Source organism: Moschus berezovskii, chromosome 27, assembly GCF_049115385.1.
Source record: "Moschus berezovskii isolate FMDL1 chromosome 27, NW_MosBer_1.0, whole genome shotgun sequence".
Classification (NCBI taxonomy): Eukaryota; Metazoa; Chordata; class Mammalia; order Artiodactyla; family Moschidae; genus Moschus; species Moschus berezovskii.
The window spans coordinates 5,679,934-5,797,469 of record NC_142486.1 but is presented as its reverse complement, the minus strand read 5'-3'; the positions used below and the strand labels follow the sequence as shown (position 1 = coordinate 5,797,469).

Genomic DNA, 117,536 nt, shown 5'->3' with positions numbered 1-117,536 from the left:
AGGAGCCGGTTCCGATCTGCTGACATCCTGTGTCACCTTCAAGGGGTGAGCGTGGCCAGGTGGGTCATTCAAGTCCCTCAGTCTCAGGACGCGCGTAATAACGGGTTCAGAGACGGTCAAACGCGACGCCAAAGCCTAAGGGCGCAGGTCTGTTGTTTCGCTCCTGGCACCCCATTAAGTCTTCGCCCCGTGGGCCACCGGAGCTCCAGGCTCTTCAGAAGTGTCGCTGGGCTCCGGTACCTCTTCCAGCAACATCCGTTTCAACCACCGGTGCGCGCCGGTCTCCTGCCCGGCCGCCAGCGCACACAGAACGCCGCTCGTCGCGGCCCCGGCTCCGCGCTCGGCGCCGACGTCCTGTCACTTCCGTCGCGCGAAGCCGGAAGTTGGGTGCTGTTCCGGGCCTCCGCGCACGACTGCAAACATACATTTTAATGTGAATAAAACCATTAGAAACGTTTCCAAAGCCAAAAATACAAAGTTCACAATTACTGCTACCACTAAGCATTGTATTAAAGAATGCTACCAATACGTTAGGAAAGAGTTAAGTTATCCTGAGCAGAAAGAATCTTCACACTATTTTCTGTACCTTGCTGCTGCTGCTAAGTCGCTAGACGGCAGCCCACCAGGCTCCCCCGTCCCTGGGTCTCTCCAGGCAAGAACACTGGAGTGGGTTGCCATTTCCTTCTCCAATGCATGCAAGTGAAAAGTGAAAGTGAACTCGCTCAGTCATGTCTGACTCTTAGCGACCCCATGGACTGCAGCCTACCAGGCTCCTCCATCCATGAGATTTTCCAGGCAAGAGTACTGGAGTGGGGTGCCATCGCCTTCTCCGTAAAAGAGTGCATACTAGACCAAACAAGTCCCTGATCCATGATCTGAAGGACTTGCGTTGGCCTTCTGGTGGCTTTGACTAAAGAGAACATATGACCTCACCCATCAGATACCTGACCCTTAGCAGACCCTCTAGAAATGTGCACTTATATGAGTCCATAAACAGTTAACTAGTATCAAGACTTCTAGAGTAAACACAAACTATCGAATGTATCTTTTGTCAGCAAATTACAGTGAAAAATAATTAAAATTATTAGGAGTTTGCTGAGTGTGAACTCTTCATTTTTTCACTTCTTATTGGTTGTGTTTAAATGGCTCATTTTACCACCTGCTGTGTATGGAGATACTGAATCAAAAATGTTTAGGACATTATTTCCTGGATTCTAATTGGGGGTTGGGGTGTCTGTCCTGCTGTGTGAGTTCAGGGCCCTGAGTGGGACCTCCAGCCCCACGTTCCCCAACCCTGTAGGTGCCAAAGCACACTGGGTTGAAATCCCTCCCACTCTCCTCCTCTTGACTTGGGGGAGCAATTGTTTCTAGAAGGTTCCCAAACTTGAGTCCACTGTTGGCAAGGAAAAGATAAAATCCCAAAGGAACAAACAGGAGTAAGAAGAGCACATTCCCTTCTTACAGACATAGCGTATTTGTAAGATTCGGTCAGGACTTCCAGGCAGTTACCAGATTCCTTTTCCTGGACTGAGTCACTCATTCCCACCCTAAGTCACTGAGAGTATTGGATGCTACTCATTACAGGCCACCCAAACTCCGGATAATCTCCCTGGGCCAAACCAAAGTTTATTCAGGATGGAGTTTGTCCATCCTGGGAGATAGGAGGGCCAGTCTATGATGAGGTGCAGAAGGTTGGTTCTGTCCCCAGCTGGGATCCACTCTGGATTACAAATCTATCTCAGGTTCCCTGTGGGATTGGGCTCTGCAGAAACCACATCTCCAACTCAGCTTTCCCTTCTGCCCCACTCAGGTCCCACATCCCTTTGCTTGAGGTCACTCTCTCAGTATTTGTGCCAGAACACCCATACCAGGTTCTGCTTTTAAGGAACCCAACCCTAAGACAGTGACTGAGTCCGAGCTAACGTGTATACAGTGCCATTCAGCTGAGGGGCATAGAGGTGCTGAAATTCAGCCCAAACTCTGTGGTCTAAGCAATGCAAAGACCACATTTACCCAAAGCCACTTGTCCTCATTTGCCCAAAGCCGCTGATGAGTCTAGACTCAGTCCTGGACAGTGCTGGGACTTTAAACTTAGGCGCTCCAGCTTCAGAGGCACCCATCTCTCAGAGTGTGGTGCTGCCTCCTTATAATAAAGTAGGACAAAGAAGAGTAAGGTGAGAGATGGGGAGAGCTACATATGCCATAAGGTGCCCTTGTGACCACCAGCCTCAACAAATAATCACAAACTTAGGGAAGAGTCTGTTGAAAGATCTATTTTTCTTATTCATCTCAGAGTAAATTGCCAACCTGATAATTCACACTCCCGTATCACCCACAAACAACAACATCTCCTATGTGACCACAATACGACCTACAAGTCAGGAGGTTGATGCACATCACTACCACCTAACCTCAGAGCCCCCAGCTCCCCACCTGCCCAGCCATGTCCTTGTAGCAGAAGGACCCAGCTCTTGAGTTACATTAGGATGTCACCTCTTCGTAGTCTCCTTCATCTGCAACATGTTCAGTCCATCTCTGGTTTTCATGATGCTGTCTCTTTCAAAGATTCCAAACCTGTTACAAACCAGGAGGAGAATGCTCTCCTACTTGGGTTTGTCTGACTCTTCAGATTTCCTGCCTCCTTGGCAGGATTATCACACAGGTGAAGTGAGTTCTTCTCACTGGGTCCCATCAGGTGAAACGCCATCAATTGATCCCGTTCCTGATGCTGCTATCTGATCCCTTGATGAAAGGGATGTCTGCCAGGTTTCTCTGCTCTGATGCTCCCCTTTCCCTTTATGATTAGTGGGCATTTGGAGCAGCAGTACTTTGAATCTATGAGTTTCCTCGCCAAGTTGCAATTTATGTATATATACATACATACATATACATACGTACATACACAGTCCCCTCAGCTTGGCTCAGTGTCCTTTCAACACGTCCCCCTCAATATTTACATTTCCCTGCTTTCTAGCCCAAGGTGGTCCATTGTCATCACGTACTTTCCCAACTTGGAATCAGCCTTTTCTCGAAGGATCCTTGTTCATTTCAGTGGAAAATGATATTTATAGTCCAAGGTCTGGGCACAAGGTGTGCTTATGGCTAAGAAGGTGTCTCTGTCTCTAACACATATTAGTGAAAAGCAGTAGGTATTATGTGTTTTGTAGCTACACAAATATAAAGACGTACCTGTTTGTCTATATCTGTATCTATCTGTCATCTATCTGTATAGAAAAGCATGTATTTACCCTGATAATTTGATTTCAATCCCTGACCAACAGGGTTTCTTCTAGTTTCTCCATCTCTGAACCAGTGACTCCTTCTCCAACAGTGAGAATGTTGGCCCCCAACATCTTTCATATTTATTATTTGATCAGTCCTCCTTTATGGACCCAATCCATGATCCATCCCTTTCCTCTCATGATGCCCTCTCACCCTATAGGCCACACCCACAAGCGAGTATTTTGGTTTCCCTCACCAGTGCCCGGCTGCCATCCCTGTGGACACCCTCCCCTCCCTACTCAGGTCTCTGACTTGGAGCCACTGTCCTCATTCTCTGGCCCCACCGTGATGTGTGAGGCTGCCCACATTCTGTGACCCACCTACGGGTTTAGGACTGGATTGTCCAGGAAGAGATGGCAGGCAGGGGAAGAAGAAGGGAGGGAAGGGGCAGGAAAGGGAAAGGAAGGGCTGTGTGCAGTTTCTGACCCCACTGAAACTGCCCAGTGCTTGTAGCCTTTCTTCCCAGTCAACCATCTTTTATTCCACGTTTACTGTGTTAAGACGGTTGGGAGTTGAGGGTGGAATACAAAGAGGTATGGAAAATATGTGTTCCCAAAAAAGGTAGATTTAAATTAAAAGGGTAGATTTAAAAGGTAGATTTCTAAACACTGGGCAAAGTCATAATCAGTTAACTCTTACCTATTTAATATGTTAAGATGGAGTTTTGAAAATGGCCCCACCCACCAGCAAGTGTGATAGTCAAAAAGTATTTAGTCACTGCATCCCCAGACTGAGTTGCACACTTCCACGCTAACGTACACAAAGGCATCAGGTAATATTCTTGTAAACAGATGTTTATTGTCTTGCTCAATATAATGTTTTGTTTAGCATATTCCAAAATAAAATTTGTGATATAAATATCATTCCAGTCACCATTTTAATTCTTATTTTCATTAAAGTCTGTCGATAAGATTGTTGAGAGATCTTCATTCTGATCAGTGCTCAGGAGGAGTAGATAGTACTAACTGGGGTGGATGGAGAGTGTCCTGTGAGAACCCGTGAAGCTGAGTATCTGGCACTTACTAGTTGCCTCCTTTGTATGACACGTAGTATATAATAATCCAGGTAGGCAGTGAGAAAGCTAAATGATTATGCAGGATCCCTACTCACCGTCAAGTACAGTAGGTGAAGCCCATCTTCATTTATTGGTTTTATCAAAGTAGATCACAGAGCTTCCTTCAAAATCAAAGTGAAAATCCTTAGAGAAATCAGGCTCCACTTGTGGTCCCATCTCTAGGCACAACCTTTAGAATAACAGGTTGTTCTGGCTGCGTAAGTCCTTGAGTGTATAATTTCAGGGGGATCTGCAACAGTTAAACAAGCACATGAGAACCAATTAATGAAGTCCTGCTAACAACAAAAAAAAAAGCAAAGTAGACAAGATACTGCTTTACAGATGTCAGACATGACTTAGCGACAAAAACAACAACGAAGTTTCTTTTCACATGATATATATTGGTTTTTTTTAAACTACCAGTTCAATATGTTTAATAGATACAAGGGCAGATAAGGGGACAGTTAGGCTGTCTATATTTCCTTAAATGAATTTTCATAGTTTACGTCTTCAAGACAGTTGGTTTATTTAACATATTTATAAAACATGTGGGAAGAAAGTGGCTCACAGTATTCCCTTATCATGTCCTGTCAGAATTTAACTTCCACTTTTATTGAGATATAATTGATTTATAGCAGTGCATATATTTAAGGTATACAGCATAATGATTTATTTATATAGGTCATAAAATTATTAACATGGTAAGTTTTGTTAACACTCATCATCTCATATAGAAAGAAAAGAAAAAAATAAATATTGTTTCCCCCGTGAGAGAAGTCTTAGGATGCGCTCACTTCCATCATAGAGAAATAGTAGAACAGTCACTGTGCTTTGCATGACAGCCCTAGTACTCATTTATAACTGAAAGTTTGCACCTTTTGACCACCTTCATTCAATTTTGCCTGACTATTTTTGATTCTTTATATTTATTCTGAGCTGTGTCAAGAGGGATAGTGATAACATTCACCCCTCATTCATTCCACAAAATACCTATTTGAGCACCTATTCTGTACCAAAGTCAGGTTGGCCTGTGTTCTTTATTGATTTAAATTTTAAGTAAAAATACCGAGTATTTAAAATGTACCAGATTCTTAGGCATTATGGCAAAATTTCTCCATCAATTTTACTGCACAAGCAGTGGCTGAGGCGCGCTGTCAGAGTTCTGGGGGGGAAGAGCATCACTGAAAAGTCATGATGAAAAGTCACTGCTCTCATGAGTGTGCACACACTTCCTTACCAGTGAATCTGAAACCAAATTTAAAATCTTTCTTCCATTCAATGAATGGTGTGCAGTCCTGCCACACCGACTGCTTTGACTCCAGATGACCTTTATAGTTGGGTCTTTATGAAGCTGCTGATTTAGCCCTCCAGGGATTGATTGACAATTAAAGGTTTCAGATGACTCCAAACAGATTCTCTGGCTGATACAATAAGTTATCCTTTGAATTGATAACATGCCTAGATATATAGAGATCCATCAGTTAAAAAACAAGTTATTAATGCAGAAAGTGAACTGCTGACCTGTGTTTCTTTACAAGGTTTGAAGGAGAAGTTCTGCAGGATTCTCACGAGAGCGAGCTTTATGTTCATGAAAGCAAACCTCATACCAATGCAATTTCGGGGTCCAGTTCCAAAAGGCAGGTAGACGTAAGGATTTATGCTGTCCTTGTTCTTCTTACTGAACCTGGATTCACAACAGCGGATGAAACAAGTGAATGAAACAGAAAAATCACAGGAGCTTCAGGTCTGAGGTTCAACTTAACTCTTGGCCCAGCAGCATAAGGAGATTTCTGTGGGCTGGTGACCGAATACTGTTGTGGTGAGAAAGGTAAGTTTCACTCCCTGGGCCCTACAGAAGCTTTCACTCCTGTTGAGTTGAGGTGATGGTTATTTAAAGAAAATGCATCCTTAAACTCTAAGTTTACATTCAGGGTGGTGACATGCTCACTCTCTGAAAGGCAGTTAGGAAATGAATCTGACTGAAGGAAACGTGGGTTCCCATCTCCAAGTACACTTATGTCGCTCATGTGCTCATGGGGGAAGGAAGCAGGAGAGACATCTCTGAGTATTTAAATTGTTATATTTCAATTGCTTTCCCTCTTCTCCCTTCCAGTCTTCATGTGTCATTATCTCTCTACCTCTCTCTGCCACACACAAAATGCTTAGGCCAGCAGAATTATGTCAGCGTGCAATCCCAGGCTACCTTAGATAATCACTGATTTCTTTGTCTATCTGTTCCACTAGCCTATAAATTCCTTGATGGTTAGACCTCTGTTTTATAAAAATTTGACTCCTCAATATTTGAATATGTCAAGGAAAAATGTGTATTTGGGGAAAGTGATAATAGAATTGTGGTTACGTATATTTAAAAGAGTCCTTATTTTGCAAAACATTGTGTAATATTTACAGACAGTGTGACAAAATAATATGGAGACAGAAGGGCAGCAGTGTCATGTGAATGGTGCAAACATGGCTTGATGCTTCCTAAGCAGGGAATAGACACACACAAATATACACTGTACAGCAGAAACTAACACAACTAGCAATATACTGCAATGGAAATGTATTTCATGGGCTTGTGCCTACAGAATATACTTGTATATGTGTCACATACACCCACACTTGTGTGTGCTTGTAAAATTCTCCGTAATAGGCCTTTGTAAATATTTGGTTTCCCACTCTGTGGCCCAGTCCCTGACATACACAGGTAAGCACTAAATCTCTGCTTGATGGCTGAATGAATGAAAGGGAAGTACAGTGAGTGGTCTCTGGTTTTAGTTTCCTGATGCTGCAGGAGGGGGAGCTGCTGAGCTTGAGGGAGAAACAGAGTTTCCCTGGTCCAGAACAGAGGACTTGGTGGACTCTGACTCTTCTATCAACAAGTATTGTGTGACACCACTATGGTAGAACTTGGACATCAGGGCAAACAAGACAACCCTTGGCCATCAGGGCAAAATGAAATGACAACCCATAGTCAGGGTGAAATGGAAGTCCGGATCCCAGCCAGTGCCGGAAAGTTCATTCCATACCTTGATCCCTGCACGCTAAATGGGAGAGAATCAACTCAATCCAGAGTTCAAGCTGTGCCCAAACCAGACCTTCGCTCCTGATTCCTGAAAAGGATACTCAACAGCTCTCCAAGGAGGAAGTCTAGACGTCTAGAGAGCAGAGGACTTCTCTTTGGAAAGTAACCAAAGACTGAGACAGAACGGAGCTGGCCCAGCTTTGCAGCCACAGACAGAACCAGGGGCCCTGGGTGCTCCTCCATCCTCGGTGAGGCTGCTGGAACCACAGGGACGAGACCTCTGGTCTCCAGCCTGTGCTCCCACAATAATAAGAGGAAACAGCAGCCAGTGTGTAAAAATAAGGAATGTGGGAACATGTGCGAATTCAGAGAGCTAGGGGAAAATAGAGAGAAAGGCTTAAAGGAAATAAAAAGCCTATACACCTGAAATAAGACAGTAGTAAGGTAACTTATGGAATATGCCTACAAACATATGTACATAGAATATTGTTTATAGTTTATTGTTAAATAAATTAAGCTGTTTAGAACTAAATAATATATAAGAATACCACCCAAAGTTTCAAAAATCTATATATGCATAGAAAACTGTCCACAAGGACATACATTATTAGTGAGGCCTGTCTTACTGTATTAGGAATAAAGACAGCTAATAATTTTCTTTTTTCTTATCTAGTTTGAATAACTCAACTAAAACGATGAACACAGTTAAAGAGAAAAATCTTTTAAACAATAAAAAGATATACAAGTAAATGATTTATTTGACACCCATTTGACACCTATAATAAGAGTTGTCAAAATATGCAAGTACCAAAAAGGATGAGGGTGGGTGTCTCTTCTCTAGGGTCTTGTACCTTTCAGGACGGAACTCCTCAGGCTCTGGCCAGAGTTCTGGGTTGTTGTGAAGAACAAAGAGTGGCACCAGCACTGTTGTCCCTTTGGGAATGGACACCCCATGGATTTCTACGTCCTTCTTACAGACCCTCTCAAGTCTCCCAGCAATTGGAAACATTCTCAGAGTTTCATTCACCACCATGTCAAGATATTCCATCTGTACCAGGGCATCATAGGTGGGAGGGGCCTCGGAAGAGAAAAACAGATATTGATAAATTAAGATTTGGGATCAACCTTCAACTCCATTGATGTAGTCCTATTGAAATGTTAGGTGCTCCAGGGAATAATTTAAATCGATCAAGGACCCTAGCATTTATGGACATTTTAGTATCGATCGTGTCCTTTGACCTCTCAAGGGCCCATTGAGATGTAGAATAGTGATGACTTGGAAGATGTTGGGACAGTGCCCTAACCAGGGCTTGAAATCCTGCACATTATCATGCAGTATATTTCTTTCTCAGGAGAACAAACGTGAGCAATAGACTAAAACCCTTACTCTTAAGTGAAATAGGCCAAAACCACTGTTTCTTTCCGAAAGCGAGGCCACATGTAAGTATCAAGCAAAGAGAATGTATAAAAGAGCAAATCCCCTATTCAACATGAAGGTTCTCAGTTGAAGGCTCCTGACTGCTCATTCTCTTCATTATACGTATACAATTTGGAAATACTACATTAAATGAAAACTCTGTAAATAATTTGGGGAGAAACAAATTCCTTTCTAAACCAAATCTGCAAATGAAGAGTAAGACAGAGTGTTATCAGCAACACAGTTTCAGTTCTAGAGGAAGTTACAAGAGAATCAGAACCCTCAACTCCACCCTCTGTTGCTGGAAGAGTCCTCTATTGTCCCTGCAGGTGTGACCGGAAGGTTTGAAGGTCTAAATAAGCCACTCCAGCCCCAGGGGCCAGCTCTCCTCATACCACAAAGAACTACAGTTTTTGCAGATATCTGAGACTACTGAAATGGTAACCCACTCCAGTATTCTTGCCTGGAGAATCCCATGGACGGAGAAGCCTGGTAGGCTACAGTCCACGGGGTCGCAAAGAGTCGGACACGACTGAGCGACTGAACGGGAACGGGAGACTACTGAGGGTGGTATGTAGCTGTCACATGCGGTTATATTTAAGGGGCAACATTGTGGAGGATAAGAGTGGCTCGAGAGCCAACACCCTGGATCACAGCTTGACTTGATCATCACCAGGTACACGATTAGCCTCTGGAAGTATTTCATCTCCCTGTCACTCAGGAATCTCATATGTTACATGGAGACAGATGCAGCTGACCCTCCAGAGGGTGTGTGGCAGAGACACTCACTGCTCACCCAGCATCCATGTAGTCCCCATATTTCCTAGGCCATCTGAAATTATGGGAAACCAGCTTTGCCAGCGGGCTGTGAACTGAGGTGCTTAGGTCAGTTCAGAGACAAAATATTTGAAAAGTCAGTGAGCAACTCTCAGGTTCCTATTCCCCAGATAACAAGCATATTTCAGATAAGGCAGTTACAAGAAGGCAGAGCCTCAGCCTGTGTCCCCAAGTGACTCTGTGGAGCAGAACTGCGTACTCATTCCTCCACTAACAATCCATGTTGGATGTGTAGATATGGGTTAGAAGTAAACCTTTGCTATGAAAGCCCCTGAGAATTTCAGGCTAATCTGTTACTAGGCAGTAACCTAGCCTCTCTTGACTAAGACTGAATTTTATGCAGGTTAGATTCATTCATAAATGGAAAGTGTTCAGACAGACATAGAGAGTAAGAAGTAAATATTGGCCAATAGTGGTGCTGTTATTGTAAGTATTATTATAAAAAGAGGAGAACACAATGCTTTAAGTACTCTCTGTCTCTTAGTGACTTTTTCATCTTATTGCACCAAAATAATCCCCAAATAAGATTTACCAGAGAAGACACGTCATCTGTAACTGAGGTAGGCACTGCTATCTATCCTTGTCTTGTATCTAACTCTGTGATGCCCTGCCATTCTCATTCCGGTTGCGGAGGTGGCTCACCTTGCATTAGTGGAAAGCTGGCTAGTGTAAGCAGCCTGTTTGAAAGTCACCCACAAGATTGGGGTTCTTGATCTTGACACCTACCATTGCCCTGAGCTGCAGACATGTGGAATAAGAGACATGTGTAGAACATGTGTGGAGCTGAGTCAGCCCAGCTAGTTAGCCATGGCTAGCCTAGGTCAGCCAACACCCAGACCACAACAAGTCCAGCCATAGTGGTGAAGAATCTGCCTGCCATGCAGGAGCCGCAGGAGACACAGGATCCATCCCTGGGTTGGGAAGATCCCCTGGAAGAGGTCTTAGCAACCTACTCCAGTATTCTTGCTTGGAGAATCCCATGGAGAGAGGAACCTGGCAGGCTATAGTCCACAGGGTTGCAAAGAGTCAGACATGACTGAAGCAACTTAGCATGCAGCATGCATGCATGCAGACACTAGAGCAATAGATGTTTACTGTCAGATGCTACCAAGATTTTGTGACTTTTTAATACGGCATACAGTAATATGTGATATGCCAATACCAGCATTTTTTTCACAGTATCTACATTCCTGTGTGTGCAATGCATTATCTATGCTTCCCCTTTGTTTTGTACACCTAGATCCTTCTTAAATAGCACAGGTAAAAGATTTGAGGCTTATGCTTTCTGCAAATATGTTCAAGAAGCAGCAAGAAGGCATTCTTGCTAAGGCTTCACCTTCCTCCTCTCTCTCTGGGTATCATCACTCACCTTATTTGGGAAAGTTGCATCAATTTCCTCCTGCAGCTTCTGCTGGACATCAGGGTGAGTGGTCAATTCATATATAATGAAGGAAAGAGAAGTGCTAGTGGTCTCATAGCCACCAAAAATAAAGATAATACTTTGGGCCACGAGTTCTACGTCAGACAGAGCTAAAAGGAGACAAGAGACATTTTATATTATATAAAACACATCAATATAAAACATCACAGTTTAGATGATGAGAAATCAAATGAAACTGCCAAATCCCTATGGGGAAAATGTAAAAGCAATTAGAGTCAAACTGGGAGTGTTTCGTATTCTCAGTCTTCCAAGGGAGGGGTAACATGTATAACTATGGCTGATTCATGTTGTTGTATGGCAGAACCCAACAATACTGTAAACAAATTATTCTCTAATTAAAAATAAATAGATACATTAAAAAACAAGAAAAAAGCAGAAATTGTTTTAATCTAGTTTTCTCTTTGTCCATAATCTCTGAAGATGGTAACTGCAGCCATGAAATTAAAAGACACTTGTTCCTTGGAAGAAAAGCTATGACAAAATTCAGTTCAGTTCAGTTCAGTCGCTCAGTCATGTCCGACTCTTCGCGACCCCATGTATCACAGCACGCCAGGCCTCCCTGTCCATCACCAATTCCTGGAGTTCACTCAGACTCATGTCCATCTAGTTGGTGATGCCATCCATCCATCTCATTCTCTGCCGTCCCCTTCTCCTCCCGCCCCCAATCCCTCCCAGCATCAGAGTCTTTAGACAGCATATTAAAAACAGAGATATCACTTTTCAATAAAGGTCTAAATAGTTAAAGCTTGGTTTTTCCAGTAGTCATGTGTGGATGTGAAAGTTGGACCATAAAGAAAGCTGAGCGCCAAAGAATTGATGCTTTTGAACTGTGGTGTTGGAGAAGATTCTTGAGAGTCCCTTGGACTGCAAGGAGATCAAATCAGTCCATCCTAAAGGAAATCAGTCCCAGTCCTGAATATTCATTGGAAGGACTGATGCTGAAGCTGAAGCTCCAATACTCTGGCCACCTGATGCAAAGAACTGACTCTTTAGAAAAGACCCTGATGCTGGGAAAGATTGAAGGCAGGAGGAGAAGGGGACAACAGAGGATGAGATGGTTGGATGGCATCACTGACTCAATGGACATGAGTTTGAGCAAGCTCTGGGAGCTGGTTATGGACAGGGAAGCCTAGCGTGCTGCAGTCCATGGGGGTCACAAAGAGTCAGACATGACTGAGCGACTGCACTGGACTGATACTATTCTTGGCTCCCTGCTCCTGACTATGCTGCCTCCGCAGCAACAGAGTTTGGTAATTTCAAGAGACAGCATTTTTGTCTAACAAACAGTGTAATCAGTGTGTCCCTTGGAGAAACCCTAAAGCACTTTAGTTATAAGTAATATGGGGCCATATTCTCTTCCAGAATAATTTAAATTACTCTATGGCATCACCGACTCTGTGGACATGAGTTTGAGTGAACTCCGGGAGTTGGTGATGGACAGGGAGGCCTGGCGTGCTGTGATTCATGGGGTCGCGGAGAGTCGGACACGACTGAGCGACTGAACGGACTGAACTGAGTTAAAGTATAACTTGATTCTTTGATAGATTGTACAGGGGTAAGGCCACATTACAGGAGAAATTAAACGATCTTTTATCTAAACATGTTTGTAGGAACTTAAAGAGAACAACAGAAGGCTCTTTCTACTCAAAGTGTGTTGATGGACCAGCAGCATCACCAACATCTGGGAACATATAAGAATATCAGAGACTCAATTCCAAACTCGAACAATGGAATCAGAGTCTGACCTTTCGTAAGATGTGGTGATTAGTGCGTAATACTTGGCTAAGAAGCATGGATTATACAATTGACAGGCATCAGGCAACAGAAGACCTGAGGCACACGTCTCCTCTGGGTGATCTCAGATAGGCAGAGACTGACTAAGAGTTAGAAGAGCTGTGAGTGAGCCTCGTCTAATCAATGGCATTAAGAAACCAGAAGGAAGGATGTGTCTGTGGAAGGACATTGGTCAGTATACACCACAGAAAAGTGAGGTCCAGGGAGTAGGATCAGCAATGCTGATTCAATCCTGGCCTGAAGGTCAACTTCCTCAGTACATGGCCACTGTTGACTCTCCTTTATGCTCAGCAAAAAAACCCTTGTGATTATAAATAGGTCTCTCTTTTCAGTTTCCCCCAAGAGACCAAGCATGGTCAGTCTGTCAGTTATTTGCTGGGACTGAAGTAGGACCTTTGTTACTTAGAGCACTCAGATCAATGTGGTACCTGCCCAGCCAAGCAATTCACAACAAAAGCAATGCAGAATGAGAGGAAGAGAGATCTCCAAGGTTCTGATCTCCTCATGATGATTTCTGGGATTCTACTGTGGGTAATTCAACTATCAAATTCTTTCCCCCAGTGAGCATAAACCCCATGATACTCAAAAAAGTTTAAAGCTGTACTAATACGTGGCTATTTAAATTTTAACCAAAATTAAATACTATACTTCAATGGCAATAACCACGTTAAGTGCTCAAGAGCCACATATGTCAGGTGGTTACTATATTGAACAATGCGGGCACAGAATGCTCCTTCATCACAGAAAGATGGATTGGACCATGTACTTACATATCTAGATAGATATTATAGATTGAAGTAGATTTAAACATAGTTTTAGATATATTTATAGTGGTGTGCTGGCATCAGCTCATTCTTGCTGCAGAACAAAATTTTTTTTTTTTTTTTAAACTTCAACAGACTTTTTATTATCAAACTCAGGCAGCTTTAAACCCAGCTGGTTAACCCTTTAAACCCAGTTTACAGCAAAACCGTGTCATCTGGGGATAGAGGTGCACATCTAATAAAGGCTTTCTCTTAAAAAAAGAGGATTAAAATATATATATACATATCTGCGTATCTTTTTAAAAAAGCAAAATTCACCAGTGTCGCAGAAAAGAAAAATCCTAAAGTGATTTCAATCCAACCCCTGCCCCTCTAAATGAAAGAAACAGCATTGGCAGTCTCTGGTGGCTCAAAAACTCCAACTCAGGATGTACCCATGAAGAAAGCATTTCTTTCCTCTTAAAACAATGCTTTCCGCTTCATGTTCAACCTCCATAGCTTACTCCTTAGAAATACCTGAAGAATTACTGTATAAATAAGACCAAGTTTGCTTTTCCCAGCTTCTATTCACTGAAAGTTCACACCAAGGATGGTTCCTTAGCAATTTTCACCTCTACTACAGGCAGGAAATCAATCCCTAATTTCTGGGAACCAGCAAAACATCATCAGTCTTCCTGAGGGCTCCATGAAAGACCACAGACCAGACTGAAATGTCAGGGTAGACAAAGAGGGCCTTTCCAAATAAAAACAGTCAGCATCCCCAAACCTAAAGTCTAACCTATCAGGTAAAACCAAGCAGCAGCTGGCTGTAACAGAAGGGGCTTCTCTCCCTGCTCTAACCATGAAGGTGGTAGCAAAGGGAAAGAGTCAGTACTCAGCCTCAGGTCCCTTCCGGGAAGCCTGAGCCACAGCTGGTATGGTCCAGTTATCTCTAGCTGAATAAAGCCCCCACTCCCAGGCAGCCTGGCTCATGGCTGCTCCACTTGAAACATGTTCCCTTGTGCAGGGTGCTTGAGAATCATGAGGAAGATTTTCTTCTTACTTTGACTTCAAATGACCAACACTTCTTTTTCGCAGCTTCTAGAAAACTGCTCAGAGACCCTAATCCCCAGGGTCAATGGATCCAAGTCACAAGGTCACAGGTCCTTCCAGTTGATGGGCTCTTTGCCGGACTTCTGCAGCAGCTCGTTGGTTTTAGAAAAATGCCTGCACCCGAAGAAGCCCCTGTACACTGACAGCGGTGAGGGGTGCGCCGTCTGCAGCACGTGGTGCCGCTTCCTATCAATGGCACTGCCCTTCTTCTGAGCGTAAGAGCCCCAGAGCAAGAAGACAAGGCCGTGGGCGTTCTGACTGAGCCACGACACAACGGCATCGGTGAACTGCTCCCAACCTCTCTCTTTATGAGAACTGGCCTGATGCGCCCGGACTGTGAGGACAGCGTTGAGCAGGAGAACACCTTGTTTGGCCCATCCGGATAAATCTCCATGACCAGGGTGAACAAAACCATCTATGTCTGTAGACAGCTCTTTATAAATGTTTTCCAAACTGGGTGGGGGTGGCACGGGTCTCTGAACACTGAAGCAGAGCCCATGGGCTTGATTGGGTCCGTGATATGGATCCTGTCCCAAGATGACGACCTTCACATCTCTTATGTCACACATTTGGGTCCATGTGAAGACTCGGTGAGGGGGAGGGTAAATAGTGTAATGTTTTCTTTCTTCTGCAACAAATCCCATAAGCTTTATGAAGTATGGCTTCCCGAACTCCCCGCTGAGGTGCTTCTTCCAACTCTCACCAAAACCCACCGGCACGTTACGCGCCGCGAGTCTGAGCAGCGCGGCCGCCTTGTTCCTCTGGATGCGGATCAACTGCTCCGGGCTCAGCGGCGACGAGGGCGGCGTGCCGGGCTCCTCCGGCCCGGCCCGGGGCTTCTTGGCGGGGCTGGCCGCCACATCCCCGCTCTGAGCTACGGCCGCCACGCCGGTCCCCGGGTCGGCCGGCTCGGGGCTGCAGGCACTTCGCTTCCTGGCGGGGTTCGGGGAGAAGAAGGAGTAAAGCGTCTTCTGGCCGATCATCCCGAAGCCGAGGAAGAAGCCAACGCGCGCCGCCCGGGGTCCCGCGAGTTTGGCGCCAGCCGAGGTGGTCAACAGTTGGCGCCAAGCGGCCCGCTCATGCTCCCCCAAAATTTTTAAAATTCAAGAATTTTGTGACATGATTGTCAAATGATTGGTAATTTTAATTTAATTAAAATTAAACATGTGGGAGTAATCATGTCATGGAATAAACTAATAATCAGGGTATGGGTAGATACGGAACTAGTTTACTGTCTTGTGTAAAAATATTTTATGTTCTTAGCCTTGTCCACTGGAAGATCTAGAGGCAAAGAATCCCTAGAGGCAATGAGCATTCCTAAAATCCTAGATTGTGATTTCTAAATACCATATCTCAATAAAGGGAACCAGAGCTCCTTTGAAAAAACAGCTGATTCCAGGGCTACTCAGGGGTAAGAGAAACCTGGATTGTCTTACATCAGAAAGTGAGGAAGTTCTTAGAAAAAGATAACTTTAAAGGACAGTGGAAACTCTGCATGCGCTAATGGTGCATCCTTATACATTTGTCAAAACCCATGGAATGTATAACACTAAGAATGAACCCTGAGGTCAGCTATACACTTTGGATGATAATGATGTATTAATGTAGGTTCATTGATTGTAACAAATGCACAACTCTGGTGTGGTCTTTTGATAGTGGGGGGAAGACTGTGTGTAGTTGGGACAGGATGTATATTGGAAATCTCTATACTTTGCACTCCATTTTCTTATAAAACTAACTACTCTAAAAATAGTCCATTAAAAAACATCTAAAGTGAAGAAAGGAGAAAAGAAAAAAGAATATAAGATCCTACTTGAAAAAGCTCCAGTGGACAAACCAGAAAGAATTTGAGAATCAAAATGAAAAGTGATGCAAGAGAGTACATGAGATCGTGCTATATAAATATAAATAAACAAGTAAGCCAACAAGAGAGAATGGAGAGCTTCCCTACAAAAGAACATCAACTCATCAGTACAGAAGAATGATGGGATCAGAAAGTCATCATGTTATAACCATCATGGCAACGATGGTTTCAGTCAGAAACCATCCATGAATGATAAAATAAGTAGGTGACAATTCGAAGAGAAACTGTATTTCCAGTCTCAAAGGCTTCTCTCACAAGTCATTTATTAATTACAAAAGGGAAAAAATAATCTCTAGAGTAGAGTAAGCTCGTAAATACAACCTTATCCAAGAGTTCCAAGTTAAGGGCACCAACAGTGGGGCAATGTGGATCTGGAAGAGCCTGAAAATTGATATTAGAACGAAGCCTCCCAGAGGTTCAGCTGTAGGTGATCCACTGACCATGACTCACTTCTGGGCCTGACGTCCTTGCTATACTTGCCCTTTCAAGCTCTGAACAAAGTTGTGCCTGAAAACTTCTAGGAAGTACCACAGTCTACTCTTTCTGCACAAGTGTCTTTCTTCAGTTTGGCAGAAATTCTCACATGCCTGGAAAACTTCCAGCACATTTTGAGAACTGCACCCTACCTATGCACCTTCCCATAGTGGCCCCTGTGAAGCTCTCCATGGTTACCTTTATGGTTGTCAATTTCTTTGGAATTCTGAGAGTTAATCATTAGCTGAAGTAAATCCACTCGATTCTGGAAACAGAAAGAGAAATCAATTTTAGAAATTACTTGTGAAGATACAAATAAATCAGGAGTGTATATTTAACTTCTTTCCTGAAAATATGGCCCCTTAGAGAGCAAGAGTCTAACTAATATTGCCTGAGTCCTCAGTGAACAAAACCACCCACCTACAAATCTTAGAGACCATGATGCTTCCCTGAAAGAAACCCAGACATCACTTCCAACTGGTGTTTTGTCCTCACTCTCTCTGATCTTTGGTTTCTTTGACTTTTGAAACAACTTCTTAACCAGATAGCTATCTGCTGTCTCTCCTGTCACACCTGTTTGCTCAGGAATAGGTCCGTGACTTCAATCCTTTTTTCCCCTTCAACTTTATCTCTTAACGAATGGACACACAAATCAACTCCCTCACATTGCATAGGTCACTGTCAGATTTTGCAGAAGCATCTACAAACTCTTGACCCTCCCAGGACTCTACACATTCTTCAGTGACATCTTGGGTAACCAGCCCATTTCTCCTAATCTGCAGACAACCTTGTGCTGGCCTCATGAAGGCCAAACTGGGTTAACCCACTTGTGGCTTCATTGGCCAGAGAAGACTCCTGCTCGCTTTACACTGTGACAGGGCTCAACTTTTAAAAGACTACGATGTATCAGGCACCTGATGGAGTCTTTCATCAGACAGCCTACAAAATATGAGGCTTGACATCGAAGTAATTCTTTACCAAGCTACTATTTGGTGAAATATCAGTAGAATTATTTTAAATCAGTAACTTTTATCCCTCATGTACTAATTAGCATGCTTTTCACTGTATTTAAACTGCTCTCTGGCTCATAATCTTATTTTCTTCCCCATCCTTTTCCTCTTCCATTGCCCCCCGAATAGTTTTCTACCTATCTTTCAAAACTGCAAAGATGTATATAGGTCATATATATACAGCTCAATAAATTATCAAAAAGTGAACACCGGCTTGTAACCACCACCAGACTTTACCGTTTGTTTATCTGTGAGGCGACTTTCTTTAATCTTCTTTACAGATTTTGTGAAAAAGTCCACAGTACTTTTTGGAAATAGAGTAATGTTTAATATTTCAAAAACTGGGTTGAGGAATGGAAATAATACTGCAGGGAAAAAGATAAAAGGAAGCTTGGTGAAAATGCGAATTTTACTTTGCATTCAGCAAATATAGTTTACCTTTAGCAAATATAATTTGCTCTACCAATCAAAAGAGTAAAAGCACGAGGATACTCAATCATGACCCATTGCCTCTAGACCTTTGCTCAGACTTCTAAGTTAATGACTGATCAAGGCCAAGTCCACATCTAGGGACCATCACTAAAGTAGTGAGATCAGTGGCTCCCTCTGCATCTTTGGACTGGCCAAAGAACAGGACTACATTCTGGCACCTCATGGTCTTTAATTCTTGGACTAGCATCTCTTTGGATAAACCAGAAAAAAATCTGTTACTTCAATTAATTGTGCAGTTTAAAAAAAATAGTCATGATCAAAATAATACAGTGTGTGTCTTTTGACCACAATGGAATAGAATTAGAAATCAATAACAGAAAGACAATTAAGAGATACACAAATATGTGGAAATTAAATAAAACACTCCTAAATAACCAATGGGTTGTAGAAGACACAAAAAGGGCAATCAAAAATTACTTTTCAATGACAAAATGAAGACACACTATATCAAATGTGATGAGATGTAGCAAAAGCAGTGTTCAGGGAGATACTTGTGGCTGTATGCTTAGATATTAAAAGAACAAAAATCCTAAATCAAGAACCTAAATTTCCACCTTCACACTCAGAAAGGAGAAGCACAAACAAAACTTAGGCAGAAAGTTAGTAAAGGCAGAAAATAGTAAAGAGAAGTGAAGAAACTATAATGAATAGGAGATTAAAAAACAATGGAGAAAATTAGTGAAACAAAAAGTTGATCTTTTGAAAGATTTTTCAGCTAGATTGGCCAAGAAAAAAGAGAAAATACTCAAATTGTTAGCATCGAAAATAAAAGAAGGGAGATTACAAATGACATTTTAAAAAGTACAGGGACTATAAAGAAATCTTTGTATACTCAATATCTTATAATAACCTATACTGGAGAAGAACTTGGAAAAGAATATGTGTTGTGTGTACATAGCTGAGTTACTTTGTTGTACACTTGAAACTAATGCAACATTGTAAATCAACTTTACTTCAATAAAAAAGTAACTTATGAACAACAGTATGACAACAAATTAGATCATTTAGATAAAATGGACAGATTCTCAGAAAGACACAAACTGCAGAAAGTGATCCAAAAAGGAACAGACAATCTGATATACCTATTAAAATGTACAAGGTTTGAGTTAGTTATCAAGAAACAGCCCACAGCTTGGCGAAGAAAAGCTCACGTAGAGGTGGTTTCAATGGTGAATACTACCCAATATTTAAAGGATTAGCCCCATTTTTAAACAAACTCTTCAAAAAAAAAAAAAAAAGAAGACATTGAGCACTTCCAAAGTGTATGAGTTTGATACTAAAACCAGACAGACATAGCACAAGAAGGTACAGACCAACATACCTTATCCCATGGATGCACAAATCCTCAATGAAATACTAGCAAACTGAATCTAGCAACACATAAAAAGTTATCCACACCATGACCAAGTGGGGTTTATCCCAGGAATGCCAAGTTGTATAATAAACCATACCAAAGGAATTAAAAAACAATGTGATCATCTAACAGATGTATAAAAAGCATGTGACAAAACCTAACACACCCTTGTGATAAAAACACTCAACAAACTGAAACAGAAGGGAATTTCCTCAACTTGATGAAAGTCGTCTACGAAAAACTAAGCTAACACCATACTTAATAGTGAATGACCCAAATGTTTATCAGCTCATGAATGGGTAAACAAAATGCAGAATGTCCATATAATGAAATACTATTTGGTATGCAACGAAATGAAGTGCTGACATGTGCTACAATTTAGATTACTCCTGGTAAATGAAAGAAGTCAGCCACAAAAGACCACATATTATATGATTCTATCATATCTAGTATCTAAAATAAGCAAATTTGAAGTGACAGAACATAGACTGAGAAAGTGAAAGTCGCTCAGTTGTGTCCGACTCTTTGCAACTCCATGGACTGTCCATGGAATTCTCCAGGCCAGATTACTGGAGGAGGTAGCTGTTTCCTTCTCCAGAGGATCTTCCCAACCCAGGGATTGAACCCAGGTCTCCCACATTGCAGGCAGATTCTTTACCAGCTGGGCCACCAGGGAAGCCCAAGGGATTGCTTAAAGGGGGAGTGGAAGGTGATAGGTCCAGGCCTTGAGAGTTGACAAAAATTGACAGTAGTGATGGTTGTACATATATCTCTGAGAGTACTAAAAACCTTTCTTTTTCAATTGTGTTGTGTTATAGTTGAGATACAGCACTGTATTAATTTGGGCATGGCGTAATGACTAATAACAACATACATGTATTTAAAAATTAACCCCATAAGTTTAGTTAACATTCCTCACCTGATATAGTTACAATTTTTTTTTCCCCTTGTGATGAGAACCTTTAGGATCTACTTTCTTAGTAAATCACAGTAGTGTTAAGTATACCCCCATTGTATATTATACTGCCGGTACTTTTATGTTGTTGCTGAAAAATTGCATCTTTTGAATACTTTTATTCAATTTCCCACCAATCCAAGCCACTCCTCTCCTAACAAAAAAAAAATTGGATCTTGCTTTTATATGAGTTTGGTTTTCTTCTTCTTGTTTTTTAGTTTTGGATTTTTAAAATTATTTTTAAAAATTTTGGTTGACTGGGTTTTTGCTGCGGCCCGTGGGCTCAGTTTTCTCTGTGGCATGTGGGATCTTAGTTCCCTGATCAGTGATTGAACTTGTTACCTGCATTCGAAGCAGATTTTTCACCACTGGACTACCAGGGAAGACCCAGGTTTGTTTTTTTTTTAAATTTAATTCTATGTAAGTATTCACCTTTCTCTGTTTGACTTATTTCACATAACATGATACCTCAAGGTCCTTCCACCTTGTTGCAAATGGCAGGATTTTCTTCCTCTCCTGGTTGAATAATATTCAATTCTGTGAATACACACACACCCACACACAGATATAATATTCAATGTGTATACTGAATGTTATATATAACTTCCATGTCCATTTCATTTGTTGATGGGTAGGTAGGATGTACAAATGAATATTCATTTCACACTGGTGTACTATGTGGTATGTGAATTGCATCTTGTTACACCTACTATTTAAAAAAAGAAAGATGATGGAAGGATTGAAAGAAGGAAGGGAGGCAGGGAGGAAAGGTGGGATGAAAGAAGGAACAAAGAATAAGAAATAAATTAGTTCACATACTTATTGAAAGAATGAATGGATCGAAGGGTCTAAATTTTAAGAGGTTCTTGCTATATTCCACAAAGGGATCGTGTGGGTTGTTGAGCGAATCAATATTCACTCCAAATGCTGTGCCAGTAATCACATCCATGCTGTAGGCTCCAAACATGCTTAGTAGAGAGAGAAAAACACGTTTAGTTAAAATCAACACCTCTTTATCCTTGTCCAACATATGCAACAAGAAATGCATGTAAAATCCGATGCCCAGGCAGACGGGAAAAGAACCACACTCTTTCAGAACCACCTGCTGGATCATAGAAGAGTCTCTGCTACTATCACTCACTCCTGAGGTGTATATGACATGTGAATGATGCAGCTGGCCCTGCATTAGGGAGATGGGGACATTGAGGTAACCTAGACCCCAGCCCCTGAATTCAGGGATCTTGTCATAGAGGCAAAGACACACACAATCAGACAGTAAGTACAGTAATGTGTTTTGACTATGGACAATAATGAGTGTGTAAGGACTGTGTTTGAGCAAGACAAAGTGTGGAATAGTCAACTTTTCCTGGGGCGTCAAGAGAGGGGACATTGCCCTGGGTCTTATTTCACCATAAAACCTGTACTCAGAGCTGATTCCCCTTTAGCACATTACAGAACAGCAGCGCCCTGTTCTGAGTTGTCAGGAACATCATCCCTCCTTGCCTTATACTCCTGCTAAGGCCCCTGAAAGACCTGTCTTCCTCAACTCCAGTGGTCTGTGGTTGCCTTGAGGGAAGACTCATTTCTGTGAACTATAAGAAGTAAAAATGTTCTGAGTTTAACAAAAATCCTTTCAAATTGACCTAGGGAATCCCATGGCTAAGTGATCATATGTCCTCAGCTTCCCTGGGACAATCTTTCTTTATATCTGTTATTATAGTATAGTTTTTTAAAAAATCTCAGTTTAGACAACAAAAACTATGGTTATCCCACCCACAGCCTGTACAAGGCCTTCTCTCTTTTGAGGATGCAAGAAGAACAAATAGTGATTAAGAATTAATATTTAGTATTTTCTGTAGGAAACGTGTGAAGAGATTTAAGTTGTTTCAAGTTCAATACTGTAAATTTACTGCCCAATGTACTACCTGCCAATATATACCAAGAACCTTCCTCTGCCACACCCTCTACACTCAATACTTTGGCATGATAATGTTCTCCTTTCAAAACTATTTATTTTAGTCTTCTGGAATATCCATAAAGTCATAGTTAAGAAGAAAAGCTCTTTATGGCTCATGTACACAAAAGACACTTTCTCTCCTGGCTCTGGCTGCCTGGCTTTCTTTGATGAAACACCACTCATCCTGAAGTGGCCCATTAGATTTGTAACATGACCTACTTCTGTCTGTTCACTAGATCGACACAGCAGTTGGAATATGACTCCACGGTAGGCAGTGAGAAGTTCTCAGTGGAGCTCAGAGGACCAGTAGCCTCACCCCTACTTACTCTTTCATGTTGACAGGATTGCCTTTCTCTGCTTCCTTCCTCAGGTTCCTCACCAATACATCTCCATACTGGCCAATGATGGGGAACATCTAGACATAAAATATATCATCACATGAAGTTAAATGTGGAGACTCAAGTCCTAGAAGGACCTGGCTTTCCTAAGCATGGAGTAGTAATTGACATTTTATAAAAATCTTAAAAATGTCTCTCTAGGATGTAAAGATAAAAGACCAACGTTAGAAAACTCAAACTCAGCAGACTCCTCTTTGAAAAGAGATTATGATCTCGGTTTCTACCTGTCCCTAGAGTCATTCCATAAGTTTCTAATGGAAAGTCTTCTTCTTTTCTTACCTCCTTGAGCTTTCCGCTGGTGAAGGCTGGAGACAGCAATGTCCGTATTCTCTTCCATTGTTCATCCCAAGCCACAGAGATGGCATTTTTCATAATTCCCATTGGACCAAAAACCTAGAGTCAAAAGCAAAACATATTTACCCTGTATAAGTTTTAGAAGTCTCAACAGTTGTGGGCGATTTCTTAAAGAAGGACCAATTATTCAACTAATATTCAGTGACTGTCTACTTAGTAGCAGGCCTTATGCTGCTGCTGCTGCTAATTCACTTCAGTCATGTCCGACTCTGTGTGACCCCATAGACGGAAGCCTACCAGGCTCCCCCGTCCCTGGGATTATCCAGGCAAGAACACTGGAGTGGGTTGCCATTTCCTTCTCCAATGTGTGAAAGCGAAAAGTGAAAGTGAAGTCACTCAGTTGTGTCCGACCCTTAGCAACCCCACGGACTGCAGCCTACCAGGCTCCTCCATCCATGGGATTTTCTAGGCAAGAGTACTGGAGTGGCTTGCCATTGCCTTCTCCGAGGCCCTATGCTAGATGCTTAATAAATATTTATCCAAAATATCTAGGCTTCTGTGAGTGTGGAGGAGAGACATCCAGCCACTTGACATGGTTTCCAAATTTTGTATTTCAGTATCCTATTAAGTGCAAATGATTCATGTAGTATACAAAGGGTTTTTCCAAGGGAATAGGCAGAAATAAGACCCAGGTCATCCTCCTGGTCTGTCCAGAGTACAAGGGAATTAACTAGTGACAGAGAGCTGATAACTTTGACAAAGGTACGTTGTCTCAGACCAGTTCTTTCTTTATATGTCTACAGCATGTGGATTCAAAACATTTCTTGATATGGGACTTTTTAAAAATAAAAGTAGAATACATCAAAAATAAGGAGTCTATTTGCTATTCTGAAGAAATGTTACAATTGTACAAAAATATTTTTTTCTTCTGTTTTTTCCCCAGGAATAGAAGGAAAAGGAAAGATATACTTCTGTTTCTCAGCTTGGGACAGGCTTATCAAGCCCAATTGCTTGAGACATTTTTCCATATTCCAAATATTCTGTTTTAAAATTGACAACTCCAACACCCATTCATGATAGAAATTCACAAACTAGGTAGAGAAGAAAACTTACACAACGTGATAAAGAGTATCTACAAAAAAAAAAATCCTATAGCTAAAAGCACATTAATGATGAAATCTGGAGTGATGTCACCAAGATGGCAGAGGAGACTCCAGTTTCTCTCACCCCACAAATAATAATTAGTGCAAAATAAATGAAAACAGGTCTAAGAGACCTCAGGAGTCCAGAAGCTTCAGCAACATAGCAGTGAAAAAAACTTGAGAATAAAGTTTACAGTTTCTTTACAAACTGGTAAAGAAAATAGCTTCATTTTGCCTACATCATCCTGTCCCCCAGGCCAGACTGCTCAGTGCCAAAAGGAACCTCCCCAGCCTGAAACAGATCTCCTTACTGGAAAGAGGACAGCAGGGTGAGTTATTAGCTTCCCCAGCCTTTCAGAACACTGTGCAAATGACCTGCTTTGGATTCACCCCACCCAGAGACTAGCAAAGCTGAGACATCCAGAGATAACTAGGAGCAAAGAAAGATGGGTAGGGGCTGTCACTGTCAACCACACAGCAGGAGTGACTGGGGTTCTTTGTGTCCTGCTCTGCAAAAAACACCAGAACCTTTACTATGAGGAAACCAACTGCCAGCTCAGTCATTGAAGACCCCTGCAAATGTTGCTGCTGATCACGCCCCAACGTTCTGCCTTAGCAGACTCCAATTGCCTGAGTCCTGTCTTGTCCCTCCGCCCCCAACAGAGCTGCTCCAGCCAGTGACGTCCTGAGATCCAGGACCCACACCAACAAGTGAGTAGCTGCTCAGGTGCCTGGAGCCAGTCTTGACTCCTGTCACTGGCCAGCAATGCCACACGTGCATGTAGCTCGTCCCTGCGGCCACATGAGTGTACACTGACAGCCCAGAACTCAAAGCTGCTTCTGTGCCCACACTTGACCCAGTCCCAGCCACTGACCCCAGTCCTCATGTTGGGCATGTGCCTGTAGTCAGCCCACACAGATGAGCATGCCCCCCAATTCTGGCTACCACTCTGCTTGCCCTGGTCCCTTAACACTGGACTTGGGTATGCTGATGGTTGAAGACCTCAACCGTCCCTAGAGCCACCTTGGCCTCTCCACAGTTATTGGTGTCAAATATCATGTAGTTGGTGGTGTTCTGGACCCAGCTGCCAGAGCCAATCATTTTCCCTTGGAATTGGACCCACCACACCCAACCCCCTACACTTGGCACCCAATGCCACTAGACTGATGGCTTCAGCACACTTCAGTGTGTCCCATCACAACTAAAGTTCTTCCTTATCAAACTTAGTTGCTTAAGCCTAGAAAGAGTAACTGCTTCTCCAAAGACATAGACACCATTGAAAGATAAGGGATTACCAAGAATCAAGGAAACACTATATGACCAAAGGAAGATAATAACTGTCCAGTAAGTCATCCCAAAGAAATGAACATCTACGAGCTGCCTGAAAAGGAATTCAAAATAATTGTTCTAAAGAAATTCAGAGCTACAGGAAACAATATGAGTGCTCTGTGTGCTAAGTTGCTTCGGTCGTGTCTGACTCTTTGAGACCCTATAGACTCTAGCCCGCCAGGCTCCTCTCTCCATGGGATTCTCCAGGCAAGAATACTGGAGTAGGTTTCCAGGCTCTCCTCCAGGGGATCTTCCCAAATCAGGGATCGAACCCCTGCCTCTTATGTCTCCTGTAGTGGCAGGTAGGTTCTTTATCACTAGCGCCACCTGGGAAGCCCAAATTTTCCAAGTACAAAAATGAAATGAAATGTTCACCAAAGAGATATTAAATTTAAAATGTAGAAAATTTGGAACTTTAGAATAGAATGATAAATGAACTAAAAAATGCAACAGTTACAACAGCAGACTCAAAGAGAAGAACAGAAAAATAAAGGAATAAATTGACCTCATGAAAATAAAATTTTTTGCTCTTTTAAGACCCTGATAAGAGGAAAAGATAAGCCACTCACTGTGGCTATAAATGAAGAGTTAAAGAGGGAGCCTTGGGATTCTCAAGTGGCACAGTGGTAAAGAATCTGCCTGCCAGTGCAGGAGACGTAAGAGACGAGGGTTCAATCGCTGGGACAGGAAGAACCCCTGCAGGAGGAAATGGCAACTCACTCCAGTACTTTTGCCAGGAAGATTCTATTCCACGGCCTACAGCCCATGGGGTCACAAAGAGCCAGACAGACCTGAGCACACACATACATAGAGGGAGCTTATGGGGACGGAAGGTTCTGGTCCATTTACTGCGGTGGTGGTTGCACATGTCTACCTCTATAACAAATTTCCATAGAGCAACACACACACAGACACCCTCCCTCACTTCAAATGAATTCACATAAAACTGATGAAATCTGCACAAGCACGGTGGACAGGATCAGTGTCAACTTCCTGCTCTGGTGTGCTGTAATTATGCAAGTACTAACCATTGAGGGAAACAGGATGAAGGGTATAGAACACAGCACCTTCCTGTATTTTTTTCTCTTGACAGCATCCTGTATACTTAAAATTATTACAGAATAAGTATTTAATAAGCAAATAAATTTCAAACTTAAAGAGATTGATACTTACCCTCCGGTTTGTGAAGACAGAATAACATTCTTTCACTAGTACTGTTTTGATCATGTCTGGATCTGTGATAACCAACATAGGTTGTCGACCTTCATAAAACCTGTGTAAGGAAAGGAGATCTAACTAAATTTACTGATACAGATTCCCCAACTGGTGCCACACTGTAAGTCCAGACTATCATTCTGATATTATTATAGATAATCCTTACTCCTAGAAATTGTGGTTAGAAATAACATGAGAACATTTGTTTGGTCTAAGTGTTATGTACGTGGGTATTTCCTATACTATTCTCATAAGTTTTCTAGGTTTAAAATATTTCAGTATCAGTGAGAAAGTTAGCTTAGTAAATAAGCCAAGAAAACTGTCTAAGAATGAAAAAATAATTAATGAGGGAGAGTCTACCCACTAATTTTTGAAGATAGATCAAAAGCATGAAAAAGGCACATGAAACTTGGAGATACACTGACCATAAATACGTGACAATTGTCTGCAAACAGAAAGATTTGCAATGCTCTACAAGTGATAATAGAATTGTAAAAGATTTTTCTATTCTCTGAAATTTGCTGACTTTATAGTTTACTTTAAAGGACATTATTAATTTTTAATTAATTTAAAAAAAGAAAAAAATTTCTTTTCATTACTTATATTTATTTTTCTGTATGGGTCCCATGAGCCTCAGGCTCCATGTGGGTGACATCCATCAGCAGCATGGCAGGCCCACGTTTGACCCACCTCCCACACAAAGCTGACTCCTCAGGTATGACACGTCCCAATTTGGCCTGATCTCCTGACTGTCAGGATGCCTGTTCATGGGAATGGGCCACTGGCATGAAGTTTACTCTGAGTTATTTACACTATCTTCTGGCATTTGCCCCTCACTGTCAATCATTTGCAATGGCTAGAACAAATTGGAAGATTTTCTACAATTCTCCTATTCCTCCTTTGACTTCACAGAATTTCAAATAGTTTTGTGATCACATGTAAAAATCGCTGAGTACCACTGCACTTTTTTCTGCCCATTTCCAAAAACCATTCTAAAACCCAGAGGGTCTAAGTGGGTGTCAAGAGCATTTAGTGCTGAAGCAGTGACAAGAGGGATTGAGGAGGCACTTAATCTGCTCTTCCACCTGACTGACCATATTACTTGGACGATTCCCTTCTTTCCATCATGCTTTTTAAACAACATCTGTTTGGAGAAGGGCTAGTGTTTCAGGTGACCCTTTATATTCATGATATCACTCCAGCCTTAGTATTTCTTTCACTACCAGTTACAGTTCAGATTCTTGGACCCCACCTCAGATCATACTGATCTGGTGTACTTATGAGGGGGGTCAAAGTCTGTATTTATAACAAGCTCTCCCAGGTGGTCCTCATTTAAATCCAAGCTTGAGAACAATTTTCTAAAGAGAGAACTGGATCTACCACGAAAAAGTGACTCCACCAGAGCTCGCAAGCAGTAAATGTGGGAGGGGCAGTTGGAGCTGGGCCAGTGGTGAACCAGTGCTAGGTATTCTTCCCGTTCAATCACATTACCTTTTGGCGTCATGGCAACTCAGTAGGGCCCTATGGTTTCTGAGTACCCAATTAGAGAAGATGAAGAGGTCCAGAGAGGGAGGGCCTTCTTCAACTTGCTTTTGGCAAAGAAACACCAATGACACCTCTCTTGCTGCTCTCACCAAGCCTCCAACAGATCCTAAAGTACATCAGCCCTTGTGACACACTCTGGCTTACATATATACCACATCTCTTCAAAGTCAGAGAAAAATACTAGATAAAACAATAACTGCAATTCTTTTGGAACGTCTTGGCTGAAAATTAAAAACAAAACAAAAAATACCCTCCATACTTGTTCAAAAGGAAAGATATGAGCAGAAATGGTTTCCCATTCTTATTACCTGTAACCTCCAGCTCTTTTCCCAAGAGAACATATTAAATCCAAAATTAAAAAAAGATTTTGCCTTTCAATTTAAAGTGAACCCTATGGAAAAGGGTTATAAAATGCATTTACAGGCATATATTAGAATGCTCTGGAATAATGCATATTATGCAATTAAAGGTAACATTAGAAAGGAAAATAGAAAAGGGGAGAAGAGTGAGATACTGGACAGAAAGTGATGCTAGGAGTCTCTGGGCCTCCAAGTCTGGAGAAAAGTGATGACCTGTGATTCTCCAGACCTGATTCAGCCTATGGATCTGGTGACATCTGGGATCCCTGGTAGAACAAACCTCTAAAAGCTTTAAAATAAATGACTTCATCCCAAGAGGCTCTGGACTGAGCCTGTCCTCCACACCACAGGGGGTGCCTCATTATAACAAGTTTATTCAATGGAAGCTTCCAGAAGACTCACCCCCACATTTTCCCATACTTTTGAAAACACTGATTGTCAAACTCTGGAATACCCTGCAAAAAGAAACAAAATTTGATTATTAATCTAAATGTATTGAAACCTACCCCTTTGGGGATAAAAATGTTTGAAACATTTAATCAGGCTTACTATTTTTATGGGTGGTTGGAGGGAAGTTCTTATTCAGAGACGTCTCAGAGGAAATAGAGTGGATATTGGAAACAGAAATCAAAATAACTCTTTCATCTTCTCTAACTACTATAGATACTAATTGCTTAACTTGCCTGTGAATACTAAGTACCTCCTTGTCTTCGGTGAGAAAATTGAAGCTGAGGGAAAGTTAGAGAGGCCTGTACACACTTGCATCTCCTAGTTAAGCATACTTTTCATTTACCTCATGAGCCCTCTCTAGAGTTTTAGCAGAATTACAAGTTAAAGACACCGGTAACCTTTTTCATCCAGCACATTTAAATAACTCTAAGGCATGTGTGTTGAGGGAGAAAATACGTGAGTGAATGAAGAAATGACAAGTGGACTCGCCTTCTAGTTTCCCAGCTAACACGGTAAAGATGGGACAGGTCACAGTTACAAAAATGACAACACCAACTAAACAATCTGCCCTGAACTTTCCCTTCTGCAACGAAAAAAAAAAAAAGCCACCTTCCTGTCGTTAAGTTTCTGCTGTGATGTTTGATGGTTTAACTATGGAAATGAAGGTCTCAGAAACATTGGACATGGAGTACATCTACTAAGGAGTCATTGGGAAAGATAGAAAATAAATTATTGCCTTTTTAGAAGGAGAAAATTTCAAGACTTCTTAGGCAGTAATGAGACAATGAAGGCCTCTGTTTGGAGAATCAGTATCTGAGAAACAAGCCTCTTGTCTGCAGGAAAGGAAATCTGAGGCAGAGTAGCCTGCAACAGAGCTCTGCCCCTGGACATCTGTACGTAGCTCACGACCTTCAGTTAATATCAAGGCTCAGTTAGAATTCACAATCCATGTACTACCTAGTATATTCCATTGATTTAAACTAAATTTCAATACTTCTGTCAAGTCATACTTTCTAGTGATTTTGTATATGTGATTCTGTCCTTTTTTTTTTTTTTTTTAAACTCCATAATGTATTTAGTGGTTATGTTATGCCCTGAGTCCGGTCCCCCCATACTGGTAGAATAAGACACTCGCAGCAATGCAAAAGCAAGAATGGGGTTTATTTCTAGCTCGAGCTAGGGCTCATGCCTCCTCCAGCGCAGTGGAGTGGGACAAGAGCCCCGAGCCCAGGTCACAGCGGTTTTTATAGTCTCAGGTTACATAAGCACCTATTTCTGTTCAAAAGATCAAGCTGGCAGAAGCTCATTGGCCAGTTCATGCACGCGCGGAAGCTCATTGGCCAGTTTATACGCGTGGGGTTTTCTCTGGGGGATTTCCCTTTTTCTACTGATTGGCCGACTTTTCTAGGGAGGAGTTTCTTAATTTTGGCGCCTGCGGGATCTTCTTAGGGAGGAGTTTCTGTGGACTTAGCCTCCACCCTCTCTCCAGGAAATCAAAACTTAGGCCTAAGCAAGGTCTCAGGCCTATCCTGGCTACTCAGATGTTAGGGCTCCTAACAGTTAAATATCTGAAGTAACTAGGCAACCACCATCTTGTCTCTGTTAAACCTACTCATGGCTCAGATATACCCCTAAAGTGATTCCTTTGGCTACACAGAGGTAAAGTAAAAAACTCTGTTACATTCGTCGAAATGCAGAATACATTCAGTTCAGTTCAGTTGCTCAGTCATGTCCGACTCTTTGCGACCCCGTGAATCACAGCACGCCAGGCCTCCCTGTCCATCACCAACTCCTGGAGTTCACTTAAACTCATGTCCATCGAGTTGGTGATGCCATCCAGCCATCTCATTCTCTGTCGTCCCCTTTTCCTCCTGGATCGGAGTCAGAGTCTTTTCCAGTGAGTCAACTCTTCGCTTGAGGTGGCCAAAGTACTGGAGTTTTCAGTTTTAGCATCAGTCCTTTCAAAAGTGGAGGAGAGCCAGGGAGATAACTGCAGGAATTACCAGATAATTCAAGTATGTGCAAATTACCTGATAATGACTTTTTTTTTTTTACCATCAGAGCCACCAGAGAAGCCCCATTGTATACACAGGCTTCCTGAAAAACTGAAGTTACCAAACAATTGAGGAGGAAGAAAAAAATGCAACCCAGAACTTCTGCTACCATTAGGAAAGTTCTGACTCTAGTGTATGCAGCTTAATAAGTCATGACTGGGCACCCCCTTCAAGCCTTCCTCCTAATACAATGAAGATAGTGTCTTAATGGGAAGCTTCACCTGGCAGGATGCAAACTCTCCACAGTCCGCACAAGATGGAACATCGGGTCCTCTGCTGAATCAGCTGAATAATTGTCTGTCTGACTGAGACAAAAATCTGAGGATCCTGACAGCTAAAAAGAGAGGTGTGTGATAAAACTGGCCATGTGCTAGGTGGGGCACATGATATCACTTCTGGAAAGTGTGAAGCCTCAGACCTTCCTTCTGAGGAGGGACAGTGTTACTATGGAACTCAGCTGAGGTTTGCAACCACGAGAATCAAAAGAGGGAATTTAAGCAACACGTACCTTGTGGTAGGCCAGAATACTTCCAAAATAGGGCACAGGTCTTGGCCCAGGAATCCCCAGCTTCTTAAAAAGTCCATATGAATAAGTCCCATATCTATAAAGTGAAAGAGAAAACCAGATCACAGGAATTGTGGAATAAGTCCTGGAGCTGGTCAGTCGCTGACTGAGAACTGGAATCGTCAAACTAGGGAGGTAACATGTAGGTGATAATAATATCAGCAACTCCAAAAGTGATACTACTTTCACGCGTCTTATCCTTGCCCACCACTGCTATATAACCCATAAAAGGCAATGGTGATTAGCTAAAAGCAGCTGAAGTCATCATGCTTCTAATCCTAGAGTGAATACTTGATAAATGTTTCCAATTTCAGTGGTCCTGAGGGGTTCAGGCTGCAATTCATATTTATTTAGTAACTTGACTTTTAGATGATTTGGAGACTCTCATTCTAGGTAGAAAGTGGAAATTTATGCATTTTAATAATGAGATTTTGCTTAAATTCATCCACAACATAACACTTATTGCGAGCCCATTGTGACATCATTCTTAAAATTTGCATGGAGATTTTTATGCTTTTCTTTCCCTCTATGTCCTGACCACATTTTAGGATTTAATTCTTCTTAAATCTATCTTCACAACCAAGTCTTAGAGAATAACAGTGTTTTTATTTCTGTAAAATACAAACTGTGCTTTGTTCAATGGTTGTAAACAGCAGCTTCCTCAGTAGTGTACCAGCCTGGTTGCCCTAAGGGACCTTGGAACCAGACTTTTCCAGTGGACATTTCATGACTGACATGCTGGCCCCAGTCTAAGATCCAGACAGGTATGCATCATGTCTTTGGAAAGCCCCAGGGCACAGTGGCCAGGGTCCACGTTGGCCGACTCATAGTGTCCATCCACACCAAGCTGCAGAACAAGCAGCATGTGATTGAGGTCCTCCGCAGGGCCAAATTCAAGTTCCCTGGTCACCAGAAGATCCATATCTCCAAGAAGTGGGTGTTTTTCCTAAGTTAACTACAGATGAATCTGAAAATATGGTGGCAGAAAAGCAGTTCATCCAGGGTGGCTGTGAGGTCAGACGCATCCCTAATCCTGGCCCTCTGGATAAACGACAGGCCCTGCATGCATCAGAGCCTTGGTGCTGTCCCCTCCTTATTCATACCCATCAATAAATCCTACTCTCTTGTTAAAAAAAAAAGGACGAATTTATCAAGACTTCCATTGGCATCATGGAAATATAAGCAACTTTCAGCTACACTCAGGTTTCTACTGTCAGGCAATTTGGTGGACATGCCCTACAGACAAGGGTGATTGACTTTGCTGTCACCGAATAGAACTGTATCAGTGAACCAATGAATTAAGGGTCCATTTCCAGACCATTCTTACTCAAATGGTATCTGGTCCTCCAACCTGGGACACTCACCTGTAAACTTAGTGCAAGACACACTCTTTTTTTGGGTTTTGTTTTGAGATGCTCAATCACAGATTAGTTTGTTTACCTCTTCTGTGCATCAACTCTCAAAAAGCCATAGAGCCTGGCGCTTTCTATGGCTGGTAACACCTGAAACTCATCTTCACATGTCCTGTGTGGCATCTCACAACATGGGGTGTGAAATCTTGCAGGTCTTCTCAATCTGGTGTTTCTGAGAGCTGGGGTTGAGGGGAAACGTTGCTGAAAATAGTTTTAATGTTCAACTTTGCTAGGCCTCCCAGGCTAACTCTGTAGAGGCAAATTAGAAAGGTATGACTGAAAAGCGCGAGAGTTAGAAAGGTGTGTCTCAAAAACGTGCCGTGTATAAATGGTCCAATGTTCCCCTCCAAGCACTTTTAGCTACAAGTGGGCTTTCCAAACGTCAGGTACTTTCCTGCCGTGAAGAAAAGAGGTACTGTGCAACACAGAATAAGTAAACAGAAAATGTTCCAGAATGCTTAATTTCTACTATGAAGTTTACTATTTAAGGTCTTACAAGTTCCAAATAGTCTGTTCAAATCCACCAAATCTTGTATGATAATGCGGTGATAAATAAATGTGATAAAGTAAACCCAAAAATTGCCTGAAGGACACTGTGCTTGAAGATGCAGCAGATACACCTTGGCCAAACCTACCTGGATGTTTGGATCCATCCTCCAGGGCAGGTGGTGGAGGTGTGGACACTTACTCTCAAAATGGGGGTTGTGAGCTATTTCCAACCCAGTTCCTTCCTTTGCCATCACAACAAGAGCAGATAAATTTTCCTTCTGCACTTTCAATGTGTTACATAAACTCTCAAATTTATGCTGATGTTAAAACTCTCAGAGAGGGGAGGAATAGCTGAAAAAAATGAATATAATTTCAAGGTTTCTGCCAAGTCTCCTCTCCACTAAAGATTTCTCATTTAGGGGTAGGTAATTCTGCATAGTACAGGTGGAGGGAATTGAGTCTTGGCAGGGAGTGCCATGGGAAAGGCATAGAAAAACGGGAAGAGCTGATCTGAAGGGTGATCAATCTCCAGTTCTGGGTGACCAGGTGCCTTGTGTAAATGACACCTGGGGAGGGAAGGAAGGGAGCAGGAACCCCTTGAGTGACACAGGGGCCATTCCTGCTCTTCTTACAGCAGATACTGAACCAAGAAGGTGAAGATAAGGAGACAAATCCAAAGTTACTTTATGTCTCCAGGATCCCCAGAACTAGAGAAGGGGAGAGTACCCCACTGCACAGGGACTAGTTTCTTTAAATCTTCCCCTGGTGGATTCTGGGTGATTAGTCTGGGTCCATGAAAATTAGTCGTCTATCATCCCTGGGAACAAATAAAATCACTAAACTCTCTGTGTGAATGCTTAGTTGCTCCATTGTGGCTGAATCTTTGTAGTTATAGAAAAGACTGTAACTGTAAACTGCCAGGGCTGGGAGCGAGGGTTGGTTGCTTGCTCCTTCAACAGAACTGACTTAAGATCCATAATAACCCCATTGATGTCTGTAGCATCCATCGCTTAAGTTACTTTTGCTCCATAAACTAATCCTCAAAACACTAAAGGGAAAGTGGGACCTCATTACCATGCAAGTCCAAGGTTGCACAGGAGATCAGACTTTATACTCACACATAGAGGAGCACCAGGCTGGCAGCCAGGAGAACCCAGGTTTCCACGGAAAAGCTTGGGATCAGCTCCATGGCCACTTTCCTCTGTGATTCCCTCCTCTGAGTTTCTTTTCAGCTCTGTGTGCTTCTCTTCACTTGCTTCCTTTCACACTCTGCGATGATTCAATGAAGCAATGAAATGTTTACGTGCTGGGATGTGGGTGGAGCTGGAGCTGCAGCCAGTGAAGGAATACCTGGGCTCCACCTGCAGGCCCCTTTCTGCCTTGATAGTTGGGAAAGCAACATGGACATTACACTTTGACCTCCCTTGTGTTCATGTTCTCTGGGAATTCAGTAACAACTTAATCAGTGTTATCAGTAAGTTCAAAGGTTAGGAAAACTCAAATAAAACCACTAGCGATAAATATCCTCTAAACTCTCCTTATCTCTGTAACCGCCTGAACTTTAATACTTGAAATCATTCAAACAAATTATTCAAAGCTAGGTCTACAAATCTTTACCCAAACACCTTCCTCAACCTTGATACCCTTGTTTCCCTATGAGGTACTGGCTCATCCTTCAAATTCCAACTCAGAAAGAACATGGTTTTGAGACCCTGCTAACCAACCTCCTTAAACAGGAATAACCACTTCCTCTTCTGGGCAACTGTATCCCCTGCACACAATTCTATTGTGGTTCTAATATTCTCCAGAACCACTGTTGATTTCCACATCTATTCCCCTTAACGTATTGAGACCTTGGTTACAGCCTGAGTAAAAGTCACCCTGTGTCCCTGGTTGGTAGCAGAGTGCTTTCTGCAGAGTGAGAGTCAGAAAGATTGGTGGACCTGAGTTGGTGTATGTTCTTACTACAGTGGGCCTCTGTGTATCTGTTTCCTGTGGCTGTTTGGTGACCACTTCATCTCCCAGGATCAGTAACCCAACAAGAGGAGCTGGCCGGCTTTGGTCACCATCCCTGCACATCCAGGTGGATCCATCAGGATGCTGTTGACAAGAGGGCCCCAGAAGGCTAGGCAGGACATGGGCCATGTGGTGATGGCTGCACCAGTGGCATTGACTCAGGGTCTTCAGTGTACAGCAGTTACAGATTCCTGACCGAAGAATGACCCCCTCTCTCTGGAAAGGCCACAAGTCCAAGATAAATGGGTATGAGGAGAGTGAAGTGGAGAAAGCAGCCAATGGCCAAGCGGACCTCCAACCTCCTTATCTATCAGGGATGTAGCATATAGACACACAGGAGTCCACAAAGATGACATGATGGTTTTCTGCAGGGCAAAGGGGGTGGTCAGAGCAGTTGCTTACCTTTCATGGATTAGATTGAAAATTATTAATGGGAAGCAAAGAGTTAGTAAGGAGGAGGGCTAGAGTAGATGTCAGCGGCATCTGTGACCCCACCCATTCTAATGGGAGAAACAATAGGACTGGGGGTCTGAAATATACACTGGTCCATTGTCTTCACTCTGATCAAATCTTGTATCCCTTTGGCCTGAGAAGCTCTGAATTATATGAAAAACAAAACTTCAAAAGTTCTTAAAACTCAGTAGAAACAAAGAACATTTCACCTGTGTTTGTATACTTCCTTCTCCCTTCATCTTTTCTCATTTTCAGACCTTTTGGAGAAAGCGATATTCAACTCTCACCAATACTTTACATCCCTCTGACCTGAAAGTCCCCAGGGCTGCCCAACACTGCCCTGAGTGGGTGGGTGTCTCACTGGTAAATTGCAGTAAGTCCCGACTAGGGCACCTGCCCTTTGGATTTCCATGGGACCTTGTCATGCAGCATGATGTTTCTACCATCATAGCTCATCAACTTTTGTTTCAGACTTTTCCCTGAAGGCCCCTGTTCAAATCCATAGCTACCACTGGAAATACAATACCTGGATATATCTATTCATCCATTCACTGACGCAAGGCCGAGCGTGTGAAGGTCAGATGCAGGTATTGTGTTGGGCTGTGGGCTAGAAACCTTTCTAGTCCTCTCCCTTGGGGGAAGCCTCCCAGAGGAGGAAGTGAGACACACAAGCAACCTCAGTGTGGGGCATACCTTTGGAATCTCTGGGATAATGGAGCCCTACAGACAGGTAGCAAAGGAGAGAAATGGATGCAAGCTTAGTACCAACAAAGGATAGACATGGGAAGCTGGAAGATGATCCCCAGGAAAGGTAGGGTCAAAAGTTCCAGGAATTCTGATACATTACTTCCTTCTTCTGGTGCCTTTTTTGGGCCTGTTAAGTGGGGTCAAGACATAATCTCCAGTTTACACATGTAGAAACTGAGACCCAGTGACTGCAAGTGGTTTCCACAAAACTCCCAATCAAAATATGTTGTAGAGAAACTAATGTAGAGAAAGATTGGCAAGTCTACTGCTGCTCTAAAATGCCAATATTCAAGGTTTGCTGTTTCATGATGAGGGTCACTATGTGTAGTAGTGAGACCCCAGGCTGCAACAGAATTGGCTAAAATTCTGGCTCCTACCTTCATAACTACCCCTGCCCAGGTTCTCCCCAATGGGTCTTGAGAACCAAGGACTCCATTTCATTTCAGCAGGGACAGGACAGGTGCAGGTCATGAGGATCCACCTCTCCATGTTCTCGACTGAGAGGTACACAAAATACACTCAACGTGGCATGTTGGGGTGTCACCTGATAAGTATTGACAATTTAATTGACTCAATTAAACTAAAAGCCTTTCTTATTCTTCTGGAAACGAAATCATTGTGGAACTTATATGCCTTCATCTTTCCCAAAACACATTCTCAGTTACAATGACTTTTCTCACTAACCCAAATAGGACCATATGCTGCTCTGTTTACCTCAGGGCCTGGTACAACTGGTTGGAGTCTATCCCAGTGGTGACAGGCTAGTTATTGTTGAGGACTGAAATTTAGGCAGTGACATGTTCTAATTCCTTGGACAGCAAGGAGATCAAACCAGCTAATCCTAAAGGAAATCAACACTGAATATTCACTGGAAGGTCTGATGCTGAAGCTGAAGCTCCAGTACTTTGGCCATCTGCTACAAAGAGCCAACTCACTGGAAAAGAGCCTGATGCTGGGAAAGACTGAAGGCAAAAGGAGAAGGGGGCGGCAGAGAATGAGATGGTTGGATGGCATCATCAACTCGATGGACATGAGTCTGAGCGGACTTTGGAAGACAGGGAGGGATAGGGAAGCCTGGCATGCTGCAGTTCATGGAGTCGCAAAGAGTCAGACATGACTGAGCGACTGAACAACAATGTTCTAATCAATGCAAATGACCTTGATCTGCAAGGGGGAATAACACAAGGCATATTTATCCCCCTTCATTCCACAGCAGGGAACACCTAACTTAAAAATTCTCATGTACTAAGATTGTGAAGGAAGAGATATGTGCTTGAAGAACATGCCACACTCAATGGTAATCTATTCATATCTATTAATTTAATTGTTGCTAAGACCTGTGTACTTCCTTGGTAGCTAAGCTGGTAAAGAATCTGCCTGAAATGCAGGAGACCCCAGTTCAATCCTGGGTTGGGAAGATCCCCTGAAGAAGGGAATGGTTACCATCTCCAGTATTCTGGCCTGGATGATTCCAGGGACTGTAGAGTCCATGGGGTTGCAAAGAGTTGGACATGACTTAGCCACTTTTACTTTCTTTCACTTTCAAGAACTGTGAAAAACATGAGTTCAAATATCACAAACAAGAGGCTAGTTCCTAGGAAAACATAACTGACCAAAATCAATCTGAGAACAATAGAAAGTTAAATATCCAAAAAAAAATCATAAAATAAAATTAGGTGGAAGTCAAGATCTTCCCACAAGAAAACTTCACATCCAGAGAGTTTTACAGTAACTTTCAAGGAACACATGTGCTTTAACTTGCTTTCCCATAAAAGGGGAGCGTGAGATACAGACTTTTGTGCTACTATCTTATGAGAAATTTGATCCAGGGGTGGAAGGTAAAGGAAAATAGGAACAAAGCATGGAAGGAAAGTCTATACAATTCATTAACCAACCTGGCCAACACTTGGTGTCAAAGGCAATCGACTTTTTGATCAACAGACCATCTTCTGACAGGCCATATGACCACTACCTACAGAGCAGCCCATCCAAGGAAAGGGAGGGGTAAGAGGGTATCCACTGGTTTCCCTTTCCCTTTGGGAAAATGTTCCTCCCACAGGGAAGTAATTCTCTAAAACTTCTGTATTACAGATGAATTGCTAGGTTGAGAGGCACAGTCAGGCTTTACTGCACAAACTCAGTTGGAATCCATGCAAAGATGGTCCCTGCAGTTGTTGCTAGGACAGAGACCAGGGCAGGTACACTAGCTGTCTACGCTGTCTAGCAGATTATCCCCAAATATAACCCCTTGAGACAATGAGCATTTACTATGTCACAGCTCCTTGGGTTGGGAGGCCAGGTGTGCCTACATTGGGAACCTTTGGCTCAAGTTTTCTCATGAGGTTACAATCCTGCTGTCAGGCTGGGATGTGTCTCATCCAAAGACTCAACTGGGGAAGGCCCCATTTTCAGATCTTCCAGGTGGGCTGGCAGGGTTCAGATCCTCAGTTCAGGGACTCATTTTCTCGCTGACTGTGGCCCAGCAGCCCCCTCAGATCTTGGCCACTGGGGTCTCTCCATAGGGCAGCTCAAAACATGGCAGCCACTTTTCCCAGAGTGAGGGAGTGAGAGGGGTGCTCAAGATGGAAGTCACAGTCTTTTTATAACCTAATCCCAGGAGTGGCATCCCATCTCTTTGGCCATATTCTATTTATTAGAAGCAAGTCACCTGTCCCAGCCTCACCAGGGAGAGGGGGTTAAACAGTGTATAACTACTACAAAGGGAGCTTACCTCGGTGCGGTGCTCCATGCACGCAGACACCTCCAAAGGCATCGGGAGGATGGGAAAGGCAGAGGTGAGTGGGATCTGGAGCCTCTGTAGGGATGGGTGGGCTTTCCAGAAGGGGTGACACTGCTTGCACTACCAGGGACAGAGCAGAGTTTGCCTAAGAGGACAAGCAGAGAGGGCATTCAGGCTGTGAGAGTGGTCCATCTTATCATCATTATCATTGCTGAGTGTGTTTGTCATTTCTTGGTTGCAAAGCACAATGTCTAAATCAACCAATTTCTATTACTGCTAATCAGATCACAGGCCAAGTTAGGGATCCTGTAATTCTAGGACCAAGGTTCCACCCTGGATAGTTCAGCAGGGACCTGAAGGATGTGCAGGATGTCTGGGAAAAGCCACATGGCTTTCTGGTATTACAGTGACCTGTCTTGAATTTGTTAGGGTACAGTTCTGAGATTAAAAACATATACCAAGGTGACACTGACACGACATAACATCAACCATTCGGGGCCGTTTAGCACATTCACAGTTCGTGCCACCACCTCCTCTCGCTCCAGCACACTCCCATTCCACCAGAGTGCACTCTGAGTCCAATAAGCAGCTCCTTCCCACTCTCTCCTCTCCCAGCCCCTGGCCAGCACTCATGTACATTCTGATTTCATGGATTTGCCTCTTCCAAATGTTTCATATAAATGGAATCATGTAATGTGTGGTCTCTTTTGTGTGAATTCTTTCATTCACGTGTTTTTAAAGTTAACCTCTCTTGTACCACGTATTAGTATTTCACATCTTTGGTGACTGAAGAAGCAACTATTGTATGGATACAGCACAGTCTGTTTATCCATTCATCCACTGGTTTGCCTTGTTTCTACCCTTTAGCTATCGTGAATAGCGGTGTTACGAACACGCAGGTATATGTCTTTGTTTGAGAAATCGTGTTCAGCTCTCTTAGGCATCTACTCAGGAGTACAGCTGTGCGGTCATACAATTAATGAACAACACAGTTCATAATTCTATGCTTAAATACCTGAGGAGCTGCCAAACTGTTCCACAGAGTTGCTGCACCTTTACATCTCCACTGGCAATAGATGAGGGTTCCACATTTCCTCTACATTGTCACCAACACTTTTGTTTTCCCTTTTTTAAACATAAGCATCTTAGTGGTTGTGATATAGTAAAATTTCTGTGATTTTGACTTTTTGTAACAATGTTAATTAATAATCTATGAGAATTTGTCAGAGGCAGAGAGGGCAAGCGAAGGGTGTGGTTGGGAACCTGGTCCACCAGGTCGCTGGGGCTTCTCTGGGCTCCTGGGACACCTATTCTCTCTACTGTGTACACAGCTGCCTAGAAGGCGTCCACAGAATGTGACTGATGTGTGGGCCCTGGGTGGGTCATTTAAACCTGCTCAGCCTCAGTTGCCTGATCTGTAGAATGAGGGTTGATAACTATGTCTTTCACTTCCTGTAGGAGTCCAGATCAGACCAGACCCTGATCCGTGTCGTGAAGGGCTTGGGGCCTGAACCTGCAGGTCAGAGTCCTGGTGTCACTGGGGGAAGAGAACATGTGACCTTGCCCATCACACACCTGATCCTTAGCAAACCATCTAGAAATGTTCACTCACATGAGCTCATATGCATTCAAGTAGTAGCCAAAAAGGACAAGCATTATAGAGTAAGCACAAGTTAGGGACTGAGTTGTTTGCCAGCAAAAGGAGACATGAGTTCAAGTTGTAGTTGAAAACTAAATTTTAAAAAAAGCTGGGAGTTTGCTGACTCTGAATCTTTACCTTTTTCATTCTTATTTTGTTTTAAATGTCTCCTTTCCCTCCTGCTGTATGAGGAGGCACTGAGTCATAAATGTTTGGGATATTATTTCCTGGATTCTAATTGGGGCAGGGGGTCTGTCCAGCTGTATGATCTCAGGGCCCCGAGTAGGACTCCAGCTGCAGATTCCCCACCCACCATACAGGCACACATCATCTGCGGGGAGCTGGCCTGAACAAGGCCCCAAATGTTGGCCCTGGGAATGCCTTGAAAGTGCTGTTCCCTGTCCTGCCACCCCTTAAGAGAGTCATAAAACGTTTACCAGGCCTTATTTGTTCTTCCTTGAGAAAAACAGAGCAAATAATCCTTTGCTAGGTTTCTTGTTTATTCCCCCAGATTTATGTAGGTATGTTTTCCTTATCTCTTAAAATAGATTAAGAATGTACTCCCTAATCTTTATAGCCTGCTGACTAGTTTTTCTTATCTCGTGAGCATTAGTCTAAATGCCAAGCTTGTCTTAGAAAGCAAACAAGCCTTTATAATCTTCTATAGATGCAATAACTAACCTGGTAAAAGACTTGGTATTTTTATGTACCCTGTTCCCTGTCTTACTTTGTATAAAAACCCTGGCCCTTTTCAATAAAGTCGCTGATTTGCCTCACGAGCATTCAGTCCTCTCGACCCCATTCTTTACTCCTTAATTCTTTTCTCAGGCTTCTACGTCATTGTGGTCCGGACCTGTTCTCTTTGCCGGCTGGCACCGGCAATCATCTACCTATATCTGTCATCTGTCTATCCATACCACCCATCTATCTGTAGTGAATCATCCAACTAACCAGCTATCATCTGTCTACAAAGAAAAGCAAGGATGTTCACTGATACATGCAGCTCCAGTCTCTGACTCCACTGGGTTTCTTCTGGTTTCCCCTTTCCTGGCCCAGCGACTCCCTTCTCTAATGGGAGAAACCTGTCTTCCGTTGTCCGTTGCTGCTGTTCAGTAGCTCAGTTGTGTCTGACTCTTTGTGACCACATGGATTGCAGCATACTAGATTTTCGTGTCCTTTACGATCTTTAGGAGCTTGGTCAAACTCATGTCCATTGAGTTGGTGATACCATCCAACCGTCTCATCTTCTGTCATCCTCTTCTCCTCCTGCCTTCAATCTTTCCCAGCATCAGGTCTTTTCCAGTGAATGGGCTCTTGGCATCAGGTGGCCAAAGTATTGGAGCTTCAGCTTCAGCATCAGTCCTTCCACTAAATATTCAGGGTTGATTTCCTTTAGGATGGACTTGTTTGACCTTCTTGCTGTGCAAGGGACTCTCAAGAGTCTTCTCTGGCACCACAGTGCAAAGCCATCAATTCTTTGGCACTCAGCCTTTTTTATTCTCCAGCTTTCACATCCATACATGACTACTGGGAAAACCATAGCTTTGACTAGATGGACCTTTGTTGGCAAAGCAGTGCCTCTGCTTTTTAAAACATTGTCTAGGTTTGTTGTAGCTTTTCTTCCAAGGAGAAAACGTCTTTTAATTTCACGGCTGCAGCCACCATGTGCAGTGATTCTGGAACCAAAGAAAATAAAGTCTCTCACTATTTCCATTGTTTCCCTATCTATTTACCATGAAGTGATGGGACAGATGCCATGATCTTGGCTTTTTGAATGTTGGGTTTTAAGCCAGCTTTTTAACTCTCCTCTTTCACCTTCATCAAGAGCCTCTTTAGTTCCTCTTCGCTTTCTGCCATAATGGTGGTGTCATTTGCACATCTGAGGTTATTGATATTTCTCCCCACAATCTTGATTTCAGCTTGTGTTTCTTCCAGCCTGGCATTGCATATGATGTAGTCTGCATATAAGTTCAATAAGCAGGATGACAGTATACAGCCCTGACATACTCCTTTCCCAATTTGAACCAGCCTGTTGTTCCATGTATGGTTCTAACTGTTGCTTCTTGACCTGCATACATATTTATCAGGGAGCAGGTAAGGTGGTCTGGTATTCCCATCTCTTGAAGAATTTTCCACAGTTCCTTATGATCTACACAGTCAAAGGCATTAGTGTAGTCAATGAAGATGAGGTAGATGTTTTTCTGGGATTCTCAAGCTTTTTCTGTGATCCAGTGGATGTTGGCAATTTGATCTCTGCTTCCTTCGCCTTTTCTAAATCCAGCTTGTGTATCTGGAAGTTCTCAGTTCACATACTGTTGAAGCCTAGCTTGAAGAATTTTGAACATTATTTTGCTAGTGTGTGAAATGAGTGCAATTGTGTGGTAGTTTGAACATTCTTTGGCATTGCCCTTCTTTGGGATTGGAATGAAACTGACTTTTTCCAGTCTTGTGGCCACTGCTGAGTTTTCCAAATTTGCTGGCATATTGAGTGCAGCACTTTCACAGCATCATCTTTTAGGATTTGAAATAACTCAGCTGGAAATCCACCACCTCCACTAGCTTTATTTGTAGTGATGTTTCCTAAGGCCCACTTGTGACTTCACACTCCAGGATGTCTGGCTTAGGTGATTGATCAAACCATTGTGCTTATCTGGGTCATGAAGATCTTTTTCATATAGTTCTTCTGTGTATTCTTGCCACCTCTTCTTAATATCTTCTGTTTCTGTTAGGTCCATACCATTCCTGTCCTTCATTTTGCCTATGTTTGCATGAAATGTTCCCTTGGTATCCCTAATTTTCTTGAAGAGACCTCTCGTCTTTACCATTCTATTCCCCCCCCCCCACCCATTTCCTTGAATTGTTCACTTAAAAAGCATTTCTTGTCTCTCCTTGCTACTCTCTGGAAATCTGCATTCAGATGGGTATCGGGTATATCTTTTTTTTTCTCCTTTGCCTTTTGCTTCTTTCTTTTTCCAGCTATTTGTAAAGCCTCCTCAGACAACCATTTTGCCTTTGCATTTCTTTTTCTTGGGGATGGTTTTGATCACTGCCTCCTGTACAAAGTTACAAACCTTGGTCCATAGTTCTTCAGGCACTCTATCAGATCTAATCCCTTGAATCTACTTGTCACTTCCATTGTATAATCAAAAGGGATTTGATTTAGGTCATACCTGAATGGTCTAGTGGTTTTCCCTACCTTCTTCAATTTAAGTCTGAATTTGTCAATAAGGAGTTCACGATCTGAGCCACAATCAGCTTCCAGTATTGTTTTTGCTGACTGTATAGAGCTTCTCCATCTTTGGCTACAAAGAATATAGTCAATCTGATTTCAATATTGACCATCTGGTGATGTCCATGTGTAGAGTCATCTCTTGTATTGTCAGAAGAGGGTGTTTGCTATGACCAGTGGGTTCTCTTGGTAACACTTTGTTAAACTTTGTCCTGCTTCATTTCGTACTCCAAGGCCAAACTTACCTGTTACTCCAGATATCTCCTGACCTTCTAATTTTGCATTCCAGTCCCCTATGATGAAAAGGACTGGTGTTTTGGAGTTAGTTCTAGAAGGTCTTATAGGTCTTCATAGAAACATTCAACGTCAGATTCTTTGGCATTAGTGGTTGGGTCAGAGACTTGGATTACTGTGATACTGAATGGTTTGCCTTGGAAATGAACCAAAATCATTCCACTATTTTTGAGATTTTATCAAAGTACTACATTTTGGACTCTTCTGTTGACTATGAGGGCTATTCCATTTCCTCTAAGGGATTCTTGCCCACAGTAGTAGATACAATGGTCATCTGAATTAAATTTGCCCATTCCTGTCCATTTTAGTTCACTGATTCCTAAAATGTAGATGTTCACTCTTGCCATCTCCTGTTTGACCACTTTCAATTCACCTTGATTCATGGATCTAACATTCCAGGTTCCTATGCAATATTGCTCTTTACAGCATCGGGCTTGACTTCCACCACCAAACACATACACAACTGGGTGTTATTTCTGCTTTGGCTCAGCCTCTTCATTCCTTCTGGAGCTATTTCTCTGCTCTTCTACAGCAGCATTATCCATAATATATTTATTTACTTGATCAATCCCCCTTTATGTAGTTATTACCACTCAAACCCCTTCTACTCATGGTGCCCTCCTCATCCTCCTCGGACCTCCACACCCTATTTAGGCTCTGGCTGCCCTGGCTAGGCCACTCTTCAGGGTGGACACTCCTTTCTCCTAACCTATGTTCCCACACCCAGGCCAGGCTGCTGTTTCTGTGGATACTTTCCCCTCTACGCAGTCTCCAACTCAGAACCACTAAGTCCCTCTTCTCTGCCCACACCCTGAATGTAAGGCTGCCCATTTTCTGTGCTCCCCCAGTGGCTTTAGAACTGGACTATCTAGGAAAACACTAGCAAGGAAGGGGTTGTGGATGGGAGGGGCAGAAAAGGGAAAGGAAAGGCTGTGTGCAGCTTCTGATACCAACTGAAACTGAACAGTGGTTGTAGCCTCTCTCCCCAGTCAACTGACCAATCAAGAATCTTTAATTCCATGTTCGTTGTGTTAAGACAGCTGGGAGTTGAGGGTGGAATACAAAGATGCTTCAAGAAAATCTGTTTCCTGCCTTCCAGAAATATCAGGGGAATGGGATGAAAAATTTTAATCAAAGCTAATAGTATATGTGTGTCTGTTGTTATATAAAATATATGCTCAAAAAACATAGATTTAAGTGATGAACATACTCTCTAAGAAATGGGCAAAATCACTGTGGATTAATTCTTACCTATGTAATATATCAAACAACAGTTTTGAAAATGGTCCCACCACCAGGGGTTGTGATGGTCAAAAGTGTTTAGTCGCTGGCTCTCCCTGACTCAGTTGTACACATTCCGCCTAAAGTTCAGGACATATTAAAAGTATCAAATAATACTTCTGTAAAGAGTTGTTTATAGAGCTGCTCAATAGAATATTTGATTTGGAATATATAAAATAAAACCTGTGATATATAAATAAATGTCAGAACTTCAGTCACCACAATAATTCCTGTTTTCATTAATTTGTTGATAATACTGTTGAGACATTTTCTTTCTTGATCAGTGCCCTGGTGGCTCTCAAGTAGATGTTACTAACTGCAGGTGGGTGGAGACGGTCCTTTGAGAATCAGATAAGCTGAGTGTACGTACCCAGCCCTCATTAGTCACCTCTTTCATGTTACACAATATATAAAAACACAGACACTGAGAAAGCTAAACAAACGTGCAGATACTCTCGTCACCTAGCAAGTACAACAGATGAAGCCCATCTTTATTTCTGAGTTTTACCACAAAGTAAATCAAGTCCCCTGAAATTCTGGGACACAGCTCCTTGAAGAACAAAGCCCAGGTCTTTAGGGAAAGTCAGGCTCCACTTATGGTTCCATCTCTGGGCACAACCTTTAGAACAACAGGTTTTTCCGGTCTTAAAAGTCCTTGGCTGCTTATTTTCAAGGGGATCTGCAATAAACAGTAAAGCAAGCGTAAGAGGACCAATGAAGGGAGGACCGCCAACAAGAGAAACCAAGTAGACAAGATACAGACAATAACTCTTCACAATATACAAGCTACGTTTAGCATCGTGTACTTTTGATTTTCTTTTTTAAAACTACCAATTCAGTGTGTTCAATAGCTATAGGGAGGGGTAGGCTGCCAATATTTCCTTGATCCAATTTTAATAGGTTTTGACTTTCAGAAAATTGGTCTGTTTAACGTGTCATAAAATATATGGGCACAAAGTCATTTCTAGTACTCCTTTATTAGTCACTTAAAATTTTTTTAAATTCCAATTTATTGAGATATAAATGATTTATGGTATAAATATTTGACTTACATATATCATGAAATCATAGTCACAATAAGTTTAGTTAACATCCATCAACTCATAGAGACAGAAAAATAAAAGATACTGTTTTCCTCTCATAAGCACTTTTGGGATCTAGTCTCTTCTACTACATAAAAATGTCTATAATTTTATGTTAAAATTTATGCCTAAAATTTTATAATTTTACTTTAATTATATTAAAAATGTCTAGGAGCGGAGCCGGAGACGAGACCAGAGGCCGAACTCGGGATCTGACAACACGGCCTGGCTGCCCCGCAGGATTATCAAGGAAACCCAGCGTTTGCTGGCAGAACCAGTTCCTGGCATTAAAGCAGAACCAGATGAGAGCAATGCCCATTATTTTCATACGGTCATGGCCGGCCCTCAGGATTCCCGCTTTGAGGGGGGACTTTTATACTTGAACTATTCCTTCCAGAAGAATACCCAATGGCAGCCCCTAAAGTACGTTTCATGACCAAAAATTATCATCCTAATGTAGACAAGTTGTTAAGAATATGTTTAGATATTTTGAAAGATACGTGGTCCCCAGCACTGCAGATCCGCACAGTTCTGCTATTGATACAGGCTTTGTTAAGTGCTCCCAATCCAGATGATCCATTAGCAAATGATGTAGCGGAGCAATGGAAGACCAACGAAACCCAAGCCATAGAAACAGCTAGAGCATGGACTAGGCTATATGCCATGAATAATATTTAAATCGATTCGATCATCAAGTGTGCATCACTTCTCCTCTTCTGCCAAGACTTCTTCCTTTTTTGTTTGCATTTAATGGACACAGTCTTAGAAACATTACAGAATAAAAACCCAGACATCTTCAATCCTTTGGTGATTAAATACACATTAGCAAATCTATGTTTTGTCCTGATTCACTGTTGCAAAGCATGAGCAGAGGCTAGAAGTATCATCTGGATTGTTGCAAAACATTTAAAAGCAGTGGCCCTGCTCTGCTTTTATTCATTTGCCCCATCATGGTTTAAGTATTAAGCACTGTGAATGAAGGTAGTTGTCAGGGTTAGCTGCAGGGGCGTGGGTGTTATTTTTTATTTTATCATTATTATTATTTTTTTTGGTGGGGGGGAAGGTAGTTTTATTTTAATTTTATGGGCTCCTTTCCCGCTTTTTATGGTGATCTAATTGCATTGGTTAAAAGCAGCTAACCAGTTCTTTAGAATATGCTCTCTAGCCAAGTCTAACTTTATTTAGACGCTGTAGATGGACAAGCTTGATTGTTCGAACCAAAATGAGAACATTAAACAGACATCATAGCCCTCACTAATAACATTGTGACCTTGCTGTCAAGTGTAGAATCCTCCCTTCAAGAAAAAGCTTCTGACCATTTTGTATGGCTTGTCTGGAAACTTTGGTAAATCTTATGTTTTAGTAAAATATTTTTTGTTATTCTAAAAAATAAATAAAAATGTCTAAAAACTATAATCATCACATTTAATGTGATATTGTGATATCCCTGTACTTATTTATCTATAACCAGAAGTTTGTACCTTTTGATCACTTGCATCCAGTTTCCCGTCTTTATCTTTGATTCTCTGTACTTTGTAAGTTCTGTCAAGACTGGATAGTGAAAGCATTCATCCATCATTCATTGCACAAAAATATTGACTGAGCACTATGCCTATGAAGCATTGTGCCTGTTTTTTTTAGAGATTCCTTGGTTCCCAAGTGCAGTGCAAATGGTGAACTTCTGATGATCTACAGTGTTTTGTGTGAGATTTTTAGCCCCGTTCTCATCCAGTCATTCCTTTTGTGTTGGGGGAACCAACAGAGTGACCTTCTAACCTCAGTTGACTGACGAACAAGGGAGAAGCTCCAGTCTGTGGGGGACTGGGTGGAGCTTGCAGGGGCATCTGCTCTTCCCAGGTGTTCCCAAGGCCCCCTTTCTCTCAGGGCTGAGTCCCCTGAATGCTTGCACTTACAGGACGCCCACACAGATGCCTGCAAGTAAAATGGAAACATCTCTGTCCTCCTCTTCCCAGAGAAAGCTACTCAAGGGGAGCCGCTGCTTATTAAGTGACTCAATGGCAACCCACTCCACTGTTCTTGCCTGGAGAATCCCAGGGACGGTGGAGTCTGGTGGGCTGCTGTCTATGGGGTCACACAGAATTGGATACGACTGAAGTGACTTAGCAGCAGCAGCAGAAATAAGACTCATTAAAGGGCCATGTTGACAAGAATCAATGGCAACTGTTCTGTGTGCTCCTCAGTGGAGAGATTTCAGGTCTTTCTACATCTGTAACAAATTGCTATTTTAAACTTTCGAAAGGTATGCATTTTCCCTACAGACAGACACACACAGAGACACATAAAACAAGCAAGTACATAAATGACATTTGTTAAATTTTTAAAGTTGAAATTGTTTCAAATTTGTGTCCAAGAGCTCTAATCAACTTCAAGTCACTCCTTAAACATTACCCTGATGACATCAAGGCACCACTGGGCGTTTATGGAAGGAATAAAATGAGGGGATAGAGTTAAAGACCGTTTTAGGTGCAAAGAGAACAAAGGAACCAAACTGGATGGTTCAATGATGCAGTATTAAGTGGGGTGGTAGGACCCATGACGCCAGCCTGCGGTACCTGTAAACACAGCAGAGGGGAGAGTGGGCTCTGGCCTGGATGGGGAGGCTGCATGGAGGGGCTCGGGACTGGACTGGAACTCGAAGGGGGAGAACGGACTGTAGGGTGGACAGGAAGGACACAGTCATTCTGAGAATGCAAAGGGAGCCCAGCTGGATGGCAGCAGGATCCCTGGCAGGTGAGGGGCTGTGGAAGCCCTTCCCATCCTGCAGAAATGCTTTCACTCAGGGATCACTGTGGCTGCACAGGAGGATCAGTGGGCGTGCTCTCAACACCACACTCTGGGGGAATTATTTTAGAGAGCCTGAGATGACCTCAGCATCGGGATATTGCTCCCCAGTAATTTCTTTATACAAATAGTGGCTGAGAGTCACTGTCAGGAGAGCTTCTGTAAGTTCCCATGGAGAAGGACATCACTGAAAAGTCATGACATGTCATCACTGCTCTCACGACTTTGTATGACATTTTCCTTCCTTCCAGTGGACATGAATGTAAATTTTTAAAGTTGCTCAAGTTCACTGACTTTGTATCGTCATGTCGTGCTAACTGCCTTGACTCTAGATGACCTTTACAGTTAGGTCTTTATGAAACCACAGACTTAGCCCTCCAGGGATGGTTGACAATTAAAGGTAAGAGATGGCTTCAAACAGATTCTCTGTCTAGTAAACTAAATTGCTTCTTGAATAGATCACAATCTTATAGACACAGAGAGATACAAAAAATTCTCAGTAAAACACTATGCAGAGTGAAATGCTGACCTGTGTTTCTTTACAGGGTTTGAAGGAGAAGCTCTGCAGGACTCTGACGACAGCAAGTTTCATGTTCATGATGGCAAACCTCATGCCAATGCAATTTCGGGGTCCAGTTCCAAAAGGCAGGTAGACGTAAGGATTTATGCTGTCCTTGTTCTTCTTACTGAACCTGGATCCACAACAGTAGATGAAACAAGTGAAAAATCACAGGAGCTTCAGGTCTGAAGTTTTAACTTAAAGCCTCAACCAGTAGCATAAGGGAGACTCCTGCGGGTGAGTGACTGAATCCTGCTGTGGTGATTTTGCTGTGAGAAAGGCAAACCCCAGGGCCTTCCCATTCCCTGGATCCCACAGGAAATTTCAGTCCTGGTGAGCAGATGAGATGAAGGATGGTTAAAGAAAATGCATCTTTAAATATGAAATTTACATTCAGGGTGGTGAGATGCTCAGGCTCTGAAAGGCAGTTAGGAAATGAGCCTGATTGAAGGAAGAGTGGGTTCCTGCCTCCGTAAGCACTGACGTTGGTCATGTGCTCAGAGACGAAGGAAGTAGGAGAAGCGTCTCTGAATATTTTAATTGTTAGCTTTCAATTGTTTCCCCTTCCCCTCCTCTTGTGTATGTGTGTCTCTTCCTCCCACACACGGAGGATGCTGAGGTCAGTAGATTTATGTGGACTCTATTCTATTCTGGTTCAATCACTGATTTCTGTGTCTATCATTTCCACAAACCTGTAAAGTCCTTGATGGTTAGACCTCTGCTCAATTCAAATTTGACTCCTCAATATTTGAATATATTAAGAAAATATGTGGATTTGGGGTAAGTAACAATGGCATTGTGGTTCTGTGTATTTTAAAAAGTCCCTATTTTGGAGACTATTCTGGAATATTTACAGACAATGTGATTTCAGATGCACGGAGAATTAGTCGAAGGGCATCATGTGAGTGGTGCAGACCTGGTTGATGGCTGTTGATCAGGGAATGGGCACAAACAGATACATTAAACATGATTCATAGACATTTGCCTATAGAATACACAGTGTTTATGTCCAAAACTCTTAATAATGAGCTTTAACATTTGGATTTCTCACTCCCTGGTCCAGTCCCTGCCACCCACAGGTGAGCACTACCTCTCTGCTTGACGGCTGAGTGAATCAAAGGGAAGTACAGTGAGTGGTCTCGGGTTTCAGGTTCCTGAGGTTGCAGGAAGGGGAGCTGATGAATTTGAGAGAGACACTGAGGTTTGCTGGTCCAGGACGGAGGACTTGGTGGACTCTGACTCTTCTTTCAACAATGTTACATGTACAGGTCATGCTAGGGCTAGGGACACCAGGGTGAACAAGACACAGTCCCTGCTGTCAGGGAGCTTATAGTCAGGGGCTCATAAAGGTCTAGATCCCAGTTAGTGCACTAAAATGTTCAACCCAAATTTTGCTCACCATAAAATAAATGGGAGAGCATCGGCTCTTTCCAGAGTCCAGTCTGTGCCCAAACCAGACCCTGACTCTGAATTCCCAGAAGACAATATTAACCCCTCCAAGGAGGAAGTCAAGACGTCTAGAGACGAGAGGACTTCTCTCCGGAAGGTCCCCAAACACTGAGGCAGAAGGGAGCTGACTCAGGTCTGTAGCCACAGACTGAATGAGGGCACCTGTGTCTCCACCCTCACTGAGGCTGCTGGGACCACCAGGAAGGAGACCCCTAGGTCCTCAGCCTGTAGTCCTCCAATAATAATAGAGAAAACAGCAGCCAATGTTTAAAGCAATGGAAATATGGGAATGTTAGTGATGAATTCAAAGAACTAAGCAGAATAGACAGAATTCAAGGAATAAAAACCAATACACCTAATATAGTTGTTAAGTAAATTATAGCAGATGCAAGATATAGAAATATATTTTAAAAATACAGAAGGTTGTTTATAGTTTACTGTTAAATAAAGTAAGCAATTAAAAATCAGACTATATATAATGCCATTCTAAGTTTTAACAATGGGTATATGCATAGAAAAATGTTCACAGGATTTACATCCCACTATTAATGAGGCGTATCTTAAGTTATTGGGCTTCCATGGTGGCTCAGTGATAAAAAATCCACTTGCCAATGCACAAGATATGGGTTCAATCCCTGGGTCAGGAATATTTCCTAGAGAAGGAAATGGCAACCCACTCCAGTATTCTTGCCCGGAAAATCCCACGGACAGAGGAGACTGGTGGGACACAGTCCATGAAGTTGCAAAGAGTCGGACACAACTTAGTGTCTAAACAACAGCAAAGCTTAAGGTATTGAGGATGTACAGAGCTAAATTTTTTTTTCTAGTTCACAGTTGGTAAAATTTTTAATTGTAATTATTATTTATTTTGATCTTAATTATTATTTAATCAAATAATATTCTTGGAATAAGAAATAGCAATAAAAAGGTGTAAAATAAAGTGATTATATAGTCACACATTTGTTACCCATAATGAGAGTCATCAGAATACACTCTGAGCAACTGAATCAGAGAGGGCTCCCTTCCCTGGGGTCTTGTACCTTTCAGGACGGAACTCCTCAGGCTCTGGCCAGAGCTGTGGGTCTCTGTGAAGCACGGAGATTGGCACGGTCACCGTTGTCCCTTTGGGAATGGACACCCCATGGATTTCCACATCCTTCTTACAGACCCTCTCCAGTCTAACAGCAATTGGAAACATTCTGAGAGTCTCATTCACCACCATGTCAAGATACTCCATCTGTGCCAGGACATCGTAGGTTGGAGGTGCCTGGGAAGAAAGAAATAGATTTTGATAAATTAGGATATCAGATTAACCCTCATCTCCATCTATATAGGCCTATTGAAATGTTAGGACCTCCAGGGAATAATTTAAATTGGTAAAGAACGTTAGCATTTATAGACATTTTACATGTCAATTGCCCTCTCAATGCCCATTGAGATGGGCAGTCGTCATGACAATGGAAGAACATTGGAACAATTCTCTAAACAGTTTGTGAAACACCACGGGTTATCAGGGAGTGTATCTTCTCTCTCATGAGAACAAACATGACCAAGATTAGGACCCTTACTCTTAAGTGAAATAGGCCACAGTCACTGTTTCTTTCTGAAAGTGAGGCCACACATCTGTACCAAGGAAAGAATGTGCAAAAGAGCAAATCCCCTATTCAACATGAAGCTTCTTAGTTGAAGACTCCTGCTTGCTCATTCTCTTCATTATACACATACAATCTGAAAACAATATATGAAAACTCTATAAATAATTGGGGAGAAACGAGTTCCTTTCTAAACCAAATCCACAAATGAAGAGCATGAATGAGAACACAATTTCAGATGCAGGGAGGTTACAAGAGGATCAGAACCCCACCGTCTGCTGCTAGAAGGGTCTCTTATTATCCCTACAGGTGTGACCCTAAGGTCTGAAGGTCTAAACAAGCCACTGCAACTCCAGGGTCCAGCTGTCCGCACACCACAAAGAACTCCAGTTTTGGCTGAGATCTGAGACCACTGTGGGTGACACATGGCTGTCACATGGGGTTATAGTTAAGGAGCAACATTGTAGAGGGTAAGAGTGGCTCGGGATCCAACACCCTGGATCACAGCTTGACTTGATCACCACCAGGTACACGACTAGTGGCTGGAAGTATTTCATCTCCCTGTAGCTCACGTATCTCATATGTTACATGGAGACAGGTGGAGCTGACCCTCCAGAGGGTTATGTGGCAGACACTCACTGCTTACCCAGCATCCATGTAGTCCACATATTTCTCAGCCCACTTATGGGAAGCCAGCTTTGCCAACAGGCTGTGACTGAGGCAATTATGTCAATTTAGAGACAAATCAGTTAAAAACCCAGTAAGCAGCACTTGAGTTCTTATTCCACAGATGACAAGAAGGCCTCATGTTCCAGATAAGGCAATTATAAGATGGTGAAGGATCTGAGTCGGTTTTCCTGAGTGACTCTGTGAAGTAGAGTTGTCCACTCCATCCTCCACTAACAATCCATGTTCAGCGTGTACATGGGGGTGATGGAAAACTTTGCTATGAAAGCCCCTGAGATCCCAGGGCTTGTCTGTTAATGAAGCATAAGCTAGCCTCTCCTGACTAATAAAGAATTTCTTCAAAATTAAACACATTTATAAATAGAAAGTATTTAGAACAGACATATAAAGTAAGAAACACATATCAGCCAATACTAGTCCTAGTCCTAGTACTAGTATTATTGCTGCTGCTAAGTCACTTCAGTCGTGTCCGACTCTGTGTGACCCCATAGACGGAAGCCCACCAGGCTCCCCGGTCCCTGGGATTCTCCAGGCAAGAACACTGGAGTGGGTTGCCATTTCCTTCTCCAATGTGTGAAAGTGAAAAGTGAAAGTGAAGTCGCTCAGTCATGTCTGACTTGTAGTGACCCCATGGACTGAAGCCTACCAGGCTCCTCCGTCCATGGGATTTTCTAGGCAAGAGTACTGGAGTGGCCTGCCATTGCCTTCTTATAAATAGGAGAGAATGCAATGCCTTAGTTAGCCTTGGTCTGTTAGCAGCCTTTCAATCTTCTTGTAATCAAAAGAATCCCAATATGGGGTTTACCAGAGAGGAAATGCCATCTCTAATTTATGCAGGCCCTCCAAAGTATTTAAAGGACCTAGGATTCTGAAAGGTCATAAGACTTGTCCAAAACAGCAATATAAGTACTTTGAAAAAAGTGCTGGTCCTGCGGTATCAGTTGTCAGAATAATGCCAAGTAAAATTCACTGAACTTCAGTGGCATCTAGCAGTAACCATTTATTTTTCTGGTGTCTGCATTTGTTGTTCAGACACTATATTGTGTCGGATTCTTTGTGACCCCATGGACTGCAGCACACCAGGCTTCCCTGTTCCTCACTATCTCCCAGAGTTTGCCCAAGTTCATGCTTGTCAGGTCTCATACTCATGTCCTCTGTTTCCTAACATAAACCCTTTCTTGCACACCAGGCTTCACCTAGTCTAAAGTTTACACCAGGGAGTAGACTGAATTAATGGTCCCAATTCTCCACCGTTTCTTCTGTCCATTCCCTTTGCCATTAACTCTGCGATGCCCTCCCATTCTGACTCAGGTGGGTCAGGTGGCTCACTTTGAACCAGTGGAATATTGGCTATGTGTGATGTTAGCAGAGTTTTGAAAGTTGAAGGGATTAGGCCTCTTGCTCATGACATCTATTGCTGCCCTGAGAAGCAACCACGTAGAGATTGAGATACGTGAGGAGCAGGTGTGGAGCTGAGTCAGTCCAACTGTTAGGGAAAGCACACTGACTGAAACTGCACACCCTGGCCAGGTGCCATAGTAACCATTTGCATGAGCTGTTTTACAACAGAAGGTCCTGGTAAGGACCATGGAACTCATAAGCCACCACCAACCGGAAGAGTTCAGGAAAGGTCAAAAGGAGACACCACGTGTCCAATCACCTCCCAGAATCCTTCTCTCTGGGATCCATCTTGGCCGAATAAGGCATGTACCACCAGGAAGGACTCTGAGTCAGAATGACTGGCTAATGACAACCTAGGAACTAATCCCATCACCATAAAACCCGAGACTGGGAGACTGGCAGAGCTGTTCTCCTGGGTTCCCTTACCCTACTGCTCTCCACCTGGGTGCCCTTTCCCAACAAAATCTCTTGCTTTGTTAGCACATGTGTCTCCTCAGACAATTCATTTCTGAGTGTCAGACAAGAGCCCAGTTTCAGGCCCTGGAAGGGGTCCCTCTTCCTGCAACAAAACCACTTAGCCAAGGCCAGCCTAGATCGGCCACAGACCACAGTCCAGACCACAGCAAGTCCAGCCAATATCAACAGATAACTATGCAGACACCATGAACTTGGGCAAACTCTGGGAGATAGTGAGGAACAGGGAAGCCTGGTGTGCTGCAGTCCATGGGGTCACAAAGAATCCGACACAATATAGTGTCTGAACAACAAATGCAGACACCAGAAAAATAAATGGTTACTGCTAGATGCCACTGAAGTTCAGTGAATTTTACTTGGCATTATTCTGACAACTGATACCGCAGGACCAGCACTTTTTTCAAAGTACTTATATTGCTGTGAGTAGCACAAAGTATTTATGTTTTCTCTGTTTGCTTTGTATCCTTTAGATCCTTCCTAAATGTACTGTGCTCAATAACTTAGTCTCCTCTGACTCTTTGCAATCCCATGTACTGTAGCCTACTAGGGTCCTCTGTCCATGGGATTTCCAAGGCAAGAATACTGGAGCGGGTTGCCATTTCCAACTCCAGGGGATCTTCTCAACCCAGGTATCAAACCCACAACTCCTGCATTGGAAGAAGGATTGGATTTTTTCCCACTGCACCACCTGGGAAAGGAGGTAAATGATTTGATGCTTATGCTTTTGGCAGAAATCTCCTAAGAAGTAGAGAGTAGACAATCATGCTAACGCTTCACCTTCCCTCTCTTTCTCTGGGAATCATCACTCACCTTATTGGGGAAAGTCACATCAATCTCCTCCTGCAGCTTCTGCTGGACATCAGGGTGAGTGGCCAAAATATACAGAAGGAAGGAAAGAGTACTGCTAGTGGTCTCATAGCCAGCAAAAATAAAGATAATACTTTGGGCCATGAGTTCTTGGTCAGAGAGAGCTAAAAAAAATGTAAAGATGTTTTAGGTAAAGCACGGCATTGTAAAAACCATAGGTTAAGTGATGAGACATTTCAGTGAAACTCCCAAACCCCTAGGGGAAATCATGTAAAAGTAATTCAGAATCAAACTGAGAGTGATTTCCTGTGTCTGCCTCTCAGAGCCAAGAAAAAGCCAAGAACTGCCTTGATCCAGTTTTTCCCAAGTCTCTACTATTCTTGGCCCTCTGTTCCTGGCAATGCCATCCCCCACCAACAACGCTGGGTAATTTCAAGGGACAGTATTTCTGTCTAACATCTACAGTGTTATCATTGTGTCTTTCAGTTCAGTTCAGTTCAGTTCAGTTGCTCAGTCGTGTCCGACTCTCCACGACCCCATGAATCACAGCACGCCAGGCCTCCCTGTCCATCACCAACTCCCAGAGTTCACGCAAACTCATAGAGAACTGTAAAAGAACTTTCAGTTCAGTTCAGTTCAGTCGCTCAGTCGTGTCCAACTCTTTGCGACCCCATGAATCACAGCACGCCAGGCCTCCCTGTCCATCACCAAATCCCGGAGTTCACTCAAACTCATGTCCATCAAGTCGGTGATGCCATCAGCCATCTCATTCTCTGTCGTCCCCTTCTCCTCCTGCCCCCAATCCTTCCCAGCATCAGACTCTTTTCCAGTGAGTCAGCTCGTCGCATGAGGTGGCCAAAGTATTGGGGTTTCAGCTTTAGCATCAGTCCTTCCAATGAACACCCAGGATTGATCTCCTTTAGAATGGACTGGTTGGATCTCCTTGCAGTCCAAGGGACTCTCAAGAGTCTTCTCCAGCACCACAGTTCAAAAGCATCAATTCTTCGGCGATCAGCTTTCTTCACAGTCCAACTCTCACATCCATACATGACCACTGGAAAAACCATAGCCTTGACTAGACAGACATTTGTTGGCAAAGTAATGTCTCTGCTTTTTAATATACTAGCTCCAAGTAAAATGGAGTAACATTTGCTTCTAGAATATTTTAAATTATTTTAGTTAAGGCACAGCTTGATTTTTTTTAAAAAAGGATACAATAATAAAGCTACATGGTCAGTTTAATTCAATCACTCAATCATGTCCGACTCTTTGCAACCCATGGACTGCAGCACGCAGCCCTCCCTGTCCATCACCAACTCCAGGAGCTTGCTCAAACTCATGTCCATCGAGTTGGTGATCCGTCCAACCACTCATCCTCTGTCGTACCCTTCTCCTCCTGCCTTCAATCTTTTCCAGCATCAGGGTCTTTTCTAAAGAGTCAGTTCTTTGCATCAGGTGGCCAATGTATTGGAGCTTCAGCTTCAGCATCAGTCCTTCAAATGAATATTCAGGACTGATTCCCTTTAGGATGGACTGGTTTGATCTCACTGCAGTCCAAGGGTCTCTCAGGAGTCTTCTCCAACACCACAGTTCAAAAGCATCAGTTCTTTGGTGCTCAGATTTCTTTATGGTCCAACTCTCACACCCATACATGACTACTGGAAAAACCATAGCTTTGACTAGATGGACCTTTGTTGGGAAAGTCATGTCTCTGCTTTTTAATATGCTGTCTAGGTTGGTCATAGCTTTTCTTCCAAGGTGCAAGCGTCTTTTAATTTCATGGCTGCAGCCACCATCTGCACTAATTCTGGAGCCAAAGAAAATAAAGTCTCTCACTGTTTCCATTGTTTCCCCATCTATTTGCCATGAAGTGATGGGACTGAATGCCATGATCTTCATTTTTTGAATGTTGAGTTTTAAGCCAGATTTTTCACTCTCCTCTTTCACTTTTTTCAGGTTCTTTAGTTCCGCTTCACTTTCCGCCATAAGGGTAGTGTCATCTGCATATCCGAGGTTACTGAGATTCCTCTCAGCAATCCTGATTTCAGCTTATGCTTCATCCAGCCCAGCATTTTGCATGATGTACTCTGCATAAAAGTTAAATAAGTAGAGTGACAAAATACAGCCGTGACATATTCCTTTCCCAATTTGGAACCAGTCCATTTTTCCATGTCCAGTTCTAACTGTTGCTTCTTGACCTGCATAGAAATTTCTCAGGAGACTGGTCAGGTGATCTGGTATTCCCATCTCTTTAAGAATTTCCCACACTTTGTTGTGATCCACACCGTCAAAGGCTTTGGTATAGTCAATAAAGCAGAAGTAGATTTTTTTTTAACTCTCTAGCTTTTTCTATGATCCAACAGATGATGGCAATTTGATTTCTGGTTCCTCTGCCTTTTCTAAATCCAGCTTGAACATCTGGAAGTTCATGGTTCACGTACTGTTGAAGCCTCACTTGGAGAATTTTGAGCATTACTTTGCTAGCATGTGAGATGAGTGCAATTGTGGAGTAGTTTGAGCACTCTTTGGCATTGCCTTTCTTTGGGATTGGAATTAATACTGACCTTTTCCAGTCCTGTGGCCACTGCTGAGTTTTCCAAATTTGCTGGCATATTGAGTGCAGCACTTTAACAGCATCATCTTTCAGGATTTGAAACAGCTCAACTGGAATTCTGTCAGTTCCACCAGCTTTGTTCATAGTGATGCTTCCTAAGGCCCACTTGACATCACACTCCAGGATGTCTGGTTCTAGGTGAGTGATCTCACCATCGTAGTTATCTGGGTCTAGAAAATCTTTTTTTGTACAGTTCTTTTGTGTATTCTTGCCACCTCTTCTTAATATCTTCTTTTTCTTCTATTAGGTCCATACCATTTCTGCTCTTTATTGTGCCCATCTTTGCATGAAATAGTCCCTGGTATCCCTAATTTTCTTGAAGAGAATCTAGCCTTTCCCATTCTATTGTTTTCCTCTATTTCAGTGCCATATCTTTTTGCTTTTTCATACTGTTCATGGAGTTCTCAAGGCAAGAATACTGAAGTGGTTTGCCATTCCCTTTCCCAGTCAGATCATATGGTAGGTGAAATTAAATTATATTTTATCAAAACTTCTTTACAGGAATATAAGAGTACAATGTGGGCTACAGAGAAACTCTTGCTACTCAAAGAGTGGTCCGTGGACCAGCAGCACGAGCAGTATCTGGAAGCCTAATACAAATTCAGTCTCACATCCCATCCTAGAGCTATGGAAACAACATCTGAACTTTCGTGAGATGTGGAGATGTATGTGCACAGTGTAGCCTGAGAAGCATGGATTACGCGCTTGAGAGGCATCAGGTCATATAAGACCTGGGGCATATGTCTTCAAAGGGATGTTCAAGATACGTATAGAAGCTACAGAAATCAACAAAAAACTTGAAGAGGTGTGATGATCCTAGTCTAATCATTGGCATTAAAATAGCAGAAGAAAGAATGCATCCATGGAAGGATATAGCCCAATGTGAAAATTAGAAAAATAAGATCCAGAGAGTAGAATTAGCAATGTTGATTCATCCTAGCCTGAAGGTCATCCTCTAAGTACACATCCCCTCTCTCTGCTCATCCTTATGCTTACCAAATAGCCTGTGATTATACACTGGTCTCCAATTTTATTTTCTCTGAAGAGACCAAGTATGCTCAGGCTATTTGATGGGTGTAGTAGGACATTTGCTACTTAGAGCACTCAACTCTATGTGGTACCTGCTCCAACCAAGAAATTAATAATAAAAGTAATATAAAATGAGTGTAATCAAGGTCTACAAGGTTGTAATTCTCCAATGATGATATCTGTGATGCTACTGTGGATAAATTCAACCATCAAATTCTTTCCCCAGTTAAGATGAACCCCATAATACTCAAAGTCTAGAGCTGTGCTGTCCAATATGTGACTATTCAAATTTTAGTTGATTAAAATTAAATACAAATTAGCATTCAGGTTCCAGGGGCACTGGCCACGTCATGTCCTCAGTAGACACTTACGTCTAGTGATTACTATATTGAACCGAACAGATGCAGATTATTTCCTTCATCACAGAAAGTTGTATTGAATCATGTACTTAAAAAATGATAGATGATAATAGATAGATAGAATGATAGAAGTAGGTGTCCACACAGTTATAGATATATTTAGAGTGTGCTGAAGTAGCTGCTTTCAGGAACCAATTTTATAAAATGCCAGACTTTTGTGAGATGGTTATCAATCCATTGGTGGCTTCAAATTAACCATTTAGGAGTATTCATGTAATGGAATTAAAACACATCAGGGTCTTTTTGTGTGTGAGAGAGAGCTGGTTTGCATCAGCATTTTGGAATAGATACAGAAATCATTAAAAAATTTTTTTTCATATTCCTGTGTAAAAATAGTTGATGCTCTGAAAGTTGTCCACTGAGAGGATCTGGAAGCAAAAAAAAAGAAAAAGAAAACAAAAACAAAAAGAAAAAAATCCTGGTAGCAATAAGCATTCCTAGAACTCAGATTTTGGATTCTAAATACCATTTCTCACTAAATGGAACCTGAACTTCTTAGAGAAATGGCTTATTCCAGGGGAAATAGAAGAGAAAGCTGGAATGCCTTGCATTAGGAAGTGAGGAAGTTCTTGGAAAATGATAAATGAAAAGGACACAGGATACTCCGTATACCACAGTGGTGGACACACATCATTAAACACTGATCAAAAGCCGCAGAATGTATAATGCCAAGATTGAACTCAGGTGTGAACTACTGTCTTTGGGTGATAATAATATACCATTTTAGGTTCACTGATTATAATAAGTGTATCACTCCAGTATGGACTTCTGGTATTGAGGAAGGCTATATGCAGGTGGGGGCAGAATGTATATTGGGAAACTTTATTATTCATTCAATTTTGCATTTTAATTTCTATTTCTAAAAATAGCCTATTTAAAAAATTTTTCAGGAGATAAAAGTAATATATATATAGGAGTCTACTTTAAAGGGCTCCAGTTGGCAAACCTGAGAGAATTTGAAAATCAAAATGAAGAGTGATGTGAAATAGTAAGTTAGCTATACATGAGGTATACTGATATAAATAAATAAATGATTGGGGGAGAATGGAGAGCTCTCCCTATGAAAGAACATCAGCTCATAAACACAGAAGAATGATGAGTTTAGAAAGACATCACGTTGTAACCATCATAGTAACAATGGTTTCAGTCAAAAACCATCCATGAATGATAAAACCAGTGGGTGACAATTTGAAGAGGAACAGAATATTTAGTCTCAAAGGCTTCTTCCAGAAGTTACATGTTAATAACAAAGGGAAAAAATTATACTTTACAGTAGAATAAGCTGGTGAACACAAGTTTAAAAGTGTTCCAAGTTAAGGTCACCAACACCGGGGCAATGTGTCCCCTGATGAATGAAGGGATGAAGCCTTGATGCAAATATTCAGAGGTTCTGACTTGGTGGGTCTGGAGGAGCCTGAGAACTGATATTGGAACAAAGCTCCCCAGAGGTTCAGCTGTAGTGATCCATTTCATAACTGACTTCTGGGCACGACATCCTTGTTATACTTGCCCTTCAAGCTCTGAACAAAGTTGTGCCTGCAAACTTCTAGGAAGTACCACAGTATACTCTTTCTTTCTGCACAAGTGTCTTTCTTCAATTTGGCAGAAATTCCCAACTACCTGGAAAACTTCCTGCACATTTTCAGAACTGCCCCTGACCTCTGTTTCTCCCCACTGTGTCCCCTCTGAAGCTCTCCTTGGTTACCTTTATGATTGTCTGTTTCTTTGAAATTCTGGGAGTTAATCATCAGCTGAAGAAAGTCCACACGCAGCTGTAAGCAGAAATAAATTTCTATGAAAGAAAGTTACTTGTGAAGTATAGACAAATCAGGAGTGCAGTATTTAACCTCTTTCCTGAGAATATGGCCCCTTAAAAATTAGAAGTCTGACTACTATTGCCTGAGATAGTGAACTAACATTCACCTACAGACCTTGGAGAGTGTGATATTTCCCAGAGAGAAACCCAGCCAGCCATCAATCCAACTGCTTTCTTGTCCTCATTCTCCCTGATCTTTGGTTTCTCTGGCTTTTGAAACAGCTTTTTTGCCTGAGAGTTGCCTCTGGTCTCTCCTGTCACACCTGTTTTCTCAGGAAAAGTCCATGATTTTTATCCTTTTTTTCCTTCCAATTTTAATTCTTTATGAATGATCACACAAATTAATCCCCTCAAATTTGCAAAGTTTATTGGCAGTGTTTTTGGAAGCATCTTCAAAGCCTTGACCCTCACAAAACTCTATATAGTCTTCAGTGACATCTTGGGTACAAAACCCTCATCCCCCTGACCTGAAGACAACCTTGTGTTGGCCTCCAGGCTTTGTGGAGGCAAACCTGGGTTAATGAGCTTGCAGCCTCATGGCCCAGAGAAGATGCTTGCCCACACCAGACTAGGAGAGGGCTCCAGTTTAACACAGAATTCACTCCACCAGCTGCCTGATGGGGCTTTCCATTCATTACACAATCTATAAAATAAGAGTTTTGGAATCAAAGTGATTCTTTACCAGTATAACATGTGGGAAAATTATAATATCAGTAAAATCATTGTTAAATAGTAATTCTTATCCTTTAACAGTTTACTGAATGGAAGTGGTAAAGCTTTTATCTCAACAACACGTATGCAATGATATACTAATATGCATTTCTACTATGAAATTTAAACATCACTCTCTGGCTCATTTTCTTATTTCTTCCCCCAACCTCCACCTTTCTCATCACTCCACAATGATATATTAATAACTCCCCAGTTCTAAAATCTATACTTCTCTACGTAACTTTTAAAAAAATGCAGAGAAGTACACAAATCATATGTGTACAGGTTAACAAATTTTCAAAACGTGAATGCCCCCATGTAACCACCACCAGATTTTACCTTTTGATTATCTTTGAGGCGACTTTCTTTTATCCTTTTTATGGATTTTGTAAAAAAATTCACAACACTTTTTGGAAATACGGTGATATTTAATTCTTCAAGGATTGGGATAAGGAATGGAAAGAGTACTATACAGGGAAGATAAAGGAAAAGCACAGTGAAAATTCAAAAATTACACAGCAAGTATAATTTGCTCTATCAATCCGGAAAGATATCAGGGTCAGATACCAGAATCACTCCCTCTGTGACCTTTGCTTAGCCTTCCAAGCCAATGACTGAGCAAGGCCAAGTCCACTTACAGGGGCCATCACGATAGTAGTGAGATCAGTGTTCCCTTCTGACTTTTGGAATGATCAAGGAAACAGAATTACATTCCTGAACTTCATAGTCTTTAATCATTGGATTAGAGTCTCTTTGGATAAACCACACTATAGTCTGCTACTCTAATTAACCATTTTGTGCAAAAAACAATTCAAGATATAAATAAAACAGTGTATGTCTTTCAACCACATTGGAATTAAATTAAAAATCAATAACAAAAATTGGGAAACTCACAAATACATGGAAATTAAACAATACACTCCTAAATAACCAATGAGTTGTATACTATATCAAAAATACAACCAGAAGTTACTTTGAGATAAATAAAAATGAAGTCACTACTTACCAAAATGAATGGGATGTAGGAAAAACAGTGCTCACAGAAAAGTTTAAGGCATATGGGGAAGAGGGAGGTGGGAGCGGGGGTTCAAGAAAGGGAACACATGTACACCCGGGGCAGATTCGTGTCAATGTATGGCAAAACCAACCAATATATTAATGTAAGGTAATTTGCCTCCAATAAAATAAAAAAAATAAATTAAAAAAAGAAAAGTTTAAGGCTATAAATGTCTACTTTAAAAACAGAACAAAAATCTCAAGTCATGAACCTAACTTTCCACCCTAACTCACTGAAAGAAGAAGAGCAAACTAAACCTAAAGAAGAAAAGTAATAAAGTAGAAAGTAATAAAGACAAGAGAAGAAACTAATGAAATAGGGAATAAAAATAGTACAGAAATTCGGTGAAACCAAAAGCTGATTCTTTGAAAAGAACTTTTAAGCTAGATTGACCAAAAAATAAAAAAGAGAAAAAAAGCTCAAATATCTAGCATCAGAATGGCAGAGGAGAGATTACTATTGACACCAAAGTGAGAAAGAGCGTAATGGAACACAAGGAACAGTGTTCACCAATAAATTAGATACCTTAGAGGAAGTGCACAAATTCCTTAAAATACACGAAGTGAAGAAACTAACTAAAAAAGAAACAGACAATTTGAATTTCTCTATTAACAATGATTAAACAGGAAGTTTGACTCCTCCTATTCCATACTTCTTTCTCAAGGTTGCTTTGGCTATCTGGAGTCTTTCGTGTTTCCATACAAATTGTGGAATTATTTGTTCTAGTTCTGTGAAAAATACTGTTGGTACTTTGATAGGATTTGTGTTGAATCTATAGATTGCTTTGGGTAGTATATTCAAAAGTCTGTTCTTTACATCTGTATCTCTTTTGCTGTCTCACATATAGGGTCATTGTCACCATCTTTCTAAATTCCATATATATGCATTAATATACTGCATTGGTATTTTTCTTTCTGACTTACTTCACTCTGTATAATAGGCTCCAGTTTCATCCACCTCATTAGAACTGATTCAAACACATTCTTTTAAATAGCTGAGTAATAGGAATGCAAGGGATTTCTGTGTATTAATTTTATATCCTGCAACTTTACTATATTCATTTATTAGCTCTAGTGATTTTCTGATGGTATATTTAGGGTTTTCTATGTACAGGATCATGTCATCTGCCAACAGTGAGAGTTGTACTTTTTCTTTTCCAGTCTGGATTCCTTTTATCTCTTTTTCTCTGATTGCTGTTGCTAGGACTTTCAAAACTATGTTGAATAGTAGGGGTAAGAAAGGGAACCCTTGTCTTGTTCCTGATTTTAGAGGAAATGCTTTCAAAGCAATCTTGAGAAAGAAGAATGGAACTGGAGGTATCAACCTTCCTGACTTCAGACTATACTATAAAGCTACAGTCATCAAGATAGTATGGTACTGGCACAAAGACAGAAATATAGATGAACTGAACAAAATACCAGAATACCAGACCACCTTACCTGCCTCTTGAGAAATGCAGGTCAGGAAGCAACAGTTAGAACTGGACATGGAACAACAGACTGGTTCCAAATAGGAAAAGGAGTACGTCAAGACTGTTTATTGTCACCCTGTTTATTTAACTTATATGCAGAGTACATCATGAGAAATGCTGGGCTGGAGGAAGCACAAGCTGGAATCAAGATTGCTGGGAGAAATATCAATAACCTCAGATATGCAGATGACACCACCCTTATGGCAGAAAGTGAAGAACTAAAGAGACTCTATGAAAGTGAAAGAGGAGACTGAAAAGGTTGGCTTAAAACTCAACATTCAGAAAACTAAGAGCATGGCATCCAGTCCCATCTCTTCATGGCAAATAGATGGGGAAACAGTGGAAACAGTGGCTGACTTTATTTTGGGGGGCTCCAAAATCACTGCAGATGGATTGCAGCCATGAAATTAAAAGATGCTTACTCCTTGGAAGGAAAGTTATGACCAACCTAGATAGCATATTAAAAAGCAGAGACATTACTTTGTCAACAAAGGTCTGTCTAGTCAAGGCTATGGTTTTTCCTGTGGTCATGTATGGATGTGAGAGTTGGACTATAAAGAAAGTTGAGCGCCAAAGAATTGATGCTTTTGAACTGTGGTGTTGGAGAAGACTCTTGAGAGTCCCTTGGACTGCAAGGAGATCCAACCAGTCCATCCTAAAGAAGATCTTTCCTGGGTGTTCATTGGAAGGACTGATGTTGAAGCTGAAGCTCCAAAACTTTGGCCACCTCATGCGAAGAGCTGACTCATTGGAAAAGACCCTGATGCTGGGAAAGATTGAGGGAAGGAGGAGAAGGGGATGACAGAGGATGAGATGGTTGGATGGCATCACTGACTCAATGGATATGAGTTTGAGTAAACTCCGGGAGTTGGTGATGGACAGGGAAGCCTGGCATGCTGTGATTTATGGGGTCACAAAGAATTGGACACAACTGAGGTGACTGAACTGAACTGAACAAAATAGAAAGTCCAGAGATAAATCCATGTACCTATAGACACATTATCTTTGACAAAGGAGACAAAAATATACAATGGAGAAAAGTCAGTCTCTTCAACATGTGGTCCTGGGAAAACTGGTCAACTACATGTAAAAGAATGAAACTAGAACACTTTCTAACACCATACACAAAAATAAGATGGATTAAGGGCCTAGACCAGAAACTATAAAACTCCTAGAAGAAAACTCAGGCAGAACACACTCTGACATAAATCACATCAAGATCCTCTATGATCCACCTCCCAGAGTAATGGAAATAAAAACTAAAATAAATGAATGTGATCTAATTAAACTTAAAAGCTTTTGCACAATGAAGGAAACAAAAAGCATGGTGAAAAGACAGCCTTCATAATGGGAGAAAATAATAGCAAACAAAACAACTGACAAAGAATTAATTTTCAAAATATACAAGCAGCTCATGTAGTTCAATACCAGAAAAATAAACACCCAATCAAAAAGTGCACAATAGACCTGAACAGACTTTCAACCAAAGAAGACACACAGATGGCTAATAAACACATGAAGAGATGTTCAGTTTCACACATTATTAGAGAAATGCAAATCAAAACCACGCTCACACTAGTGTATCATCTCACACTAGTCAGAATGGCCATCATGAAAATGTCTACAAACAATAAATGCTGGAGAGGATGTGGAGAAAAGGGAAACCTCTTACACTGTTGGTGAGAATGCAAACTGGTATAGCCACTATGGAGAAAAGTGTGGAGATTCCTTAAAAACCTGGGACTAAAACTGCCATATGACCTAGCAATCCCACTGCTGGGCATACACCCCAAGGAATCCAGAATTGAAAGAGACACATTTACCCAATGTACTGCTGCACTATTTACAATAGCTAGGGCATGGAGAAGGAAATGGCAACCCACTCCAGTGTTCTTGCCTAGAGACTCCCAGGGATGGCGGAGCCTGGTGGGCTGCCTGCGGTCTATGGGGTCGCACAGAGTTGGACACAACTGAAGCGACTTATGAGTCTGAGTGAACTCCGGGAGTTGGTGATGGACAGGGAGGCCTGGCGTGCTGTGATTCATGGGGTCACAAAGAGTCGGACACGACTGAGCGACTGAACTGAACTGAACTGAAGCGACTTAGAAGCAGCAGCAGCAGGGCATGGCAGGAACCTAGATGTCCATTGGCAGATGAACAGATAAGCAAGCTGCAGTACATATACACAGTGGAATGTTACTCAGTTATAAAGAAAGAATGTATTTGAGTCAGTTCTAGTGAGATGGACGGAGAAGGCAATGGCAAGCCACTCCAGTACTCTTGCCTAGAAAATCCCATGGATGGAGGAGCCTGGTAGGCTGCAGTCCATGGGGTCGCTAAGGGTCGGACACGACTGAGCGACTTCACTTTCACTTTTCACTTTCACACATTGGAGAAGGAAATGGCAACCCACTCCAGTGTTCTTGCCTGGAGAATCCCAGGGACGGGGGACCCTGGTGGGCTTCTGTCTATGGGGTCACACAGAGTCGGACACGACTGAAGTGACGCAGCAGCAGCAGTGAGATGGATGAACCTGGAGCCTATTATACAAAGTGAAGTAAGTCGGAAAGAAAAGACAAATACTGTATATTAACACATATACATTGAATTTGGGAAGACGGTACCGATGATCCTACCTGCAGCACAGCAAAGAGACACATGTTTAAAGTGAAGACTTTTGGACTCAGTGGGAAAAGGTGAGGGTGGGATGATTTGAGAGAACAGCACTGAAACATGTACATTACCATATGTAAAATAGATGACCAGTGCAAGTTCAATGCATGAAGCAGGGAACCCAAAGCCAGTACTCAGGGATAACCCAGAGGGACAGAGGGGGAGGGAGGTTGGAGGGGGTTCAGGATTGAGGGGACTCATGTATACTTGTGGCTGATTCATGTTGATGTATGGCAAAAATCATCACAATATTGTAAAGGATTTATCCTCCAGTTAAAATAAATTAATTGGAAAAACTATTAAACAGAAACTATTCAAAAAGAAAGAGACAATGTGAATAGACCTATAAGAAATACAAAATTTGATTTGGTAATCAAGAAACAACCCACAATTTGACAATGAAAAGCTTAGGTCCAGATGGCTTTAATGCTGAATACTACTTAAATAATTACAGAATTAATACCAAATTTTCACTAACTCATCCAGCAAATAGAAAATGATAGAACACTTTGAAAGTCATTCTGCAGGGCCAGTATTAACCCAGAGTGAGAAACAGACTAAGATATAACAGGAAAATAAAACTATAGACCAAAATATCTTATGACCATGAATACAAAAATCCTCAACAAAATACTACCACACTGAATCTACTAACATATAAAAAGATGTATAATCATATATAAGTGCACTTTATTCCAGGAATGCAAGGTTGTATAAGATGCCACTTCAATAGAAAAATAAACAATGACTACACGATGATCTGATAAATGCATAAGATGCAGGTGACAAAATCCAATACCCGCTTGTGATAAAAGCTCTCAGCAAACAGGAACAGAAGGGACTTTCATCAACCTGATAAAAGGAATCTATGAAAAAAACATAGTTAACACTAATATTTAATAGTGAAAAACTGAATGCTTTTCTTTAAGATTAAGACAAGGAAGCCTTTTTCACCGTTTCTACCCAAAACTGTACCTGACATTCTAACAAGAATTAGTCAAGAAAATTAAACAAAATATATCCATTTAGGAAATGAAGACTAAAACTCATCAGATAACATGATCTTGTATACAGGGAATCCTAAGGAAGCCACTAAAAACCTATTAGAAAAAATAAAGAAGTTCAGCAGGGTTTCAAGATACAAGATCAAAATGCAAAATCAGTTGTATTTCTATACATTGCAATAAATAATATGAAAGTGACATTAAGAAAACAATTCCACTTACAATAACATCAAGAAGAATAGAATAAGTAGGAATAAAATAAAAGACATGTAAAATTTACACTCTGAAAACCACAAAATCTTGTTGAACTAAATTAAAGAAGATGTAAATAAGCGAAAAACATGCCATGTTCATGAATCAGAATGTTTACATTGTCAAGATGGCACATCAACAGATATAAGACATTCTCCATCAGAACCCTAGCTGACCTCTTTGAAGAAACTGACTATCTTAGATTAAATTCATATGAAATTGCAAGGGGCTCATAGAAGACAAAACATTCCTGAAAAAAAAATAAAGTTATAAGACTCACCTTTCCTGATTTTAAGAATTACCATAAAGCTACATTAATCAAGGCAATATGGTACTGGCCTAAGGATGAACATACAGATTCATGGAATAGAATTTTGAGTCCAGAAATAAACCCACATGCCTATGGTCAACTGAACACTGAAAATGTTTCTAAGACCATTCAATGGAGACAAAGTAGCTTTTTCAACAAGTGATGCTGAGACAACTGGATAGCTATAAGCATATTACACCAGGAGTATTTGTTTAAGTAATAGCTGAAATTTATACCTTTTGACTGCTGCAGATGCTGCTGCTAAGTCGCTTCAGTCATGTCCGACTCTGTGCGACTAGATGGACAGCAGCCCACCAGGCTCCTCTGTCCCTGGGATTCTCCAGGCAAGAATACTGGAGTGGGTTGCCATTTCCTACCTTTTGACTACCATCAGCCAATTCTCCTATCTCCCAAACCCTGTCTCTGGAAACCAAAAATCTGACATTGCTTTTTGATGAGTTTGGATTTCTTCTTTTGATTGATCATGTAAGTATTTGCCTTTCTCTGTCTGACTTATCTCACTGAGCATAATGCCCTCCATTGAGGTCCAGCCACATTGCTGCAAATGGCAGGATTTCCTTCCTTTTCATGGCTGAATCATATTCTGGTGTGTGTGTGTGTACACCACATTTTCCCTGTCCATTTATCCATCGATGGACACTTAGCTGTAAAAACCATTGAACTGTACATCTTAAGCGGGTAAATTGATGGTATATGAATTATATCTCAATAAACCTGTGATAAACAAGGAAGGAAGGGAGAAAGAAAGAATGAGAGGGAAGGAGAGAGGGAGGGAGGAATACAGAAAAAGAAATGTAGTAGGACACTTACCTACTGAGAGAATAAATGGGTGGAGGATACTGAATCTTAAGAGCTTCTGGACATTCTCCACAAAGGGATCTTGTGGGTTGCCAAGGGAATCAATATTCACTCCAAATGACGTGCTAGTAATCACATCCATGCTGTAGGCCCCAAAGACGCTGAGTAAAAAAAGATAAACACAGACGTTAAAATCGGGACCAGCTAACTATCTATATCCAACACAGTCCACAAGAAAATCATAATCAGATGCTCAGGCAAGACAGGTCAAGAGCCACACTCTCTCAGAACCACCTGCTGGATTGTGGAAGACTGTCTGCTACTATCACCCACTCCTGAGGTGTGTATGAGGTGTGAACAATGCAACTGCCCCTGTGATGGGGGGATGGGGACACTAAGGCAAGCTAGATCCCCCCACTGCCAAACTCAAGGAGCTCAGTCATAGAAGGATAGAACCCATAATCTGACAAAGGACAGTAGTGTGCTTTGACTGTTGGCAATAAAAGGTGTATAAGGAGTGTGTCTGAGCAGAGCAAAGGGAGTAAATTCACTCTTCCTGGGGAGTCAAGAAAGGGGACATTGATCTGGGTCTCACCTCACCACAGAACCTGTACTCAGAGCTGATTCTCCTTTAGCGCAAAAGCGGAGTTGATATACAATATCACATTAGTTCCAGGTGTAGAAGAGCAATTCTAAATTTTTATAGATTATACCCCATTTAAAATTATTATTAAATAATGAATATATTCCTGTTATGTACAATCTGTCCTTGTAGCACAATTATGTTACACATTGCAACTTGTACCTTTTAATCCTCTATCCTATCTTGCACTCCCCTTCCTACTCCCCACTGATGACCATCAGTTTGTTTTCTACATCTGTGATTCTGATTTGGTTTTGTATATTAATATTTATTCATTTTATTTTTAGATTCCACATATACATGATAACATGCAATACTTGTCATTCTCTAACTTATTTCACTTAGTATAATACCCTCTAGGTCCATGTAGAATTTCATTCTTTTTTATGACTCAAGAATATTTCTTGTGTGTATGTCTGCGCATGTATATATGCACACATGTGCCACATCCTCATTCATTCATCTGTTGGTGGATACTTAGGTTGCTTCCATATCTTAGCTATTGTATATAATGCTGATATAAACATGTACATTTTCAAATGAGTGTATTTATATTGACTGGACATATACCCAGGGTGGAATTGCTGTATCATATGAAAGTGCTCAGGCTTCCCAGGTCTCTCAGTAGTAAAGAATCTGCCTGCAATGCAGGAGATTTGGGTTTGACTCCTGGGTCAGGAAGATTTCCCTGGAGAAGGAAATGGCTACCCACTCTAGTATTCTTGCCTGGGAATTCCCATGGACAGAGGAGCCTGGTGGGCTACAGTTCATGGGGTTGCAAAGAGCCGGACATGGGGTTGCTCAGCTGGACCGAGCAACTGAACATACGCATAATAGTTCTCTTTTTAGTTTTTGGAGAAACCTCCATATGGTTTCCCACAGTGGCTACATCAACTTACATATCCACCAACGTTATACCAGGGTTCCCTTTTCTCCACATCCTCACCAACATTTGCTATCTGTAAACTTTCTGATGATAGTAATTCTTACAGGTGTTGGGTGATTTTGTGATTTTGATTTGCATTTCTCTGATGATTTGCAGTGTTAAGCATCTTTTCAACTATATACCTTCCATGGAAGAAATGTCTATTAGGATCTTCTGCCCATTCTTCATTAGATTGTTTGTTTTTCAGATTTTGAGTTGTATGAGACATTTATATATTTTTATTAGACATTAATATGAAAATATTTTTATATATTTTCTTTGAGACATTTATATATTATATATATTATAAATATATATTGATCTATTTTTGTATGAGACATTTATATAATTTTGTATGAGACATTTATATATATTTATGTATTTTTGAGACATATATATGAGACATTTATATATATATATAAATATATAAGATGATATTAACCTCTTATCATCATATCATTTGCAAATATTTTCTCCCATCCACTCACCAGGTTGTCTTTTCATCTTATTAATAATTTACTTTGCTGTACAAAAGATTTTTAAGTTTAATTGGACACCGTTTGTTTATTTTTGCTCTTGTTTTCTTTGCCTTAAGAGTCAAATCCAAAAATGTTCAGTTATGATTTATGTCAAAGAGTATTCTGCCTATTGTTTCTTCTATGTTCTTATGTTTTCCAGTCTTACAATCAGGTCTTTAATCCATTTTGAGTTTGTTTTTGAATAGGGTGGGAGAAAATGTTACAATTTCATTCTTTTGCATGTAGTTGTCCAGTTTTCCCAACACACTTATTGAAAAGATTGTCTTTAATCCATTGTTTATTCTTGCCTCCTTTATCATAGATTAATTGACTATAAGTGTATGGGTTTATTTTGGGGTTCTCAATTTTATTCAATTGATATGTGTCTCTTTTGTGCCCATACTCTCTAAAATCAGGAACAAAACAAGGATGCCCACTCTCACCCCTTCTATTCAATGTAGTATTGGAAGTGCTAGCCACATGAATCTGACAAGAAAAAGAAATAAAAGGCATCCAAATTAGAAGGGAACATGTAAAACTATCATTATTTGCAGATGAAATAGTATTTTACATAGGCAACCCTAAAGTTCTACAAACACTAAAATAAATGAATTCAGTAAAGTGGCAGGTACATGATTAATATGCAGAAATCTGTTGTTTTTCTATACAATAATAAAGAACTATCTGAGAAAATAATAAACAATCTTGTTTAAAATCACATCAAAAATAATAAAATACCTAGGAATAAACTTAACCAGGGAGGTGAAAGATCTATACTATGAAAACTATAAAACAATGAAGGAAATTGAAGATGATACAAAGAAATGGAAAGATATTGCATGCACATGGAAAGGAATAATTAATGTTGCTAAAATGAACATATTACCCAAACAATCTATAGATCTAGTGCAATCCCTATCAAAACACCTGTGTTACTTTTCACAGAACTAGAACAAATAAGTTCTAGTTTATATGGAACCATATAAGACCATAAATAGCCTAAGCAATCTTGAAAAAAACAACAGAGATGGAGGAATCACTCTGCCTAACTTAAGACCAACTGTGCATTTTTGTCTCCCAGAATATCCAAGGTGACAGTTAAGCAGATAAGTTAACCCTGGCTCATGGACACAGAAGATACCTTCTGATATTTTCATGAATCACCACTCATTCTTGGGTGGCCAGCCAGTTGTAGTTGTAAACCACACACCTGCTTCTGTTTCATCACTAGAGTAACTCAGCAGTAGGAATTTGGCTCCAAGGCAGGAAACACAAGGGTGGAGCTCAGAGGACCAGCAGCTTCACCCCTACTTACTCTTTTATGTCGACGGACATGCCTTTCTCTGCTTTCTTCCTCAGGTTCCTCACCAACACATCTCCATACTGCCTAATGATAGGGAACATCTAGACACAAAACACAACAGCACTGGAAGTTAAGTGTGGAGACTCAAGTTTTAGAAGGACCTTGTTTTCAGGGGCATGGAGCCATCAGTGACATTTTACTCTGAATCTGATGATGTCTCTTTTAGGATGTGAAGATAAAAACCGTTTTAAGAAACTCAAATTTGGCATACCACACGTTGGACAGGGACTATGAATTTATTTTCTACCTTATTCTTTAAGTTGCTCATGGAAAATCCTCTTCTTTTCTTACCTCCTTGAGCTTCCCACTGGTGAAGGTTGGAGACAGCAATGTCCGTATTCTCTTCCATTGTTCATCCTCAGCCACAGAAACAGCATTTTTCATAATTCCCAATGGACCAAAAACCTAGAGTTGAAAGCAAAACTTTATGTTTTGCCCTACCTAAGTGTTGGAAGTCTCAACAGTTGTGGAAAATTTGTTAATAATTTGGGAACAATGTATTCAACAAATATTTAGTGACTGTCTACTTAGTCCCAGGCCCTATAGTAGATGCACATTAAACATTTATCCTGAGTGTCTAGGTTCCTGTGAAGGTGGTAGACATTTGGCCACTTGATATGGTTTCCAGCCTTCATATTCCAATCTTCTTTTAAACGCAAATGACCCATGTAGTACAGAAAGAGTTCTTCCAGAGGGATAGAAGGGAATAAGATCGAGTTCATCTTCCTGGGCTATGCAGAGAAGAAAGGGATTGGTGACAACCAGCCAGATAGCCTTGACAGACTGCATTTTGCCTCAGATTACTTCTGTATTTATATATATTTACAGACTGACCCACTGGAAAAGGAATGTGCTGACACGGTGGGGGCTTTTTAGTACTATCTACACAAAAGATTAGGAATCTACTTGCTATTCTGAAAAAATTACTCAGTGATACGGAAAACATTTTCCCCCAGGAATAGAAGGGTAAAGAAGATAACTCTGTTTCTCAGCTTGGGACAGGCTAATTGAGCCAACCTGTTTTAAAATTTCCTCAATCTATCAAATTTATATTTGGGGAGGGAGGTGGGAGGCAGGTTCAAGATGGGGAACACATGTACACCCAGGGCAGATTCATGTCAATGTATGGCAAAACCAAACAATATTGTAAAGTAATTAGCCTCCAATTAAAATTAAAAAAAAGGACTGGATATACATATATGTATAACTGATTCACTTTGCTGTACAGCAGAAACTAACACATTATAAATCAACTATTCCTCAATATATATATTTTTTAAGATAAGGAAAACAGGGTAAAAAGAAAAGCCCAAAACAAACATACAAACTCCAAAACCTAGAACCTTGGTGGAAACATGCTAACATGTTATCTCAGCTCCAGATGACAGGATTATGGGTACTTTCTCATTTCTATTCCCATTACTTTAAACCTTTCTTAATAAAGAAAAACCAACAACAACAAAAAATAAATAAAATGGATACTTCCAACAATCATTCATGACAAAACTCACAAACGAGAAAGACAAATTTCCTTAGCTTGATAAGAGCATCTACAAAAAACCTACAGCTAACATCACTTTAGAAATGAAATACTAAGGAGACATCACCAAGATGGCAGAGTAGGAGACTCCAGCCTTTGTTGTCTCACAATTAGACAGCTCACAGTAAATGAAAGTAGGTCGAAAAAGTGTCAGCAATATAACAGAGCACATTTGAAAATAACTTGCAGAAAGAGTAGGGAGAATAGCTACATTTTGTTTGCATCATCCCTTCCCCTAGGCCAGCACTACTCAGCATCAAGAGGAAATTCCCCAGCCTGAGACATTTTCCATTGGTGGGAAAAAAAAACTAAAAGAGACAACATGAAGGGTGACCAGTTTCTCCAGCCTTTCAGAACATTGCACAAATGACCTGCTTTGCTTTCACCCCACCCAGAGACGAGCAGAGCCGAGACATCTAGAGACAACTAGGAACAAAGAAGAAGGGCGGGGACTACCAGTGTCAACCATGAAGCAGGAGTGACTATGGTTCTCTGTATCCTGCTCTGCAGAAAACCCCAGAAACTTTGCTATGATGAAACCAACTGCCAGCATAGTCATTGAAAAACCTCTGAAAATTTTGGTGCTGATCACTCCCCGGGGTTCTACATTAGCAGGGTTCTACATGAGCAGATTCCAATTGCCTGAGTCCTGTTGTTCCCCTCCACCCTCAATAGAGCTGCTCCAGCCAGTGATGCCCTGAGACCCAGGATCCACACTGGCTGCCAGCCCTGATCTTTTTGGCTCAGTTCAGTTCAGTTCAGTTCAGTCGCTCAATCGTGTCCTATCTTTTTGGCTAGGCATGTGCAAAACCCCATCACAGACCCCTGCAGCTGCTCAGGTGTCTATACTACATCAGTGAAAAAAAAGCAGTAGATATTATGTGCCTTTGTAGCTACACACACACACACACACACACACACACACCCCTATCTGTCTATATCTGCATCTATCTATCTGTCATCTGTCTATATCATCTGGCCTGTTATCATCTATCTACACAGAAAGGCATGGATTTACGTGGATAATTCAGTCGGTGACTTCACAGGGTTTAGTCTAGTTTCTCAGTCTCTGAACCTATGACTTCTTCTCCAACAGTGAGAATGCTGGTTCCCATCATCCTTTCTGTATTACTTGATCAGTCCTCCTTTATGGACCCAATTCATGATCTATCCATTTCCACTCATGATGCCCCCTCACCCTACAGGCCACCCCCACAAGTGAGTATTTTGTGTTCCCTCACCCGTGCCCGGCTACCATCCCTGTGGACACCCTCCCCTCCCTACTCAGTCTCTGACTTGGAGCCATTGTTCTTCTCTGGCCCCACCGTGATGTGTGAGGCTGCCCACTTCTGTGGCCCAACTTCAGGTTTAGGACTGGAATGTCTAGGAAGAGATGGCAGGCAGGGGAAGGAGAGTGGAGGGAAGGGGCAGGAAAGGGAAAGGAAGAGCCATGTGAAGCTTCTGATCCCACTGAAACTGACCAGTGCATGTAGCCTTTCTCCCAATCAACTGATCAATCAGCCACCTTTAATTCAACATTCATGGTGTTAAGGCAGTTGCATGAGTCCTACCCTACTGCCTCCAGCCCCACTAGAGCTGCCCAGCTAGTGCCACCGCTGATGCTTTAAGACCCAGCATCCACACCAACAGCCAATCTTTTTGGATGTTCATGTGCAAAACACTATCACAGGGCACTGCAGATGCTCAGACGCCTAAAGCCAGTCCTTCCTACTGTCACTCGACTGCACTGACACACTGGCCATAGCTAACCTCTGCAGCCACACACCTGCACCCTGCCAGTCTCAAGCCTGAGCACAGCAATGAAGACCCAGGGCAGCAAAAATAAAATAAATAAATATTAAATAAATAAATTGTTTTTAATGGATAGTCTTTCCATAAATGGTGCTGGAGCAAATCAGACATTTAGACGCCAAAAAAAAAGAAAGACAACCTCATACATTACACAAAACCTAACATAAAATGGATCATAGACTTAAATGTAAAGCATAAAATGATTTAATGTTTAGGAAAAAATAGGAGAAAATCGTCAGGGCCTAGGGTAGGTCAGGATATTTTGGACTTGACAACAAAGGCAAAATCCATAAAAGAGACATTTGATAAATATTCATCAAAATTTAAAGAACGATGTTTGCTAAAGACCTTGATAAGAGGAAAAAGCAAGCTACAAGCCATAACTATAAAAGAACAGTAAGAGGGAACCTTGTAGGGATGGAACAGTTCTATCTATTGATTGTAGTGGTAACTACACAAATCTACATCTAGGACACATTTTCATAGAGCAAAACATACACAAATAAATGAACGTGAAACTGATGAACTCTGAATAAGCTCCATGAATAGTATAAATGTCAATTTTCTGCTTTGAAATTGTATTTTAATTAATCAACATATTGCCATTGGAGGAATCAGGATGAAAGGTACATGACATGCAGCCTTTCCATAATTTTCTTTTTTGACAATACCTTGTGGATTTATAATATATTTCAAAATGTGTATCTAATAAACAAATAAATTTTAAAGTTAAAAAATGGATACCTACCCTCCGGTTTGTGAAGACGGAATAACATTCTTTTACTAGTACTGTTTTGATCACATCTGGATCTGTGATAACCAACAGGGGCTGTTTACCTTCAAAAATCCTGTGTAGGGAAAACAGAGTTGATTAAACTTAATGAGTCATTTCTGCAGATGAAACCACACCTGGAAGTCCAGATGTTCATCCTAACATTACATAATCTATCCTTTTAAGGTCATAGTTAAAACTACTATGTAAACATTATTAATTGTAGGTGGTAGGGACATGGGTATTTCCTAAACCATTCTCCATAATATTTATAGGTTTAAATATTTCATTATCAAAAAGGAAGTTATCTTAATAAATAGTTGAAGTAAATTATCTGAAAATTAAAAAAATAATTAAAGAGAGTTCATCTACTCAGTCATTTTTGAAGATATACCCAAAGCATGAAAATGCATATAATATTAAATGAAAACTATTGATACATTGATTATAAAGATGTAACAAAATATCTGCAAATGCAGGGAGATTTGGAATGCTCCACAAGTGACAGTGGGATTATGAAAGATTTTTTGCCCTATTTTCTAAAATTTGCTTACTAGTTTATAATTTTAAGGAAATATTTTAAATATTGAGATATTTTTGGTAGCATCAAGTTTAGGATAATTTAAACAAAAGGACAAAGATGAAAAAAACTTTCAGAGGAACCTATATAATTCATTTTCTAAATATTTTCTTTTCATTACATGGGTCCCATGGGCCTCAGGCTCCATGTAGGTGACATCCGTCAGCAGCATGGCAGGCCCACACTTGACCCACCTATCACACAAAGCTGACTCCTCCGATGTGACACGTCACTGTTTGATCTGATCTCCTGACTGTCAGGATGCCCGTTCATGGGAATCGGCCACTGGCAGGAGGTTTGCTAAGTCGGTTCAGTCGTGTTTGACTCTGTGCGACCCCATAGACGGCAGCCCACCAGGCTCCCCCGTCCCTGGGATTCTCCAGGCAAGAACACTGGAGTGGGTTGCCATTACCTTCTCTGGGCAAGAGGTTTACTCTGAGTTATTTACACTGTCTTCTGACATTTTGGTTTCACTATCAATCACTTTCAATGGCTAGAATGAATTGGAAGATTCTCTATGTGTTCCCTTTTCCTCCTTTAACTTCACAGAAGAATTTCAAATGGTTTTGTGATTATATATAAAAATTTCAGAGAAATACTTCACTTGCTTCTGCCCATTTCTAAAAGCCGTTCTAAAACTCAGAGGGTGTAAGTGGGTGTCAAAAGCATTTAGCGCTGAAGCAGTGACAGGAGGGATTGAGGAGGCACTTAATCTGCTCTTCCACTGGACTGACCATATTACTTGGACGATTCCCTTCTTCCCATCACAGTTTCGTAACAATACTTGGGTGGAGAAGAGATAGTGGTTTGGGGTGATCCTTTATATTCATGATGTCACTCCAGCCTTAATAATTTCTCTTACTACCAGTTACAATTCATATTTTTGAACCCACCTCAGATCATATCGATTTGGTGTACTGATGAGTGGGGTCAAAGTCTGTATTTATAACAAGCTCTCCCAGGTTGTCGTCACTCACATCCAACATGAGAATAATTTTCTAAAGAGAGAACTGAGATCCACCATGAAAAAAGGACTCCATCCAGAGCTCACAAGTACTAAGTGTTGGAGGGGCAGCTGGAGCTGGGCCAGTAGTGGCCCAGTGCTATGAATTCTTCCCACTCAACCAAGTTGACTTTTGGGGCCATGGCAACTCACAGGTTCCTATGGTTTCTGAGGGCCTCATGAGAAAAGATGAAGAGGTCCGGACAGGTAGAGCCTTTGCCACTTCTTTTGGCAAAGAAGCACCATATGACACCTTTCCCTCTCTTCTCATTAAACCTCCTAAAGCCCACCTGACACACTCTGGGTTAGATATATATACCCTACATCTCCTCAAAGCCAGAGAAAAACAGTAGATAAAGCAATCATTGAATATAATTCTATCAGAAAATTTTACCTGAAAATTAAAAAAACAAAAACTCCGTACTTGTAGAAAAAGTAAAAAGCTGAGCAGAAACGATTTCCCGTTATTTTACCTGTAACTCCCATCTCTTTTTCCAAAGCACATATTAAAGCCAAAATTTAAATAAAGGACTTTGGGTTTTAATTAGAAGAGAATCATGTGATCATATGGGGGGTTTAGCCCTTATTTTACAAACGCATAGGAGTACTCATAGAGCTGCCTCATTCTTCTGGAGCAAGAACAAATGTCCTTATATAGATTTACTTATGCATGTGTGCAAGTATATCCCTGAAATAAATTCTCAGCAATGGAATAACTAGATCAAAAGAGAAGGGCAGGCCTCTGATTCAGGATGGCAGAGTAGAAGGACGTGTGTGCATCTCTTTCTGCGAGAGCACCAAATTTGCAATTAGCTGTTGAAAACCATTGACAGGAAGATACTAGAGCCCACCAAAAAAAGATACCCATATCCAAAGACAAAGAAGAAGCCACAGTGAAAAGGTAGGAGGGACACAATTACAATAAAATCAAATCCTATACCTGCCAGGTGGGTGATCCACAGACAGGAGAACAATAATACCAAAGAAGTTCTCACACTGTTGTCAAGGGTCTGAACCCAACATCAGGCTTCCCAGCCTGGGGATCCGACAAAGGGACTGGGAATCCCCAGGGAATCTGGCCTTGAGTGCCAGTGAGATTTGATTATAGGACTTCCAGAGGACCAGGGGATACAGAGACTCTAGTTTTGGAGGGCACAAACAAAATTTTGCGTACACCAAGACCCACAGAGAAGCAGTGACCCCACAGGAGACTGAACCAAAACTAACTGCTAGTGTTGGAGGGCCTCCTGTGGAGAAGTGGGTTGGCAGGGGCTCATCACAGGGACGGGGGCACTGGAAGGTCCCCTTTGGTATAAACCCTCTTGGAGGTCACCACTAACCCTACCATAGAGCCTGTAGACCCCAGGGCTGGGTCACCTCAAGCCAAACAACCACCAGGGAGGGAGTGCAACTTCACTCATCAGCAGATAATTGCATTAAAGCTATACTGAGCAAGGCCCTGCCCACCAGAGCAAGGCCCAGTTTTTCCCATTGCCAGTCCTTCCCATCAAGAAGTTTACACAAGCCTCTTAGCCACAGCCATCAGAAGGAAGACAGAAGAAGTAAGAAGAAGCACAGTCTTCCAGCAGCTAAAACAAAAACCATATTACAGAAAGTTAATCATGACGTGAAAAGATATTCAATATCATCCATTATTCAGTTCAGTTCAGTTCAGTTGCTCAGTCGTGTCCGACTCTCCGTGACTCCATGAATCACAGCACGCCAGGCCTCCCTGTCCATCACCAACTCCCAGAGTTCACTCAAACTCATGTCCACAGAGTCGGTGATGCCATCCAGCCATCTCATTCTCTGTCGTCCCCTTCTCCTCCCGCCCCCAACCCTTCCCAGCATCAGTCTTTTCCATTATTAGAGAAGTGCAAATCAAAACTACAATGAGATATCACCTCACACCAGTCAGAATGGCCATCATCAAAAAGTCTACAAACAATAAATGCTGGAGAAGGCATGGAGAAAAGGGAACCCTCTTGTACTGTTGGTGTGAATGTAAATTGATACAGCCATTATGGAAGATGGTATGGAGATTCCTTAAAAAAACTAGTAATAAAACCACCACATGACCCAGCAATCCCACTCCTAGGCATATACCCTGAGGAAACCAAAACTGAAAAAGATCCATGTATCCCATTGCTCATTGAAGCACTATTTACAATAGCTAGAACATGGAAGCAACCTACATGTCCGCTGACAGATGAATGGATAAAGAAGTTGTAGTGCATATACACAATGGAATATTACTCAGTCATAAAAAGGAATGCCTTTGAATCAGTTCTAATGAGGTGGATGAACTAGAATCTATCATACAGAGTGAAGTAAGTCAGAAAGAGAAAGATAAATATCATATACTAATGCATATACATAGAATCCAGAAAAATGGTACTGAAGAATTTATTCACAGGGCAGCAGTGGAGAAACAGACATAGAGAATAGACTTATAGACATGGGGAGAGGGGAAGAGAGGGTGAGATGTAGGGAAAGAGTAGCATGGAAACTAATATTGCCATCTATAAAATAGATGGCCAATGAGAATTTTCTGTATGGCTCAGGAAACTGAAATAGGGGCTCTGTATCAATCTAAAGGGGTGGGATGGGAAGGGAGACAGGAGGAGGGTTCAGGAGGGAGGGGATGTATGTATATTTATGGCTGATTCATGTTGAGGTTTAACAGAAAACAACAAAATCCTGTAAAGCAATCATCCTTCAATTAAAAAAATAAATTAAAAAATTAATTTAACTGGGAGTCCAGGACAGCTATGCTACTGAACTTGCCTAAGGAACCACCACCAAGGATGTTACAAGGGAAGCCAAAATGCTAAATAACCTCTGGAACTGCAGAATTCCATCCATATTGCTGCTCAGGACAGAGCCAGAACCTCTAACATCTTGTCATGGAGACTAAGAGCATGCTCACAGCTGCCCTGTGCACAGTGACTGTCTGTGTCTGTGTTGAGTTGTTGAAGCTGTTGAAGTAACTGATGCCATGATTTCTTGTACTAGCACTGCCCCAAAAGATAGCCAGTTGTCTGTGCTTGTCTATCTCAATTATTGTTCCCTGAGACTCTACCAGGAGCAAATAAAAAGTGATTCTCCCTTTCTTCAAAAAATAAAAATAAAGAAAGAAAGTTAATCATGATGAAAAAGCAGAAAGTTATGTTCCAGATGAAGGGACCAGACAAAACCCTAGAAAAACAACTAAATGAAGTGGAGACAGGCAACCTTCCAGAAAAAGAATTCAGAACGATGATCGTGAAAATGATCCAGGATCTTGGGAAAAGAATGGAGGCAAAGATTGCGAAGATGCAAGAAATGCTTACTAAACACCTGGAAGAACTAAAGAACAATGGAACAGAGATGAATAACACACTAGAAGGAATTAATAGCAGAATGATTGAGGCAGAAGAATTGATAAATGACCTGGAGGACAGAATAGTGGAAATCTCTGCTGCAGAACAGAACATAGAAAAAAGAATGAAAAGAAATGAAGACAGCCTAAGAGACCTCTGGGACAACTTTAAACAAACCAACATTCATATTATAGGGGTCCCAGAAAGAGAAGAAAGAAAGAAAGGGCTTAAGAAAATATCTGAAGAGAAAACAGCTGAAAACTTCCCTAATATGGGAAAGGAAATAGTCAACCAAGTCCAGGAAGTACAGAGAGTCCTGGGCAGGATAAACCCAAGGAGGAGCACAGCAAGACACACAGTAATCAAGCTGACAAAAATTAAAGACAGAGATAAAACATTAAAATAACAAGGGAAAAATGACAACTAGCACACAAGCAAACTCTCATCAGGTTATCAGCAGATTTCTCAACAGAAACTCTACGAGCCAAAGGGAATGGCATGATATATTTAAAGTGATGAAAGGGAAGAAACTGCAACCAAGAATACTCTACCCAGAAAGACTCTCCTTCAGATTTGATGGAGAAATCAACAGCTTTCCAGTCAAGCAAAAGTTAAGAGAATTCAGCACCACCAAACCAGCTTTACAACAAACGCTAAATGAACTTCTCTAGGCAGGAGACACAAGAGAAGGAAAAGACCTACAGAAAATAAACCCCAAACAGTTAAGAAAACGGTAATAGAATCATTCATATCAATCATTACCTGAAATGTAATGGATTACCTTAAATGTAAATGGATTAAATGCACCAACCAAAAGACATACACTGGCCGGGTGGATGAAAACATATGCATGCATGCACTTCCACTTACCACAACACTCTGCTTGACTCCCCCCAAAACTGTATGTGATTGTTTTATATTGTTAAGTTAATCATGTTCCCATTAGGGCTTGCAATTGTAATTATCTTCTGTTTTTGACTATTGACTGTGAAAACTGATAAACTCTTTTACTATTGTGATTATGATACGAATACTCACTTAATAACACTATATCATGACTGGTCAACAGAAAAATAATAGAACTCTATATCACCCAAACTAGGATCTAACAGAAAAACCTGTAATCACTTTTTAAAATCCAGATGCGGGAGAAGGAACAAGATGGCGGAGGAATAGGACGGCGAGACCACTCTCTCCCCCACAAATTCATCAAAAGAACATTTGAACACGGAGTAAAGTCCACAAAACAACTTCTGAATGCTGGCAGAGGACGTCAGGCACCCAGAAAAGCAGCCCATTGTCTTCGAAAGGAGGTAGGAAAAAACATAAAAGATAAAAAGCGAGACAAAAGAAGTAAGGACGGAGCTCCGTCCCGGGAAGTGAGGCTTTAAAAAGAGAGAACTTTCCAAACACCAGGAAACACTCTCACTGGCGAATCTGTGGCGAGCCTTGGAAGCTCAGAGGGCCACATAACCCTCTTTTTTTTTTAAGATTTTTTAAAAACCCACAGATTACCCGCCAAACGGTAACTCCCAGCGGAGAAGCAGCGCAGACGCCTGCATACGCCATTAGCAAGCGGGGGCTGGGCAGGGAGGAGCCGGCTGAACTGCTTAGAGAGAGGACTGGGCTTGAACACCGCAAGAACAATTTGAGGGAACTGGGGAGAGCAAAGCAGACTGTGGGATAGCTTCCCCACGAAAAGGTGGAAAGCTCTAACCTACGACTCGGCCAGCCCCGCTCACAGAATAAAGGACTGAGCAGAGCGAGCCGGCTGCGGCTGGCCCATCCCCCATCCCCCGCCGAGACAGGCAGGGAGCGCAGCCAGAGCCGGAGCGGGCAACCGCGGCCCCAGAAAGGCATCTGATACAAACTGCAGACAGGCTTGTTGCTATTCAGGACTTCTTGGGCTCGGGCTGGTCGATATCCCCCTGAGAAGGTGCGCCGGTTGTACACCCAGAAAACTGAGTGGTGGGGACTGGGGAGGCGATAAGTCGCAGAGACCGCGCTCACCAAACACCTGGTCCCCTGAGCTGCTCGGACCGGGGAAGGCACAAAACGCAGGCCCAACCAAGTCTGCGCCTTTGTGGAGTACCTGAGAACCTGAACTTGAGCCGCTCAGACCTGGGAAGTGCATACAACCCGGCGCCGGCCTCAGACAGCTCCCGGCAAAGCAACCTAGAGCCTGTGCAGTATAGACTGGGACAGCATATGTGCTGTGAGCGGGGGCAAACCCAGTGTGGCCGAGACACTGTGAGCACTCCCCACAGACGCCAGAGATATTCGACTGCAGCGTTCCTCCCTTCCCAGAACAGGACTGAACAACTGAGCCACTCCCCACAGACGCCAGAGATATTCGACTGCAGCGTTCCTCCCTTCCCAGAACAGGACTGAACAACTGAGCCTTAAAAAATGTCCACCCACCCCCTAGTATCATGGCGGAAATTAGACACTGAAGAGACCAGCAAACAGAAGCTAAAACAGAGGGAACCACCTTGGAAATGACAGATAGAGACGTCTAGAGGCTACTCCAAGAATAAGACCAAAAACCAGAGGCAAGAGGCTTAAGGCCGAATCCTGAGAACACCAGAGAACTCCTGACTCCAGGGAACATTAATTGATAGGAGCTCATCAAACGTCTCCATACCTACACTAAAACCAAGCACCACCCAAGGGTCAACAAGTTCCAGAGCAAGACATACCATGCAAATTCTCCAGTAACACAGGAAACTAGCCCTGAGCTTCAATATACAGGCTGCCCAAAGTCACTCCAAACCCACTGACATCTCATAACTCATTACTGGACACTTCATTGCACTCCAGAGAGAACAAATCCAGCTGCACCCACCAGAACACCGACACAAGCTTCCATAACCAGGGAACTTTGACAAGTCACCTGTCCAACCCCACACACAGAGAGGAAACTACATAATAAAGAAATCTCCACAAACGGCCAGAAGAGGGAAAGGCCACCCCAAGCAAAGCATTATAAGCAAGATGAAGAGGCAGAGAAATACCCAGCAAGTAAAGGAACAAGATAAATGCCCACCAACACAAACAAAAGAGGAAGATATAGGGAATCTACCTGATAAAGAATTTCGAATTTTGGTGGTGAAAATGATTCAAAATCTTGAAAGCAAAATGGAGTTACAGATAAATAACCTGGAGAAAAGGACTGAGAAGATGGAAGAAAGGTTTAAGAAGGACTTAGAGGAAATAAAAAAGAGTCAATATACAATGAATAATGCAATAGATGAGATCAGAAACACTCTGGAGGGAACAAACAGTAGAATAACAGAGGCAGAAGACAGGATAAGAGAGCTAGAAGATAGAATTGTAGAAATAAATGAAACAGAGGAAAAAAGAAAAACAAATTAAAAGAAATGAGAACAATATTAGAGACCTCTGGGACAATGTTAAACGCTCCAACATTCGAATCATAGGAGTCCCAGAAGAAGAAGACAAAAACAAAGACCATGACAGAATACTTGAGGAGATAATAGTTGAAAACTTCCCTAAAATAGGGAAAGAAATAATCACCCAAGTCCAAGAAACCCAGAGAGTCCCCAACAGGATAAACCCAAGGCGAAATACTCAAAGACACATATTAATCAAATTAACAAAGATCAAACACAAAGAACAAATATTAAAAGCAGCAAGGGAAAAACAGCAAATAACACACAAAGGGATTCTCATAAGGATAACAGCCGATCTTTCAACAGAAACTCTTCAGGCCAGAAGGGAGTGGCAAGACATACTTAAAGTGATGAAAGAAAATACCCTACAGCCCAGATTACTATACCCAGCAAGGATCTCCTTCAAATATGAAGGAGAAATCAAAAGCTTTACAGACAAGCAAAAGCTGAGAGAATTCAGCATTACCAAACCAGCTCTCCAACAAATGCTAAAGGATCTTTTCTAGACAGGAAACACAGAAAGGGTGTATAAACTCGAACCCAAGGCAATAAAGAAAATGGCTACGGGATCGTACTTATCAATAATTACCTTAAACGTAAATGGGTTGAATGCCCCAACCAAAAGACAAAGGCTGGCTGAATGGATACAAAAACAAGACCCCCATATATGCTGTCTGCAAGAGACCCACCTCAAAACGAGGGACACATACAGACTGAAAGTAAAGGGCTGGAAAAAGATATTCCATGCAAATAGAGACCAAAAGAAAGCAGGAGTAGCAATACTCATATCAGATAAAATAGACTTTAAAACAAAGGCTGTGAAAAGAGACAAAGAAGGAAACTACATAATGATCAAAGGATCAATCCAAGATGAAGATATAACAATTATAAATATTTATGCACCCAACATAGGAGCACCGCAATATGTAAGACAATTACTAACAAGTATGAAAGGGGAAATTAACAATAATGCAATAATAGTGGGAGATTTTAATACCCCACTTACATCTATGGATAGATCAACTAAACAGAAAATTAACAAGGAAACACAAACTTTAAATGATACAATAGACCAGTTAGACCTAATAGATATCTATAGGACATTTCACCCCAAAACAATGAATTTCACCTTTCTCTCAAGCACACACGGAACCTTTTCCAGGATAGATCACATCCTGGGCCATAAATCTAGCCTTGGTAAATTCAAAAAAGGTGAAATCATTCCATGCATCTTTTCTGACCACAATGCAGTAAGATTATATCTCAATTACGGGAGAAAAACTATTAAAAATGCCAACATATGGAGGCTGAACAACACGCTGCTGAATAATGAACAAATCATAGAAGAAATCAAAAAAGAAATCAAAATATGCATAGAAATGAATGAAACACAACATCCCAAAACCTCTGGGACACTGTAAAAGCAGTGCTAAGGGGGAAGTTCATAGCAATGCAGGCACACATCAAGAAACAAGAAAAAAGTCAACTAAATAACCTAACTCTACATCTAAAGCAACTAGAAAAGGAAGAAATGAAGAACCCCAGGGTCAGTAGAAGGAAAGAAATCGTAAAAATTAGGGCAGAGATAAATGCAAAAGAAACAAAAGAGACCTTAGCAAAAATCAACAAACCCAAAAGCTGGTTCTTTGAGAAGGTAAATAAAATTGACAAACCACTAGCCAGACTTATCAAGAAACAAAGGGAGAAGAACCAAATCAATAAAATTAGAAATGAAAATGGAGAGATCACAACTGACAACACAGAAATACAAAGGATTATTAGAGAATACTATCAACAATTATATGGCAATAAAATGAATAACCTGGAAGAAATGGACAAATTCCTAGAAAAGTACAACTTTCCAAAACTGAACCAGGAAGAAATAGAAAATCTGAACAGACCCATCACAAGCACGGAACTAGAGGCTGTAATCAAGAAACTTCCAGCAAACAAAAGCCCAGGTCCAGACGGTTTCACAGCCGAATTCTACCAAAAATTTAGAGAAGAGCTAACACCTATTCTACTCAAACTCTTCCAGAAAATTGCTGAGGAAGGGAAACTTCCAAACTCATTCTATGAGGCCACCATCACCCTAATCCCAAAACCTGGTAAAGACCCCACAAAAAAAGAAAACTACAGGCCAATATCACTGATGAACATAGATGCAAAAATCCTTAACAAAATTCTAGCAATCAGAATCCAACAACATATTAAGAAGATCATACATCATGACCAAGTGGGCTTTATCCCAGGAATGCAAGGATTCTTCAATATCCGCAAATCAATCAACGTAATACACCACATTAACAAACTGAAAAATAAAAATCATATGATTATCTCAATAGATGCAGAGAAAGCCTTTGACAAAATTCAACATCCATTTATGATAAAAACCCTCCAGAAAGTGGGAATAGAAGGGACATACCTCAACATAATAAAAGCTATATATGACAAACCCACAGCAAACATTATCCTCAATGGTGAAAAACTGAAAGCATTTCCCCTAAAGTCAGGAACAAGACAAGGGTGCCCACTCTCTCACCACTACTATTCAACATAGTTCTGGAAGTTTTGGCCACAGCAATCACAGCAGAAAAAGACATAAAAGGAATCCAAATTGGAAAAGAAGAAGTAAAACTTTCACTGTTCGCTGATGACATGATCCTCTACACAGAAAACCCTAGAGACTCTACCAGAAAACTACTAGAGCTAATCAATGATTACAGTAACGTTGCAGGATATAAAATCAACACACAGAAATCCCTTGCATTCCTATACACTAATAATGAGAAAATAGAGAAATTAAGGAAACTATTCCATTCACTGTTGCAACGAGAAGAATTAAATACTTAGGAATATATCTACCTAAGGAAACAAAAGACTTGTACATAGAAAACTATAAAACACTACTGAAAGCAACCAAAGAGGACACTAATAGATGGAGAAATATACCATGTTCATGGATTGGAAGAATAAATATTGTAAAAATGAGTATACTACCCAAAGTAATTTATACATTAAATGCAATCCCTATCAAGCTACCAACGATATTTTTCACAGAACTGGAACAAATAACCTCACAATTTATATGGAAATACAAAAAACCTCGAATAGCCAAAGCAATCTTGAGGAAGAAAAATGGAACTGGGGGAATTAACCTGCCGGACTTCAGGCTCTACTACAAAGCCACAGTCATCAAGACAGTATGGTACTGGCATAAAGACAGAAATATAGATCAATGGAACAAAATAGAAAGCCCAGAGATAAATCCACGCACCTATGGACACCTCATCTTTGACAAAGGAGGCAAGAATATAAAATGGAGAAAAGACAGTCTCTTTAACAAGTGGTGCTCGGAAAACTGGTCAGCCACCTGTAAAAGAATGAAACTAGAACACTTCCTAACACCATACACAAAAATAAATTCAAAATGGATTAGAGAGGTAAATGTAAGACCAGAAACTATAAAACTCCTAGAGGAGAACGTAGGCAAAACACTCTCCGACATAAATCACAGCAGGATCCTCCATGACCCACCTCCCAGAATATTGGAAATAAAAGCAAAAATAAACAAATGGGACCTAATTAAAATCAAAAGCTTCTGCACAGCAAAGGAAACTATAAGTAAGGTGAAAAGACAGCCTTCAGAATGGGAGAAAATAATAGCAAATGAAGCAACAGATAAAGGATTAATCTCCAAAATATACAAGCAGCTCCTGCAGCTCAATTCCAGAAAAATAAATGACCCAATCAAAAAATGGACCAAAGAACTAAACAGACATTTCTCCAAAGAAGACATAAAGATGGCTAACAAACACATGAAAAAATGCTCAACATCCCTCATAATCAGAGAGATGCAAATCAAAACCACAATGAGATACCATTTCACACCAGTCAGAATGGCTGCTATCCAAAAGTCTACATGCAATAAATGCTGGAGAGGGTGTGGAGAGAAAGGAACCCTCTTACACTGTTGGTGGGAATGCAAACTAGTATAGCCACTATGGAGAACAGTGTGGAGATTCCTCAAAAAACTGGAAATAGAACTGCCATATGATCCAGCAATCGCACTCCTGGGCATACACACCGAGGAAACCAGAATTGAAAGAGACACATGTACTCCAATGTTCATTGCAGCACTGTTTATAATAGCCAGGACATGGAAGCAACCTAGATGTCCATCTGCAGACGAATGGATAAGAAATCTTTGGTACATATACACAATGGAGTATTATTCAGCCATTAAAAAGAATACATTTGAATCAGTTCTAATGAGGTGGATGAAACTGGAGCCTATTATACAGAGTGAAGTAAGCCAGAAAGAAAAACACCAATACAGCATACTAACGCATATATATGGAATTTAGAAAGATGCAAATGATAACCCTGTATACGAGACAGCAAAAGAGACACAGATGTATAGATCATTCTTTGGGACTCTGTGGGAGAGGGTGAGGGTGGGATGATTTGGGAGAATGTCATTGAAACACGTATGTTGTCATATGTGAAATGAATCACTAGTTCAGGGTCAATGCATGTTACAGGATGCTCGGGGCTGGTATGCGGGGATGACCCAGAGGGAGAATAAAGGGAGGAGGGAGGAGGGAGGTGGGAGGGGGGTTCAGGAGGGGGAACTTATGTAAACCCGGGGCGAATTCATGTCAATGTATGGCAAAACCAACCAATATAATATTGTAAAATAATTTGCCTCCAATAAAAAATAAATTAATTACCCAAAAAAAAAAATAAAATCCAGATGCATCTCAGAATTATCTTGAAATTTTTGAGAAATACAAATGCTCAGGTATTGCTTTTTTTCCTCCAGAGCTCCACATATGTTTCTAATAAGCAGTCATGTTTAAAAATAACTGGACTATATGATGATTTTTTACTTTTATCTAATTTATTTCACTTTTTCTATTTCATATTCAGTGATCCCATTTCATTTAGTTTATGTTCTCAAATTTCTCAATCTCTTCCTTCTTTTTTGATGTTCTTTCTTGAACCTTTATCAAGTGTAGTAGAAAAGCTTTTATATACTATATATAAATATGTATAATATATATATTTTAGAAAACTTATGAATTGTAGCCTAAGTAAAAAAAATATGACATTTCAATTCTACTTGTTTGACAGTATGAATAGAGTGCTAGATTTCTAATTAAAAAATAGATATGCAACAAGCAACAAAGGTTTATGGTATAGAATAGGGAACTATAGTCAATATCTTATAATAACCTATGATGGAAAATAATTTCAAAAATAATGTATGTGTGTTTGTATAACCAAATCACCTTGTGTTCACTTGAAACATTGTAAGTCAACTCTACTTCAATAAAATATATATATTTTAAAAAGAGAGAGAATCATGTGGGAAAGGGTCATAAAATGCATTTATTGGCACGTGTTAGAAGGTTTTGGAATAATGCATTTTATGCAACAATTAAAGGCAACCTAAGGAGAGAAAATGAGATGGCTGGATGGTATCACTGACTCTGTGGACATGAGTTTGAGGGAACTCCGGGAGTTGGTGATGGACAGGGAGGCCTGGTGTGCTGTGATTCATGGGGTTGCGGAGAGTCGGACATGACTGAGCGACTGAACTGAACTGAACTGAAGGAGAGAAAAAATGGGGGGAAGAGTGAGACAATGACCGAGAGTGACGCGAGGAGTCCCTGGGTGTCAAAGTCTGGAGAAAGGTGATGACCTGTGACCCTCCAGGCCTGATTCAGACTGTGGACCTGAATACCTCATGGCCTCTAGAATCTCTGGTCAAATTGGTCTCCAAAGCTTTACAACAAAATGACTTCATTCCAAGAAGCTCTGGACTGAGACTGCCCTCCATACCAAGTGGGGAGGGAGCATGGCTAATTATAACAAGTGTATCCAATGGAAGTTTCCAGAATACTCACCCCCACATTTTCCCATACTTTTTAAAACATTCTTCATCAAATTCACAAACACCCTACAAGGAAAAACAATATTACATTATTAATATACTGTATTGAACCCTACCTCTAATTCACAAAACTATTTTTCACTGGCAGTTGGAGGGAAGTTCTTATTCACAAATGTTTTAAGGGAAAGGAAAGAAAATGGAGGAGATATTTGAAACTGATAATTTAAAATCACACTTAAATTTTCTTTGAATATTATAGATACTAAACACTTACCCCTCTCAGTGAATACTAATTACTCCTCGGCTTCCTGAAGGCTTTTCCTCGTGCATGTGTTGTCTAAAATCTCTTAATCTCCAATCCCCCATGGACATGTGAGAAAACTGGAAATGAGGGAAGTAAGGGTTTCCTATACACACTTTTATTTCCTAGTTAAGCAGCCTTTTCATTTATCTCATGAGAATTCTAGCGGAATAAGGAAGTTAAAGCACCAGAGATGTCTTTTAATCCCACAGATTTAAATAAGTCTAAGGAGTGTGTGCTGAATGAGAAAGTAAGTGTGTGAATGAATGACAAAATGGACTCGCCTTCTAGTTTTCCAGCTCAACACAGAAAAAATGGGAAGATGCCACAACTACACACAGGACAATGCGGTTTAAATGCCTGGCCTGAGTTTTTACTCCTATAACTTAAAAAAAAAAGCCTTTTGCTAAGTTTCTATTGCAATATTCAAACTGTGGTGTTGGAGAGGACTCTTGAGTGTCCCCTGGACTGCAAGGAGATCAAACCAGTCAATCCTAAAGGAAATCAACCCTGAATATTCATTGGAAGGACTGATGCTGAAGTTGAAGCTCCAATACATTGGCCACCCGATGCAACAAGCTGACTCATTGGAAAAGACCCTGATACTGGAGAAGTGGGTGACAGAGGATGAGATGGTTGGATGGCATCACCGACTCAATACATCAGTTTGAGCCAGCTCCAGGAGATGGTGAAGGGCAGGGAACCCTGGTGTGCTGCAGTCCACGGGATCACAAAGAGTTGGACACAACTGAGTGACTGAACAACAAACAACAAAGCAAATGAAGATCTCAGAAACGTGGGTTTTTTAGGTGCATCTACTGAGTTCACCTGGGAAAGGTGGAGAGGAAATGACTGCTTCTTCAAATGGAAAATGTTCAGGAAGTTCCGAGGCAGTAATGAGACAGCGAAGAGCTCAGGTGGGAGAATCAGGGTCTGAGAAACAAGCCTCATGTCTGCAGGACAGGAAATCTGAGTCAGAGAACATCCTGCACACAGGGCTCTACCCCTGCACGTGGGGACGCAGCTCACGGCCTTCAGTTCAGGGGCAGGGCCTGGGGGAGGCAGGGCTGGATGAATATCAGAATTCACAGTCCATCTGCCACCTGGTACACTCCTTTCAGTTAAATTAAACTTCTAATAACTTTTGTCAAATCATATCCTTTCTATTTTTGTGTATATGATTCTGCCTTATTTTTAAAAACTCCACAACTTATTTAGTGGTTAAATATCTGAAGTAAATAGACAAGCTTGCCTCAGTTACACTCATTCCCTGCTCAAACTCACCCATGAGGTGCCTGCTTTGAAGGCACAGAAGAAAAGCAGAAAGCATTTGTTTCATCTCTCAAATCCCATAAGATGTCATGTGTAGCAAGAGGCAGAGCAGAAAATGGAAAAAACAGTGCAGGCATTAGCAGTTCTTGAGAGAATCCAAGTATGTGCAAATTACCTGATACATTAAAAATTAAAGTGTCCAAGCAATTCAGGAGGAAAGGGACAAAAGGTACCCAGAGCTTATGTTACCAACAAGGCACATCTGACACTAGTGTACACAGTATAATGAGCCACGACCAGGCATCCCTTCATGCTTTTCTCCTGAAAATTAGTAGGGCTGTGCCTTGCTGGGAGTCTGCACCTGGCAGAAGGAAGATCCTCTTCACAAAGCTTACAAGATGGAACTTCAAGTCCTGTGCTGACTCAGCCAAGAGAGCTCGACTGTCTGAAGAGGCAAACCTGAGGCTCCTGACAGCTGACAATAGAGGCCTGGGATAAAGAGGGCATGTGTGGTGGGGTCTACGATGCCACTTCTGGGAAGTAAGAAAACTCTCAACTGCTTCCTGAGGAGAATTTTTATTATGGAACTCAGCTGGGATTTGCAACCATAAGAAGCAAAAAAGGGACATTAAGCAACACGCACCTTTAGGTAGGACAGAATGTTTCCAAAATAAGGTAGAGGTCTTGGCCCAGGAACTCCCAACTTCTTAAAAAGCCCATAACAATAAGTTCCATATCTATGAATTGAGAGGGAAAATCCAGGTCAGGGATTGTGGAATAAGTGCTGGAGCTGGAGTAATATGTAGGCGATACATAATAACAACAATTCCAAAAGCAATAAATACTTTCACTCATCATCTCCTTTCCCACCTCCATAGTGAGACCACAAATAGCAGCTGAAGTCTTGATGGTCCCAATCCTAGAGTGGATGCTTGATAGATATTTACAATTTGAAAGCTCGTGGGAGGTTTAGGCTACAACTCCTCCAGAAAACTCATTCATATATATTTAGTAAGTTGACTCTTCCATGATTTAGAGATTCTCATTCTAAATACGCAGGGGAAATTTTTTTTCTGTCTCAAACATGAGATTTTGGATAACTGCATCCACCCAATGACAGAGTTACTAGAGCATAACATGGCACTATTCTTATACTTATCCTTCCCTTGATGCTGTTGTTGTTGTTTAGTCACTCAGTCATGTCTGACTTTTTGTGACCCCATGGACTGCAGGACTCCAGGCTTCGCTGCCCTTCACCATCACCTGGAATTTGCTTAGATTCATGTCCATTGAGTCAGTGATGCTATCCAACCATCTCATCCTCTGTCACCCCCTTCTACTCCTGCCCTCAATCTTTCCCTGCATCAGGGTCTTTTCCAAGGAGTCAGTTCTTTGCATGGGAGCTCCCGCCATGATCTGACCTCATTTCAAGATCTGATTCTTCTTTCTTTATTTATTTTTAAAATTTTAATTGGAGGCTAATTACTTTACAATATTGTATTGGTTTTGCCATACATTGACATGAATCTGCCCTGGGTGTACATGTGTTCTTCTTAACTCTGTCTTCACAAGCAGGCATTAAAACAAGCACAGCTTTTTATTTTAATTAAAATAATATTAGTTTATTAAGCATAACTTGCTTTATTATTTAATGGCAATTCAGTTCAGTTCAGCCACTCAGTCCTGTCCGACTCTTTGCAACCCCATGGACTGAAGCACACCAGGCCTCTCTGTCCATCACCAATTCCCAGAGTTTACTCAAACTCATGTGCATGAGTCGGTGATGTCATCCAACCATCTCATCCTCTGTCGTCCCCTTCTTCTCTCACCTTCAATCTTTCCCAGCATCAGGGTCTTTTCCAATGAGTCAGTTCTTTGCATCAGGTGGCCAATGTATTGGAGTTTCAGCTTTAGCATCAGTCCTTCCAATTCAGGACTGATTTCCTTTAGGATTGTCTGGTTGGATCTCCTTGAAGTCCAAGGGACTCTCAAGAATCTTCTCCAACAACACAGTTCAAAAGCATCAATTCAGCAATAAATGCTGGAGAGGGTGTGGAGAAAAGGGAACCTTCTTACACTGTTGGTGGGAATGCAAACTAGTACAGCCACTACGGAGAACAAAGTGTGGAGATTCCTTAAAAAACTGGAATGGAACTGCCATATGACCCAACAATCCCACTGCTGGGCATATACACCGAGGAAACCAGAATTGAAAGAGACACGTGTACCTCAATGTTCATCACAGCACTGTTTATGGAACCTAGATGTCCATCAACAAACGAATGGATAAGAAAGCTGTGGTACATATACACAACGGAATATTACTCAGCCACAAGGAGATCCAACCAGTCCATTCTAGAGGAGATCAATCCTGGGTGTTCATTGGAAGGACTGATGCTGAAACTGAAACTCCAATACTTTGGCCACCTCATGCGACGAGTTGACTCACTGGAAAAGACTCTGATGCTGGGAAGATTGGGGGCGGGAGGAGACGGGGACGACAGAGAATGAGATGGCTGGATGGCATTACCAGCTCGATGGACATGAGTTTAAGTGAACTCTGGGAGTTGGTGATGGACAGGGAGGCCTGGCGTGCTGTGATTCATGGCGTCACAAAGAGTCGGACACGACTGAGCGACTGAACTGAACTGAACTGAAAAAGAATACATTCGAATTAGTTCTAATAAGGTGATGAAACTGGAGCCTATTATACAGAGTGAAGTAAGCCAGAAAGAAAAACACCAATACAGTATACTAATGCATATATATGGAATTTAGAAAGATGGTAACGATAACCCTGTATGCGAGACTGCAAAAGAGACACAGATGCATAGAACAATCTTTTGGACTCTGTGGGAGAGGGCGAAGGTAGGATGATTTGGGAGAATGGCATTGAAACATGTATATTATCATATGTGAAACGAATTGCCAGTCCATGTTCGATGCATGATACAGGATGCTCAGGGTTGGTGCACTGGGATGACCCAGAGGGATGAGATGGGGATGGAGGTAGGAGGGGGGTTCAAGATGGGGAACACATGTACACCCGGGGCGGATTCATGTCAATGTGTGGCAAAACCAATACAATAATGTAAAGTAATTAGCCTCCAATTAAAGTAAATAAATTTATATTAAAAATCAACAAAAGCATCAATTCTTTGTTGCTCGCTTTCTTTCCAACTCCACAGCCATACATGACTACTGGAAAAACCATAGCTTTGACTAGACGGACATTTGTTGCTAAAGTAATGTCTCTGCTTTTTAATATGCTATCAAGGTTGGTCATAGCTTTTCTTCCAAGGAGCAAGTGTCTTTTAATTTCATGGCTGCAGTCACCATCTGCAGTGATTTTGGAGCCCAAAGAAATAAAGTCTCCCATGGCAGATTCATGTCGATGCATGCAAAACCAATACAAGTAAAACAAATAAATAAATAAATTCTCTCTCATTTATTTAAAAAAAAAGAAATAAAGTCTCTCACTATTTCCATTGTTTCCCTATCTATTTGCCATGAAGTGATGGGACCAGATGCCATGATCTTAGTTTTCTGAATGTTGAGTTTTAAGCCAGCTTTTTCACTCTCCTCTTTCACTTTCATCAAGAGGCTCTTTAGTTCTTCTTTGCTTTCTGCCATAAAGGTGGTGTCATAAGGGTGGCAATATGTCTTTACAAACTAATTATCTAAACAATTAAATTGAGGCAGTTAGCATAACTACCCCAAACTTGGGAAATGTAAACTCAATGGTTACTATAGTGACACAATGACTTGAATTGCATCAGTGGTTGTGTAAATGCTTAACACCTGGAGCTAAAAATGGAACTATATTTTGCCTACCTACCTGAGTCAATTATATGATACCAATGAGTGTATCTGGGCTTCCCAGGCAGTCAGTTGCAAAGAATCTGCCCACCAATGCAGGAGACCTGGGAGATATTGGTTTGATCCCAGGGATAGGAAGGTCCCTGGAGGAGAAAACAGCAACCCACTCCAGTACTCTTGCCTGGGGAATCCCATGGACAGAGGAGCCTGGTGGGCTACAGTCCATAGGGTTGCCAACAGTCAGACATGACTGAAGCAACTTATCAAGGACACACAAGTCAAGTGTGAACCAACTGAATTAAGACTATTTTTTAAAATTTAAAACTTTTTCACCTGTTAACAAAATATATCCTTTATACTCATTTTTCACTCCATTCTTATCATCTTTCCTATCAGTAAGTGATCAGCTTAACATGCTCAGTGTCTATTTTCTGTATGTGTTCTTAGAGAACATATAAGCATGCCTCATGTGCAGATGCTTTTATTTACTCTCTACCATTTTTTTGTGTGACTGCACTTAACAGTATGCAGGACATGCATTATCTTTGTTCCTAGACCAAGGGATCAAACTTGGGCTCTTGGCAGTGACAGTGAAAAGTCCTAACCTTTGTACCACCAGGGAATTCTCTCTTTAATATTTTTTATTTTGAGATAATAGTACATTCATAAGAATTTATAAGAAATAGTGCAGAGATCTCATTTACTCTTAACCCAGTACCACCCAATGGAGACATCTTTAAAAACTACAGAGTAACCCAACATACACACACACCCAGGTACAGTTTTGCAGTCTCTGATTTGTTACACATGGTTTATGTGGTTAACATATTGGCCTAAAAATTTCAAGTGGAAGATTCCAGAAATAATTTGTAAGTTTTAAATTGCGCATTGTTCTGAGCAGCGTGATGAAATTTTGCTCCATCTGACAAAATGTGAACCATCCCTTTCTCCAGTTCATCATGACTGTTAGTCATTTAGAAGCTGACTTAATCATCAGATCAACTGTCATGGTATCACAGTGCTTATGTTCAACTCTTAAGTTGTAATGGTTGAATTCTTGAAACACAGTTGTTCTTATCTGTAGAATGAAAACTGTGCTCAAGTCTTCCATTGCCATTATAGAAACTGAGCACCTTTCAGCTACACCCATGTCTCTATCGTCAGGCAATTTGGTTGATTTGGACTACAAAGAAGGATGATTGACCCTTATGTTCCCTGAAACTGTAGAAATGACCCAATGACTAAAGGATCCACTTTCAGACTATTCCCCACCTTGTGGCATCTGGTCCTCCAACCAGTGTTACTCACCTGCTACAGTGCCCCAGGTGCACTCGTTTTCCTGAAGATGCTCAATCACAAAGCAGCTAGATTACTGCCTCTGACTTCAACTATCTTAAAAACCAATCGAGGCTGGTTTTCCCTATAGCAGGCCTGTGTGCAAGCCCACGACTCAGGGTTCTGGATCTTTACAAGTCTGCTCACTCTAGTGTTACTGAAAGAGTGCTGAGGGAAGAGGCTGCCATCAATGGTTTAAACATGAACTTGCTAGACCTCCAAGGCTAACTCTGTACAGTCTTACTAATTTGTAAGGTATGGCTGAAAAGCAGGCTGTGTATAAATGGTTCAAAATGCCCTATAGGCACTTTCACCAGTCTTCAGTAACCTTCCCATGGAGGCAAAAGACACTTTGTATGACCAAAAATGAGTGGCCATAGAATGTTCCAGAATATTGGATTAAGCTCCTGTCGCTCATTCTTTGGAAGCTAGCCTTTAAGGTAACACAGGTTCAAATTTCTGTATAAATCCAGCAATCTTACAATATGTGTTAAGAGAAACCCAAAAATATTTCATGGAAGGACCTATGTTGGAAGTGCCCACGGACGTATATTGGCCAAGCCATGTTGGCAATATCTATCTTGCCCCCAGAGCAAGTGGTGAAGGTGTGGGCACCAACTGCCACAACCAAGGGGTGGCCTGGGCTATTCCCACCCAAGTTCCTTTCTCTGTCTTCACAACCAAGGCAAAGCTGGCTTCTGCTTCTGAACCTTCAGTGTGCTGCTGCTGCTGCTGCTAAGTCACTTCAGTCGTGTCCGACTGTGTGTGACCCCATAGACAGCAGCCCACCAGGCTCCCCCGTCCCCGGGATTCTCCAGGCAAGAACACTGGAGTGGGTTGCCATTTCCTTCTCCAATGTGTGAAAGTGAAAAGTGAAAGTGAAGTCGCTCATGTCAGACTCGTAGCGACCCCATGGACTGCAGCCCACCAGGCTCCTCCGTCCATGGGATTTTCCAGGCAAGAGTACTGGAGTGGCTTGCCATTGCCTTCTCCGTTCAGTGTGCTACATGAACTCAAAAGTGATGCCAGGCCATTGAGTGACCATGTTGGCAACACTGGTCCCACAGAGGGATCTGGTCTAGTGTCTAAATCATATGGTTCCACCAAGGCAGCAGATGGACTGAGTGAATTCTTTGGTTTATTTCCAGCTCCCCACTTTTTGGTACACTGATGCTTCTTTGGGTAAAAAGGAAGAGGCTAAAGATAAAGCCAATCATTTTCATACTTTTTGAACTACATCAGCATAACGACAGCATCGCCTGCAGTGACTGATTCCTAGCTGTACCAGTACCTTCTCAGGCTACAGGGATGTTTGCCTGGTGGGGACACTGGCTAGTATCAGCCCCACTGTCAGATGGACCACACACAGTGTGATTTAGATTGTATCTTGTCCCCAGGCTTCAAGCAAATGAGATGCCAACCTTCTGGACCTTGTGTGGGATCAGGTCTGAGGAGAGTATCTCTGAGAGGTCTGCTCTGAGGAATGAGGAATATTCTCCCCTCCATCACTATCTCTTTCTGGATGCCTCTCATATCATCACCGGCTCCCAGGCATGTATACTCATCCGCCCTGAAGACTAAAATAGCTTGCTGGACAAGTATATTTAAAAAGATATATCACGGGAATATATTTATACACTAGATTCAGATTCCAGGCATTATTCTAGAGGGTGATTTTTTTTACATACCTTTCTAGGTACTGGACAACAGTCCTCTTTTATCCTTCAGGGGAAAAAAACACATGCTGGAAATACTCATATCAATTTTTTAAGTGAAGTGAAAGTTGTTTAGTCGTGTCCAACTCTTTGGGATCCCCAACTAGACAGTCCATGGAATTCTGCAGGCCAGAGTACTGGACTTTATAGCTGTTCTCTTCTTCAGGGGATCTTCCCAACCCAGGGATCGAATCCTGGTCTCCCGCATTGCAGGCGGCTTCTTTACCAGCTGAGCCACAAGGGAAGCCCGAGAATACTGGAGTGGGCAGCCTATCCCTTCTCTAGAAGATCATCACAACACAGGAATCAAACCTGGGTCTCCTGCACTGCAGGCGGATTCTTTACCAACTGAGCTATCAGGGAAGCCCCAATTCCGACAGAGTTTAATTTCATTCTATTTAGTACTAGATTCAACTATATAGAATGAAATTAAACCCCACCAATTAATTTTATAATATGAGACAGAAAATATGTTGCTGCAATACTTTGGATTCCTAGTATTTCTTTCGAAGAATTAAAATGAGGTTAACATTATTCATGTGCTTGTCATCATTATTTCCTATACTAAAGAAAAGTGAAATTGACATAGGGCCCATATGTGATTTGGAAGGGTATCTCTAACCACTTGTTGAAAATAACTCCTCTCCCAACCTAATCCATGATACCAGGTAGTCCACCACTTAAAGGAATTCTTCTGTTAGATGGTTTTAATTCATCCTTCTGTGCCATGCTTAAAGAGGAAAACGTGCTTAAAATCCAAATTGGACTCTGGGGCTTGTGACAGTGTAGGCTTAGCAGATTTTTATCACAGGGAAAATAAATTTGTACACTGATGTTAACCCTTCCAGAGATTAAAAGAAAAGGCGAGAGAAATGAATATAATCTCAAGATTTCTGCCAAGTCTCCCTAGATCTTAAGATTTCTCATCTGGGGCTCCATAGTTCTGCAGAGTACAGGGTGGGGGAATTGAGTCTTAGGAAGCGATGCCCTGAGGAGGGGCACAGAAAGGGGGAAGGGCTGAGCATGACAAGAAGGGTGATTGGTCTTCAGGTCCCCAACAAAGTCTGGGGGCACCCAGTGCCTTGTGTAAATAACACCAAGGAAGGAGGGTCTGGAGCAGGAACTCCTGAGTGACAAAGGGGGCAACCCTTCTAATGTCTCTTGCAGCAGATACAGAATCCAGAAGTCAGAGATAATGAAACAAAAACCCAGGTTACTTCTTGCCTCCAAGATCCCCAGCCTGAAATTCCCCAGTTTGTAGCCTGGAATTCCCCAGTGGGAAGCAGTGAGGACTACACTGCACATGGGCCAGTTGTTTTTAATTTGCCTTTGATGGACTCTGGTTGACTACTCTGCTGCTGCTAAGTCGCTTCAGTTGTGTCCAGCTCTGTGCAACCGCACAGACGGCAGCCCACCAGGCTCCCCTGTCCCTGGGATTCTCCAGGCAAGAACATTGGAGTGGGTTGACATTTCCTTCCCCAATGCATGAAAGTGAAGTTGCTCAGTCGTGTCCAACTCTTCACGACCCCATGGACCGCAGCCTACCAGGCTCCTCTGTCCACGGTATTTTCCAGGCAAGAGTACTGGAGTGGGGTTGACTACTCTAGGTCCATGCAAACTGGCAGTCAATCAGAGGGTCATTCACAGGAGCAAAGAATGTCACAAACCCTCCTAACTATGCTAACAGCAACTCGGGAGTAAAGTTACCTCCTTCAACAGATGTGGGTAAGATCAATAATAACCCATTTGGTGCCCATAGCACCTGATGCTTGAGCAACTTCCCCTCCACTTACTTTGAACTTTAAAAAACTAAGGGAACCCCCTTTTCTGCTTAGCACCCCAAGACCCAGGTTACAGAGGAGATGAGCCTGATGGTTACTCACACATAGAAGAGCACCAGGCTGATAGCCAGGAGAACCCAGGTTTCCACGGAAAAGCTTGGGATGAGCTCCATGGCCACTTTTCTTGGCGATTCCCTCCTCTGAGTTTCCTTTTAGCTGTGTGTGCTGCTCTCTGCCTGCCTCTGAGTGTGGAGCTTCTGTTCACTTCAGGTGGAGATTCAGTGCGGTTGGGAGATTTATGTGCTGAGAAAGGAGGTGGAGCTGGAGCTGCAACCAATAGAAGAGCCACCTGGGCTCCACCTGCAGGAGCCTTCTCTGCCTTGGTATTTGGCCAAGCACCACACGCACTTCAGTTTGACCTCCCTTGAGTTCATATTCTGTACGAAATCAATAAACAAGTCAATCAGTGTTATCAGTAAGCCCAAAGGTTACAGAAACTCAGACAAAGCCACTGGATTTAACTCTCCTCTAAACCTCCCTGTCTCTATGGCTGCCTGTAGTCCAAAATATTTGAAATCTTTCAAATAAGATGGTGCTGGTTGAGTCGCTAAGTTGTGTCCAACTCTTTTGGGACCCCATGGACTGCAGCCCACCAGGCTCCTCTGTCCATGGGAATTCCCAGGCAAGAATACTGGAGTGGGTTGCCATGCCTTTCTCCAGGGGATCTTCCCAATCCAGGCATCAAACCAGCATCTCTTATGTCTCCTGCATTGGCAAGCTGGTTCTTTACTGCTAGGGCCACCTGGGAAGTCCAGGCATCCACATACCCCTGCTGAATTCCAGATGGGAGCAGTATGAGGGATAAGCATCAAGAAATTACAATGGCTCATTATCAGCACTCTGAACCAAGTCCAGCATCTGCTTGGCCTAGGTAACCATGGATTATGTGAAAAACAAAACCTCGAAGGTTCTTAAAACTTAATAGAAACACAAGACATGTAAGCTGTGTTTGTGCACTTCCTTCTCCCTTTATCCTGTCTCACTTTCACTCCTTCTGCAGAAAGTAATACTCATCTCTTGCTAACTTTTTCCCTCACTCTGGCCTGAAAGTCCCCAGGGCTGTCTTATACTGTCTTGAGTGGGTGGAAGTCTCATTAATAAAGTACAGTATGACCCAACTATGCCTCCTGCCCTATTTTACTTCCTTGTGAGCTTGTCATGGAGCATGACATTTCTGTCATCATAGTTTTTCATCTCTGGTTTCAGGCTTTCTCCAGGAGGCCCCTGTTAAAATCTACAGCTTCCACTGAGAGTTATAATGTTTGAACACATCTATTCATCTGTCCATTGCTTCAGGTGGGTGACTGTCAGGTGCTGGTACTGTGTTGTGGGCTAGAAGTTATACAGTTCTGTCCCTTGGGGGCAGCCTTTCAGTGAAGGAAGTGAGACACACAACCAAGCTATGAGGCATATCTTTGGAGTCTTTGGGAAAATGGAGGCCCTAGAGAGAGGCAGCAAAGGAGAGAAATGGATGCAAGCTTGAGTACCAACAAAGGACAGACCTGGGAAGCTGGAAGATGACCCCAGGGAAAGTGAAGTGAACGTGAAAGTTGCTCAGTCATGTCTCTTTGCCACCCCATGAACTATAACACAGTCCATGAAATTCTCCAGGCCAGAATACTGGACTGGGTAGCCTTTCCCTTCTCCAGGGTATCTTCCCAAACCAGGGATCGAACCCTGGTCTCCCGCATTGCAAGTGAATTCTTTACCAGCTGAGCCAGAAGGGAAGCCCAAGAATACTGGAGTGGGTAGCCTATCCCTTCTCCAGGGGATCTTTCTGACCTAGGAATTGAATCAGGAACTGTTGCATTGCAGGTGGATTCTTTACCAACTGAGCTATCAGGGAAGCAAGTCAGATAGAAAGTCCGAGGGATTTTGATACATTTCTGCCCCCTTTTGGTGCCTTCTCTGGGTACCTTTGGGGCTTCCCTGGAGGCTCAACTGTAAACAATCTGCCAGTAATGTAGGAGACTCAGGTTCAATCCCTAGGTCAGGAAGATCCCCTAGAGAAGGGAATGGCTACCTACTCCAGTATTCCTGCCTGGAGAATCCTATGGACAGAGGAGCCTGATGGACTCCTGCCCATGGTGTTGCAAAGAGTGGGACACGACTGAGCAACTAAGCACATACACACACTGGGTACCTTTAAGGAGGGTCATGTTAAAATCCCCCATGTATATATATAGAAAGTGAAACTCAGTGACTGCAAATGGCTTCCAAACAGCTATTGATCAAAACATGTTATAAATAATATAAAGAAAGTTGGCAAGTCTTCTGCTCTGAAATGCCAATATTCAAAGCTTGCAGTTTCATGATGAGGGTCACTGTGAAACAGTGAGACCCAAGGCTGAAGCAGCAATTTGGTTAAAAGTTCGGCTCCTATCTCCGTGTCTAACCCTGCCCAGGGTCTCCCCCATGGGTCTCCAGAACCCAGGACTTCATCTCACCTCAGGAGAAACAAGGACAGATGCTTGTCACGACAGGTGCTTGTCACCTGTCTACACTCCCTAATAAGAGGAACACAAAATACATCCCCCATGAAGAGATTACGGTGTCATCTGATAACTACTGACAACTTGATTCACTCAGCTAAACCCACAGCCTTTTTATTCTTCTTGGAAACAAATTCCTTATGGAAACTACATACTTTCACCTTCCTCCAAAACATATGCCAATATGATGGTTTTCTCACTAAGCCTTACATGCCATCACCTTCCCAATTTACCTCAGGGCCTGGTCCAGCTGGTTGGAATCTGTCTAGTGGCAATAGTCTAGTCAAGTCCTGAGAAAAACGTGTAGCCAGAGCCATGTCCTAGCAAAGGCAAATGGCCTTGCTCTGCAAGGGGAAATAACACAAGGCATGATCTTTGTGCCCTTCATTTCACATCCAGACACACCTGACTTGAAAAGTTTCACATATGAAGACCGTGAAGGAAGACGAGTGCCTGAAGAGCACCCCACACCTCACGTCTCTCATCTGGTCATTTGTGTACTGATGGCCTCGGCATGGTCAAAGCTCTATTCCAAGTGCTTCATGTGCAGATGTGACTAAGATCCAGATATTACTCAGGTGGAACAGAGAGATAGACAATTATAGTACTGCCAAGGTAAACTAATTATACATCTTTTAGAAACACAGTGTCCTCATCAACGATACACGGCTTATCTTTTCAGACCTTAGCAATCAGTCAGAGATGGAAATCAAAGAACACTCATGGAATTGGGCATTAGGCTCAGATACCAGGAGAGGTGAGCAGGGTGTCAGGGACTCAGTGATGCAAGAGGCCCCGTCAGTCTGCTATTCCAGTCCTTCTAGAGGTGACTCCTCTTCTGGGAAGCCTGTCCACTGGCTGAGAGAATTGCTCAGAGTATGGGGAGGCCCTGATGCTTTGGAATGACGTGTGTGTTAGTTTCCAATTTCACAGATCACGGGTCTGTAACCAGAGCTCTGCTCCAACACAGAGACAAGGTGAGGGCCCCTAGCAAGCCAGTCAGTAGGGGCTGGGGTGAGGTAGGGGGATGTTCTTTCTGACCCACACACATCCCACCATGAAGAAACACACACACATGTGCCCTGAAGCAGAAGCACTTCCATGGACTTCACAGCAAAGAGAAGAGAAAGACCTCATCATGGCTGTCCACGTTCTACTCCATTCCTGAGTTTCTCTTTCTTGATAAATGAATCACTAACCTCTCCACTGCACTGTACACCCCTTAGAAAGTTCTTTCACGTCTCTCAATTGATTACCCTGAAAACTATGTGAGATAAGCAGTGCTGGAGTTATTTGATTCCCATTTTACAGATGTAAAAACAGAAGCTCAGGGTAGAGAAGAATCTTGTCCAAACATTAAACAATAAATGTAGGGTGTGGAGCTAGATCTCATAATTCTAAATTGTGCCAGTGACATGCTTGCCTGGATTCCAAGAGGCCTCCTGAAATAACTTGGCAGGTTGTGTCAGCCTCTTATGGGATAAATATCTCCATCACGCTTCTGCTGTTGTTATAAGTGCTAGAGCTGTTTGTGGCCACAAAAGAGAGAGCAGATGACTAAATTTTATGTATTCATGAACTCATGGTGTCAGCAGATAAAGGATGTTGCAAACAGTCTTGACATGTCACAATCAGAATCATCTGGGTTTCCAAGGAAGCAGGCAGTAAAAGATTAATGAAACCAAGGAGTGAAGGAGGAATTAGAGGAGGGGGACAAGTTTCAGAAGACCTCGAGGAAGGGAATTAATGACACAGGAGGTGTGAAATGAGGGAATGGATGAGCATCACAGATTAACTGCAAAAGAGGAGCAAAGTGTTGGCTGTCTCTCATAATAAGTACAGTAACTTCCTAAGGAGTTTTATCTGACCCTAGACTGGCCTCCGGAGAAGGCGATGGCACCCCACTCTAGTATTCTTGTTTAGAAAATCCCATGGGCGGAGAAGCCTGGCAGGCTGTAGTTCATGGGGTTGCAAAAAGTTGGACACGACTGAGTGACTTTCACTTTTCACTTTCATGCATTGGAGAAGGAAATGGCAACCCACTCCAGTGTTCTTGCCTGGAGAATCCCAGGGATGGGGGAGCCTGGTGGGCTGCCATCTATGGGGTCACACAGAGTTGGACACAACTGAAGTGACTTAGCAGCAGCAACAGCAGCAGACTGGCCTCATGCAGGAAATTCCCTACTCTGCCACCAGACAGAGCCTGGTAAAATATGAGTCATGCATCATTCCTCTATTACTCAAATCTCTCCAACCACTTCCATCATCCACAGAATTAAACCCAAATGCCATGGGGTAGCTATTCAAGACCCATGATGGATGTTTATGTCACTTTCATATCTTGGTTATTGCAATGAACAAAGGGCTTCAAAGTAGACCTTTCTTGAGATAAACGGCCAGAGGTAGAACTTCTGAGTTTTATGGTAGCTCTCTTTCGGCATTTTGAGGAATCTCCATGCTGTCTTCTTCTGTGGCTTCACCAAGTTACATTCCCAGCAACAGTGCAGGAAAGTTCCCTTTTCTCCACATCATCGCCCACATTTGTTGTTTCTTGTCTCCTTGATAATTTGTCATTTGGACGGGTGTGAGGTGGTATCTCAGTAAGGGTTTGATTTGCATTTCCTGATGATGAGTGATGCTGAGCACATTTTCATGTGCCTGTTGCCATCTGTATGTCATCTTTAAAATGTCTATTCAGGTTTTCTGCCCACTTTTTAATCAAGCTGTTTGGTTTTTTAATATTGACCTGGGGTATTACACTAAGTGAAATAAGTCAGAAGGAAAAAAAAAGAAACAAATACTGTATGATTTCACTTATATATGGGATCTAAAATACAAAGCAGAATATTACAAAAATATAAAAAAATACAGAAAAAGACTCACAGATACAGAGAACAAAGAGGTGGTTGCCACAGGGGAGGCAGGTTGAGGGACAAACAAAATGGGTGAAGGGAATTAAGAGGTACAGACTTCCAGATAGAAAATACATTAGTCACTGGGATATAATATAGTCAATAATACTGTCACAAATTTATACAGTGACAGATGCTTGCTGGTCTTACTAAGGTGATCAAATTGCAATGTATTTAAAATATAGAATCATTATATTGCAAGGGTGAAACTAATGCAACATTGTATGCTAATAAGAACTCAATTTCTTAAAATAATTTAAAAATAAATAAATGGTGAAGAAAAGATCTGTGTGCAACTGGCCACCGCAGACTTCTTCAAGCTTGTCTCAGTCCACTTCCAGTGCAAACATGATGTTGTGTTTTTTTTTTTTTTAAGAAGGAAGTACTATTTTATTTATTTTTATTTTTTTTATTATTTATTTATTTATTTGCATTACAATAGTTTAATATGAACAATCAGAGCTAATGAACAGTATAGCAATATTTTACAACTAAACTAATTAAAATAAACTATAAAATTACTACATAAAACAGGTCTGATCTAGCTAATTTACTTTCTATAATCTCTTCAGTGCTGCAAAACCATTTCTTTCTTTTTTTTTTTTTTCATGTTTTAATAAACACTTCGTCTTTTTGTATTGCTTTCTTTTTCATCACAATAATAGAAATATAACGCCATATATCACTGTAAAACACATTTCCACATAAATGCTGATAAGCAAAAAATATTTTTCATCATTTACATTTTAACTGTAATAATATATGGCAGGATTAAAGCTGCATCCATCATGTGTCTAACTAACCTTGCTGTAATGAATTTTTAAATGTAATGGTTTCTGTCGCAAAGTAAAATCGTACATAATGTCTAGTGACACAGTACGCTGGTGGATGGGTGGTTTTGGAAAATAGAAATGCAACTTCATTTTTAATTAGATTAATAAACTTCACCACCTCCACCTCCAGCCAGCTTCCCAACCCTCCCTCCCACCACCATTATTTATTTATTTATTTATTTTAAATGAGGCTTTTAATTAATGTTTGACAGAGCTGATTCAGGTTGAATAGACTAAATTTCTTTAAACAAACTTACTTATACTCCAGAGTCCTTTAAAAACTTAATAGCATTAATACATTGAAGGTATTTGATTTTCTTGTAACTAGCACTTCAAATGCAACAAGCATTTGACCCAACAAGTAAAACTTTCTACAGTTCATAACTTTTATAAATAAAATAAATTAAATGTACAGTGAATAAGTTCTCTGAAATATTTCAATATTTCTTCAGGTTCAGTAACATCATAAAATACATATCAACTAAAATTCACAAATCTAAAAACCTGTTAGGCATTTTTAGGCATTTTAAGTTGGAAATGAAGACCAATGTTACATCGTAATATGCCAATTACAAATAGTACTTCAAATAGCAAATACTACAGTTTGTCCCAGACTTTAAAAACTATTCATGAACTCAACACTGAACTATTGATGGCTATGAGAATTGTTTCCTAGCCTTTTTGAAAATTTCAACCCATTTACGTTTAAGGTAATTATTGATAAGTACGATCCCGTAGCAATTTTCTTTATTGCTTTGGGTTCAAGTTTATACACTCTTTCTGTGTTTCCTGTCTATAGAAGATCCTTTAGCATTTGTTGGAGAGCTGGTTTGATGATGCTGAATTCCCTCAGCTTTTGCTTGTCTGTAAAGCTTTTGATTTCTCCTTCATATTTGAATGAGATCCTTGCTGGGTATAGTAATCTGGGCTGTAGGGTATTATCTTTCATCACTTTAAGTATGTCTTGCCACTCCCTTCTGGCCTGAAGAGTTTCTGTTGAAAGATCAGCTGTTATCCTTATGGGAATCCCCTTATGTGTTATTTGCTGCTTTTCCCTTGCTGCTTTTAAGATTTGTTCTTTGTGTTTGATCTTTGTTAATTTGATTAATATGTGTCTTGGAGTATTTCGCCTTGGGTTTATCCTGTTGGGGACTCTCTGGGTTTCTTGGACTTGGGTGATTATTTCTTTCCCTATTTTAGGGAAGTTTTCAACTATTATCTCTTCAAGTATTCTCTCATGGTCTTTCTTTTTGTCGTCTTCTTCTGGGACTCCTATGATTCGAATGTTGGAGCGTTTAACATTGTCCCAGAGGTCTCTAATATTGTCCTCATTTCTTTTAATTCGTTTTTCTTTTTTCCTCTCTGTTTCATTTATTTCTACAATTCTATCTTCTAGTTCGCTAATCCTGTCTTCTGCCTCTGTTATTCTATTGTTTGTTCCCTCCAGAGTGTTTCTGATCTCATCTATTGCATTATTCATTGTATATTGACTCTTTTTTATTTCTTCTAAGTCCTTATTAAATCTTCCATCTTCTCAATCCTTTTCTCCAGGTTATTTATCTGTAACTCCATTTTGCTTTCAAGATTTTGAATCATTTTCACCATCAAAATTTGAAATTCTTTATCAGGTAAATTCCCTATATCTTCTTCTTTTGTTTGTGTTGGTGGGCAATTATCTTGTTCCTTTACTTGCTGGGTATTTCTCTGCCTCTTCATCTTGCTTATATTGCTTTGCTTGGGGTGGCCTTTCCCTCTTCTTGCAGTTTGTGAAGTTCTCTTTATTATGTAGTTTCTTCGCTGTGTGTAGGGTTGGACGGGTGACTTGTCTGGGTTCCCTGGTTAGGGAAGCATGTGTCGGTGTTCTGGTGGGTGGAGCTGGATTTCTTCTCTCTCCTTTAGAAGACAATGGGCTGCTTTTCTGGGAGCCTGATGACCTCTGCCAGTATTCAGAAGTTGTTTTGTGGCCTTTACTCCGCGTTCAAATGTTCTTTTGATGAATTTATGGGGGAGAAAGTGGTCTCTCCGTCTTTTCCCTCCGCCATCTTGTTCCTTCCTCCCCAGAACACTGGATTCTTATATTCCACTTGGTCGTGGAGTATCTCTTCCCAGCTGCTCCATCAAGGCGCAGCCGCTGTACCTTACCTTGGACGAGGGGTATCTCCTCAAGGCCGCCCCTCCTGCTTTGAATGTGGATCAGCTCCTCTCGGCCCTCCGGTGCCCAAGCAGCCACCGCCTCCTGGACGTGGTACAGCTCCTCTCCCAAACATGATGTTTTAAGAAAATGGTATGATGTGCTGTTCCCAAGTCCCCGAGATGACTGGTCTTCTTATATCTACACAACCATTCTTCCATCTGAAATGGGTCCAATCCATTTTCCATCTTGAATTCCTAGACTTCCTCTGGGAGTCAGCCAGGGCACCATCTTCCCCAGTAACCCTTGTCCTGAACATGTAGGTGGTGGGGAGGGTCTCACTTCTGCATGATCACAGTTCTTATGTGGAAACATACTAACTTTCAGACCATGATATCCATTGTAATTCATGTGCAGGGGGAATGTTAAAAACTACACAAGCCTGGGTGTACCTGAATATCTGAAATTCATGGGATGAAGTCAAATACAAGAAAATTGCGTCTATTACTTTAATTGTTGCTAAGAATTGTGAAAAACATTAGTTGAAATATTAAAAGCAATAGCCTAGATCCTAGGGAACATAATTGAGCAAAACCAGCCAAAGAAGAAACAGAAAGCTAAACAGTCTCAAAATTCCTTTAAAAAGTAAGTGGGAGTCAAATCTTCTTGCAAGGAAACATCACATCTAGAGAGTTTTACGGTAATCTTCAAGAAACACATATGTCTTAGCCTGCTTTCTCAAGAAAGGAGAGTCTGAAATATAGGCTTTCGTGCTACTACGTTCTGGGGAATTTGATCCAGGGGAGAAAGAGTGAAGGAAAATAGGAATATAGAACGGAAGAAGCATCTATTCCAGGTTCATTACCAATCTGGCCAACATTTGGTATCAAAAGCAACCAATTCTTTGATCAACTGACCATCTTTTGAGAGGCCATATAACTACTCAGAAGATGCAGCCCATCCAGGGGATTGAAGAGGGAAGAGGATATTAAGTGGTTTCCCTCTCCCTTTGCAAAAGTGTTCCTCCCACAGGGAAGTAATTCTCTAAAACTTTTGTATTACAGAAGAATTCCTAGGTTGAGAGGCCCAGTCCGGCTTCACTGCACAAATTCAGTTGGAATCTGTTCAAAGATGGTCCCTGTAGTGTGGCAGGATCAGAGACCAGGGCATGTACTCTAGTTCTCTATGCTGTCTAGCAGATTATCCCCAAATATAACCCCTTGAAACAAGCATTTGCTGTGTCACCGCTCCTTGGGCTGGGAGTCCAGGTGTGGCTTACCTGGGGGCTCTGGCTCAAGCTTTCCATGAGGCGACAGTCCTGCTGTCAGGCTGGGCTGCCTCTCATTCAAAGTCTCACCGGGGAAGGACCCACTTTCAGGTGCTCCAGGTGGTCTGGCAGGGTTCAGATCCTCACAAGCTCGAGGATTCAGTTCCTCACTGGCTGTGGCCCAGAAGCCCCTCAGTCTCTGCCACCGGGGTCTCTCCGCAGAGCAGCTCACAACATGGCAGTCGCTTCCCCCAGAGAGAGGGAGTGAGAGCGGGCACCCAGTTAATATTCTACTCGTTAGAAGTAAGTCACCTATCCCAGGCTCACCCGTGGGAGGGGGTTAAATAGCGCTGAAGTTCTAGGAGAAGGAAATGGCAACCCACTCCTGTATTCTTGCCTAGAGAATCCCGTGGACGGAGGAGCCTGGTGGGCTGCTGTCCACAGGGTCGCACAGAGTCGGACACAACTGAAGACATTTAGCATTGCAGGCATGCATGCTAGGAGGCAGAGCCATTGGCAGCCAACTGAGAGGATGCCATTGCAGAGGTGAAGCTAAGAGTCTGAGCTGTCACAGAAAATCAGTCCAATCATGCCCAGCTCACTCTGTGAGGACAGTATGAACTTGATCCAAATAGGACAAAAATCGGACAAGAAAGAAACACTGCATTTCCGTCTCACTCACAGGCTTGAATACAAAATTTCTGAGCAAAATAAAGCCAGTCAAATCCAGCAACAATGATACACCATGACCAAGTTGGATCTTGGGAATACCGGACGACCTGATCTGCCTCCTGAGAAATCTGTACGCAGGTCAAGAAGCAACAGTTATAACTGGACATGGAACAACAGACTGGTTCCAAATCAGGAAAGGAATACGTCAAGGCTGTATATTGTCCCCCAGCTTATTTAACATATTGCAGAGTACATCATGCAAAATGCCAGGCTGGAGTAAGCACAAACTGGAATCAAGATTGCTGGGAGAAATATCAATAACCTCTGATACACAGATGACACCACCCTTATGGCAGAAAGTGAAGAAGAACTAAAGAGCCTCTTGAAAGTGAAAGAGCAGAGTGAAAAAGCTGGCTTAAAACTCAACATTCAGAAAACTGAGGTCATGGCATCCAGTCCCATCACTTCTTGGCAAATAGATAGGGAAACAATGGAAAGAGGGGAAGACTTTATTTTCTTTGGCTCCAGAATCACTGCAGATGGTGACGGCAGTCATGAAATTAAAAGCTGCCTGCTCCTTGGAAGAAAAGCTATGGTCAACCTAGGCAGCATATTAAAAAGCAACAAAGCTCTGTCTAGTCAAAGCTATGGTTTTTCCAGTGGTCATGTATGGATGTGAGAGTTGGACTATAAAGAAAGCTGAACGCCAAAGAATTGATGCTTTTGAATTGTGGTGTTGGAGAAGACTCTTGAGAGACCCTCGGACTGCAAGGAGATCCAGCTAGTCAATAGTAAAGGAAATCAGTCCTGAATATTCATTGGAAGGACTGATGCTGAAGCTGAAGCTCCAATACTTTGGCCACCTGATGTGAAAAACTGACTCATTGGAAAAGACCATCATGCTGGGAAAGATTGGAAGCTGGAGGAAAAGGGGACAAGATGGTTGGATGGCATCACTGACGCTATGGACATGAGTTTGAGTAGGCTCCAGGAGTTGGTAATGGACAGGGAAGCCTGGCGTGCTGCAGTCCATGGGGTCATAGAGTTGGACATGACTGAGCAACTGAACTGAGTTGGACTTTACCCTGGAACTCTGGGGTGATTAACAAAGAATAAATATTAGTATCAGTTGTCAGGTTAATTGATTGCATCAGAAAACACATTTATTAGTATTCAATATATCTTTTATGATAGAAGAATGCACTACTAATAGCAAGGAATTTCCTTAATGTATAAAAGTAGCTACCAAAACCACTTAATAAAATATCATTCTTCATAGTATAAAAGCATTATCTGCTTATGCCATTTTACCATAAGCACATACAGCATTTTCAAAATTTATAACACTCTTTAAGTACCTAAAATCCCATCAATTAATTTTATGCTGGAAACAAAAAGAATGTCATTACTTGTTTTTGTCAGAAACCCAGCTTGTGGATATCAGGTGAACAATTCAAAATATCACTGAATAAATTAAATATTTTTTTACCCTTCAAGAACTGGGTTCCTTCAACTGAGCTCAACTGAGTTCAAAAGCTGAGTTCTTCATCTTCAGTTAGAACATAGGCTCCTATGATAATCAGACAGAAAAAATAAACCACCTCTGAATGTTTATTCAAAATAAACAAATGCTCCTCATTAGTGCATGCAGTTCCAAGAGATTTCTAAGTAGACATGTCACCATGTGCCTGCCAAGCGCAGTGACTCATTCCAGGGACCCTGCCCAGCCAATTCCAGCCCACACCTGGGCTCCAACACAAGATGCCCTATTCTGATTGGTCACACAGTTATCTGCATGGTCATATGCCCTGTGTGTCAGCCTGGGCTGGTCTGAGCTCTGCCTGGTACTACGATACAACGTGGGGACAAAGTGTGAACAAGACTGTCACAAAGGGCAGTTACCTAAGTGTGGTGCTCCATGCACACAGACACCCCCAAAGGCATCGGGAGGATGGGAAAGGCGGAGGTGAGTGGGATCCAGAGCCTCTGTAGGGATGGGTGGGCTACCCAGAGGAGGTGACACTGCTTGCAGTACCAGGGACAGAGCAGAGTTTGTCTAAGGAGAGAAAGAGAGAGGGATTCAGGCTGTGAGGATCACCCATCTTATCATCATTATCCTTGCTGAGTGTGTTTGTTATTTCTTGGTTGCAAAGCACAGTGTCTCAATCAACCAGTTTTTATTACTGCTAATAAGGAAGTGATCAGATCACAGGCCAAGTTAGGGATCCTGTAATTCTAGGACCAAAGTTCTACCCTAGACAGCTCAGCAGGGACCTGAAGGATGTGCAGGACGTCTGGGGAAAGCCACAGGGCTTTGTGGTATTACAGTGACCTGTCTTGTATTTCTTAGGATAAAGTCCTGAGATTAAAAACATTTAGCAAGGTGACACTGACATGGCAGAACATCAACCATTCGGGGCCTTTCAGCACATTCACAGTGTCGTGCCATCACCTCCTCTTGTTCCAGCACACTTTCATTCCACCAGAGTGCACTCTTGAGTCCGTTAATCAGCTCCTCCCCACTCTCTCCTCTCCCAGCCCCTGGCCACCACTCATGTACATTCTGTCTTCATGGACTTGTCTCTTCCAAATGTTTCACATAAATGGAATCATGTAATGTGTGATCTCTTGTGTCTGAATCCTTTCATTCACGTGTTTTTAAAGTTAACCTCTCTTGTACCATGTATTAGTATTTCACATCTTTGGTGACTGAAGAAGCAACTATTGTATGGATACAGCACGATCTGTTTATCCATTCATCCACTGGTTTGCCTTGTTTCTATCCTTTAGCTATCGTGAATAGCGGTGTTACAAATACGCAGGTGTATGTCTTTGTTTGAGAAATCGTGTTCAGTTCTCTTAGGCATCTACTCAGGAGTGCAGCTGTGCGGTCATACAATTAATGAACAACACAATCCATAATTCTATGCTTAAATACCTGAGGAGCTACCAAACTGTTCCACACAGTGGCTGCACCTTTACATCCTAACCAGTAACAGATGAGGGTTCCACATTTCCTCTACATGTTCACCAACACTTTCATTTTTCCTTTTTTAAAAGTAAACATCCTGGTGGTTGTGATCTAGTAAAATTTCTGGGATTTTGAGTCTTTGTAACAATGTTAGTTAATAATCTGTGAGAATTTGCCAGAGGCAGAGAGGGCAAGCAAAGGGTGTGGTTGGGAACCAGGTCCACCAGGTCCCTGGGGCTTCTCTGGGCTCCCGGGACACCTATTCTCTCTACTGTGTACACAGCTGCCTAGAAGGCGTCCATAGAATGTGACTGATGTGCGGGCCCTGGGTGGGTCATTTAAATCTTCTCAGCCTCAGTTGCCTGATCTGTAGAATGAGGGTTAATAATTAGGTCTTTCTCTTCCTATAGGCACCCAGATCAGACCAGCCCCTGATCTGTGTCCTGAAGGGCTTGGGGCCTAAACTGGCAGGTCAGAGTCCTGGTATCACTGGGGGAAGAGAACATGTGACCTTGCCCATCACACACCTGATCTTTAGCAAACCCTCTAGAGACTCCCATCTCTAACAGGAAAAAACCTGTCTTCCATTATCTGTAATATATTTACTTACTTAATCAACCTTCCTTTGTGTAGCCTTTGCCACTCAACCTATT

The 117,536-nt window shown here is 41.7% G+C and overlaps 2 protein-coding genes and 4 pseudogenes across 2 annotated transcripts; 3 read left to right on the top strand and 3 right to left on the bottom strand.

Annotated features, from left to right (window-relative positions):
- Nucleotides 1-4,155: 4,155 nt before the first annotated feature.
- LOC129545708 (cytochrome P450 3A28) lies at nucleotides 4,156-35,322 on the bottom strand. The gene is made up of 13 exons (XM_055410233.2): nucleotides 35,184-35,322; nucleotides 32,108-32,201; nucleotides 29,498-29,550; nucleotides 27,150-27,249; nucleotides 23,490-23,603; nucleotides 23,139-23,227; nucleotides 21,675-21,823; nucleotides 18,292-18,419; nucleotides 17,243-17,309; nucleotides 10,985-11,145; nucleotides 8,213-8,439; nucleotides 5,858-6,020; nucleotides 4,156-4,586 (listed from the first exon to the last, which is right to left on the bottom strand). Exons 1-13 carry the CDS (start codon nucleotides 35,252-35,254, stop codon nucleotides 4,491-4,493), a joined length of 1,512 nt encoding a protein of 503 aa, XP_055266208.2. The 5' UTR covers nucleotides 35,255-35,322; the 3' UTR covers nucleotides 4,156-4,490.
- On the bottom strand, nucleotides 14,751-15,776 carry LOC148773619 (uracil-DNA glycosylase pseudogene; annotated as a pseudogene).
- Nucleotides 32,776-32,872, top strand: LOC129545857 (small nucleolar RNA SNORA70; annotated as a pseudogene).
- On the top strand, nucleotides 32,922-33,277 carry LOC148773618 (large ribosomal subunit protein uL16-like; annotated as a pseudogene).
- Nucleotides 35,323-46,901: 11,579 nt separating the features above from the next.
- On the bottom strand, nucleotides 46,902-103,998 carry LOC129545709 (cytochrome P450 3A24-like). The gene is made up of 13 exons (XM_055410234.2): nucleotides 103,648-103,998; nucleotides 95,539-95,632; nucleotides 93,336-93,388; nucleotides 79,042-79,141; nucleotides 75,233-75,346; nucleotides 74,894-74,982; nucleotides 71,505-71,653; nucleotides 64,246-64,373; nucleotides 63,085-63,151; nucleotides 57,321-57,481; nucleotides 53,397-53,623; nucleotides 50,878-51,040; nucleotides 46,902-47,143 (listed from the first exon to the last, which is right to left on the bottom strand). Exons 1-13 carry the CDS (start codon nucleotides 103,716-103,718, stop codon nucleotides 47,048-47,050), a joined length of 1,512 nt encoding a protein of 503 aa, XP_055266209.2. The 5' UTR covers nucleotides 103,719-103,998; the 3' UTR covers nucleotides 46,902-47,047.
- On the top strand, nucleotides 47,411-48,224 carry LOC129549353 (ubiquitin-conjugating enzyme E2 N pseudogene; annotated as a pseudogene).
- Nucleotides 103,999-117,536: the final 13,538 nt, after the last annotated feature.

What these genes read in the sequence shown, in the direction of transcription:
- LOC129545708 (XM_055410233.2), bottom strand. Translation starts at nt 35,254, where the DNA reads ATGGAGCTGATCCCAAGCTTTTCCGTGGAAACCTGGGTTCTCCTGGCT. An exon ending in GTATTCTGGCCTACCACAAG is followed by an intron (nt 29,551 to 32,107) that starts GTACGTGTTGCT and finishes TTCTTTTTGCAG; the next exon opens with GGTATTCCAGAGTTTGACAA. An exon ending in TCCATTCATTCTTTCAATAA is followed by an intron (nt 18,420 to 21,674) that starts GTATGTGAACTA and finishes TTTTCCCTGCAG; the next exon opens with TATTATTTCCATTCCTCAAC.
- LOC129545709 (XM_055410234.2), bottom strand. Translation starts at nt 103,718, where the DNA reads ATGGAGCTCATCCCAAGCTTTTCCGTGGAAACCTGGGTTCTCCTGGCT. An exon ending in AGCCTGGTGCTCTTCTATGT is followed by an intron (nt 95,633 to 103,647) that starts GTGAGTAACCAT and finishes CTCAATTCATAG; the next exon opens with ATATGGAACTTATTGTTATG. An exon ending in AACCCTGTAAAGAAACACAG is followed by an intron (nt 47,144 to 50,877) that starts GTCAGCATTTCA and finishes TGTTTATTGCAG; the next exon opens with ATCCCCTTGAAAATAAGCAG.